The sequence below is a fragment of the Schistocerca piceifrons genome, chromosome X (genome assembly GCF_021461385.2).
Source record: "Schistocerca piceifrons isolate TAMUIC-IGC-003096 chromosome X, iqSchPice1.1, whole genome shotgun sequence".
In the NCBI taxonomy this organism is placed as follows: domain Eukaryota; kingdom Metazoa; phylum Arthropoda; class Insecta; order Orthoptera; family Acrididae; genus Schistocerca; species Schistocerca piceifrons.
The window spans coordinates 183,641,719-183,785,897 of record NC_060149.1 but is presented as its reverse complement, the minus strand read 5'-3'; the positions used below and the strand labels follow the sequence as shown (position 1 = coordinate 183,785,897).

At 43.7% G+C, this 144,179-nt stretch overlaps 1 protein-coding gene across 1 annotated transcript; it reads left to right on the top strand.

Moving 5' to 3' along the window:
* Window positions 1-29,906: 29,906 nt before the first annotated feature.
* LOC124722240 (octapeptide-repeat protein T2-like) lies at window positions 29,907-85,106 on the top strand. Its single transcript, XM_047247431.1, has 2 exons — window positions 29,907-30,624; window positions 85,042-85,106. Exons 1-2 carry the CDS (start codon window positions 29,907-29,909, stop codon window positions 85,104-85,106), a joined length of 783 nt encoding a protein of 260 aa, XP_047103387.1.
* Window positions 85,107-144,179: the final 59,073 nt, after the last annotated feature.

The window sequence follows — 144,179 nt, the reverse complement described above, 5'->3', positions numbered from 1 at the left end:
TAGTACTGGGAATGAACGACCTGAGCCTAATAACATTCCTGCGCAGCATGCGCTAAATTCCTCCACGCAGCCTTTTTGCGCATTCTATTGAGGACTTTGTGTGGCCTGCCAGTGCAACATCGTTGTTGGCAGCTGTAAAACATGTATCAGTACACAGCTGCAGGAATGACCGACACCGTGCTCGCGTACGGAAAAGCGGATTGCAATGAGAGAGCTGCAGCAAGACTGAATGCGGAACGTTTGTGAAACAGACGTGCCGAACATTATTGCACGTTCGCCGCCGTCGAGAGGCTCCTCATAGAAACCGAAAAGTGGCACGTAGTTATTTTCTGTCTGAGGTATTTCCATTGTGCAGCAGAGCAGCGCTTTGTGCTTGCGAATACCACCCCAGTCTACTATTTCTGGTCTGGTATATGCCGAAACGTGATGCGGGTCGTTCACGCTCGGCTCGAACACTACAGTTGGTGGAGGGAGTGCTGATACTGTTCGAGGACGAATCAGCTAGCAACACTCACTCGGCAGGTGCCACAGACACTGCACGCGGGTGGAAGTGCCGCGTGCTGTGTTGTCCACGAACACCAGCTCCGTCCGTACCATCTCCAGAAGGTCCAAGTATCACATTTACAGTTCGAGTAGCGGTATATGTAACAACGCATACACCACCCACAATTCCCGAGCTTGGTACTATTCACGCATTAATGCACGTTTAGGCGATAGACGGCTTATTAAACATGCAGAACATGCATGTTTGGCCAGACAAAGTTCCTGATTCAAAATCACCAACACAGGGTCGGTATCAACATCTGGAAAGGGATATTTGATGACCATATAATTGTGTCATATCTAATGCCAAACAGACCAAGCAAGACCGATCTAAATACATTGATTATATATGTTGTGCCTACCCTACAGGATGTAGTGTCACTAAATATTTGGATGGACGTGTGACTGCAATATGATGGAGCCCAGCGCATATTATTTTCGATGTACGCAATCAACTGAACGTCGCATATCACAGTCGATGGATTGGTAGAAGTGGACCAGTTCCACGGCCAGCACTGTCGCCCGATCTAACACTTCTAGACTGTTTTCTGTGTGATACGAAGAGTACGGTGTACGACACAGCGCAATGTAGGCGGAGGACCTTATTGCTAGAGTCCACAGAGCGACTGAAATACTTCAAAGACAACCACACGTATTGGCTCATGTGTGTGAGGCACGGCACCGCCGATGCGGGCTCTGTATTGACGTAAGAGGTATGCATTTCAAGCCGGTTTTGTAATGTAGACAGCGCAATGTGCTACTCATGGGTTTATTGACGTAATGTGGAACGCACACCCACCTCAGTCTTCGACGCTCTCCAGCTCCTTAGCGGTGCTTTTCCGGGTGTAAGTTCTTTCTTGAAAATCGATCACTGTACCTTCTTGCACAAAATAATAAGCGTTGTCAGTGTTTGTTGGGATACTCTGTATATATTCGAGGTCCTGGAATGCTTCTTGGGTAGGACACAGGATTTCACATAGTCACAGACCATACTGGGATCAAAAGTGCGTAATACTTTGCTATGCGTGATGTATAGGGCATGTCTGCATTACAGATATTGTCTGTTTTATTAATTAAGAATTTTGTCATAAACGTATTCTGATAAATTATAATTCATTTACATTTGAACAGTTCATATTTCTATTGCGTCTCTCATTGTTTTATTGAATATAACAGAAAAACACAAAAGACAAGATAATCATCAACGATAAACTGAAACAATCTGGCGACACTCAGATGGTATTTCGATACTACAGCTGTAGGAAGTTACTGGTGAAGGTATCTCGTATTACTGAGTACACAGCATAATGACCACTCGTTCACATGGTCGATAATTTTGAGAACAGCAGTTACATTTCTGATGTCTTAAGGCAGATGGTAGTGTCTTATCTTCATCTCTGTGAGTTTATCTTTCAGCAAGATAACGAAAGACTGCTTGTTGCCTGGCTTTGCTCGATACAGAGTGTGTTATCTTGCTCAGGCCATCTCGTTTTCCACACTGGTGAACTCTAATATTGAGTCGAAGCGGTATGGAATCACGTTCTTGTATCTCTCATCTAAGCTCAGTTAAATTGGATGCCCTGCCAGGTAAGAGCCGTTGTTACTGGAAGAGGTGGCAGGTGTGTGTACTGAATTTCGCACACTGTATATCCACAAATCACCTACAGATTTGATCAACTCAAACTGCTAACTATGCAGTAGCAACAACTGCAGTATCTGCGAACCTCAGATTGATTATTAAAGCCTCAACTTAGTTGATAAGGGCTCCTCCCTACGTCGACACAATTATAAGCAGTTTCAGAGTGCCTTGGCCAAACAGATTCAAGAGACTGTAGTCAATGCTAGGAAAAATTTATTACTACGTGAAGACCATTGTCCATGTTGCTTCAAGACCGATTAGTACAATACAAAGTAAGTTTTCGCTTTTAGTTACCTCATAAATTAAGACTATTTATTTCTTGCGTCGTATCGGGTGCACAATACATCGCAAAACCATAAGCAGTGAAAAATAAATAGTGGCTCCTACAGCCATGTCTGATTCTAAAGCGTTTTCACGATGCAAGAAACTTATTGCCAAATAATTTCTCTTGGCTGCACATGAATAAATTCCAACATTTGTGATTTTCGGTCCTATAAGGCCATTTATGCTCGGATGGCTCAAAGACTACTGTGATTGTCATTCCTGTGGGATTACAATTATGAAATTAATTTTCTCCCAACGTCCAAAATATGGCACTACCATGTTTGCTGCCTACACCAGACGACTGATTTAATGAAATAGGAAAGGCATATTTTATGTTTGACTTGGTTGGCGCAGAGAACATCTATTGATCCGTGTCTGACGCAAACTGGATCGGCCATGAGATACAGAGAATCCTTTTTATAAACAAGTGTGCAACTGGGCTCTCCTGTGATGGACCCACCTCTCAGACCAACTTCACCATCCTCCCGCAGACTGACAAAGAAGTCTACAGGGTCTCCACCCAGCAATGCTAAACCTCTCCATAAAGAATCAACAGCAGTACAATGTGAACGAAGTTCCTGGAGCGAAAATACTTCGAGCAGCCACCAATAAACGATTACACTTGTGTAGATCAACAGGTGTTACGTCAACAAATGTTCACCATCGCATCATCACGCCCATGGATCATTGCGCCAGTTTTTCTAATTTCAATGGAATTTTCTCGTGATCCCTACGATTCGATTCTGTCAGCGCAGATTTCAAGTGATAATTATTCTCTTGAAGGTATATTTTTAGCCGATAGTTATTATGAAAATCAAACTCGTATCATTATAAAAATATATAAGTTAAACAATGTGATATCCTGGAAAATAAATGCAATATTAATAACAACCGTCTGATCAAAGTTATACCAGGCATTAAACAGAATCCCGCCTTAGGAACTGTAAATGCGATTACATATTTAACATATAAGGATCATCATTTTTTACCAAATTCGCGGGAAAGTTAAAATTTTCTATGGCATACTGAAACGATAAAAATCGAATGAGATATACACATTATAGGGGATAGCGCGCTTAAATAGAATCTGGCACACATGAAAACCACATCTCAATCGTACTGTCATTTTATATCATTTACATCGTCACTTTTTATACCGATTTGTTACTCTAATTAGAAAGGAGCACTACAAAAGACACCAAATATACTCAGTGATAAACGTCACATCGAAACAACGGGTATTTATCAATTACTTCATTAATACGTCAGCTAAATTCGTTAATTTTTAATGTTTTATTTCGTGATTATATTTCATTTGTACTAGAATAAAAAGAAGACAAATGATGCTTTAATTTATTCTTCTCGTGCCTTTTGTCACCACAACATATATTTGCAATTTTAAACTAGATAATGTTTTTCCTCTTTCCTGGTTTCTTTTGTTACGGGTCAGCTTAATCAAGCACATTCTCGCTCATATAAATGTAACCGCAATTATTGAGTTTAGTCACACCATTACATTAGTTTTAAAATATGATATACTAAACTTCGTTAACTAGAAAATTCATTCTGTTAAAAATTGCTGTCAACCGTTTCAAATGGTTCAAATGGCTGAGCACTATGGGACTCAACTTCTGAGGTCATTAGTCCCCTAGAACTTAGAACTAGTTAAACCTAACTAACCTAAGGACATCACACACATCCATGCCCGAGGCAGGATTCGAACCTGCGACCGTAGCGGCCTCGCGGTTCCAGAGTGCAGCGCCTATAACCGCACGGCCACTACGGCCGGCCAACCGTTTCACATTAATTTATCAGTGATCGTTTGCGTTCTTGGCACTGTTTATAAAAGAATACACTCGTAGTCATTCTTAGGTCTCACTCATATTACCTTATGACTAGACCTGGGGATTTTCATTATTATAGCCGTATTTCAAAGAGTAGTTTTTAGTGAACCTGTGGAACGTAATATGCACCTTATTACTCGGTACAACGACGTGCAAAACGTTCCAGGAATTTGTGGCCCTTTATAGTGGAGGCAGACGTTCAAAAATTTATTATGGTGGACTATCAGCCCGTTACCAGTTGGCAGAAGAAGGCATCACTGAAGTACTTGTATTTGGTGGGGCACATGCGTGATACGATAGCGCCAACGTAAATAAACGCTACGAATACTGAATGAATTTTCACTTTTCAGCGGAATTTATGTTGGTGCAAAACTGCCTGGTAGATTGAAACTGACTGGGACTTAAACCCGAGACTTTTGTCTTTGCCCGGGCACATGCTCTACAGACTGAGCTATCCAGACAGGACTCTAGACCCACCTAGACAGCTACACTTCCGCCAGTTCATCTCTCCAAACCATCAATCCTCAAAGAAGCTCTCCTACATACCTTGCGAGCATAACTCTTCTGGATGAAACAATATTGAGGAGAAATGGCTCAGCCAGAGCCTGCAGACTTATTTCTAGAATGAGTTTTCACGCTGCAGCAGAGTGAGCGCTGATTTGGAACATCCTGCCAGGTAGGAACGGTGTGCCAGACCGTGACTCGAACCCGGAGCCCTTTCTCTCACGTGTAATTGCTCTACCTTAAGGTCACACAATTTAAATCTGCTATCAAGTTTCAAATGAGCGCAAGAACAGCTACAGAGTCCGAATTAATTCTGGGAAGAATGCGGTAGGTGGCAGCTCACCCATTTCTCCGCAACATCCTTTTTTCCAGGAATGAGGAATGGGGGAAATGAATCTGCGTTAGGAGTTCGTGAGTCGTGCACGGATAGCTCAGCCAGAAGAGAAACGGCAAGCGAACGACAAAGGTCTCAGGTTGGCGTCCCACTAACGCACACGGTTCTCATCTGTTATGTAATGTCAATACTTTCTTTGATAATAACCCGGAATCATACGACTTTCCAAAGTATGGATATTCGAATGCGACTAGGTTATAGTCGTAATACATTATAATGTTTAAGTGTTTAATCAATCGTTCTTCATGACACGATAGTTAACAGGTACACATGATTGCACTTGCCCAGGGAGCGCTTATGCTTTATTTTCTGGCTACTTAGTTAAAGTACACTTGTTCACCAGCACAAATGTTTCTTAAATCTGTTTTTCCTGTTGGTAAATGATAACACTCAAATTTAATGTATACAGTTATCTTTTTCCTGTAACAGTTAACATAAAGTACTACAAACGTTCTTACAGTTTACTGGGTTAGTCTGCTGCTAATATTGAAGAAAAAAATCACATTGCCTGATGATAACTAGGAAAATGTCTCTGTTCTGACGGACAATGTCTTTCCACTTCAGAGTAAATTCAGGGTACATTTAAGTGACTGGTACTACTTGTAACGCGGCGATGTCGAAATACTAACCAAAAGAGTCTAATCGTCGTCCATATTAGGCAGATGAAAATATACTTCTTGTAAATAATTAGAAGAAAAAAGTGGAAATCGCATTACTTAAATTTTATGCAGTTAAATATAATATTTTCTATTTGATACAGCTGTAGGTCACAGCAGTGTCCATTTTGTCAGAGGTGCATAAATGTCTGAAGAACACTGCATAGTACAGTGTAAGGCTTAGACGCTGTATAGCAAGAGGAGAGCAGTGTTTAATTTGATTAGAGACGAAGCACAAGTTCTGTTTAGGGAAGGATGGGGAATTAAATTGGACGTGACATTTCAAAGGACTCATCCCGGCATTTACCTAAAGCGAATTAGGGAAAGCACGGACAAGCCAAATCAGGATGGCCAGACTCGCGTTTGTACCGTCGTCCTTCCGAACTACTTGCCTAGACAGGCAGCGATAACGATAGTGAAATGTCTTCCAGTGCAGGAATCAGGACACCTGGGTAAGTCAAGGATAAGGACACACAGTGACACTTGAGGGTTTCGGTCGGTCCGGGAAGCGTGCTTTGGAGAGCCAAAGTGGTTAAGGTGACCACTCGTGTAAAGCGGGAAATTGAGGTTCGAGTACCAGTCCAGGACAGATTTTCATATGTCACTAATAAATTGCGTAGCTGAAATGTAATCGTATTCGCAATTACGAATACATTTCTTCTATTTCATACACATGTAAATCATAGCAGTATCTTTTCCTCCAGATACACTATGTGATCAGAAGTATCCGGACACCTGGCTGAAACTGGCTTACAAGTTCGTGTCGTCCTTCATCGTTAGTGCTGGGATTCAATATGGTGTTGGCCCACCCTTAGTCTTGATGACAGCTTCCACTCTCGCCAGCATACGTTCAATCAGATACTGGAAGGTTTCTTGGGGAATGACAGCCCATTCTTCACGGAGTGCTGCACTAAGTAGAGGTATCGATGTTGGTCGCTGAGGCCTGGCACGAGGTGTGCGTTCTAAAATATCCCAAACGTTTTCTGTAGGATTCAGGGCAGGACTCCGTGCAGACCAGTCCATTACAGGGATGTTATTATCGTGTAACCACTCCGCCACAGGCCGTGCATTATGAACAGGTACTCGATCGTGTTGAAAGATGCAATCGCCATTCCCGAACTGCTCTTCAACAGTGGGAATCAAGAAGGTGCTTAAGGCATGAATGTAGGCCTGTGCTGTGAGAGTGCCACTTAAAACAATGGGTGTAAGTCCCCTCCATGAAAAACACGACCACACCATAACACCACCGACTCCGAATTTTGCTGTTGGTACTACACACGCTGGCAGATGACGTTCACCCACAACCTGCCATTGGATCGCCACATTGTGTACCGTGATTCGTCACTCCACGAAAGGCTTTTCCACTGTTAAGTTTTCCAATGTTTACGCTCCTTACACCAAGAGAGTCGTCGTTTGGAATGCACTGGCGTGATGTGCGGCTTATGAGCAGTCACTCGACCATGATATCCAAGTTATCTCACCTCTTGTCTAACTGCCTCAGTACTTGCAGTGGATCCTGATAGTTTGGAATTCCTGTGTGATGGTGTGGATAGATGTCTGCCTATTACATATTACGACCGTCTTCAACTGTCGGCGGTCTCTGTCAGTCAACAGACGAGTTCGGCCTGTACGTTTTTGGGCTGTACGTGTCCCTTCACGTTTCCACTTCACTATCTCTTCGGAAACAGTGGAGATAGGGATGTTTTGGAGTGAGGAAATCTCGCTTATAGACGTGACACAAGTGAAACCCAGTCACCTGACCACGTTCGAAGTCCGTGAGTTCCGCGGAGTGCCTCATCCTGCTCTCTCACGATGTCTAATGACTACTGAGATCGGTGATACGGAGTACCTGGCAGTGGGTGGCAGCACAATCCACCTAATATTAAAAACGTTTGTTTTGAGGGTGTTCGGATACTTTTGACCACATAGTATATGCATGCATGTCAGAAAGACATTGCAAAATACACTGTAAAACACAGACACTGCAAAATAGAATAATAATAGGGTTTAAAATTTCCCAGTTGAATAGCCCTGCACGTCAAAGCATCGCTTTCGGGAGGGAGAGTTGCATCGGCCACGGATCGACTCCGCCCAGCGGGTTAAAGAGGAGGATCGATGTAATGACCAGCCTGGATTGATTTTTAGGCGGTTTCCCACATGATATAAGGTGAATACTGAGGTGGTACACAGGCCCCCTCACAGACGATTGGCAAACATTTAGAAAATTTCCCACACTTTGACATGAATAAAACTAGACGCATAAATTTGTCGCATACGTATTCTGTCCCGGGGGGTTGCGGGGTGGCCACAGAAAGGGTGCCGGGAGAGCCCTAAAATTATCTGTGCAACCATGCTGATCGTGAACGGAAGCAGGATGAGAAGGAAAGAAGAAGACATTAGTGCCGAAAATTCTATTCCTCAGTCATGTAGTGCTAGTAGATACAACGCAGCAGTCATTTGTGTTGGAGAGAAACATTCAGATGTTAAAGTAACGTCAGTCATATTCCAAGAGTATGTTGTATAACCATTACTACTAGCAATATCAACATAAGACTTAGTATTTATATTCCACTGATCTCAAATCACCACCAATTGCGACTTCAGTGGCGTCAAGCGAGAGCTCATTGGAGAGCAGGATGGAGGTCTGTTGTGTATTCTGAGGAAAGCTGGTTGTGTCTCGGAGTCAGTCATGAGCCTGTGTTGGTTAGAAGGAGGTCTGTTGAGGACCTGCAACCATCTTGTCTGCATGCTAGACACAGTGGATCTATAGATCTGGTTATGGACTGGGATGCGATTTAGTATGACCCCAGGAGCACCCTCGTGGTCATACCAACCTAATATCGTATTTGTACGTCAATCTAATGATCTGACGTGTTGTGCTGACATTCATGAACAGCTTTCTATGGATTGTTTTACAACAGGATAACGAACGCCCACACACCTGTAACCGAACGTTTTCTACTGAGTGTCGACATGTTGCCTTGGCCAGTTCGATCTCCAGTCCGTCAACCAAACGAGCACATTACCGGATGATAACTACAGTGACATCCACAATCACCATTAAACGTCCATGTATTGACCGACAATGTAAAACATGGAACTCCATTCCAAAAACTGGCATCCGGCAACCATACAACACAATGCATGCACGTTTGCATTCTTGCATTTTACATTCTAGTTTTTACAATGGTTATTAATGAACCAGCATTTCACATTTGTTATGGCTTTTCTCTCACTTGCAGTAACCTGTGATCTGCAATAATGATCTTTTAAATATTTTACCTAGACAAATGTAGTCAAGAAATTTCAATTCGTTATATTAGTAATTTTTTGGTGTTTCAATTTGTTTTCGTCAGTGTACTTGGTTGTGTGCAGTTGGAAGTTTTAGTTGCGGAATTTTTATCTAAGTGAGGCGTTCAAATGTGTGCCTATGTTTCTGACTGTATGATGCAACGCGTCTTCTAAACGACCTGTGGACAAAAAGTAACGTCGCCGGTGTCACAGAGCGACAAGTTCCCTCCATATCACGTCTGGATTCATCTTGTGTTACGAGTTTAGTGGCAAACACTATTCTTTAGATTAACTAAACTAAACTCCGTCCGAACAGGTCTCTGAAGACCCTACGGTACTGATCGATCGCCGTGTCATCTTCGGCGTATAGACGTCACTGGATTCGGGTATGGCTCCCGACACACTACCCTCCCGATTGTTGTCAGTTTTTGTGACCTCGGCTGCCACTTCTCAATCAAATAGCTCCTCACTTTACTTCACAAGGGCTGAGTGCACCCCGCTTGCCAACAGCGCTCGGCAGACCGGAAGGTCACCTATAGCAGTACTAGCCAAGCCTGACAGCGCTTAACTTTGGTGATCCGACGGGAACCGGTGTTATCACTGCGGCAAGGCCTTTGGCCCGATTCTTTAGATATCCCTAAAAAAGGTAGTATACTGGAGTGGGCCATTCCTAAAGATCACGGCACCCCAGCCATCTTCCAGGGAATCGGTTGTTCACTTCTTGTACATCACGCGCAGAATGGCCTGGGTGACTACCGTGCTGCATCCATATATGCCCCTCACAGTCGTTTAATGAACAAAGTAAGAGCATATGGACTATCAGACCAATTGTGTGATTGGATTGAAGAGTTCCTAGATAACAGAACGCGGCATGTCATTCTCCATGGAGAGAAGCCTTCCCAAGTAAGGGTGATTTCAGGTGTGCCGCAGAGGAGTGTCGTAGGACCGTTGCTATTCACAATATACATAAATGACCTATGTGGATGACATCGGAAGTCCACTGAGGCTTTTTGCGGATGATGCTGTGGTATATCGAGAGGTTGTAACAATGGAAAACTGTACTGAAATGCAGGAGGATCTGCAGCGAATTGACAGCATGGTGCAGGGAATGGCAATTGAATTTCAATGTAGACAAGTGTTATGTGCTGCGAATACATAGAAAGAAAGATCCCTAATCATTTAGCTACAGTATAGCAGGTCAGCAGCTGTAAGCAGTTACTTCCATAAATTATCTGGGAGTACGCATTAGGAGTGATTTAAAATGGAATGATTATACAAAGTTGATTGTCGGTAAAGCAGATGCCAGACAGATTCATTGGAAGAATCCTAAGGAAATGCAATCCGAAAACAAACGAAGTAGGTTACAGTACGCTTGTTCGCCCACTGCTTGAATACTGCTCAGCAGTGTGGGATCCGTACCAGATAGGGTTGATAGAAGAGAGAGAGAAGATCCAATGGAGAGCAGCGCGCTTCGTTACAGGATCATTTAGTAATCACGAAAGCGTTACGGAGATGATAGATAAACTCCAGTGGAGGACTCTGCAGGAGAGACGCTCAGTAGCTCGGTACAGGCTTTTGTTGAAGTTTCGAGAACATACCTTCACCGAGGAGTCAAGCAGTATATTACTCCCTCCTACGTATACCTCGCGAAGAGACCATGAAGATAAAATCAGAGAGATTAGAGACCACACAGAGGCATACCGACAGTCCTTCTTTCCACGAACAATACGAGACTGCAATAGCAGGGAGAACCGATAGAGGTACTCAAAGTACCCTCCGCCTACACCGCCAGGTGGCTTGCGGAGTATGGATGTAGATGTAGATGCCTCTAATGTCTAGACGGACATTTTCAACGAGAGCACCTAAACTTTCGACTTTAAAAGCTCGATATATTTCACACTTCAGTGTACCCGTGGAGTGGTGTGGATCGATGATTCCTTACCAAAGGGTTCCACACCGACATTAATGGACCACCACCGTAGACAATCGACAGAACGTACCGACCTAGGATTTTCAGTGGCCCAGTAATGCATATTGTGATCGTTCCCTTCACAATAATTTGTGAACATAGATTCATCGGTGAACGTAACACTTTTTAAGGCGTCCAGGGTGACATTGCACACGGCCCATTCACTGAAACTAACTCCCGAACTGAAATCATTCCCATGCGTCTCCTGTGTCACAGGTAAGTGGTACATGTGAAATCTGTGTCCCTGTACTATACGCCACACAAGCGAAGGCTGATACCAGTTACTGCACCAACGTGCGTAAGTTGATTTGAGGAACGTAGTGTATTAAAGCTGAAACAAACACATCCACATTCTCACTCCTTACTGGTCTTCATCTGTTCTGCCCCGACTTCTCCAACAAATTTTTTCCCGCAGTCGTTGTTCAGCATTTAAGAATGTAACGGCTGTCGGAGCTCTTCGACCAGGATGTCTCACGTCACACGAAATGGCTGCTTCATTGGCATCTTGACAGCATTCGCCGAGCATCAGCAAAATGTTAATGTACTCGTTGGATGTGTATGCCGAATCATTATCTGTGGCACACTGAACATTTACTTGTTCGGTCCGACCTGCCGTGTATACGGCAGTGTAAGGCGATGGTCGACAGTCTCACCGCTCCAACAGCGCATAGAGGAAGCTTGTCGCTCCGTGAAACCAGCTACGTTACATCCCGTCCTCAGGCCGATTAGAAGGCACATCGCGTTGTGCTTAGAAGGGAAACGGAAACATTTCTGAACACCTCCCTTACATTAATATTCTGTGCACAGACAAGTACTATGTACAGTATGTTACGTGCACCCCTAATACTTTGTAGGTTTCTAGCTCCCAAACTAAACGTGATATAAATGTTATATGAACTGATTTGTGGACAATAGGTTTAAAAAGGTCAGCTACAAGATGGAAAAAACTGACTATTTAAGAAAATGTATCTCGTTGTTCTAAATCTCTGGAAAGTAACTCAACATAGTACATTCATAACCCAGTAGAAAGTGTAACGTTTACAATGTGGACCACTGTCAATAAATATTCATGTCATCTATTACTTCTTGGGTTACAGATGCATACACATTATCTGAAACACACTGTACACAGCTATAGTTAATTTAACAAAATAGTTCACATTCTACTGCCTATTGCTTGGCTATTTCTCGCCAGGTATAGACAGGGTGGCTGTAACTTAAACATTAAAAACGCTGTAGAAATAACGCAACTGGTCAGAATGACGTCAAATTGCTACGGAATATTATCGGAGAAGGGGGAAAATGTATGCCAGAAGAAAAAATATAATGTCAAAATTGATCAATAGATGGCGCGGTACGTGCCAGAATAGTAAAGCCGGCCGGAGTGGCCGAGCGGTTCTAGGCGCTACAGTCTAGTACCGCGCGACCACTACGGCGGCAGGTTCGAATCCTGCCTCGGGCATGGCTGTGTGTGTGATGTCCCTAGGTTAGTTAGGTCTAAGTAGTTCTGGGTTCTAGGGGACTGATGACCTCAGCAGTTAAGTCCCATAGTACTCAGAGCCATTTGAACCATTTAGAATAGTAAACGAAAACACCTGTCATGCGCAAGACCCATTGAAGTTGGTATAAACACGCCAGGAACACGGCTTTTCCTCCTTTCGCGCATGCGACGTTCAACAAGACTGTCTCAATGCGGGATCGAGCTCTGCTTGTCAAGCTTTATTACAAGAATCATGTCTGTGCACACGAAGCTCCACAGAAGCTAGGGACACTGAAGGGTTGGAAAACAGGAGTTGGTCCGATGACAGCCGTGGGTCTGGAGAAAATGATTCGGAAATTCGAAAAGATGGCTTCTTTTAGTGTGCAACCTGATAGAGGAAGGAAACTAATTTATTCGACGTCAGTGCAAGCAGTTGCCACAGCAATGCGGGAGGAGACGAGTGGTGGTGTGCAAACGTGTAGTACACGGAGAATTGCCCGAACATTGGAAATATCCGTGAACACGGTGTGTAAATACTTGCCGCGCGGGATTAGCCGAGCGGTCTATGGCGCTGCAATCATGGACTGTGTGGCTGGTCCCGGGGGAGGTTCGAGTCCTCCCTCGGGCAAGGGTGTGTGTGTTCGTCCTTAGGATAATTTAGGTTAAGTAGTGTGTAAGCTTACGGACTGATGACCTTAGCAGTTAAGTCCCATAAGATTTCACACACATTTGAACATTTTTTTTTTTTTTGTAAAATCTTCCGAAAAATCCTTCTTTGCTATCCATTCAAGATTAGCCATGTGCATGAGTTGGTTCCTGTTGGCCTGTCAGCAAGAAAGACCTTACCTACAGTAATGTCTTGTTCGCATGGAAGCTGACAATGAATGGCCGTGGAAGATTTTGTGGACATACGAAGCACACTTCCACCTCACAGGATATGTTAGTACACAGAATTATCGAATATGGGCAACGGAAAATCCACACGCAAATCAACCAGTACCACTTCGTGCCGAAAAGGTCACTGTGCGGTGCGGATTTAGGACGTCAGTTATCATAGGGTCATATTTTTTCGATGTAACAGGTCCTTCCGGTCCTGTTACCTGTACCGTCACTGGTAAGCCCAATGTGTGCCTTTTGCGCATCCACGTCATTCCAGCTCTCCAACAGCGTGGATGTGTGAATGGACTCATTTTAATGCAAGATGACACACCTCTGCACATTTCAAATCCAGTTATGCAGCTGATGAAGCGCCATTTCTGAAATGCTAGGATTATCAGCCGCCATTTCCCTACAGCCTGGTCGTCCCGATGACCTGATCGTAATTCGTGTGACTTCTGGCTGTGGGTCTATCTAAAAAAAGCTGTGTTCAGTGTTCTGATTGCAAACTTAGCTGCGTTGAAGGCACGCATTGCGTATCACATTCCGAACGTGAACCCGAAACACTTCTATCAGTTGTGGAAGATGCTGTTTCTCGAATTATACTTGTTGCAGGAAACGGCGGACAACACGTTTTGTGCCAGTCACATGGAAATTAATAATCCTATTTGATTTGGATTCATGCTTTTTATGTCTTTTTTGGCCTCAAGACGATTAGAAACCGATTTTTTCCCTGTCCGATGTTATATGACCTTGTTGTTGTGGATGGGACAGTATCACACCTGTACACCCATGCACACTGAGTAGTACAGTTTGTTTGACGTTAAACGCACACCGTAAGCATTGTTATATATGATTCACTTGTCATTTGTTGTCGACCACTATTAAAGTATGAAGTTTACAGCGCCATCTACTGCTACATTTTGTAACTTTTCATTTTTCTTCTGCCATACGTTTTCTCCCTTCTCCGATATTATTCCGTGGGAATTTGAAGTCATTCTGACCAGTGGCGTCATTTCGACAGTGGTTTGAAACTTTAGCTTATTTATATTCATCCTGTATATTAAAAGCTGGAATGTTACCAAATTCAAATACTTTTTTCGAGATATAACACAGAAAATGTCCATTTTTATTCCAACGTGTCCTATACCCCCGTTTTAGGAGCACTTAAACAGGTTTATAAACGCACACTGTGGTGTCAGGGTTTTTTATTTATCAATAGCGTGATAAGGTATCTTAAAACTTTGAAAAACTGTCTGCATAGACAGAGGAGGTATAATGAATGTAAAGGCTGTTTTTTTTTCATTTTCAACGACAAAAGGCGAAATTCGTTTTTACCTCAAATTTAACAAAGCACTAAACTCACCAGAAGAGTGGCCGCTGTGTATCGTTGACAAACATGCGGGAGGAGTGTACTAAGGCAGGCCGAAAAATTAGTTCCGAAATACAGTCCGGGATTTCAGTCTTGACAGGCTGTAAGAAGTTTGTTTTCTGTTCCTTCAACCAGATAGCAGCTTTCAACTTGAGGTCGAAATCTGTGTTATTACGCACAATTTAATCGTAATGACCCCTACAGGCGTCATGGCGATAGTTTCACAGCTGTCACCCCTAAGCGTACGTCGTTTAACGGTCGCGAAGGAAATGCTGATAAACTTTACATACGTACTCGGAGGTCGCACGACTTCCATTTAAGACTTTTACCTCAAAACGGTAATCGATTGGGCTGCCTGTTCAAGTGGTGTGATAATGAGCGTCAAAACAACGCAATGCAGAATCGAGGTATCCGGCACGTGGAGTTTCACAAAGCTGTGAATGCAATCTCTCATATTAAATATCAAATCAGACAAGATACTACGTAATGGTAAGTTTGTATTTGACTCCAATATGATTGACATGTTTCTATCGCACTCTTCCAGAAGTAGTAGAGTGTTCCGAGTTGGTACCATTATCAACATAAATTTCTGTCCAGGAACGTTTGATTTCTGTGATACATGAGCAAACACACACACTAGTAAATGTATCCAACCTTTCATCTCTGCTGAATCAAATATCAGTTATGATTTACTGTAATTCTTGTGGCTATTACTTTCGGGGGCAACTAGCTAATGCGGTAAGAACAGTCAATGCCAAGGGATCAATAATACGTACAGGATTCGCATGTCACATTGTACTGATGTTGTCTTTTATTCTACTGATTCTCCTTACCATAGTGCAGTGCAATGCCAGAATTTAGGACTGGTTTTTTTTACCACAGCAGTTCGTTCGTTGTAAATAATTTTGTTGTGAGTTATGAGAAAGATTATAGAAGTAAAACCATAAAATTTTTTCAGGAGAATGGGATCAAAGAAATCAAACAGATCTGACAAACAAGTTCCAGGTGGAATTGAACACTGATTTACAAGTAGCGCAACATTTGTTCACTCCGAGTGAAAAATGTAGATGGATTAGAATGAATCCAATGAACTCAAGAACACCAGAAGCGAGATCACAAATAAGACGGGGCAAAGAGAATAAATTTATACGGATTATCTGAAATGGTAGGAAAGCAGTTAATGAGCTCCTGAATAAAGATTTCTATCGTAAATTGAAGTCAGGGTCCAATTTCCAGCATGCTTACATTCTCAAAAACAGTGCGCATTTCGCTAAAGAAGTGAAAGATATCGCTATTCCAGAGAACGCCATCATAGCCTCATTAGACATAGTGAACCTCTGCACCAATAAACAGATTTCAGAAACTTGAGAAATTATTAGGAACAATCTAATAAAGAAGAGATCAATGAACCTGAGTGGATTCGTTGAACTTTTGGATCTACTATACTTCAGGTTGTCTTAATTGTTTTACCTTCAACGACAAGGTTATGAATGACTTTGAGCACAGATTTTTCAGCTCTTTTCTAGAAATTACAGACATGAGAATACATTAAAGACGTAACGTTGACGGCTATATTCTCCTCTTTAAGGGAAGGAAAGAAGAAGTAATGGAAATGCCAGGGATATTAAAGGAGCATCATCCGAGGACGCGTTTTACGTCAGAAATGGAGGACAATGGTGCAATTATCTTTCTAGATTTTACTGTAAGAAAGGATAGAGGAAGGCACGCTTTCAGCATCTTAAGAAAGAGTACACGCTCAGACAGTATTACGGGAGCAACCTCACGCCACCCAGCCTAACATAAAAGGGTATCTCTTCATGCAATGTTCAGCAGCACTAAAACACCTTTCAAGGAAAATTAATTACAAAGAGAAATTGATATTAATAAACAAATAGCTACAGCCAATCAAAATAGGACAAGATATGTCATGCGTACCTTTACTACACTTAAAAACAAGCTTGTCGGTCCAAGTGAGGAGAATAACAAGATCAAAGTTAAGAAGAAATACGTCACTTTGACATGCAAAGGGCGTGAGTCGGAGACAACTGCAAACCTCTTTCCAGAAAACATTACCGTGGCTTTTCAAAGTGAAGGGTAACTGGCACTTAGATTCAAACGTAGGCCAACCTCGACGACGCAAAATAAATATAGCATCTCTGCGGTGTACAAGATTAAATGCGCTGACTGCGATAGATATTACAGAGACGGAGCGAATGTACGAAATTCGATTTGAGGAACGCTGTAGTCACAGTAATAGAGCAGCATTTGGAGTGCATAAATAGATAGCCAACATGAGGTTAGCACAATAAATGAACAAATGGAAGAGCTACAAAGAGCTACGAAAAGTTTTTATCTCAATGTCCTGGAGGAACTGGAGGTTTACGCCCACCAAACGAAAGATCGAGAGAAAGCACTTACTGAGCAAACGTGGTTTAATTCTTAGTAACTATAACGAATTTTTAAGGACATATTATATCCTTACTTTGAGATGGGGTACGACGTTCTACGAAATATCAGCTGCGGCGACCGTCAGCAGACTGGCGGCGGAGAATTAGGCACGGCCGCGGTGTACGGCCTGGCGCTGTAGAAACTCTACGACCGCCAAATAAGAAGAGAAGATATTCTTTGAATTTTCTAAAGTTTCTTTTAAAGTCTCTAATGATCTTAAATCTTTATTTACGTTTTATTTACATGTTACGTTTATGAACAGTTTAATGCTGAATTATTTCGGTCCATAGAGGGCTCTTACTAGCGCTACTGGCTCTATGATCGCCAAATGTAAGGAGAAGAAGAATTTTTGGCATGATTTAAAGCTGTTTCAAAGTTTTCATTAACAATAATCTAGTCATCTATGTTTCATATGTTACATTCAGGAACATCTTTTATATACAGGGTGATACAAAATTCCGTTAATATTTGGAAGTTCAGTACTTCACGGAGTAATGTAAGTAGAAAGGTAAGAATTAGCATGCATCCTTCCAATGTCAAGGGGCCTTACTGAAAACAAAAAAGTGCACAAAATGATCGACAGATGGCGCTTCATGTGATAGAAAAGCAATAACTAGAATGAAAATTGACTTTTAGTAAAGACAACGTTCTTTATACCAAATGCTTTAAGCATCAGCCGTTATTCGCCAATAGTACCTTTAGTCGACGAACAATGTTGTGAACACCAGTGTAAGGCGTATCAGTAAAAATGGTGAGAAACTGTAGTCGGATGTCATCTTTTACCATCTCTAATAAGGTTGGACGATTGCAGTAGACTTGAGACTTCAGCTAAGCCCACAACCAATTAGCATGCGGAATGAGGTCTGGGGAGCTGGGAGGCTAACACCCAAACCTCCAGATGTCAGACTCTCAGATCGGTGCCTAACGTTGTGTGTCGATAGAGTATCAACCAAAACACCGATTTAGTTCGTGCTGTGTTTTGTCGTCCAGTACAAGACGCTTGAACGGTATTTAAAAGTAAAACCAGAACTATGCAGTTTAGGAAAAGCGCATATATGAGTTCTGAATGTAAAGATCTCTCATAAGTGAGTTGGTAGAGCTTAAAATCGTCCTACCGAAGGTCCCGAGTTCAGGATCCACACAGACTTTTTTGTTACGCGTCTAATTGTTACATGGTAGAACAATTTTCTGACATGTAAAAGGACGTTTCAGAGTTTGTATCAATATTCTTTTGGCAGTTTTCTTTCGCTTCGTTAGCTGAGCTAGCACACCTACAAACTAAATTTGTTTAGACAGATGTGGTGTTATCTGAACAACTATACGCTACACGTTTGCTACTCCCAAATAACGAAGTGAAAGCAGACTGCCAAAAGAACATTGCTACCAACTCCAAAACGTCCTTTTACATGTCAGAAAAATGTTCTCACATATAACAATTACACGCAAAAACTGAAAAACAAAAAGCGCCTTTCGTTGGTTTCAAACTCAGGACCTTGCGTACAGCCATTTGACACTCTGCCAACTCACCTACCAGAGAACCTTGCAATCCGAGCACAAATATACACTCTTTTCGTGTAATCCGTAGGTCTGGCGTTACTTTTAATTACCGTTTACGCATCTTTTACTGAACGGTAGCACACAGCACGGACTAAATTGGTGTTTTCGTTGATACTCTGTCGACACACAAGGTTTGGCACCGATCTGAGTGTCTGACATCTGGAGATTTTGTGTACGCGTGATGGAGGTGGCGGCTCAGCACGTGATCCTCATCAAGCAATGTGCGCAAGAGATCTTACACATGTGTAGCAATCAGGGGAGAGTGCCATCTTGCATAAAAGTCTTACCTTCAGCAGGTGTTTATTAACAAGGCTAGGGAAGCTGAGACTATGTAACATATTGCCGCCACGTTAATGATTCTCAAGCGTAATTAGCGTGACGGGTACGAGATACGGCAATATGTTACATAGTCTCAGCATCCCTAGCCTGCTTGATAAACACCTGCTGAAGGTACGACTTTTCTGCAAGACAGCACTCTCCCCAGATTGCTACACATGTGTAAGATCTCTTGCGCACATCGCTTGATGAGGATCGCAAATATATAAATATATATATATATATATATATATATTCCGTGAATTTTGAAACGTTAACGGACTTTGAGTCACCCTGTGTTACATCAGTCCATGGAAGGCACTTTTGAGAGCTGCAAATTTTGCACCAGTTAGATTTTTTAATGTTTCATGTCAACGACCTTGCCGCAGTGGTAACACCGGTTTCCGTCAGATCACGGAAGTTAAGCGCTGTCGGGCTGGGCTAGCACTCGGATGGGTGACCATCCGGTTTGCCGAGCGCTGTTGGCAAACGGGATGCACACAGCGGTTGTGAGGCAACCTGAGGGGCTACTTGATTGAGAAGTAGCGGCTCCGGTCTCGGAAACTGACATACGGCTGGGAGAGCGGTGTGCTGACCAAATGCCCCTCCAAATGCGCATCGAGTGACACCTATGGGATAAGGATGACACGGCGGCCGGTGAGTACCGTTGGGCCTTCATGTTTAATGAAAGTCGTTAATATTTTAATGTTAATAAATTCCACATTATCTGCGCTGTAATACTTGCATCAATCAGGTTACTTAAAACTAAAATTTATAGAACAGCAGCAGGCTTCTGCATGGCGAGTTATGACCGTGAATTTCAGTTCCATATATAACAGGTTAATCTATTAATTGTTACAATTGGTATGTCGCACAAGTGTCGTACTTTAACTAATTTCTTAAGAATTTTGCAGCTTTCTAAACACAAACATTAAACTGTATGTAATTCGTACCAACTGTAATTTTAAATTATTTGTGATAGATCTGAAAATGAGCAGCTGGCTCGAAGCGGTCATGTGCCAATAAAGACAAATGGTCTGGTGACTGAATTTGAATAGCTGGGTATAAACAACTACCGCGAATGCTCCTTGATGACGAATACGTCTAGTTTTGATCAAAGAATTATAAAGAAACTGAAATAACAGAAAAATGCAACCATAAGTCCTATGTAGAAGCCATAGAGCTGGTTTTTCTCTGAGGTCAATTTGCCATTCCTAACAAGAGAACCTCCCCATCGCACCCCCCTCAGATTTAGTTATAAGTTGGCACAGTGGATAGGCCTTGAAAAACTGAACTTAGATCAATCGAGAAAACAGGAAGAAGTTGTGTGGAACTATGAAAAACTTAAGAAAAATATACAAACTGAGTAGTCCATCCGCAAAATAAGCGACATCAAGGAAATTCTGAGCTAAAGAGCGCCGTGGTCTCGTGGTTAGCGTGAGCAGCTGCGGAATGAGAGGTCCTTGGTTCAAGTCTTCCCTCGAGCGAAAAGTTTAATTTTTTATTTTCAGACAATTATCAAAGTTCAGGCAATCACACAATCATCTTCGCTCTCCAAAATTCCAGGACATGTTCAGATTTGCTTGGGCATATGCAGGATTTGACGGTCCACGCACGAAAAAATTTGAAAACGTTAAAAACATATGTTTTGCCAGAGCACAGGGAAAAGTGTGCGACTGGGAAACTGTTGCATTCATTTGTTGCAGTTTATGTAACAAACTCTTATGTTTTCATCACTTTTTTGGGAGTGATTATCACATCCACAAGAAAACCTAAATCGGGCAAGGTAGAAGAATCTTTTTACCCATTCGCCAAGTGTACAAGTTAGGTGGGTCGACAACATATTCCTGTCATGTGACGCACATGCCGTCACCAGTGTCGTATAGAATATATCAGACGTGTTTTCCTGTGGAGGAATCGGTTGACCTATGACCTTGCGATCAAATGTTTTCGGTTCCCATTGGAGAGGCACGTCCTTTCGTCTACTAATCGCACGGTTTTGCGTTGCGGTCGCGAAACACAGACACTAAACTTATTACAGTGAACAGAGACGTCAATGAACGAACGGACAGATCATAACTTTGCGAAAATAAAGAAAGTAAAATTTTTACTCGAGGGAAGACTTGAACCAAGGACCTCTCGTTTCTCTACTGCTCACGCTAACCACGAGACCACGGCGCTCGTGAGTTCGTATTATCCTTGATGTTGTTTCTCTTGCGCATGGACTACCCAGTTTGTATATTTTGCTTATTTTTTCATAGTTCCACACAACTTCTTCCTGTTTTCTCGACTGATCTGTGTTCAGGTTTTCAAGGCCTATCTACTGTGCCAACTTATAACTAAATCTGAGGGCGTGCGATGGGGAGGTTCCCTTGTAAGAACAATCTCTATCTCTAGAACAGACCTGGGAGATAGCGTAGTTCCAATTTGTCTCAAACTGAATCCCAGGGAAGTGACAAACTTCGTGTGCGAGAAACACTTGCGACACGGCATTCCTGCGATTTCGTCACTTTACATCAAGTCGTTAACGTAGTCTTCCTTAGCTATAGATGTTGGCGTCTAACCGCGTCTGAACGAGTCGGCCATCATGGAGGAACAGCTGGCGGCCTCTGGTTTGAAATAAGTGAAAGTGTTAGAACTTATCTGCAGATTCATTTCCTTCATGTGAATAACTTTTCAGACTGTCTCAGTACACTTGCATTCAGAAGTTTTGCAAGTGCGATTTTGTGAACAGGAGGGAAATTCACAAGCCCCGATAATTACGTGTGAACGTCAAAGTGTCAGTGGGATTGAAATCGAGAGGGAAAGTAATCTACCCAGTGATGCGTGTGATGATGTATGCATATGCATAGCATATTGTCACCTGAAACAGTATTCGTTCCATTCTGCCCACCTATTTCCCGTGCCTCTCTTTGTGTAATACTGCTTCAGCGACTGTTGTGATGACGAGCATCGTCATCATCGACGATACTAATGTAGCCAAGATAGCACGTGTTGTGACGCAGACACTTCATAGACATTTCTTCGTTCATACTAACATAGATTTAAATCGCACCAGACTAAATATATTTTTCTAATAGTTGTAAACGTAGTTGTAGCTATAGAGTTAACGAGAACGTAGCATTCATGTTGTAAGCTCCACACTGGAAGTCTACACTCAGGAGTCGGATTATGCCGATTGGGTGCATGTTCTAGTAGGAAGATTGTGGGAAACTGTCTGAAACCCACTTTTTCAAGAAACCCACTGAACTAGTGGACTGTGTAAAGAATTTAAAACAACGCATAAATTAATGTTTTGTGAGAATTTATTTTATTTGTGTTATTATTATGTAACATTGTTGATTAGTAATTTACTTTATGAGGAACTTTTTGTTTTGTTATAACTGCATTGAATTCAGTGGTTAGTAGTTTTCTGTACAGTATTCTGTGGATAGATTCTCAAAACTACCTACAACTTCCATATGAATGTTGTCCACATTCTCCGAAATACCCTTAACTTAACGAACGTCTTCAGAAATCTAGAAAAATATTTTCTCTCTGCAGAGGAGTGTGCACTGATGTTATACTTCCTGGCGGATTAAATGTGTGTGCCGGACCGAGACTCGTACTCGGGACCTTTGCCTTTCGTGGGAAAGTATTTTACCGACTGAATTACCCAAGCACGGCTTACGATCCCTCCTCACAGCTTTAATTCCGGCAGTACCTCGTCTCCTACCTTGCAAACTTCACAGAAGCTCTCCTGCGAAACTTGCAGAACTAGCACTCCTGGAAGGAAGGATATTGCAGTGACATGGCTTTACCACAGCCTGGGGGATGTTTCCAGAATGAAATTTTCAGTCTGCATTGGAGTCTGCGCTGATACAGTATGAAGCTTTGTGGCAGGTTAAAACTGTGTGCGGGACCAAGACTAAGTCTGGACCTTTGCCTTTCGCAGGCAAGTACGGTAGAGCACTCAGTTTTAATCTGCCAGGAAGTTTCATATCAGAGCGCAGTCCGCTTCAGAGTGAAACATTTCATTGTGGAAACATCCCCCAGGCTGTAGCAAAGCCATGTCTCCGTAACATCCTTTCTTCCAGGAATGCTGGTTCTGCAAGTTTCGCAGGAGAACTTGTGTGAAGTTTGGAGGGTAGGAGACGAGGTACTGGCGGAATTAAAGCTGTATGGACGGCTTCTGAGTTGTGCTTGGGCAGCTCAGTCTGTAGAGCACTTGCCCGCCAGACGCAAAGGTCCCGAGTTCATAGTGTCGCTTTAGGCAGTGGCGCGGCACGGACCTGTTGTCCCGGCCGCGGGCGCGCGTGGACGAGGGAGTGTTTACACCGCCGATACTCGCGCGAGTTGTTGTCTGACTAGATCGCCATGGCACACACTTTTAGAAACACTACGCTCCAGTTTACGTTTGACAACGAATATGCCAGACACAAGGTTTTCGAAACAGGGCTTTTTTTGGGAAAAGAAGTTCGTTTACTTGCTACAGACGTAATTATAATACACCTATCCACTGTAAGCAGTACAATCTACGTCAATATGGCCGATGAAGCTGCGTGTGAAAGAACTATCGCCGCTGCTAAAGGAGGATTTAAATTTCGACACTCTGATGGCCATATCAGCGATGAAACGGTAGCTCCCTCAGGCTTGGGTGTGAGAATCATTCGGATCTTTGAATTGCTATTTGAGGTAACAGAATCGATGGTTATTGAATAGCTGCGACTATATGGAACGGCTCTCAGTCATACGTCTGAACGCAGGACGAGTTTTAGCACCTATCCCGCGCTAAACGGCGTCCGACAGGTGCGGATTGTGCTCAACAAACATATCCTATCTTATTTATTTATTTATTGGAGGATGCCGAGCTATTGTGATTTACGATGGACAGCCACGCACATGTTCTGGCTGTGGTGGAGTGGGACATATCCGCTCGGAATGCATACAACGCCGCGTCATGCAACTGCCACATGGAGAAGCGTCACAGTGAGAAGTTCCCACGAAACTGCCGATGACTTAAGTTCTTTTTTTGTGGTTTTAGGGCGCACAACTTCAATGGTCATTAGCGCCCAGACTACGTTAGGAATGCACCGCGAGGCACAAGTTTAAAACAGCAACTAAAAGGGAAAACACGATAAAAGATCGACAGGCATAGGATTAAAAGAAAACAGCATAATTAAATGTCCTTGGACAGGTTGGTCAATTTGATAAAACGAAGAACGCGAGCAGCTGCTCCTGGGTCATCCGCTAAAATGGCATCGAGAGTACATGGCAGGCCAAGATCAAGACGCAGCGGAGTAAAATCCGGACAGGACGTTAAAATGTGGCGGACCGTCAGCAAGTGCCCACATGGGCAGAACGGCGCCGGCGCAGCCGTCAGCAGATGGCGATGGCTGAACCGGCAGTGTCCAATTCGTAACCGGGCCAAAACTACCTCCTCCCGCCGAGAGGGGCGTGAGGAGGACGTCCAAGCCGCGGGAAGATGTTTCAAGGCCCGAAGCTTGTTGTCCGTAAGTGCAGCCCAATCGGTATGCCACAGCGACAAAATGCGCCGACAAATGACCCTGCTACAATCTGATGAAGGGACACAACAAGAAGCTGTCCGAGGCTGGAGGACTGCAGCCTTGGCCGCGGCATCTGCAGCTTCGTTCCCAGGGATACCGACATGGCCAGGAACCCACAAAGCTAACCGGAGAACCGTCGTCCACCAGCCGCTGAAGGGAGCGTTGGATCCGGTGCACGAAAGGGTGAACCGGATACGGATCACTGAGGCTCTGGATGGCGCTCAGGGAATCAGAGCAGATGACATAAGCAGAATGTCGGTGGCGGCAGATGTAAAGAACAGCCTGGTAGAGGGCAAAGAGCTCAGCTGTGAAGACCGAACAATGGCCATGGAGCCGGTATTTGAAACTTTGTGCCCCGACAATAAAAGAACAACCGACCCCGTCATTGGTCTTAGAGCCATCTGTATAAATGAAGGACATATTAATGAACTTCAAACTAAGTTCGACAAAACGGAAGCGGTATACCGAACCGGGGGTAACCTCCTTTGGGAGCGAGCTGAGGTCAAGGTGAACGCGAACCTGAGCCTGGATCCAAGGTGGCGTGTGGCTCTTACCAACTCTAAAGGTTGCAGGGAGTGAAAAATCATGGTGTTGAAGGAGGCGACGAAAGCAAACTCCAGGGGGAAGCAGCGCAGAGACATACAACCCGTATTGACGATCGAGGGAGTCGTCAAAAAGGGAACGATGAGACGGGTGGTCGGGCATTGACAGTAGCCGACAGGCATACCGACAAAGCAGTATATCGCGCCGGTAGGGCAGTGGCAATTCACCGGCTTCAGCATGAAGACTCTCGACGGGACTAGTATAAAATGCTCCGACCATAAGACGTAAACCCCGATGCTGTATGGAGTTGAGGCGGCGTAAGATTGACGGCCGTGCAGAGGAGTATACGAAGCTCCCATAATCCAGCTTTGAGAGGACGATCGACCGATATAGGCGAAGTAGGACGGTTCGATCCGCTCCCCACGACATACCACTGAGAACACGGAGGACATTTAGTGAACGGGTACAACAGGCAGCCAAATAAGACACATGTGGAGACCAGCTAAGTTTCCTGTGAAAGGTAAGAACTAAAAATTTTGTTGTCTCCACGAATGGGAGAGCAACGGGACCGAGTCGTAAGGACGGTGGGAGAAACTCTTTGTAGCGCCAGAAGTTAATACAGACCGTCTTCTCGGCAGAAAAACGGAAGCCATTGGCGACACTCCAGGAGTAAAGATGGTCAAGAGAACGCTGAAGACAGCGCTCCAGGAAACATGTACGCTGCGCGCTGCAATAGATGGTAAAATCGTCCACGAAAAGGGAGCCTCATACATCAGCTGGGAGGCAATTCATTATTGGATTGATCGCTATGGCGAAGAGAGCGACGCTCAAAACTGAGCCCTGTGGCACCCCATTCTCCTGGCGAAAGGTGTCCGACAGGACAGAACCCACACGTACCCTGAACTGTCGATCCATTAAAAAGGAACGAATAAAAATAGGGAGGCGACCGCGAAGGCCCAATGTATGCATGGTGCGGAGAATGCCCGCCCTCCAACAGGTGTCGTAAGCCTTCTCCAAATCAAAGAACACAGCCGTGGTCCGGCGCTTCCGCAAGAAGTTATTCATAATGAAGGTTGACAAGGTAACCAGATGGTCAACAGCAGAGCGGCGCCTACGAAATCCACATTGTACATTGGTAAGTAGGCGCCGAGATTCGAGCAGCCAAACGAAACGAGAGTGAACCATTCGCTCCATCACCTTACAGACACAGCTGGTAAGCGAGATGGGTCGATAACTGGAAGGCAAGTGCTTGTCCTTCCCCGGCTTAGGAATCGGTACAACAACAGACCCGCGCCAGCATGCGGGAACATGTCCCTCAATCCAGATGCTATTATAAGTACGAAGAAGGAAACCTTTACCCGCAGGAGAAACGTTCTTCAGCATCTGAATATGAATAGAATCAGGCCCTGGAGCGGAGGATCGTGACCGGGCAAGTGCATTTTCGAGTTCCCGCATGGTGAAAGGGGCATTATAACTTTCACGATTCGAGGAGCGGAAGTTAGGTGGCCTAGCCTCCTCTGCCTGTTTTCGGGGGAGGAAGGCAGGGTGGTAATGAGCGGAGCTCGAAACCTCGGCGAAAAAGCGGCCGAAGGCATTGGAGATATCCTCAGGGGCCACAAGGACGTCATTCGCGACCGTCAAGCCAGAAACTGGTGAGTGGACCTTAGTGCCAGATAGACGGCGCAGGCTACCCCAGATAACAGGAGGAGTAAAACTGTTGAAGGTGTTTGTGAAAGCAGCCCAGCTGGCTTTCTTGCTTTCTTTAATAATACGACGGCAATGCGAACGTAATCGTTTATAATTGATACAATTCGCCACTGTAGGGTGGCGTTTAAAGGTGCGTAAAGCACGTCGACGAGCACGTAAAGCGTCTCTACATGCTGCGGTCCACCAGGGGACCTGTACGCGACGTGGAGAAGAAATGGTGTGAAGGATGGAATATTCAGCAGCAGTGAGAATGACTTCCGTGAGGTGTGCGACCTGACTATCGCAGCTTGTGAAGGTTTGATCCTGAAAGGTCGCCCCGGAAGAGAAGAGCCCCCAGTCGGCTTTGGAGATGTTCCAACTAGCTGAGCACGGAGAGGGGGTATGATGCAGGAGATGGATGACACACGGGAAGTGGTCGCTCGAATATGTATCAGAAAGGGCATACCACTCAAACCGGCGTGCAAGTGGAGTAGTACATATAGAGAGGTCTAAATGGGAATAGGTGTGAGATGTGTCCGAAAGAAAAGTAGGGGCGCCAGTATTGAGGCAGACAAGATTGAGCTGGTTGAAAAGATCTGCTAACAGGGAGCCCATCGGGCAGGATGCTGGAGAGCCCCAAAGGGGATGGTGGGCATTGAAGTCTCCAGTTAACAAAAATGGTGCAGGTAGCTGAGCAGTAAGTTGAATCATGTCTGCCCTGGTAACGGCAGACGACGATGGAGTGTAAACAGTACAAGTAGAAAATGTAAAAGTGGGGAGAGTAATTCTGACGGCAACTGCCTGCAGGCCGGTGTGCAACGTGATGGGATCGTAGTAAATATCATCCTGGACCAGCAACATAACCCCTCCATGAGCCGGAATACCTACCACAGGGGGTAGGTCAAAACGCACAGAGGTGTAGTGTGCCAAGGCAATGTGATCGCATGGGCGGAGCTTCGTTTCCTGGAGGGCTACGACGAGCGGACGGTGCAAGCGGAGCAGCAACTTCAAGTCCTCTCGGTTGGAGCGAATGCTGCGAATTTTCCAGTGAATAAGTGCCATCGTGAGAAGAAAAGGAAGATGAAAGAAGGGGTCACCTCGAAGGCCACTGAGGGCCTGGCTTCGAGCGAGTACTGCCGCCGCTATCAGTAGTCGGACAGTCATCGTCCATTGGTTCTATAGGTTCATCGGCCATCTCGTTAAGATGGCCGGGAGGAGGAGCTTCCTCCGCCGGTGGACGGCCAAATGTTCGGCTACCAGCGGTGCGGCCAGGCGAAATGGATGAGGGCCTGGGGTGGCAACCGCTGGGTGGCGCAGGAGAAGAAATGCGCCGTGGAGAAGGAGAACTGTGCTTCCTATGAGCCTTCTTGGAAGGTCTTTTAGTGGAAGTACTGGTCGACGGCTGGGAGTGCGAGGTACGTAGGAAGTCTGCACGGGACGGTTCCTTCTTGAAGGCCCGTGCATCTGATTTCTGGGTCTTCGTCTTGGCAGAAGCTGATGAAGGTGCTTGTGTTGGAAGGGTGACGGGAGGAAGAGGAGACGTCGACCGCGCGATCTTAGCACTGGCCGAACGGACGACCGTGGTGCCGAAGGTCAGATCGCATGTCTGCGTCGCCACCTCCCTGGTAGTCCGAGGAGAGGCGAGGACAGTACTGTACTTTTCCGCTGGGAGCAGCGCGGGCTTCCTACTAGCAAATAGCTTGCGAGCAGCCGAGGTGGACACTTTCTCTGTGACCCGAATTTTATGGATACAGCGTTCTTCCTTATAGATGGGACCGTCGCGGGAGGACGCTGCATGGTCACCCCGACAGTTCACACAACGATGAGACGGAGGTGGACAGTCACCCTCATGGGCATCCCTGCCACAAGTGACACATTTAGCTGCATTGGAACAAGACTGGCGAGTGTGATTAAAACGCTGACACTGGTAGCAGCGCGTAGGTGTCGGGACATAGGGGCGAACAGAAATAACCTCGTAGCCCGCTTTGATATGCGACGGCAGCTGAACACTGTCAAAGGTCAAGAGAAGTGACCGGGTCGGTGCAAGGTCATTGTTGACCTTTTTCCTGACCCTATGGACAGCCGTCACGCCCTGCTCAGCGAGGAAAGACAATCTCCTCGTCAGTCAATCCGTCAAGTGATCGAGTATAGACAACACCACGAGACGAATTCAAAGTGCGGTGAGCCTCCACCCGGACAGGGAACGTGTACAGGAGTGTGGCCCGAAGCAGTTTCTGTGCCTGAAAGGCGCTCTCAGTTTCTAGTAATAAGGTACCGTTACGCAACCTGGTACAAGATTTGACAGATCCGCCTATGGCATCTACGCCCTTCTGGATAACGAAAGGGTTGACAGAGGAAAAATCTGTTCCGTCCTCAGATCGAGAAACGACGAGGAACTGTGGGGCAGGCGGTAGTACTTTTGTCACTGGTGGCTGATCAAGTTTCCGTTTTTGGGCAGAAGTCGAGAGAGATGGAGAGAAATCCATTGCGGAGGAATCCCCTATGATTGCCAGCGTCTCTGATGGCGCGCTCCTTCCTTGTGGGGACCCTCGCAGAGGGCACTCCCACCTTAGGTGAATGTTTACACCTCAGGTCACACCTCCCGAGAAACGGACGGAAGGACCAGTCGGCATGGTCAGAAGGTATCAGCTCAGGCAATCACCCCTCCCTGGGCCTGCCCTTTACCAGGGGGTACGTGTGTGCCTTACTTGTCTACCCAGGGCGGGAAATTACGCGTTATCCCGCCACCGGCTATGCGTGCGAACGCGTGGGTCGGCCTTCAGGCGCGCACAGGGAGGAAGGAAGAAGAGGAAAAGGAAGAGAGAGAGAGGACAGACTCTCTCAAACGCCGAGGCGGAGACCAGAGAAGTCAAGGGGAAGAAGTCAAGGGGAAGAAGTCAAGGGGAAGAAGTCAAGGGGATGAAGGCAGCGGGAGGAAGGCAGCGGGAGGAAGGCAGCGGGAGGAAGGCAGCGGGAGGAAGGCAGCGGGAGGAAGGCAGCGGGAGGAAGGCAGCGGGAGGAAGGCAGCGGGAAGAAGGCAGCGGGAAGGAGGCAGCGGGAAGGAGGCAGCGGGAAGGAGGCAGCGGGAAGGAGGCAGCGGGAAGGAGGCAGCGGGAAGGAGGCAGCGGGAAGGAGGCAGCGGGAAGGAGGCAGCGGGAAGGAGGCAGCGGGAAGGAGGCAGCGGGAAGGAGGCAGCGGGAAGGAGGCAGCGAGAAGGAGGCAGCGAGAAGGAGGCAGCGAGAAGGAGGCAGCGAGAAGGAGGCAGCGAGAAGGAGGCAGCGAGAAGGAGGCAACGAGAAGGAGGCAACGAGAAGGAGGCAACGAGAAGGAGGCAACGAGAAGGAGGCAACGAGAAGGAGGCAACGAGAAGGAGGCAACGAGAAGGAGGCAACGAGAAGGAGGCAACGAGAAGAAGGCAACGAGAAGAAGGCAACGAGAAGAAGGCAACGAGAAGAAGGCAACGAGAAGAAGGCAACGAGAAGAAGGCAACGAGAAGAAGGCAACGAGAAGAAGGCAACGAGAAGAAGGCAACGAGATGAAGGCAACGAGAAGAAGGCAACGAGAAGAAGGCAACGAGAAGAAGGCAACGAGAAGAAGGCAACGAGAAGAAGGCAACGAGAAGAAGGCAAGGAGAAGAGTAAGGAAGACAGTCAGATGGAGAAGAACAAAGAAAGGAACCAACCAAAGGAAGGAAGAAACGAGAAGTGAGAAACCAAAGAGACCACAAATATAGGTGGTGGAACCGTCCGTCTCGGGACGCAGGCGCTAACTACCCCCTTGAAGGGGATGGACTCCTTTTAGTCGCCTCTTACGACAGGCAGGAATACCGCGGGCCTATTCTTAACCCCAAACCCGCAGGGGGAGATGACTTAAGTGTCGGTGGCCCGCCGGGAGGTGTTGCCGAGTTCGGAGCTTGACAAGGACAAGTTGATGCAAGAGCAGACTGAGTTAGGGGAGCATGGAGGTGACACGGAGAATGCCCCTACAACTACATCACGTCAGATGGGGGAGGAACCTTCCGCACCCTCACATGTAGCACACGGCGTGAAAGTGAAGGTCGAGACAGTGGCTGCAGCAACGGACCAACAAACGAGAGAGCAGTGTGTTCAAACAACGATCGCCGAAGCGTCGCAAAAAGCATCGCCATAGTTCGGTTGCATGTCCTCCCCTAGCCTAAGGAACACGGAAGTTATTCGAGCCGAAGAAGTGTCTGACACGGAACACGTGCCTTTAGAGGACGCTGGCAGGATTCCTTCATATGGTGACCGTATGTCCTGGCTTTCAGACGGTCCCTCTGCATTTACACCAACTGACCCGGTGCTGCCAACGGAGGAGTCAGGGAGAAAGTCCCGGCCGCCGCATCGAAATGCATCAGTGGACGTTTCTGGGATATATGACCACTGTGACTTGGCAGAATCAGTTGAAGAGATACAGGAATTGGCACCCAGAATTGTTGATGACTCACAGGATGCACACCACGCAACGAAAACAGAGGTCAGCCCGTTGGTGGGCACCTCTCTGAGCATGAATAGTGGACTGAAGACCTTTGAGTTCACAATGACATGACACCAGCATGACAACAACAATGGACCAAGCATATAAGGCTCTGGGAAGGGATTCCGATGCGTGACCTCGATTACCTGCCGTCGGCTCGGGGTTTGGCGATGACCGTGATCGTCATTCGTATTGTCAACATCCATGCACCCTCCGGATCTGACAATCGATGGTCGTGGGCGCGATTCTGCTCGGAGGAGATTGCGACCCTATTCCACGTGAGATATATTGTCACATCAGGGTAGGGCGGGATTTCAATAGTGTTCTCACACTGAAGGATCACAACCTTAATTTCAGCTCCTGCTACGAATTGCATACGATCTGCCGGGACATGGCACTTGTGGACACGTGGGAAAAGATCCATGGACAGCGAGAGGGCCACACGTTTTTTACTAGCCACTTGGCGAGCCCTGACACGGACATTCCGTCGCAATTCATGGCGGACTCCTTATACACTGTAACAACTACAACGGCTTCTGACATCAAATGTAACAGTTGTGTTACTAAATGTGACAGTTCTGTCACTCAATGTAACTGGGTTTTCTCTTTCGATGCTGTCAATTGTCAGGATGAGCATTCTAAGCATTCTGTCAGGGTGAAAATATTAAATAAATTAACTTTTCTCTCTTACAACATGTGGGCAGGGTGGGTTCTCCCTTGGCTCAGGTATGATGTCGAATGAAACATCATTTTTACATAAGATAACTTTTATTGAAAGTTTCGTACAACTGTATCTTACTGGATGTTCTGGTTCGGAGAACGGCAGCTGTGTCGTTTGTGAAGTCTTCTGCTGCGGCAGCGGCAGTGGCGGCGGCGGTGGCGGCGGCGGCGGCGGCGTCTGATTACGCGTAGCGGTGTGAATCTCGTGTCGCCGTCTCGCCCAGCTGACTGGAGACGCGCAGCGCGAGGTGGCCCGTTTAATTATTGTGAGCGAAATCGTGCATCGGATGATACCTTGGGTGCGGCGTCCCAGTGTTTCTCTTCTCTAAGCGGCCGCGTGTGTTCTGCGTCGGCCAGCGGAGCGGTGCGGCGGGAGAAGGCCAGTGTGGCGGACTCGAACCACGGACTCCCGCTTGCCAGTCTTCGGCTGTCAGCTCTTCATCCCAGCTCACAGGTGACTACTGATGTGAGGCCGTCTCCTTCCCGTCCTCACGAGTCACCCGGGTATGTAAAAACCAGACTTCAAATACCTTTTGACTTCTGTCTTCTGGCGCCGCGGCTGCTGCTTGCTATTCCATTACAGCGGCGGACTTGGTGCGTCTGTGCATGATGCAGTCTCTTCTTGCATGACCGTCTTCAGCACCGAAACTGACTGAAAACAACTGCTACGCTTCTTCACTTCTTCGTCTTCTTCGTCTCTCGTCTCCGTCTCCGTCTACGTCTTCGTCCCCGTCTTCATCTGTCTTCATCTGTCGGGCCCACCACGTCTCGCGTATTTATTCACTTCAGTTCACTGGAGGTGAACGACTTCACGGCCATTGCCTCTTCTGTCACGTTGAAAAGCTTCTCGAAGAATCTTCTTAACGTCGGTCATTGGCTCTTGGAATGTAGGCGAGGGCCTTTGCTCACATGCGACAACTGAGAAACACGTGAGCCGGTCGGGCGATGCCCTGACGGCTGAATCGACAGCGCCCGCTTATGTGGAACTTGCTGACTTCATGGTCATTGTCTCTTCTGCTGTTCTGCCCACTGAATGCGAGTATGTAACTCTCTAAACTAAACCAAGTTTTCCATTTATATTCTAATTTCTAGTTCACTTTGATTTCACTAATTTATTTACTTCAGTACCACTCAACATTCCTCCACCCTTCGGAGAAATTCGCCCTCGAATTTACCACTCAACATTCCTCCACTCTTCACACGGAAAAAGCACAAGCACTAAAAACTCTCGATTTAGAAGATTACACACGCTTCACATTAAGTATGTGGAAAATACTTTATCACTTTACAAAAGCAGTGTACGGTCAGGAATCACATAGTTCTTACATAAATGGTTGTAATAAGTGTAACAAATCTTGATGACAATGAATAAACAAAAAATAGATTTTGCACTTAGAAAATTACAGAGCAACAGCTGGTTAATCTACCCTATACTAATGCAAGAATATCTATTCTACAGTATTGTTTATGTTAACAAGAGACTGTTTAATAAAGAATGAAGTACATTATATAAAATTAATACACTACTGCTCAAAAGTAACTACTGAAGTACACCAGTTAAGTGTGTGGTATCCAGGTAACAGGGATTTGATGAAGTGGTATATTATTATTTGGCTTATTTTTTCTTCTTAAATAAAAGAAAACGGTACAGAGCAGAAACACCAACACAAAGGTTCCAGATATACCCGTTCCTAGCATTATAATTTTAGTTTTGCGTTCACCTTTTAATTGTAAGACATGTTGCATCATAACATTGGCATCAATTTTGCCTTGCTGTGAGTTTATGACTTCAGAAGGGAACCGTCAAGGGAGTCATTGAGGTAGGATAGGTTTTGTGTAGGAAATGCTTGCATGGCGTTTTCTGAAAAAAGCAATCATGGTTATAGACCTACGAACCTAGTAAAAACAAAAACAAAGAACAGAAGGAATACATTGTTAACTACAAGATCTACATGTTTCTACGTTCAACTTTTATTTCTTAAAAAATAAACCATTATAATTTATTAATTATTTACATTTGTATACTGTCCACAGTCTACTAAGATTCAACTAGGACATTCGCACCCTTGAACGAAGATTGTATGGTGCCATGTCTGTATGTTGTGCTGGCGTGGCCACTCTTTTTCCTTTACGGGAACTTCCTCCACCCTTCGGAAAAGCAGACACTATTGTTGAAGGAATTACATCTGGAGCGCCCTTAAAAGGTTTTAAACGACTTGCATGGACAATGGTAGTTCGGGTGGGCAGTTGCAATTTAACGTTGACTGGTGACGTGATCTCAATAATTTGATAAGGACCTCTGTAGTTTGTTACAAATTTCTTCGATTTTCCTTTCGCTATGTAAGGAGTTGAAAGCATAACCCACTGACCGATTTTGTAATTTGGATATTTAGCTTGGGTATTACCTAATCTTTCCTGTCGTTCCAAAGCCTTTGTATTAGATTTTTGAACCTTTTTCCATACATCCTTCATCATTCGACTGAAATCTCTTACTGTTTCTCCGACTTTTCCGTTTTTCTGCCTGATTACATCAAAAGGGGACGGCATTTTTTTTCCATAGACCACTTCATAAGGTGACATGCCAGTTGCTTCATGCGTTTTGGCGTTGTATACCGACACGATTATTGGTAAATACGTATCCCAATTAGAATGTTGTTCGTTAATATAATAACTAAGCATCTTGCCAATTGTCCGATGAACTCTTTCTGTGCGCCCGTTGCACTGAGGGTGTAACGGAGTTGTGCGTAATTTGCGTATTTTTAATAAGTGGCATAGCTGTTTCATTAATTCAGACATAAAATTAGATCCCTGATCTGTGATAATAGCTTCAGGTACGCCAAATTTAAGTATCCAGTTGTTAACTATAGCTTGGGCAACTGTATTTGCTTGCTGATCTGGGAGACCCACCATAGCTAGATAGCGTGAAAAGTGATCTATAATTGTAAGAACATACTTATTACCAGCAGGTGCTTTATGAAATGGCCCGTAGAGATCCACTCCGCAGATTTGAAATGGACATGAAGCCTCGGGGAGCCTCTGTAAGGGTATTTTTGAACGAGAAAGTTCAGCTCGTTGTGCGCACGCAATGCAATTACGAACGTACTGCGCAACATCCTGCTTTCTGGTTTGCCACCAAAATCGCTCTGCTACTCGTCTTTCGGTTGTCCGCTGTCCACCGTGTCCTGCAAGGATATGATCGTGGGCCTCTGCCATTATTTCTTGTCTAAGGTGTTGGGGAACAACAATTCGCGGTCCAAGTTTTGTTTTACGGCATAATACACCATCTTCAAAGCAAAATTGTTTTTGAGTTGCATATTTTTTACGTTCTGTATCCTCATCTTGTGTCTTTCTCCAGTCCTCAGTATCTCGGCCTCTTGCTTCCAAAAGTGCTATTTTCCGACTTAGGCAATCTGCATTCGTGTGTTTTTTGCCTGGTTTATGGATAACTTCGAAATCCATTTCGGAAAGACATAGGGCCCAACGGGTAAGACGACTAGATGGATCCTTTAATCCGAGCAACCATTTTAAAGCTGCGTGGTCTGTAATGACCTTGAATTTCCTACCATACAAGTAGCATTTAAAGTATTTGATACCATAAATAACACTTAACAATTCTTTCTCCGTTGTGGAATAATTTCTTTCTGCCGTTGTTAGTTGTCTCGAAGCATAGGCTATGGGGTGTTCCGCGCCATTAATATTCTGACTCAAAACAACTCCTACTGAAAGACCACTTGCGTCACAGGATAAAATAAATTCTTTATTATAATCTGGGTAGGCTAATACAGGACTGTGTGTTAACTTATCTTTAAGGGTTTGAAATGCAGATTCACAATCTTCAGACCAATGAAATTTTGCACCCTTTTTCAATAATTGGGTTAAGGGTCGGGCAATTTCAGCAAAATTTTGAACATATTTTCGGTAATACGATGCGAGACCAATGAAACTTTGTACTTCCTTAACGCGTTGTGGTGTTGGGAAGTCCTTAACTGCCGAAATTAATCGAGGATCTGTTTTAATTCCTTTTTCACTAATGACATGCCCTAGGTATGTAACCTCTGTCAATGCAAAAGTACATTTTTCCATATTTAATGTTAATTTAGCTTTTCTAAGTCTCTGAAAAACATTACGCAGACGCACAGCATGTTCATTAATGTCTCTGGAGAATACAATAATATCGTCTAGATATACACAACATTGCTGAGTTTTGAGTCCTCGCAATACTCCATAGAGTAGTCTTTGAAAAGTTGCTGGTGCATTTTTCAAACCGAAAGGCATTCTTTTAAATTGCCAGTGGCCTCCGGGGGTAGAAAATGCTGTTTTATGCCTATCTTCAGGAGCAACTTCCAATTGATGATATCCGCTACGTAGATCGATTGTTGGAAAGTATTTACTGTTACCCAAACTGTCAATGATATCTGTAATGTTTGGAAGAGGATAAACATCTGAGATAGTTTGTTTGTTAAGGTGTCTGTAGTCACAACAAAATCTATATCGTTTCGTATCGTCGGGAGACTTCTTTGGAATAATTACGATATTTGAATTATAAGGCGAATCAGAATATTCTATAATTCCATCTTTTAGATGCTGTTCTAAAAATTCATCCAGTACTGGCTTTAAGTGATGCGCAATTCTATAAGGCTTCCTATAAACTGGGGGGCTATTTCCTGTTGGGATCCTATGCTGTGTGATGTCTGTTGCTGGCAATGGCCTTCTGCATTAAATAAATCTTGGAACTCAACTAAAACTGCTTCTATCGTGTCTCTATCCTTTCCTTTCAAATGCTCAATCTTCTGGCGCAATGCGGTTTTATAGGCGTCTGGTTTCTGACCATCATTAATATCTGACCAAATGAAATCTTCTTCTTCAAAAGTACTGACTGTAGCTACTAATATTCCCTTATGCAACTCTTTGTCCTCCACTCCGAAATTGTCAATATGTACCGGTACTTTTCTTTCTCCCTCAACGTCTTGAACCCGTACAACACTCCTACGTACAAAACAATGTGATACATCTAATTCCTCACTTTCCTCTAAAGGCTCTATTAGACACACTGTATCTGTAGGTACTTCGTGGTCAACGGCCATCCAGAGAAGTTTTCCTGAGCCAGATGGTATCTGATCCCGCGAATCAACCTTCAAGGACGTTGCACGCAGTATAGTTGATTTCGCCTTCCGGTTGGGGAATTCTTGCGGCAGAGGGCCCTTTGCAGCGGTGTCACCTAGCTGAAACACTATTCCGCTAAGTTCTACAGTTTGCTGTCTGAGGTCGATTTTAGCGTGATGTTTATTCAGGAAATCCAACCCTAGGATCGCGTCGTAGCCGTCAGTTACCTTTGTTACCACTTCTACATCTTCCTGAAATTGTACACCGTGAATATAGAAAATCAATGATATACATCCTAATGACTTAACTGTACCTCCTCCTACTCCACTCAATCTATACCTTGGAGGGTCATATTTCTTTTCTCCAATACATTCATTACTTACTATTGATAAGTTTGCGCCTGTATCCACTAGTATCCTTGCCTCTTTATCCTGTATGGTAGCAGATAACCAGCATTCCGCCTTCACATTCGCCTTAATGGCATGAAATTTTATTGGGAACGCCTGGCGGCGGCTCCGACATTCCCGTTTGAGTTTAACTGATTTCTATGTCCTAAAACTTTCTTAGACCTGCATTTCTTGAATGTGTGACCTATTCTTTGACAATTAGTGCATGTAGGTTGTCTGCAGTTTTTTGCTATATGTCCGTGTCGATCGCACCTAAAACATCGTACTCCTGCTGAAAATATATTTCGCTTCTCCTTGTATCTGGTGGCAATGTCAATTTCTTCAAAAGCTGTCGCCACAGATACAGCTTCTGCTAAATTTTTAGGAAACTCTGCCCTGACACGACGGGACGTTTCAGGAGGTAACCCACGTAAAAATGTATCCGGAGCTTTATTTTCTGCCTCTTGTAAAATAATCTTATTTGCTTCATCACTAGTTGTCAACTGATAGGTGTTAATATTAACTTTTCTAATCCTATCTACAAAGCTTTCTAACGACTCGTTTTGCCTCTGAGTGATAGTGTTTAACTGTTCCCTATAAAATCTACAGCTGTTCTGTTTTTGAAAACGTTTAAGCAATCCTTTCTTCAATTCCTCAAATTTTGGAGCATTCCGTAATTCTTCATGGTATAAGACGTGTGCTTTAGCCTCTCCTGTCAATCTTAACTTTGTCATTTGTAAGAGCTGTTCAGCTGACCATGATCCTAACTTTGCAGCTGCTACTAAATCATCAAAAAAGGCTGTTATGTCCTCGCCAGGTTTACCTGAAAAAGGAGTTACTAAGGCTGCTGCTGAGGAATCTAGGGTGGGAGGGATTGAAGTGGTTTGCCTAACCTCACTCAACTGTTTAAATAATGCATTATTATCATTTTTAAGCTGTGCTATTTCATTAACTAAGCTCTGAATAGCTTCATCAGTAGAAACCGCTTGTGGTGCTGACTCTGACTTTGTACGATTTCGTGTCATCATTTTACAAACTGTTAATTACACAATCTTCCTATACTGAATTTAAAAGATGTTTAAATATTTCCGACAAACTCTTAAAATCATGAGAGAAAATACACTTCTAAATAAAGAAAATATTACGACTGCTATGCAAACCTCTATCCCTTCACACATAAAAAAATACTAACTGGGGACCTTTAGTGACTGTCATTCACACCTCATATTGAGCCAAGGGTTTTTTCTCTGACACCAAATGTAACAACTACAACGGCTTCTGACATCAAATGTAACAGTTGTGTTACTAAATGTGACAGTTCTGTCACTCAATGTAACTGGGTTTTCTCTTTCGATGCTGTCAATTGTCAGGATGAGCATTCTAAGCATTCTGTCAGGGTGAAAATATTAAATAAATTAACTTTTCTCTCTTACAACATGTGGGCAGGGTGGGTTCTCCCTTGGCTCGGGTATGAGGTCGAATGAAACATCATTTTTACATAAGATAACTTTTATTGAAAGTTTCGTACAACTGTATCTTACTGGATGTTCTGGTTCGGAGAACGGCAGCTGTGTCGTTTGTGAAGTCTTCTGCTGCGGCAGCGGCAGTGGCGGCGGCGGTGGCGGCGGCGGCGGCGGCGTCTGATTACGCGTAGCGGTGTGAATCTCGTGTCGCCGTCTCGCCCAGCTGACTGGAGACGCGCAGCGCGAGGTGGCCCGTTTAATTATTGTGAGCGAAATCGTGCATCGGATGATACCTTGGGTGCGGCGTCCCAGTGTTTCTCTTCTCTAAGCGGCCGCGTGTGTTCTGCGTCGGCCAGCGGAGCGGTGCGGCGGGAGAAGGCCAGTGTGGCGGACTCGAACCACGGACTCCCGCTTGCCAGTCTTCGGCTGTCAGCTCTTCATCCCAGCTCACAGGTGACTACTGATGTGAGGCCGTCTCCTTCCCGTCCTCACGAGTCACCCGGGTATGTAAAAACCAGACTTCAAATACCTTTTGACTTCTGTCTTCTGGCGCCGCGGCTGCTGCTTGCTATTCCATTACAGCGGCGGACTTGGTGCGTCTGTGCATGATGCAGTCTCTTCTTGCATGACCGTCTTCAGCACCGAAACTGACTGAAAACAACTGCTACGCTTCTTCACTTCTTCGTCTTCTTCGTCTCTCGTCTCCGTCTCCGTCTACGTCTTCGTCCCCGTCTTCATCTGTCTTCATCTGTCGGGCCCACCACGTCTCGCGTATTTATTCACTTCAATTCACTGGAGGTGAACGACTTCACGGCCATTGCCTCTTCTGTCACGTTGAAAAGCTTCTCGAAGAATCTTCTTAACGTCGGTCATTGGCTCTTGGAATGTAGGCGAGGGCCTTTGCTCACATGCGACAACTGAGAAACACGTGAGCCGGTCGGGCGATGCCCTGACGGCTGAATCGACAGCGCCCGCTTATGTGGAACTTGCTGACTTCATGGTCGTTGTCTCTTCTGCTGTTCTGCCCACTGAATGCGAGTATGTAACTCTCTAAACTAAACCAAGTTTTCCATTTATATTCTAATTTCTAGTTCACTTTGATTTCACTAATTTATTTACTTCAGTACCACTCAACAACACCAATATCGAAATCGGCAGGGAGTGTCAGCACCCATCAATTTCGACCGCTCACAATGCTCAATACTGATAAGATATTTGCCCGAATGTTGGTGGCAACGCTCAAGATTGTAATATGCAAGACATTTGAACTGTGGTATTACTCAATTCTTTAGAAAATTGAAGTTACTATCTCACCACAGTTATTTAAGGAAAATAGGATGGACAAGCTTGCACTGTTTTACAGTTTTAATCTGATTCGAAACAGACTATTATAACTTCAATTCGGACATTTGCTCTCTTACTGATGTAATATACAAATTTTCACTTTAATTGAATTACATAAACGTGATTAAGAATCATATTTTGCATCCGCAAATAAAAACATAGATAGTAGGCACGGTGAATAATTAATCATAAGCAATCGTCCTTGTTTAACCATATCTCAAAAGGCTAATAACACTATACACGTCCAACCCAAAGTTACACAACCTCATAATACCACAACTTCATTAAAAAAAAAGATCTTAAAGCTTAATAAAACCGTACAGCCCACACAGAAGTCCATAGTGAAACATGCTTATACTAAAAATGCGAAGTGGGCCAAACAAGGTCCAAAAACTAGCACACAGGAAAAATAACAAGTTACACATTCATTAAAGATACACAAATGATTAACGTAAGTGTTGAACCCAACCCCCATGAACCATGGACCTTGCCGTTGGTGGGGAGGCTTGCGTGCCTCAGCGATAGAGGGCCGTACCGTAGGTGCAACTACAACGGGAGGGTATCTGTTGGGAGACCAGACAAACGTGTGGTTCCTGAAGAGCGGCAGCAGCCTTTTCAGTAGTTGCAGGGGCAACAGTCTGGATGATTGACTGATCTGGCCTTGCAACACTAACCAAAACGGCCTTGCTGTGCTGGTACTGCGAACGGCTGAATGCAAGGGTAAACGACAGCCGTAATTTTTCCCGAGGGCATGCAGCTTTACTGTATGGTTAAATGATGGTGGCGTCCTCTTGGGTAAAATATTCCGGAGGTAAAATAGTCCCCCATTCGTATCTCCGGGCGGGGACTACTCAAGAGGACGTCGTTATCAGGAGAAAGATAACTAGCGTTCTACGAATCGGAGCGTGGAATGTCGGATCCCTTAATCGGGCAGGTAGGTTAGAAAATTTAAAAAGGGAAATGGATAAGTTAAAGTTAGATATAGTGGGAATTAGTGAAGTTCGGTGGCAGGACGAACAAGACTTTTGGTCAGGTGAATACAGGGTTATAAATACAAAATCGAATAGGGGTAATGCAGGAGTAGGTTTTATAATGAATAAAAAAATAGGAGTGCGGGTAAGCTACTACCAACAGCATAGTGAACGCATTATTGTGGCCAAGATAGACACGAACCCCATGCCTACTACAGTAGTACAAGTTTATATGCCAACTAGCTCTGGAGATGAAGAAATTGATGAAATGTATGATGAGATAAAAGAAATTATTCAGGTAGTGAAGGGAGACGAAAATTTAAGTCATGGCTGACTGGAATTCGAGAGTAGGAAAAGGAAGAGAAGGAAACATAGTGGGTGAATATGGATTGGGGGAGAGAAATGAAAGAGGAAGCCGTCTCGTAGAATTTTGCACAGAGAATAATTTAATCATAGCTAACACTTGGCTCAAGAATCAAAGAAGAAGACTGTATACATGGAAGAATCCTGGAGATACTAGAAGGTATCAGATAGATTATATAATGGTAAGACAGAGATTTAGGAACCAGGTATTAAGTTGTAAGACATTTCCAGGGGCAGATGTGGACTCCGACCACAATCTATTGGTTATGAACTGTAGATCAAAACTGAAGAAACTGCAAAAAGGTGGGAATTTAAGGAGATGGGACCTGGATAAACTGACTAAACCAGAGGTTGTACATAGTATCAGGGAGAGCATAAGGGAACAATTGACAGGAACTGGGGAAGGAAATACAGTAGAAGAAGAATGGGTAGCTCTGAGGGATGAAGTAGTGAAAGCAGCAGAGGATCAAGTAGGTAAAAAGACGAGGGCTAGTAGAAATCCGTGGGTAACAGAAGAAATATGGAATTTAATTGATGAAAGGAGAAAATATAAAAACGCAGTAAATGAAGCAGGCAAAAGGGAATACAAACGTCTCAGAAATGAGATCGACAGGAAGTGCAAAATGGCGAAGCAGGGATGACTAGAGGACAAATGTAAGGATGTAGAGGCTTATCTCAGTAGGGGTAAGATAGATACTGCCTACAGGAAAATTAAAGATACCTTTGGGGAAAAGAGGGCCACTTGTATGAATATCAAGAGCTCAGATGGAAACCCAGTTCTAAGTAAAGATGCAGAAAGGTTGAAGGAGTATATAGTGGATCTATAAAAGGGCGATGTACTTGAGGACAATATTATGGAAATGGAAGAGGATGCAGATGAAGATGAAATGGGAGATACGATACTGCGTGAAGAGTTTGACAGAGCACAGAAAGACCTGAGTCGAAACAAGGCACCCGGAGTCGACAACCTTCCATTGGAACTACTGACGGCTTTGGGAGAGCCTGTCCTGACAAAGCTCTACCATCTGGTGAACAAGATGTGTGAGACAGTCGAAATACCGTCAGACTTCAAGAAGAATATAATAATTCCAATCCCAAAGAAAGCAGGTGTTGACAGATGTGAAAATTACCGAACAATCAGTTTAATAAGTCACGGCTGCAAAATACTAACGCAAATTCTATACAGACGAATGGAAAAACTGGTAGAAGCCGACCTCGGCGAACATCAGTTTGGATTCCGCAGAAATGTTGGAACACGTGAGGCAATACTGGCCCTACGACTTATCTTAGAAAATGGATTAAGGAAGGGCAAACCTACGTTTCTAGCATTTTTAGACTTAGAGAAAGCTTTTGACAATGTTGACTGGAATACTCTTTCAAATTCTGAGGCTGGCAGGGGTAAAATACAGGGAGCGAAAGGCGATTTACAATTTGTACAGAAACCAGATGGCAGTTATAAGAGTCGAGGGGCATGAAAGGGAAGCAGCGGTTGGGAAGGGAGTGAGACAGGGTTGTATCCTCTCCCCGATGTTATTCAATCTGTATATTGAGCAAGCAGTAAAGGAAACAAAAGAAAGTTTCGGAGTAGGTATTAAAGTCCATGGAGAAGACATTGTAATTCTGTCAGAGACAGCAAAGGACTTGGAAGAGCAGTTGAACGGAATGGACAGTGTCTTGAAAGGAGGTTATAAGATGAACATCAACAAAAGCAAAACGAGGATAATGGAATGTAGTCGAATTAAGTCGGGTGATGCTGAGGGAATTAGATTAGGAAGTGAGACACTTGAAGTAGTAAAGGAGTGTTGCTATTTGGGGAGGAAAATAACTGATAATGGTCGAAGTAGAGAGGATATAAAATGTAGACTGGCAATGGCAAGAAAAGCGTTTCTGAAGAAGAGATATTTGTTAACATCGGGTATAGATTTAATTGTCAGGAAGTCGTTTCTGAAAGTATTTGTTTGTAGTGTAGCCATATATGGAAGTGAAACATGGACAATAAATAGTTTGGACAAGAAGAGAATAGAAGCTTTCGAAATGTGGTGCTACTGAAGAATGCTGAAGATTAGATGGGTAGATCACATCACTAATGAGGAGGTATTGAATAGAATTGGGGAGAAGTGGAGTTTGTGGTACAACTTGACAAGAAGAAGGGACCGGTTGGTAGGACATGTTCTGAGGCATCAAGGGATCACAAATTTAGCATTGGAGGGCAGCGTGGAGGGTAAAAATCGTAGGGGGAGACCAAGAGATGAATACACTAAGCAGATTCAGAAGGATGTGTGCACAGGTTCCCAAGCAGGCGGTATATATTTATATGTAGTCCAATCGGCCCCAAAATGCTCGGTCCTGACAAGAATCCATAACCATACCGACGCCAGGAAACGAGCAGACTTAACAAATGACCTGCAGCACAAATAGATTGCAATGAAAACAAGGTCAAATCAAAGCCACACTGGAATATATAAAAAGCATGCCCACAAGTTCTTATGGAGCAATACTCCAACAGTACCCGTCACCCAGCAAATTAGCAGGAAACTTAGAGATCACTTGCAGTTGCCTTAAGGCACTTTCAACATTAAATAAACATACCAAATCCTGCCGTGACAAATGATTAAACCATTAACTCTACGGCTGAGGGGCGCGTACACAACGGCAACCAGTCCCCAAGCGGTCAATATGTCCTAAAACAAGTTAAAACTTGCATGAGAAACATTTAAAACACAGACTGCACAAAGGATGAGAAGCGAAATGAGGAACATCAACCTCCTTAAAATAGCCACTGTGGAAAGTTCAGAACCATCTCCGGCAGCTACCCATGCCACAATAAGTTTCAACAATCTTCTTAGTTAAACAGAGAATAACTTGGAGCTTGCAAATTACGAGCTGGGAAGCTGTTCAGCGTGAGACGACGAACCCACCACAATTTTGCACGTGAAGGCGCCTAATGATCGGCACCCTACTTACGACGTGACAAAAGACAAGGACGGCGAGCACGGCGAGGCCCATGCACCACCGTTAGGGACGCCGGCTTGCTTTCAACACAAGTTGGCTTGATGAACGCCGACCGGAGACACTCCGTCACACGTTCACCCGGAAAATCCGCCAGGGGGAGCAGTCAAAGATAGGAAGACAGCCGAACATCGATATCAGCGATGCAAGTAGAACACCCTAGTGCCACCGCCACGGCTCAAACTCGCCTCCTATTAGAGAATCACCCGCCAAAGGAGCAACCCTCAAAACAACTTTCAGTCCAACTTAACCCGGCTCAAGTGTACCCTGTAAACCTTACCCGAGCTAAGCTGCTTGATCTTGAAATTCACGGGATTAATTATCTTAGAAATTCGGCACGGTCCACATTACCTCGGCTTAAACTTGCCCTTTACCTCATGACCCATGGGAGCGACCAAACTGCGAATGAAGACTAAATCGCCAATCTTTCCCAAAAAGGGTTTTCGCAATTTATTGTACCTCTTTGCCTGCCTCTTATGCGACAGGTATATATTATTCCGAGTCTGCTGCCAATTTTCTCTCAAAGCTTCAGGGGTGATCGACGTCGGCAACAAATCATTAGTAGCCTACTCCCCAAGATAGTGCCGGCCGTCGTGGCCGAGCGGTTCTAGGCGCATCAGTCTGGTACCGCGCGACCGCTACGGTCGCAGGTTCGAATCCTGTCTCAGGCATGTATGCGTGTGATGTCCTTAGGTTAGTTACGTTTAAGTAGTTATAAGTCTCGGGGACTGATGACCTCGGATGTTAAGTCCCATAGTGCACGGAGCCATTTTAACCATTTTTGAACTCCACAAGTTAGAGAGGGGAGAATTAACCGAATACGCGAAAATTAACGCATTAGGTGTGATACCAGTGTCCTTATGTTGGGCGGAATTAAATCTCTTATTAAGCCAGGGAAGACTCAAACCCCATCTACTCGGTGACTTCGAATGGTATATCATCATGGCCGCCTTTGAGTTGCGGTTGACCCTTCCCGCAAAGGACGCCTTTGGGTAATAAAGTGTGGTGGTGATATGCTTGATTCCGTGGTTGAAACAAAGGGCCTTAAAACTCCTCCACAAAAAGGCCGGAGCGTTATCACTCACCAAGGACTTAGGTGGTACAAACCATGACATTACTCTAAGTAACTGGCGAGCGGTAATGTCAGCTGTAACGCCACGAGTCGGTAGCAACCACACAAAGCGAGAGAATGTATCAACTACCACCCCAAGATATACTTGTTCCCCCTTGTAGCACGCGGCAACGGTCCGATATGGTAAATAAAGACTATCAAGAGGATAATCTTCCCTTTCAGATTGTAACAGCCAGTGAGGAACACCTGAGCTGGGCTTCGCCCTTTTACGTGCCTGACAGCTAGCAACTAACCGACGCATATCGCGATATAGTGAGGGCCAAACAAATCTTTCACGTACCTTGGCCAAGGTCTTATAAAGGCCTAAATGACCACCAACTACGGACTCGTGAAAATACTTGAACACCATAGGTACAAAACTCATCAGCAAGCAAATCCTTAACCTCTGATCCTTGCCCACCTGCTTACAAAGTACGCCACGATTGAGGCCATAACCCGGATGCGGCTCCCCTGGCCGTAACTTCTCCCTCACCTGTCCCCAGACCGTATCTTCCGATTGTTTTTCTTCAGATCACAAAATAACTCGGGAATATCCGACAATATAGCCCCCACCATACACTGCGGATCAACTCTTTGGACCACGGAAGGCTCCTCAGTGAACATACGACTTAACGCGTCAGCTACCGCGTTATCGCACCCCTTAATATGTTTGACATCAAAGCTAAACGTTGAAAAAAGTAGTTCAAATGCCTCTCAGCACTATGGGACTCAACATCGGAGGTCATCGGTCCCCTAGAACTTAGAACTACCTATACCTAACTAATATAAGAAAATCACACACATCCATGCCCGAGGCAGGATTCGAACCTGCGCCCGTAGCAGTTGCGCGGTTCCGGACTGAAGCGCCTAGAACCGCTCGGTCACCACAGCCGGAGAAACGCTGAAATACGCACACGAGCAATTCGCCCAGTTTCCCTTGGCATAGCCAGGACCCAGCTCAAAGCTTGGTTATCAGTCTCCAGGAGAAAGTGCTTATGCTCAAGATAAAGGCTAAACTTCTCTAAGGCCAATATAACTGCCAAAACCTCCAGGTCGTAAACAGAGTAGTTAGTCTCGGGACGAGATAAACGGCGCGACGCGTAAGCTAAAGGCCTTCTTTCCCCCTCCTCCTGTAACAAGAGAGCGGCAACACCCGTATGGGATGCGTCCATTTGTACAACCCAATTCATATCGAAATTCGGTGCAGCCAATAAAGGTGGATTGGGAATGGCAGCTTTAAGTTTTTGAAAGGCAATTTGCTGAGCCTCACCCCAACGTAATTCCTCATGCTTCTTACGAAGATTGTTGAGGGGCGCCGCTAATTGGTCAAAATTCAATACGAACTTGCGAAAAAGTTCGCCACACCCACAAAACGGGAAATTTCCTTCTTACTCCGAGGAGGGGCGAAGTCGTGCAAAACCTTAGTCCTTTCCGGATCAATACTGACCCGTTTAGCCGAGACCAAGTGTCCCAGAAATGAAATCTCGGAGCTACAAAGAGTAATCTTCGAAGGTTTGACGGTCAGTCCTGCCGGACGTAACCGGGCAAAAACTTGATCTAAAGGCCTATGTGATCCTCTAGGGTTCGACTATTAACCACCACATCGTCAGGGTAATTATACACACAGAAAAACTTCAAATCACTGAGAACGGCATCTAGTAAACGAGATAATACTGCCGTATCTGTGGCCAAACCGAAAGGGACCCGGATGAATTCATAAAGGTTCCAGTCGGTGCAAAACGCCGTGACCGGCCTTGACACTTCCGACAAAGGAATCTGATAATATTCCTGGTTTAAATCAAGGACGGTAAAGAGGGTTGCGCCATAAAACCAGGTATAACAACTGTGTAAATCAGGCAGTGGCACCGACTGCAGGACCACCGTCTTATTAATACGACGATAGTCAATGACAACCCGAAAATCTTTACCCTGTTCTTTCGGGACCAAAAATACTACGGCAGCATACGGCGAGGTGGATGGCCTAATTATCCCTTCCTGGAGCATCTTATTAATTTCGTGCTTTAGCATCCCCATCTTCGGGGGCGATAATCTATACGGCGCCTGGCACACAGATACACTATCAGTCAAAACTATCTCGTACTGCAGCAGTTTCGTCCCGTCTAACCGCTCGGACAACACTTCAGGATAGCGTTCTAGGACCTCCCTTAACCCACTCACTTGTTCGGTGGAAATATGACCCATCTCCACCTGTATATTACTGAAATAATCCATACTGGTGCCCTTTGACTGATTGCACGAACATAGCGAAATGACAGAACCAGGAGCAAATATAAAATAAAAACCCCTGCCGCATAATTAACAACCAACCCGGTGCGTTGCGCAAAATCACATCCCAATATCACGGGAGTCTGCAAATTACACGCAATGATAAAGCTCTGTGGCCATGAAAAACCATTAATGTGCAAATAACCGCGCACCTCCCCCTGCAAAGGCAACTCACGGCCGTCAGCGACCCGACATCTTTGCACTGGAGGGGGCGGTAATGAAAATTTACACAAATACCGGAATTCCAGATACCACGTCCGGTCAATTAGAACGACTGGCACCCTTAATTGCGTTTCAATTCGAAGGCCGGTTACGATCTTTGTTGCCTCTACTCTACCTCTGGCGTCAGCTGTTCGGCCTAGGGCTCCTGGACACGGGACATTGCCGCACTAAGTGATCGGTAGCTTGACAACGATAACACCGCAACGCACGAGGACTATAGGCTCCCCATTCTCGATCTCCACCGGGAATTCCCGCACAACGTTGTGAAACTGGGAGTTGCGTCGTTGATCGTCGACTAAGGAGGCCTTTTCTAAATAATCAATTAGCTGCTGAAATTGTTCCAAGGAAATCGGCCGCTGCGCAAAAGTTAAACGCGAACTATCTTGAGGCTGCATTCCTTCCAAAAGATGTTCAATATTACCCAGCTCTGATGCCGACATGTCAAGAGCAACAACTGCAGTACGTACTCGATCAAAATATTGGGCTAACGTCTCATCATCGGCTTGTACTCCCCAATAAAAATCACCCTCCAATTGCGCTCGTGTTCGATGCGAGGGCTTCCTCCCCAAAATATTTCGGCGGAGTTCAACTAAAGTTCCTTGATGTTGCAATTCCTCCGCTAAGATCTTACCGAAACAACCACGAGCCATCGGATACAACAGAGACAAAATTACGCCATGCTTCACCCCCAATGCATCAGCATGAACTTGCAATCGGACTAACAACCACAACAATCCTTGAAAATGATCTAAGGTTTCAATACGTAACTGAAATACCTTCAAACAATTTTACAATAAGATTCGGCAATTTCAAAAAACAAACAAACCAGGTTATACATTGTACTGCCCCGCCTGTATTCTTACTCTGTACAACGGGCTCCCCTTCCAAACCTCCCTCACCTAAAGTAAGCACGACGGCAGAAGCTTGCAAATCCCGAACATCAAAAGCAATCAGATTCCTAAGTTGCTGCATTGCGTCACTGAGATCGACATTCATTAAATCCATTAAACAATTACTGTAATGAGTTAGGTGAGCTTGCACGCAGTAAATTTGCCTCTGCGTAACTAAACCACCGATTTTTTATGCGTGGAAGCCACTCACCTATGGCCGCGACGTAATCAACAGGGAGCCGCGCCGCTAACTCGTCAACATAGCCCTCCACGGACAAACCGCGTACGCGCAGCTCATAAATTAAGTGCCCGCGGCGCAAATATGAAATTCCAGGGCAGGTAAGTCCATTCATGCTGGGCAGCTTCCTGAAAGAGCAAAACGTATTAATGAATATGAACGAACACTCGTATCACAAGCTTCGACCATCAACATGGTGGGTAGAAGGGAAAAACCCGCTGTATTACTCTGCTACCAGTTGAAGCGTTGTACTACTCAATTCTTTATCAAAAATAGTTCAAATGGCTCTGAGCACTATGGGACGTAGCATCTGGGGTCATCAGTCCCCTAGAACGTAGAACTACTTAAACCTAACTAACCTAACTAACCTAAGGAAATCACACACATCTATGCCCGAGGCAGGATTTTAACATGCGACCGTAGAAGTCGCGCGGTTCCGTACTAAAGCGCCTAGAACCGCACTACCACCGCGGCCGGCTGAATTCTTTAGAAAATCAAAGTTACTATCTCACCACAGTTATTTAAGAAAAATAGGAAGCCCGGGTTCGCTGGCGATGGACAAACTTCTGATTGTTTTACAATTTCAATTTGCTCAAAAGGGACTTTATTATAGCTTCAATTCGGACATTTGTCCTCTTACTGATGCAATATACAAATTTTAACACATAAACACTAATAAGAATCATGTTTTGCATCCGCAACCAAAAACATAGATGGTAGGCACGGTGAACAATCATAAACAATCCTCCTTGAACCGTATCTCAAAAGGCTAGTAACACTATACACTTCCAACTCAAAGTTACACAGGCACATAATACCACAACTTCATTGCAAAAACAAGATCTTAAAGCTTAATAAAACTGAACTGCCCACATAAAGGTCCACAGTGAAATATGCTAATACTAAAAATGCAAACTGGACCACCCAAGGTCGCAAAACTGGCACACAGGAGGAATAACAAGTTTCACATCCATTAAAGATACACAAATGATTAACAGAAGTGTTGAGCCAGTAAAATAATTTATAGAAACGCCAATATTAACGAAGTGGCGTCACTTAACTTTAGAAAACACCGTTAAGACCCACAGCAGTATTTGGAAGCAATAACGCTACGGCCAGGATGCAATACGAGCGTTCACTCCCTACGACTTGAGCACAGGCTCACAAGCAGGCGGTATATATTTATATATAGTCCGATCGGCCCCAAAATGCGCGGCCCTGACAAGAATCCATAACCGTACCGACGCCAGGAAACGAGCAGACTTAACAAATGGCCTGCAGCACAAATAGATTGCAACGAAAACAAGGTCAAATCACAACCACACTGGAATATATAATAAGCATGCCCCCAAATTCTGATGGAGCAATACTATAACAGTACCCATCTTAAAGTAAATTAGCAGGAAACTTAGAGATCACTTGCAGTTGCCTTAAGGCACTTTCAACATTAAATAAACATACCAAATCCTGCTGTGACAAATGATTAAACCATTAACTCTACGGCCGCCGGGGGCGTACACAACGGCAACCAGTCCCAAAGCGGTCAATATGTCCTAAAACAAGTTAAAACTGGCATGAAAACCACTTAAAACACACACTCCACAAATGATGAGAAACGAAATGATGAACATCAGCCTCCTTAACATAGCCACCGTGGAACCAAGTTCAGAAACATCTCCGGCAGCTACCCACAGCGTAACTATGAATAACTTGGAGCTTGAAAATTACGAGCTGGGGAGCTCTCCAGCGTGAGACGACGAACCCATCACAGTTTTGCACGTCAAGGCGCCCAATGATCGGCACCGTACATCCGATGCGACAAAAGACAAGGACGGCGAGCACGCGAGGCCCGTGCACCACGGTTAAGCCGTCGGCACACGGAACGTGCTGTCGAATGTTAACATTGAGCGTGCCAAGTTCAACGTGCTGGTGAACACTCAGGAACGATGCGACTTGTGGATACGGTAAGTGGGCCCCAACGTGGTATACGCGATCACAACGCACTCCAGTGGCAGTTTGAGGGATGTTTCTAGTTCGTAAATCACACTGTTTACTCAATGGCCGCGCGTAAAATTCCCACTTTAGCTCTATTAAAACGCACGTTTCCTCCATAGTCCACGAAAAGGAAAGTACCATGTCCAATCAATAAGGACACAGGCTTATAAAAGTTCCATTACAAGACGAAAAGGAAAGTACCTTGTCCAATCAATAAGGACACAGGCTTATAAAAGTTCCATTACAAACAGTGCGATACAAATTTGGAATTCTTCTCCGCATAAGATAAGCATTATTTCATTATTCTCACATTTTAGTAAAACCCCAAGGTCTGTCTTACTTGATCACTGTTCCTACCCAGTAGCAGAATCTTTGCAACATGTGAATTACGAAGCGTAAAAGAAAAAGGAGCACAATATCTTTATACAAGTAGCGCAAGCTGTCCTGTAGATTAAGTCAATTGAAGAAAGTCACCCCTTAAAAAAAGGTGAACTTATGTTTACATACCATCAAATATTATAGCACATACTTATATTGAACTAATAACAAAGTATCAGAACCTAACAAAAACGTGAATGTTAGGAAAAAAATTTGAAAGTATGCTTTTTTTATTCTAATTTTTTTCGTTTTCATTCGTTGTATGTGCTCGGGGCGGAGGTAGCAAGGCACCCGTTTCAGTTCGTCGTTGATCCATTAACTCAGTATTTTTATTGCAGAGGGTAGCTAACCCTCTGACCGAACACACCGATTTACCGTGCCGGCTATGTATCCGAACCTAATAAAAACGCGAATGTTAGGAAAAAAAATTGGAAGCATTCAGACGCGAACCACCGCCTCAAGAAAAACTCATTGCTGGACAGAGACGCTACTCATTGCTCTTTTTTTTCTTTTTTCATTTTGTTCGTTGTTGATCGTTGTGTTTGGTCGTTGCGGACGTCACAGTGACATCCGTTCAAGTTCGTTTGTTGATCCTCCCACTCAGTTTTTTTTTATTACAGAGGCCAACCGGCTCTCTGACCGAACATGCTGAGCTACAGTGCCGGCGCGCTAAGCCAACAACATGTTGCATGTGATTAATTATATTGTATTTCCCCTTGCTAAAATCGTTAATAGTAGCTAATTATGTTAATAATTGAAATTTAATTATAACAAATTGTACCAAGAATTTTGTGTTTTGGGTGGATCTTCAGTGTGTCGCTGGCTTGAAATAACCTACTCTCATAATACGCAATTTACAATAATTATTTTGCCACGAATACGGTGTTTCTCATTATTTTATTGGAACGAATCACACAACTAACAACGGGTTTTCCAGTGATTCTCAATTTGCTGGTGCTGAGAAACGTCATATATAAATATAGGCTTGAAATGAATGCCAATATGGCGCCTCACAACTCTGTACTCAAGGGAGACGGCGTGCGTGTGACGTAGGTGGCGTTGTGCCATCTCATTGGTCAACGCTCAGACGCACGCTCAGAATATCTGATGATGTGTCGACAAAAGTGCCGACACAGTGTGGTTTGAGGGGACCGCAATGCACGCTATAAGCTCACGAAGGTTGGCGTGAGGTCTGAAACAGGATACGTAATGAATGCTATAAAGAAAAGTACGTAGCTTCTGGAATACTTAACTTTAATCCATCCTTGTGGTACATCATTCTTGATGATACAAGTGAGACTCTGTAGATACATGCAATGTTACTAATGGCGCCTTACTAGGTCGTAGCCATTGACTTAGCTGAAGGCTATTCTAACTATCTGCTCTGCAAAGGAGCGAGGCTTCGTCAGTGTAGTCGCTAGCAAAGTCGTCCGTACAACTGGGGCGAGTGCTAGTACGTCTCTCTAGACCTGCCGTGTGGTGGCGCTCGGTCTGCTATCACTGAAAGTGGCGACACGGGGGTCCGACGTGTACTAATGGATCGCGGCCGATTTAAAGCTACCACCTAGCAAGTGTGGTGTCTGGCGGTGACACCACATTCGTCCCCCACAAATCGGCGAACGGTCGTGTGATAAGGCTTCCGCCCGCCGTGGGGAGGACCCCATGTTGACGTATGCGATGAGGTGGGGAGCCTAACAACAGGCGAGGCTGTGCCACCCGCACCCGGCCATTCGGTCCGAGGGGAGCTAGGAAACGCCTGAAAACCTAGTCCAGGGTGCACGTCAACATGCGGTGTATGCGCCCTTAGAGATACAGGAGGGGCCGAAGGGTCGACCTCCATGTGGTCGGGGCACCCGACGGGCGAAGACGACATCTGGTCCGGAGCGGGCAAAAGTTCCATGGCGAAGGACATCTGGGCACGGGAAGCGATCGGCGGCGCGTGACCCAGGGAGGCGACGCGTCCACTGCGGGCAGCGCCGGCGGCGGCGGCGGCGGCGGCGGCGGCGGCTGCGGCGGCGGCGGCGGCGCGACGCCATGGGGCAAAATGGAAGGCAGCGTCGGTAACACCCGGGGATGGGGCGAGCCAGTAGATGGGTCCCCAGGGCGCTGACCGGACGGCACCGTCGCTGAAAGCAGACGGGGAGCGGCAGAACCCAGGCGACGACAGAGGCGCAGCTGATCGAGATGCCGACGCACCTCACCAGAGGCCCCCAAAACCAAATACATCGCGCGGCCGAGGCAGCGAAGAATGCGCCCTGCGAGCCAACGCTGTGAACCGCGATAGTTGCGATAATAGACAACGTCGCCTGGAGCAAAAGCAGGAGTCTGCCGCTGCACAGGAACCTGATGCGGCGGATGCAGCAAAGACATCAAGGTTCGATGAGGACGACCGTGGAGCAACTCAGCCGGCGAGCGACCATCTCGGGGCTGAGAGCGATACGAAGACAAAAAGAGCAACAACGCGTCCTCCCGAGAATGCGACTCTTTCAACTTCAACATCTATGACTTGAAAGTCCGGACCAATCGTTCAGCGGCACCGTTTGACTGAGGCGAAAACGGCGCGGATGTCAGATGTTGAATACCATTGGCCTTGCAGAATGACTGAATTTCTGCGAACATGAATTGTGGGCCATTGTCGGAAACAATAGTCTGTGGAAGACCTTCAACGCAAAAAACAGCGGATAAGGCTTGGATGGTGGCAGAAGACGTCGTGAAAGACATCCGGACAACAAAAGGAAAATTACTGAAGGAATCCACCACAACCAACCATCGAGCATTCCAGAACGGACCAGCAAAATCGATGTGCAAGCGTTGCCAAGGGGAAGTGGCTTGCGGCCATGCAAAGAATTTCCACGGCGGTGCGGATTGTTGTTCGGCACACGCCATGCAAGAAGAGCACATATACGTAATCGCAGCATCGATGCCGAACCAAGTACAGTGCTGACGAGCAAGTTGTTTCGTTCGCACTATACCCCAATGTCCTTGATGGAGAAGCCGTAAGACAGAGGACTGTAACGAACGTGGGACCACGACTCTGGACTGATCATTATCAGAACGCAACAACAAAACACCACGTCGTACAAAAAGTCTCTCCTTGTGAGCAAAAAATCGGCGAACCAGCGGATCCTCGATCCGCGACTGCGACAAGGGCCATTGCGCAGCAACAAAACGCAAAACGGTAGCAAGGACAGGGTCAGCAGCTGTGGCTGCAGCTACACGACGAAAATCAATCGGAAACGATTCGACCACGTCATCGGTTTCCGCATCAAGGAACATGCAAGCAAGTTCGGAAGAATCGAATGCTTTATCCTCAGCAACTGGCAAACGGGACAACGCATCAGCGTTGCCGTGCTTAGCAGTGGACCGATACAAGATATCGTAGCGGTACTGCGAGAGGAAAATAGACCAGCGAATGAATTTCTGCGCTGTACGTGGAGGTACAGGCTTGTTCGGATGAAAAAGCGATGTCAAAGGTTTGTGGTCCGTGATGATGGTAAAGTGACGACCATACAAGAAATCATGGAACTTAGTAACACCAAACACGAGAGCCAAAGCTTCTTTCTCTATCCGTGAATAATTTTTTTGCGCAGACGAGAGGTATTTGGACGCAAAGGCAATAGGGCGATCATTCGATCCATCTTTGTGCGCAAGCACAGCACCGATCCCGAAATCCGATGCATCTACCATCAACAAAAGGGGTTTCTGGGGATCGAATGGCGTAAGGCAAGGATTAGAAAGCAACGCCGATTTCAACACCGAGCGAGGTGGCGCAGTGGTTAGACACTGGACTCGCATTCGGGAGGACGACGGTTCAATCCCGCGTCCGGCCATCCTGATTTAGGTTTTCCGTGATTTCCCTAAATCACTCCAGGCAAATGCCGGGATGGTTCCTCTGAAAGGGCACGGCTGACTTCCTTCCCCATCCTACCCTAATCCGATGAGACCGATGACCACACTGTCTGGTCTCCTTCCCCAAAAACAACCTACCAACCAACCAACCGATTTCAACTGGCGAAAGGCGCGTTCGCATTCCGTCGTTCAGACAAACGGAACACCTTGACGGCGTAAGTGATGAAGCGGAGCTGAAAGAGAAGAGGCATTGCGCACATTCAATCACACCTTGTGATCCCAAATCGTGTAATGTTCTTGCTACCTCATCACGCAATGCGTGGGGAACCTTGCGCGCTCTGAAAAATTTCGGTTGCGTGTTTACTTTCAGTTCCAAATGTGCTTCATAGTTCTTAGCGCAACCACGGCCCGGTGCAAAAATGTCTGCAAATTCTTCACATAGACGAGAAACACTGGCTGAAGGCACAGTCTGGTTCACTGATAGGACCTGATTTACGATGGACATGTTAAACAACGGAAATAAATCTAAACCAAACAAGTTCACTGCAGTAGAAGAACGAAGAACGTAAAATGACACAAGTTTTGTTTGTCCCTTGTATGTCGCAAGAAGGCTGCACTGTCCTAACACAGGGATCGTGTGACCTGAATATGTAGTTAGCTTAACATTTGCGGCACGCAACGGAGGTGTGCCCAGTTGTTTGTAAGTGTCTTTATTGATCAATGAAACTGCAGCTCCGGTATCGAGCTGGAATGGGATCACTTTGCCTTCAAAGTCCAAGTCTACAAAAAGTTTATTGTCCTTCTGACGACAAGAGCGACTGTCTCGTGCAACGTGAGCAGATACTGGTACAGAAGCACTCGCGACTTCACGTGATTTCCGTCGACGTCGATGCACACATTTTGTGGGACGAACACAGTCACTGTTAGAAGGAGTGGCACTGGGCGGAGTGGAACTAACTACATGAATGTCCATGGGCGAAGGTTCACGAGCCTGAGTAGTCTTGGTTCGATTCCGGCGCGAAGCAAAGGGCCTGGAATGGTAGTGATTGTCTGTTCGAAGCTTTTTCTGGCAAACACTTTGAACATGTCCTTTCTTATTACAGTAAAAGCAAATAGCTTGGCGTGACGAGCAATGTTCACGCGAATGTCTAGTTGCACACCGCGGGCATGATTTCACTGCATTTGCTCGCTTACGCGGCACACGTGGAGAGCTAGGCGGCAGCTGCGCGGACGAGCGCGAGGGCTCTTTATCGTTTCGTGCAGCGCGCCCGGCAAGCCGGTTAATGTGACACACGGCTGGCGAAGTTTCAAATGATTCCTGTGCAAAGTCAAGTGTGTCTTGCCTATCTAATATGTCTACCACTTGTTGAAGACCGAGCGGGGTGGCGCAGTGGTTAGACACTGGACTCGCATTCGGGAGGACGACGGTTCAATCCCGCGTCCGGCCATCCTGATTTAGGTTTTTCCGTGATTTCCCTAAATCACTCCAGGCAAATGCCGGGATGGTTCCTCAGAAAGGGCACGGCCGACTTCCTTCCCTAATCCAATGAGACCGATGACCACGCTGTCTGGTCTCCTTCCCCAAACCAACCACCAACCACCACTTGTTGAAGAGAGGGATTAACTAGTTACAAAATCTGTTCCCGTATACGAACATCAGAAACATTCTGTGCAATTGCATCATGCACCATTGTATCTGAATAAGGGAGGCCACATTCACACTCAAAAGCACAATCCCTAGTAAGGCCTTGCAGTGTTGCAACCCACTCCCTATTAGTCTGACCGGCAGTACGTTTTGTACGAAAGAACGTATGCCTTTCTGCATCTACATTAACTGTTTCTTTGAAATAGGCATCTAATGCCGACAAAATTTCTTCATAGGACAGAGTTGCTACGTCACGTACAATTTCACTATCACACGGTACGTTTGCACGCCGACACAAGACAATAAGTGAGGCTGCCGCTCGTTACCTTGAATTCTGTAGGTGGCGAGATGGAATCCAAATTGGCGTGACCACTCCGTCCATGTTTCCATCGCCGCATCATACGGTCGAAATGGGGGTGCAACTGCATGGTGTGGCGGCGGTAGCGGTGAAGCGGCGGCTGCCGCATCGTTTTGCAGTGCACGTTGACCCTGAACGAGCTGTCCAAGGGCATCCAATAACGCCTGCGTCTGCTGATTCTGCAAGCGATAAAATTCGGACAGTTCATCTGGAGATTGTGGCGAAGCCATGACACAAGTAAATTAGTGCAATACGAACACTAAATCCTCTTTTAAGCCTCGTCGCCATATGATGTGTCGACAGAAGTGCCGACACAGTGTGGTTTGAGGGGACCGCAATGCACGCTATATGCTCACGAAGGATGGCGTGAGGTCTGAAACAGGATACGTTATGAATGCTATAAAGAAAAGTACGTAGCTTCTGGAATACTTAACTTTAATCCATCCTTGTGGTACATCATTCTTGATGATACAGGTGAGACTCTGTAGATACATGCAATGTTACTAATGGCGCCTTACTAGGTCGTAGCCATTGACTTAGCTGAAGGCTATTCTAACTATCTGCTCTGCAAAGGAGCGAGGCTTCGTCAGTGTAGTCGCTAGCAGATTCGTCCGTACAACTGGGGCGAGTGCTAGTACGTCTCTCTAGACCTGCCGTGTGGTGGCGCTCGGACTGCTATCACTAAAGGTGGCGACACGCGGGTCCGACGTGTACCAATGGACCGCGGCCGATTTAAAGCTACCACCTAGCAAGTGTGGTGTCTGGCGGTGACACCACATCTGACATGCCAGATATTGCTCTGCACGTCGGAAAGACTCCCGAACGTGCTGTTCAACGCTAAGACGTCAGAAACTCGGCACGCTCAACGCTCAACGTTCGGATGCACGGTCCGTGTACCGACGGCTTTAGGGACGACGATTTGTTTTCAACGCAAGTTGACTCGATGAACACTTACCGAAGACTCTCTGCCACACGTTCACCAGGAAAACCCGCCGGAGGGAGCAGTCAAAGATAGCAAGACAGCCGAATATCGATATCAGCGATGCAAGTAAAACACCCTAGCCGCCACGGCTCAACATTACCACCAGACCAGGCTTGTCTAGGCGTTCGGAGCAACATCCATTCTATCCTAGAAGATTTCCGTGACGTAATTTCCCTGATGGAAGCTTGTTGCAAGCGAACAGCGTTCGTATTAGTCTATTTTCATTGTGCGTTTGACAGGATCAACCATGATTTCCTTGACTCGACCATGTGACGCGTGGCGATACTTTAGGACTTTATTACCATTATCATGCATTTCCTTCAAATGGTTCAAATGGCTCTGGGCACTATGGGACTTAACTTCTGAGGTCATCAGTCCCCTAGAACTTAGAACTATTAAACCTAACTAACCTAAGCACATAACACACATCCATGCCCGAGGTAGGATTCGAACCTGCGATCGTATCGGTCGCGCGGTTCCAGACTGTAGCGTGCGCCTCCTTCGACAGTGAGAGTCAATAGCAGAGAGATAGGAACGATCCCTGTTTGCAGCTCGGTTAGGCAGGGATGTCCCTTGTCGATGATGCTGTTTGCAATAGCGCTCGAACCATTGATGCAGACTCTTAGACGGACTCCTACAGGCGTCCGACTCCGTGCTTCATGATACTCGTCCGGTCGGAGAACGAAGTACGTAAGGCGGTTGCCATTCTTACTACATATGGAGTAGCGGCGGGTAGGAGGGTCAACATGAATAAAACCAAGATTATGCACATCGCACGAGGGCTGGACGCTCTGCACAGTCCGTTTACGACGGTGGACATCTTGCGATGCTTAGGAGAATTTTTGACCCGATCGCTACGACAACCAGTGGGGGCCAACTACCGACGTCTGTTCCAGCACGTCCGACTACACATACGCAACAGTTCACTCTATATCCATTACCTGCTCCAAAGGGTGGAATACACTAATGTTCATCTGGCACCGCGACTGCCGCACCTGGCACAGGTACTGCCAATACCACATGGTATTGCTGACTAGTTAATGGTGGCCTTTCGATACTATGTCAGCCAAGGGATGTTGTTTAAGGTAACTTGGCAGTGAACGGCTGGAAAAACAGTAACAATTTTCATAAAGTTTATGGGGGACTAACTACATAATGTAAACTCTGAATACAAAGAACTTTTAGGACAATGAAAGTGTTTTAAGGATGAAGACTTTGGTAAAAGAATAATCAGAATAGCTTTGATATAAATTTTATTATATAAACATTTATGTCGGTCAGTAATTTAAAATTTTTCCTGCCAGACCCAGTTTTAAGTCTATAGACTTATTAACGTACATAAATTAGACAATCAATATTAAGATAATTTTTTATAATTAATAAGGCTATATTTTTCCTCCTAGTTATAGTAAGCTGGTGTCTGTAATCTACTTTTCTCCTAATGGTAGCCAGAAATACCACAAAAAGTTTGAGACCTCTAGCTCAAATAGTTTTTTTCATAAAATAAACATCTCAGAAAATTCTATTCTTGGGAAATTCAGTTTAAAGGTACATTTCAGCTGTTACTCACCTCTGTTGTTCTTAAAACCCTTCCAGTTGCATAATATTCTTGGTTTCTGTGCTCCTCATCTTCTCTCTTTCTTTTCTTGCTCCTATTTGCTATTCTGGCCTCTTTAGTTGCCTCAAGAACCCATTTTTCGCCTTCGGCCACTCTCTAGGCATCAAATGCCTTCAGCGATTGTCTGTCTGCCCCCGGTAGCTGAGTGGTCAGAGTGACAGAAAGTCAATCCCAAAGGTTCAAAGTGCTCAGAGCACTATGCGACTTAACATCTGAGGTCATCAGTCCCCTAGAACTTAGAACTACTTAAACCTAACTAACCTTAGGATATCACACGCATCCAAGCCCGAGGCAAGATTCGAACCTGCGACATTAGCGGTCGCACGGCTCCAGACTGCAGCGCATAGAACCGCTCGGCCACAACGGCCGGCTCAATCCTAAAGGCCCGGGTTCGATTCCCGGCTGGGACGGAGATTTTTCTCTTCTCAGGGACTGGATGTTGTGTTGTGCTAATCCTCAAATTTTCGTCCCCTTCGACGCGCAAGTCACCGAAGTGGCGTCATATCGAAAGACTTGCACCCCGCAAACGGTCTACCCGACGGGAGGCCCTAGTCACACGACATTTAAATTTTAGTGCTTGTATCATATTGAAACCAGGAGTTAGTCCCTACAACTCTAACACGTCACATCTGCTAACTGCTCCATCATTAAAGCAAATAACTGCATCTAATACACCTAATCTCATGGTATTGAAACCATCAAATACAGTCTTAGTCAGGCGTTCTCGCATCACGTGGTTGAAACATTCATTAACATTTTTTGTCTTTCCATGTAAACACCGTGACAATAGTTAAGTGTCACTTAGGTCCCTGTATATGGACTTAATTGCTTCCAATACCTCAAATGGCAGGGACTGATGCTGTGCAAAAGCTGTTGCTTTTTTGTATCCACACCATGTGCCTACACCATTGTCGCAGAGAGCATGCTGTGGATGGTCATCCGTAGAAGATTTATGGAAAAAGGTAGCCCGTACTGCTTTCTTCATGGACTCAATATTGTCTCGATTCCTTCTTATGGTTAAACCATGATAGAGCTGCAGTTTGTTCAGCTCTTCCTTAGTAAGGCTTTCCCCACCACCTATTGGTTTGCCATCACAGAGCATTTTCCCCTTCATATATTTTATTATCTTACGTAAGCGTGTGCCCATCCTCTTTTGGACATGACCAACACACTCCAACTTTTCAATTTTTACAGTTCTTCCATAAGGCATATTTTCCAACACTCTTTCAAACCCCTTGGTGTCTCCGTGTCCAAGGTACTTCGCATACTGTACACCATAATTCTCTTATGACTATTGAAATAATCTGAGAACTCCCTCTAATTCCATTCCACCACTATACCCAGAAAAATTCTGAACACAAACATGATCCTGGTTATTTCCTTTGCAACCATGTCAATACTTTGTCATATATTCAATGTCAACCACCTTTCCATTTTCTAGGGATGTTGCGGTGACAACACCATTCAGTGATAGGTGAACACGCTTCTGCCATGTCCAATCAAAGGCTGCAGCTATATGGGTGTCAACGTCATTGCATAACACAGTTTCTTCTACTGCTTTCTTCACTGACACAGCCCTCACTTGACCAAGACTTTCAAGAAGTGATTGTGTGTCCTTCTCAAATCTTATAGGTGGGTGCAAATTCATGATAGCACACAATGTTTGAGCTGCCTTTCTACCCTTCTCAATACACCTCATTCCATATGGAAGTCTAATATTTGTGTTATAAACTCTTCCTTTGTACAATCCAGAAGAATACCCAGTTTTAGTTACCCCACAGAAATCACAAAGTAATTGTAACTTACTAATCACAACTTTCCTGCCTTCAAAATCTCCGACGATTTTAATGTCACCTTTTCCACAAAGCGCACACACAGCAGCATTCTTTAGAAGCGAACATAAAGCACTCAGTTCAACAATTATGGAAACACATTCTGTTACAATGTTTTGATGACATTTTATAGAAATGTCACTCTGGGTACAAAATTTAGCTTTTGTCTTGAGGCACTTGGCAGCGTCGACATAACATCCAGTTGGTTTGGGGATGTAATTACACAGTCTCTACTTTCCAATGAATTAAACCGATTACCATAAAACTTACGTTTTCTCGTTCGAAAACACTTTTTTTTGAGGCGTAACTATTTCCGAGAAAGGCACAGCGCCAACAACTCAACAACGTATAGAAGTTTGAACACAAGCAACTCTCGAAAACCATAGATATACAAAGGAAAACAAAGGAGCATCGGAAAGTTTGTGTGCTAACTGGGCTGCCAACTCAAAAAACGGTTACGCAGTGTATCTTTTCGAAGAGGCAAAATAATAATGATGCCATTTGACATCCGACGGCAGCGGAAACACGGTCGTTGCCGCATACCGACATATATTTAAATTACTTTTCAAAGATGTTCCCGATGCCCGAATCGATTCACTTAACCACCATTTTGTTCACAAGATTCTAAATATTGATTTAAGACGGAAAAAAATTCGAATTTTTGAAGCAGATTCACTAGCAAGTGACCTTAAGGTCAAATACGAGACTTTAACTCTCCCACACCACTCGGGAGGACTTGGTCTCACGAATGTGCGGAACAAGGCTCTAGCTCTATACTTGCGAGCGACGCTACGCACATGGAAACAACGGCAACACGCCATCACGTCGGCGATCCTGGACGTACTTCTTCCCCCGTCCTTTGAACCGCCGGTGGCGGTAAGCACATATCGCCTTCTTTTACTCACGTTGCGCGTTTCTTTGTTGATTTTAGATATGTTCAGTCACAGTTGCCTTCTACAAGGATCTCCACTGCCCGTGAGATATATCGATACTTGTGGCATCATCATGTTATCGAACTTAAATACCCAACGAGGGATTTGCGACAGATTCGGCGAGCTGTGCATACGTCTCTCCTCACCACGGAAGCGAGATCGTCTGGGTATGCACTAATCCAGGGACGGCCAAGAACGCGGTACGTGTGCATGCACGCGTGCCGAGCTTTGACACGCCTGCGGATCGCTCCCAAGGCCCACGAGAAAGACAGGCCGCGGCGCGTGCGTCACGAAAGAAGTCCTGAAGTCGTTCGCTCAGCTCAGCAGACAAAATGCGTTTCTAAACCTGTAACTCGCAGCTGGGCGTGTATGTGCTAACAACAGTTTAATCTTCCACTGGAATCTGCTATTACAAAGTCTTACTGATTAACAGTACTACAGTAAAATTTAATTTAAGATCAATACCCGATATAAATGGTATAACGGCTTGTTTATAGCATTTAGTCTCTTCTGCTTAACAGTACTCATTACATGCTGGAAGTGGTGCCTTATGCAGCTGATAATCATTTTAGCATGGTTTTATTTTATTGTACGCCAGTAGAGCCGTAACAAATTATAAATAGGCCCATAGACTTCCCATCATTATAGGACTAATAACAGTAAGATTCCATAATAGTGAATTCCAGTAGAAGATTCAGTTTCCATTTGTACAGACGCGCCTAGCTAAGAGTTAACAGGTGTAGAAACGTAGTTTGTCCGCTGATTTGAGCGTGTGAGCGAGCGAAGGACTACCTTCGTGACATACGCGCCGCGGCCTGTCTTTCTCGTAGGCCTCGATCGCTCCCTTCTGACGTCACATGTCCCCCCACTACCACACCAGCTGAATGCGCGCGCATGCGCGGAACTACGAACACGCCGCATGCGACAGTGCATTCGCGTAAGGAACACCGCCCTGCTAGCATGTGGCTTAGTTTCATACTAAGACATTTGACAATATTAAGCTCTATACAACACATCATGTTGAGCAATACTGAATCTTTGTTGGCTGTTGGTACACCTACAGAAAAATAACGATAACGCTGAGTTTGAAACTGCATTACACCAACAATATCGTGCTTCTCACATCGTCACTCATAAAATTCTTACAACATTTAAGCTGAGATATAGAAACGGACGTAAAAGTAGTCTACAGCATGCAGTATGATGTGGAATAAGTGATTCCAACCACATGTGAAACAAGCAAATTTTATTATCTGGAACTACTGCACAGAATTTGGAATAACTACAATTCTCAACAAAACATATGACAAATACAACAAATTTATCACCATTAATTTATTTATTTTTGGTTCGCTGTAGACATAATAAAGTTCATATCCGGCACAAACTGACGGCACACGGACAAACGCAGACAGTTTCTCATATTTTCGTCACTCAAATTGCCACGTAATCGTGACTTATTTAGTTTCATAATCGAAAAGAACCTTTCGCACACGTATGTCGATGCAACCATTGATATTACTTTTGCAGCGTCATTGTGGAGACGGGGAAACTGTTCCCGAGGAAAACCTTGGTAAAATTCCTGGACAGTTTTTAAGTAAAAAAAAAATGTCCTTTAAACGGGAATTACACTGCAGATAGATCAAATCCACTTGCAAATGCACTGGAGCACTTTCAACTTTAACAGCAAAGGATCTAGAAAATAGTTCAAAAACAGATCTCAGACTGGCAGTGACCTGAAAACGTTTAGAAAATTGTGCCTGTAGTTCCTCCAACACAGAAACGAATTCGTCAGAAGTTGCGTTTAGAGAGCATAGAGAAATGGGCGGTATTCTTTGTCATGAGTTGTTCCTTCCACAATCCGATTTTCTTATTAAATGCATCCACTTTTTCCATCAGGTCAGAAATAAGCTGTTTCTCACCTTGCAAAGTCCTCTTGAGAGCGTTCAAGTGTGCAGTCAGAGCAACTAAAAAGGCGAGGTCTGCAATCCATTTTGGATCTTCTAATTTTGGCTTTGCCTTTCCTTTTTCCTTCAGGAACTCAACAATAGAGAGTTTTAAATTGAAAAATCTCTCGAGCCTGCACCTCGACTTAACTAAGGTATTTCGCAGTGGTAAATAACATCTCCGTACTCTTCGTTCAGTTCCATGAAAAACTGTTGAAACTGACGGTGTACTAAGCCATGCGACTTCAAAAAATTTACTATGGTGACTACCAACTTCATCACGTGCTCCAAATTTGCGTATTTAGCACAAAGAGCTTCTTGGTGTACAAAACAATGAATTCCGTACAAATCTTCTGTCGATAGTCCTAGTTTTTTACGCAACAATGCTACAAGACCATTTTGAGCCCCTCGCATAGCTGTAACTCCATCCGTGGTGAAAGAAACTAACATTTTCCAATTCAGGTCAACGGCTTCAACTGCCTCTTCAACTGCTTTTAGCAAGTCGGTACCCCTCGTTGTGTCTTTCATTGGTACTAAATCTAACAGTTCTTCCGTCACTTGCAAATTTGTGTCGACTCCACGAACATAAATCGCTACCTGTGCTGTGTTCGAAATGTCGGTCGACTCGTCCAAAGCAATCGAGAATGCAATACCTTGCAGGCATTATCAATTAACTGCCTGTAGACATTCGCTGCCATACCAGCTATGCGGCGAGCTATTGTTTGTCTGGAAAGACTAATTTCACTAAACTTCTACGATTCCAGTGGCGTCAAGAGTTCCGCTGCCTCAACAATAATCTCCTTGATGTAATTACCATCACTGAAAGGCTTATTCGCTCTTGCAATTTTGAGCGCTATTTTGTAGCTTGCTCTTAAAGACAGGTCGCAACGTTCGGTTGCAGGTAAAAAAAGGAAACAAAATTGAGTGAACTTTAAATTCGAATTCTAACGGCAAATATGTACAAATACAAACATCAGAAACACAAAGATTTGTAAGGGGTACTCACGTTCAGTCCGTCTCGCTGCATATCACTACGTCTTCTTAATTCAGCAACTTGTTTGATCTATCAGTCCCAACCAAATCATTAAGTTCTTTGTGTGTGATGTCATAATGCCGTTCTACTGCAAATTTGCGGTGCCCGGCGAGTATGTGACTGCATAATAGACATTAAGAATTTTCATCCTTCTCTTCGGAAAAATATTGCAATTCCCATTCAGCTCTGAAGGCTCGTGACGTTGTGTCACTACTCCGCCTCTTTGTGAGCGTGTGTTCCATTGCAACAACCACTGTACAGTACTTATAAACTTCCTACGAATCGCTAATAGCGAGGAATAAACACGGCTGCCAGTACGAATCAACTAACGCACCATATGCCGGATGAAAAGCTGTCGCATCGCACAGCTAGTCTAATGTCGCGCCGTGCCGCGCAGTGCCGCGAAAGACCGAGGAAAGCCGAGTAGTGGCGAGGCGGACCGAGCTCTGGACGTTACGCGTGCAGCACGTCTGTACACGCGTGCAGTTTGACACGCCGTGGCCGTCCCTGCATTAATCAACCGCCAGACATTCAATTGCCAACGCCTGTACGACATTCACATGGTAGATTCCCCGCTCTGCCTTAAATGTGGCATGCAGGACACCGACGAACATTCTCTGCAGTGCGGCGAGGCAAAGGATGTTTGGCGGCTGACGGAATGCATCATGGCTCTCCTTCGACGCACCGACGAATCCACGATCACGACGGACGCTTAATTTTTCCCAGACGCTGTCTTTTTTCCCCTCACAGAAAACGTCGGCAATCTGCTGGATTGGAGGACACGCATTTCACTACGTGCTCTCGCGGGCCGTGGTATCAGGCATGGGCTATTGGCATTATCTAGTAGAACAACACGAAATCATTCGACGTCACTGTAAATACAAAACGCAATTTGCGAACTTTCTAGGAAGCATCATTCATGAGCCCCCGAAGCGGTGGGGAGTCCCAAGTTTACGTGGTTTCGCAGGATACGATATTACTCCCAGTAAAGTGACGAGGCTGTCACTTTGGCCATATATTTCTTTCCATTCTTTTCCATAGATGATTTTTTCTGGGACATTAAAATTAAATAAATAGAAAAAAATAAGAATTACACACATGTACAATGTTTCTTTCCCTCTGTCTATCCCTTATCCTGTCAGGAGACGGGGACACCGTGGCCAGGCCTCGCAGTATGACCCCTGCCCACTCTGCCCCCTGATCTACTCAGTTTTAATCTGCCAGAAATTTCCTTCAGAAATGCATTTTATTTTGCTAACGTCTTCCAAAACTTCTTTAATTTTTCAAACTTTCTCCGAAACCGAATTGAATTTTGTCACTTCAGTACACACTAACCCATTTTTTATCGAAAAAATCATTGTGCTTTGCAATTATATCACCTTGTCTAGCGACATTCTTGAAATTATATTCTCAGAAACACGCAAGTTCCTTATCCTGTACACACATATAAACTACTCCTCACCAATTCTGAAACTAAAACTTTCGTGTTATGTTGTGTAATGGCGTCTTTCCTCCACCAATAACACTCAACAATGCTGAATGCCCGTAGCTCTACGCTTTCACTTAAAGTTTCTGCTAATACGTAGTTCAGTACAAACTTCTACGGTAAAAACACACTGGCATACACTGCTTAGTAATAGATTATATACAATGACAAGGGGCTTGCATATAGCTATATGACAGATTTGGCCTGAACGTTTAAATTAAAATGTTCAGTTAATATTACGTTATGTTAGTACGTCTAGAAGTTAAAAACTTCAATATCGCTTTTAATTGTTTCAAAATCACAGTAGCTCATAATCATCATATGGATGCTTCTACAGCACAACCTTATAAATACTAATCACTGTAAAATCGGAAGGTGCTTCTTGATATAAATCTTACAAGCAGCAAAAGATGTAATGCATTTTAAAAAGCCGCCAGGAGTGGCCGAGCGGTTCTAGGCGCTACAGTCTGGAACCGCGCTGCTGCTACGGTCGCAGGTTCGAATCCTGCCTCGGGCATGGATGTATGTGATGTCCTTAGGTTAGTTAGGTTTAAAGTAGTTTTAAGTTGTAGGGGCTGATGACCTCAGAAGTTAAGTCCCATAGTGCTCAGAGCCATTTTTGAACTATTTTAAAAAGCAGTTTTTCTTTGTCATACGTTGGCCGTATGCCTAACCTTGCAGCGTGATGCTTTGTCACCAAATAGCACAAGGTGCCGATTTGCAAGAGAACTGTGAGCTGCCAGACGGCAAGTGCTTCTCTTGAATGGAGGAAAGACCATTAGTTTTACAAACATTTATAATCAGGCTTACATTGATTTACATAAAAACAAAGTAGTGTTGTAGGTTGTAGAGTGAATGAATCGCTCATTAGTAACTGCATATATTTCTTAAAATATCGTTTTAAATAGTTCTTTAAATTCAGGAAACTTTTGTACTCGGAGAAACCGATATAATAACTTTTTTTATTGAAATCTCAAGCATTTCCAGTTAAAGGATTGAAGTGTCTTTCAAGGTAATAACGACACCTGTCGGCCGTGGTCCTGTGGCGCCATTTAGCACCCCGCCGCTCTGCACACACCTCTACTGATGGCGCCAGTGCCGGGAAAAAGTCTGCCCTGGCCGACTGCCTGAGCAACAGAGCTTCTCGTCCAGCCCCTAATTCAGCAGCGCAGCCTTGCACCTGGCTCTTCTGGTTATTTGATTTAGTCAGCGTATTATAGAAGTATGACAATTTAGGAGTTTCTAAATGTGTTGTCAGATGGGGGCTTCGATACCATGACCCCTCAACGAGATAAGAACTTAAATATGTCGCCTCAGTCAGGTGTGTCAACCTGTGTAACACACCATTAACCTGTTGCTGCAGCAAAGTTTTGCATGCGTCTTCCAGACTTATCTGATTAGTTGAATATTTTCTCGATGCATGCTCAATTTTACAATTTTAAAATGCGTTGTCTGATGTAGATTCGAATCTACCCTTCCTCTTGAGGGTCAGAGATTAACTCGGCCGATTTTATTTCTTATTCAAAAGAAATAGCATTATAAATTAGTAAACAATCATGGTAGTCGTCAATATAAACTATAAATATACACTGAAGAGCCAAATACTGGTACATCTGCCCAGTATCATGTAGGACCGCCGTGAGCACTCAAAAGTGCCGCAAAAAGACGTTACATTCACTCGACTAATGTCTGAAGTACTACTGGAGAGAACTGACACCATGAATCCTGCAGGGCTGTTCATAAATCCGTAAGAGTATGATGGGGTGGAGATCTTTTCTGAACAGCACGTTGCAAGGCATCCTGGTTATGCTCAGCAATGTTCGTGCCTGGGGCATCTGGTGGCCAGCGGAAGTGTTTAAGCTCAGAAGAGTGTTACTGGAGCCACTGCGTAGCAATTCTGGACGTGTGAGGTGTCGCATTGTCCTTCTGAAATTGCTCAAGTCCGTAGGACTACACAATGGGCATGAAAGGATGCAGGCGATCAGACAAGACACTTACGTACGTGTCAACTGTCAGAGTCTAATCTAGACGTATCAGGGGTCCTATATCATTCCAACTGCACACGCCCCACACCATTATCGAGCCTCCACCAGCTTTAATAGTTCCCTGCTGAGATGCAGGGTCCATGGTCTCATGAGGTTTTCTCCATACCCGTACACGTGCATCCACTCGATATCATTTGAAAAGAGACTCGTCCGACCAGTCAACAAGTTTCCAGTCATCAACAGTACAAAGTCGGTGTTGACGGGCCTAGACGAGACGTAAAGCTTTGTGCCGTGCAGTTATCAAGGGTACACGAGTGGACCTTCGGTGCCAAAAGCCCATATCGATGATGTTGCGTTGAATAGTTCGTACGTTGACACTTGTTGACGGCCCAGGATTGCAATATGCAGCAATCTGCGGAAGGATTGCACTTCTGTCACCTTGAACGATTCTCTTCAGTATTCGTTGGTCCCGTTCTTCCGGGATATTTTTCCGGCCGCAGCGATGTCGTTCACGGTACATTCGTGAAATGGTAGCACGGGACAATCCCCACTTAACCACTAATTCGCAAATACTGTGTCCCATCACTCGTGCACTGACTAGAACACCATGTTCGAACTCACGTAAATCTTGATAAACTGCTATTGTAACAGCAGTAACCAATCTAACAAGCGCGCCAGACACTTGTCTTATATAGTCGTTGCCGACCGCAACGCCGTATTCTATGTTTTTACATCTCTCTGTATTTGAATGTGCATGCCTATATCAGTTTCTTTGGTGCTTCAGTGTACGTTCTAAATGCTTTGCCTCTAATCTTACACATACGTTTTCCACCCAGGGCTTATGTTACCGTCAGATCATATGTGTAGTTTTTTAATCTGGATTTATTCGTAGTTGGGGTCATTGAATTTTAAGTAACATAATATAGATTACTAATGTGGTGATTTATTAGAAGGGGGTAGATCCAAGGCTCCCCATGAACCGCCGACTTTGCCGAAATGAAGTGGCTTGCGTACCTCAGCGATACACGTAGCGGAGCCTTAGGTGCTACCATAGCGGAGGGCTATGTGTGGACAGGTTTGACAAACATATGGTCCCTGAAGTTAGACAGCAATCCTTTCAGAAGTTACATGGCAGCAGTCTGGATGGATGACTGATAAGGTAGTGTAGAAGGTGGATCTGAAAAGTTTGGTGAGCGATCTCAGAAAAAAAATTAAACAAGAGTTGTTGTTGTTGTTGTTGTTGTTGTGGTCTTCAGTCCTAAGACTGGTTTGATGCAGCTCTCCATACTACTCTATCCTGTGCTAGCTTCTTCATCTCCCAGTACTTACTGCAACCTACGTCCTTCTGAATATGCTTAGTGTATTCATCTCTTGGTCGCCCTCTATGATTTTTACCCTCCACACTGCCCTCCAAAGCTAAATTTGTGATCCCTTGATGCCACAGAGCATGTCCTACCAGCCGGTCCTTCTACTTGTCAAGGTGTGCCACAAACTCTTCTTCTCCCCAATTCTATTCAATACCTCTTCATTAGTTATGTGATCTACCCATCTAATCTTCAGCATTCTTCTGTAGCACCACATTCCGGAAGCTTCTATTCTCTTCTTCTCCAAACTATTTATCGTCCATGTTTCACTTCTATACATGGCTACACTCCATACAAATACTTTCAGAAACGACTTTCTGACGCTTTTCTTGCCATTGCCAGTCTACATTTTATATCCTCTCTACTTCGACCATCATCAGTTATTTTGCTCCCCAAATTGCAAAACTCCTTTACCACTTTAAGTGCCTCATTTCCTAATCTAATTCCCTCAGCATCACCCGACTTAATTCGACTACATTCCATTATCCTCGTTTTGCTTTTGTTGATGTTCATCTTATATCCTCCTTATAAGACAATGTCCATTCCATTCAACTGCTCTTCCAAGTCCTTTGCTGTCTCTGACAGAATTACAATGTCATCGGCGAACCTCAAAGTTTTTATTTCTTCTCCATGGATTTTAATACCTACTCCGAATTTTTCTTTTGTTTCCTTTACTGCTTGCTCAATGTACAGATTGAATAACATCGGGGAGAGGCTACAACCCTGTCTCACTCCCTACCCAACCGCTGCTTCCCTTTCATGTCCCTTGACTCTTATAACTGCCATCTGGTTTCTGTACAAACTGTAAATAGCCTTTCGCTCCCTGTATTTCACTCCTGCCACCTTTAGAATTTCAAAGAGAGTATTCCAGTCAACATTGTCAAAAGCTTTCTCTAAGTCTAAAAATGCTAGAAACGTAGGTTTGCCTTTCCTTAATCTTTCTTCTAAGGTAAGTCGTAAGGTCAGTATTGCCTCACGTGTTCCAATATTTCTACGGAATCCAAACTGATCTTTCCCAAGGTTGGCTTCTACTAGTTTTTCCATTCGTCTGTACAGAATTCGCGTTAGTATTTTGCACCTGTGGCTTATTAAACTGATTGTTCGGTAATTTTCACATCTGTCAACACCTGCTTTCTTTGGGATTGGAATTATTATATTCTTCTTGAAGTCTTAGAGTATTTCACCTGTCTCATACAACTTGCTCACCAGATGGTAGAGTTTTGACAAGACTGGCTCTCCCAAGGCCGTCAGTACTTCTAATGGAATGTTGTCTACTCCCGGGGCCTTGTTTCGACTCTGTCAAACTCTTCACGCAGTATTGTATCTCCCATTTCGTCTTCATCTTCATTCTCTTCCATTTCCAGAATATTGTCCTCAAGTACGTCGCTGTTGTATAGACCCTCTATATACTCCTTCCACCTTTCTGCTTTCCCTTCTTTGTTTAGAACTGGGTTTCCATCTGAGCTCTTGATATTCATACAAGTGGTTCTCTTTTCTCCAAAGGTCTCTTTAATTTTCCTGTAGGCAGTATCTATCTTACCCCTAGTGAGATAAGCCTCTACATCCTTACATTTGTCCTCTAGCCATGTCTGCTTAGCCATTTTGAACTTCCTGTCGATTTCATTTTTGAGACGTTTGTATTCCTTTTTGCCTGCTTCATTTACTGCATTTTTATATTTTCTCCTTTCATCAATTAAATTCAGTACTTCTTCTGTTACTCAAGGATTTCTACTAGCTCTCGTCTTTTTACCTACTTAATCCTCTGCTGCCTTCACTACTTCATCCTTCAGAGCTACCCATTCTTCTTCTACTGTATTTCCTTCCCCCATTTGTGACAATTGTTCCCTTATGCTCTCCCTGATACTCTGTACAACCTCTGGTTTAATCAGTTTGTTCAGATCCAATCTCCTTAAATTCCCACCTTTTTGCAGTTTCTTCAGTTTTAATCTACAGCTCATAACCAATAGATTGTGGTCAGAGTCCACATCTGCCCCTGCAAATGTCTTACAATTTAACACCTGGTTCCTAAATCTCTGTCTTACCGTTATATAATCTATCTGATACCTTCTAGTATTTCCAGGATTCTTCCATGTGTACAACCTTCTTTTATGATTCTTGAACCAAGTGTTGGCTCTGATTAAGTTATGCCCTGTGCAAAATTCTAGCAGACGGCTTCCTCTTTCATTTCTTTCCCCCAGTCCATATTCACCTACTATGTTTCCTTCTCTCCCATTTCCTACTCTCGGATTCCAGTCACCCATGACTATTAAATTTTCGTCTCCCTTCACTACCTGAATAATTTCTTTTATCTCATCATACATTTCATCAATTTCTTCATCATCTGCAGAGCTAGTTGGCATATAAACTTGTACTACTGTAGTAGGCATGGGGTTTGTGTCTATCTTGGCCACAATAATGCGTTCACTATACTGTTGGTAGTAGCTTACCCGCACTCCTATTTTTTTTATTCATTATTAAACCTACTCCTGCATTACCCCTATTTGATTTTGTATTTACAACCCTGTATTCACCTGACCAAAAGTCTTGTTCCTCCTGCCACCGAACTTCACTAATTCTCACTTTAACTTATCCATTTCCCTTTTTAAATTTTCTAATCTACCTGTCCGATCAAGGGATCTGACATTCCACGCTCCGATCCGTAGAAAACCAGTTTTCTTTCTCCTGATAACTACGTCCTTTTGAGTAGTCCCCGCCCGGAGATCCGAATGGGGGACTATTTTACCTCCGGAATATTTTACCCAAGAGGATGCCACCATCATTTAACAATACAGTAAAGCTGCATGCCCTCGGGAAAAATTACGTCTGTAGTTTACCCTTGCTTTCAGCCGTTCGCAGTACCAGCACAGCAAGGCCGTTTTGGTTAGTGTTACAAGGCCAGATCAGTCAATCATCCAGATTGTTGTCCCTGCAACTACTGAAAAGGCTGCTGCCCCTCTTCAGGAACCACACGTTTGTCTGGCCTCTCAACAGATACCCCTCCGTTGTGGTTGCACCTACGGTACGGCCATCTGTATCCCTGAGGCACGCAGGCCTCCCCACCAACAGCAAGGTCCATGGTTCATGGGGGGGGGGGGGGGGGAAGTTACAAACAAAATAACTGCACTGTAACATAAGCCACCATGGCCTTGCTGTGCTGGTACTGTGAAAGGCTGGAAGTGCAGCCTTACTTTCCCCGAGGCATGCAGTTCTAGTGTATGGTTAAATGATGACAGCATCTTCTTATATAAAGTATTCCGGAGGTAAAATAGTCTCCCATTCGGATCTCCGGGTGGAGATTGCTCAGGTGAATGTCATCCTCAACAAAAGCAGAACTGGCATTCTACTGGTTGGAGTGTGGAATGTTAGATCCCTCAATCTGGGAAGTAAGTTAGAACATTTAAAAAGCGAAATGGATAGCTTGAAGTTAGATATAGTGAGAATTAGTGAAGTTCGATGGCAGGATGAATACGACTTCTAAGGTGAGAACAGATTTGTAAAAGGAAAATCAAATAGGGGTGATGCAGGAATGGGTTTAATAATGAATAAGAATATAAGAAGACGGGTAAGCTACTATTAACAGCCTAGTGATCCATTGTCGTAGCCAGGATGGACACGAGACCAACACCCACCACATATTTACAAGTTTATATGCGAACTAGCTCTGCAGATGATGAAGAGATTGAAAGAATGCATGATGATATAAAAGATATTATTCACATAACCAAGGAAGACAAAAATTTAATTGTGATGTCGGACTGTAATACGACAGTCGAAAAAGGGAAGAGACGGAAAAAATATTAGGAGCACATGTACTGGGAAAAACAAGTAAAACGGGAAGTCATCTGGAAGAATTTGGCACAGGACATAATTTAATCATTGCTAACAATTGGTTTAAGGATAATGAAAGAAGACTGTATACGTGGAAGGGACCTGGAGACACTGGAAGTTTTAAGACCGATTATGCACTGGTAAGACTAATATTTTGGAACCATATTTTAAACTGTAAGATATTTCTGGGGCCGATGTGGACACTCACCATAATTTATTGGTTATGAACTGCATATTAACAGCGAAGATTTTGCAAGAATATACGAAAATTAGAAGATGGGCCATGTATACATTAAACAAAATACAGAGGTAACTGACTTTTTGAATGAGAGCATTAGGCAACGATTGAAAGAAACAGACGAAGGGTACACAGTAGGTAGCGAATGAGTAGCTCTGAGAGACTAAATAGTGGGGGCAGGAGACCATAAAATAGGTAAAAACACAAGGCCTATTGCAAATCGTTGGATGTCACAGGAGAAACTGAATTTAATTGACGAAGGGAAAACATAAAAAATTCTGAAAATGAAGCATACAAAGGAGTATACAGATGTCTGTCTAGAAATGAGATTGAGAGTGCACAGTGACTAAGTAGAAATGGCCGGACGACAAATGCAAGTGTGTGGAAGCATGTGTAACTCGGGGAAATATAGGTACCACCCATATTAAAATTAAAGAGAAGTTTGGAGAAAACAGAAGTAGCTGTATAAACATCAAGCGCTCAGATTCAAAACTAGTACCAAGTACTGTGGGGAAAGCTGAAACATGGAAGTTATGTAAATATAGTGCTAAACAAGTGAAATGAGCTTAAAAGCAATATTATGGAACGAGAGGAGTAATTATATGCAGGTAGGATGGGAGTCATGATATCGCGATAAAAATTTGACACAGGACTTAATGCAGGAAATCAAAACAACGCCCCTAAAGTAGACGACATTCCCTGAACCAACTGCTATCCTTCTGAGGGTGAGACGCGATAAAACTGCTCTACTTGATGTGCAAGATTTGTGAGACAGGGAAGTACCTTCAGATTTCCAGAAGACTGTAATAATTCCAATTCCAAAGCAAGCAGATGCTGACAGATGTCCATAAAGTGCACTATTAGTTTTATAGCTCAGGATTGTGCTGACACAAATTATCGACAGAAGTATGGAAAAACTGTTATCAACGAACCTCGGATAAGACTAGTTTGGGTTCCAGAGATATGATGGAACAAGCGAGATAATACTAATTTTAAACTTGTCGTAGAAGATAGGTTAATGAAATGCAGACATACATTTATTGCATTTGTGGACACAGAGATAACTTTAGACAGTGTAAACTGTAATAGACTCTTTTAAATGTTGAAGTTGTCAGGAGTAAAATACGGCAACCGAAAGGTTATATGGAGGGTGATTATAATTAAAGTCAAAATGTCAAAAGAGTGTAGAAATAACACCACTGCCCAGAATGACGTCAAATTTCAACGGAATATTATCGGAGAAGTGGAAAAACGTATGGCAAAAGGAAAAAAAATAATGTGAAAATTGATCAACAGATGGCGCGGTACGCGTCAGAATAGTAAACGAAAACACGTGTCATGCGCACGACCCATTGAAGTTAGTATAAACACGCCGGGTACACGGCTTTTCCTTCTTACGCGTCTGCGACGTTCGCCATGAGTGTCTCAACGCAGGATCGCGCTCTGCTTATAAAGCTGTATTACAAGAATGATGACTGTGCACACGTCAGTCTGCAGAAGTTCCGGACACTGAAGGGTTGGAAAACAGGAGTTGGTCCGATGACTGCCGTGGGTCTTGAGAAAATGCTTCGGAAATTCGAAAAGATGGGTTCTTTTGGTGTGCCACCTGATAGAGGGAGGAAACTAATTTTTTCTAAGTCATTGGAAGCAGTGGCCACAGCAGTGCAGGAGGAGACGAGTGGTGGTGTACAAACGTGTAGTGCAAGGAGAAGTGCCCGAACATTGGACATACCCATGAGCACGGTCTGTAAAATCCTACGAAACTTCCTTCTTTGTTATTTATTCAAAATTACCCATAAGCACAAGTTGCTTCCTGTTGACCTGCGAGCAAGAGAGACCTTTGCTTTAGAATTTCTTGCTAGCATGGAAGTGGACAATGATTGGCCGTGGAAGATATTGTGAAGAAACGAAGCCCACTTCCATGTGACAGGATATGTCAATACATAGAACTGTCGCATATGGGCAACGGAAAATCCACACGCAAATCAACCAGTACCACTTCATTCTGAAAAGTTCACTGTGTGGTGCGGATTTACGGCATCATTTATCATAGGGCCATATTTTTTCGGAGAGACAGGTGCTTCCCGACTTGTTACCTGTACCATCACTGGTAATCTCTATGAGTGTCTTTTGCGCAACCACGTCATTCCAGCTCTCCAATAGTGTGGATGTATGGATGGATCATTTTTATGCAAGATGGCGCACCTCCGCACAATGCAAATCCAGTTAAGTAGCTGCTGAAGTGCCATTTCGGAAATACTGGAATTATCAGCCGCCATTTCCATAGCTGATCTTAATCCGCGTGATTCTGGCTGTGGGGCTATCTGAAAGACGTTGTGTTCAGTGATCCGATTGCGAACTTAGCTGCATTGAAGGCTCGCATTGTGTAACATGTTCTGAATGTGAGCCTGGAAACACTTCGGTCACTTGTGAAAAATGCTGTTTCTCGATTTCAACTTGCAGAAAACGGTGGACAGATTATTCAACATGTTTTGCGCCAATCACACGGAAATTAATAATCCAATATGACTTGGATTGATGATTTCTATGCGGTTTTTGGACTCAGGACAATTATAAACAGGTGTGATTAATGCTTTTTATGCGGTTTTTGGCCTCAGGACAATTAAAAACCGATTTTTCCGATCCGATCTGACATTACCTTGCCGTGGTGGATGGGCTTACGTAACTAACTGTATCACACCTGTACACCCATGCACGCTGAATAGTACACTTCGTTTAACGTCAGACGTATACTTAAGGCATTGTTGTATTATCCATTTATCATTTATAGTCGAGCACTATAAAATTATAATACTTACAGCGCCATCTATTGCTACATGTTGTAACTATTTATTTTTCTTCTGCCGTACGTTTTCCCCTTCCTCCGATCATATTCCGTTGCAATTTGACGTCATCCTGATCAGTGGTGTTATTTCAGCAGCAGTTCGAAAGTTTAACTTTAATTATAATCACCCTGTACAACTTACACAGCTGCCAGGTGGCAGCTTTTAGAGTCGAAGTGCATATAATGGCTCAGTGGTGGAGAAGGGAATGAGACAGAGCTGTAGCATATAAGCTACACTGAACAATCAGTAAAGGAAAGCTAAAAATTTTTGGAGAAGGAAGTACAGTTCAAGGAGAAGAAAGAAAAAGGTTGAAGTTCTATGATGACACTGTAATCCTGCCGGCGACGGCAAAGGACTTGGGAGTTAGTTGAACGGAATGGATAGCTCCGTGAAAGGAGAATTTAAGATGAACAAAAAAAACTCAAAATAAACCTAATGGAGTGTAGTGGAACTGAATCAGACGATGCTAGGGCAATTATATTTCTAAATGAGTTACTAAAGGTAGTAGACGAATTTTGATATTTGGACCGTAAAGCAACTGACAATGGCTGACTTAGAGGGCATGTAAAATGTAGACTGTCAATGGCAAGAGATGTGTTTCTGAAGAAGAGAAATTTGTCAGCATCAAATACACATTCAAGTGCTAGAACTATATTTTCTAAAGGTGTCTGTCTAGAGCATAACTTCGTGCACATGGTAAACATGGACTATGAGCAGTTCAGAGAAAACGAGAACAGAAGGTTTTGAAACATGGTTCTGAAAGAGAATATTGAGAAAGTACCAAATAGAATTAGGGATAAAAGATATTTGTGGCATAATTTGCCAGAACGATTGAACGATTAGTAGGACACATTCTGAGACATGAAGGCTTCATCAGTTTAGTACTGGAGGGAAGTGTGTGTTTGGGGAGGGGGGAGGGGAGGGCAGGGGTAAAAATTGTATGAGGAGAGGGTTGGGTTGTTTTGGGGAAAGAGACCAGACAGCGAGGTCATCGGTGTCATCGGATTAGGGAAGGATGGGGAAGGAAATGGGCCGTGCCCTTAGAAAGGAACCATCCCAGCATTTGCCTGGAGCGATTTAGGGAAATCACGGAAAACCTAAATCAGGATGGCCGGACGCGGGATTGAACCGTCGTCCTCCCGAATGCGAGTCGAGTGTCTAACTACTGCGCCACCTCGCTGGGTTGTATGAGGAGACCAAGATACGAAGGCAGTAAGCGAACTCATATAGAATGTGGATTGCAGTAGTGTTTGGAGATGTAGAGACTTGTGCAGTATAGAGTAGCTTACATTAACAAAAGATGGATAAGTGTCAGATTACAAATAAGAGGTCTCAGTTAAATGCTCTGTCGGCCCTAGCAGCTATTCTGTCACCTCTCGCTCTTCTCGGCTCTTGCTGTAATGTGTAAATGTACGGAAGTCAACATGCACTGTGGTTCGGAATGTACGCCGTACGCTTTCAGAATAAGTGACAGGGAAAATCGCTTCAGAGTTAGGTGGAAGGCAAGGGCGTACCATCTAAAATAAAACTATAGTTTTCAAACCACCCTGTATTAAGTATTGACACTGTCTTACTAAGTGGCAGTATCCAGGTGAGACATGCTGTAACCCAGTATAGGGAAATATGTAGTTGGCTAAAACCAATCACTACAAAATAACCAAAAGAACTAATGACACTGTCTCGTGTTGAAGTGAGTCATGTGCTGAAATTTTTTTTGCAACAGAGAGATGTCTTCTAGTCAACCACAGCAGCGGTTATAATCCTTGCGTGCAGAGAGGCAAGTTCACTGAACTGCACTACCTTACCATGTGAAAATTTATTTGCAAACACATTCTCTGACGTCAATACTTGGATATACTTCTTGTCGCTATTTGTACAGTGCCGTACGTCTGGGAATCTGAGAGCGGCTGCCGTCGCAGAATGCTGCCGATCGGTGATATTTCACATGGACAGCAAGCCGACAGCCCGACAGCAAGTCTTTGTCATACATCATCCAGCGCTCGATCCCGCAGCACCATCAACTCAAAATGAAAAAGAACCAAGCAAGAAGGTAGCTGACCAGAGACTTGTCCGCAGAAATAATAGGTCACACCATTCACGAATCTGTTGGTGTTTCACGTTGATAATACTCTGTCTTGTCCCGACAGTCAAATAACAATGTAATAAATACATTACACTAACAGGAAGGAAAGCAATTCCGATATTTTATTAACATGTTTTACCTCTTCATCCCTGTTAAATTTCGGTTCAGAATTACAAAATATGCTACACGAAATGTCTAGTGGCCCAGGTCCTAGAATCTTGTACTGAACGGCGCACTGTGCCTACTTAATGGGTACAAAGAGCCTCTTTCGCAAAATGGGGATTTGTAAGCCACTGTATTGAAACCTAGTAAAGTAACGTCCAGTCTTGTTACGGTAATAAAGAACCATCTAGATTGTTTTCAAAACTTAACTCACTTAATGGTCTCCCAGAAATGGCTTCCATGGAATCACTCGCATAAAGTAATAGCATTTCACTCTCCGCCTGTAGTAAACTGAGACCAGTCAAGTGCTAGTCACCATCCGTTAGTGATTTCCATACGGGTTTGTAAGCATCGGCAAGATTCCTCAGCTCATTTTCTCGCGATACACTATGTGATCAAGAGTATCCGGACACCTGGCTGAAAATGACTTACAAGTTCGTGGCGCCCTCCATCGGTAATGCTGGAATTCAATGTGATGTTGTCTTGATGACAGCTTCCACTCTTGCAGGCATACGGTCAATCAGGTGCTGGAAGTTTTCTTGGAGAATGGCAGTCCATTCTTCACGGAGTGCCGCACTGAAGTGACGTATCGATGTCGGTCGGTGAGGCCTGACACGGAGTCGGCGTTCCAAAACATCCCAAAGGTGTTCAATAGGATTCAGGTCAGGACTCTGGGCAGGCCAGTCCATTGCAGGGACGTTATTGTCGTGTAACCACTTCGCCACAGGCAGTGGATTATGAACAGGTGCTCGATCGTGTTGAAAGATGCAGTCGTCATCCCCGAATTGCCCCTCAACAGTGGAAAGCAAGAAGGTGCTTAATACAACAATGTAGGCATGTGCTGTGATAGTGCGACGCAAATCAACAAGAGGTGCAAGATCCCTCCATGAAAAACACCACCGCACCATATCACCGCCCCCTCCTAATTTTACTGTTGGCACTATACACGTTGGCAGGTGACGTTCACCGGGCGTTCACCATATCCACACTCTGCCATCGAATCGCGACATTGTGTACCGTGATTCGTCACTCCACAGAACGTTTTTTCCACTGTTCAGTCGTCCAATGTTTAAACTCCGTACACCAAACGAGGTGTCGTTTGACATTTTCCGGCGTGATGAGTGTCTTATGAGTAGGCGCTCCACCATGAAATCCTAGTTTTCTCACCTCCTGCCTAACTGTCATCGTACTTGCAGTAGAACCTGATGCAGTTTAGAATTCCTGTGTGATGGTGTATTACACATTACGACCCTCATCAACTGTCGGCGGTATCTGTCAGTCAACAGACGAGGTCGACCTGTATGCTTTTGTGCTGTTCGTGTACCTTCACGTTTCCACCTCGCTATCACATCGGAAACGGTGGACCTAGGGATGTTTAGGAGTGTGGAAATCTCGCGTACAGACGTGTGACACAAGTGACACCCAATCACCTGACCACGTGAGAAGTCCGTGAGGTCCGCGGTGCGCCCCATTCTGATCTCTCACCAGGTCTAAAGACTACTGAGGTCGGTGACATGGAGTACCTGACAGTAGTTGGCACCACAATGCATCTAATATGACGAACGTATGTTTTTCGGGGGTGTTCAAATGGTTCAAATGGCTCTGAGCACTATGGGACTTAACTGCTATGGTTATCAGTCTCATAGAACTTAGAACTACTTAAACCTAACTAACCTAAGGACATCACACACACAGACCCATGCCCGAGGCAGGATTCAAACCTGCGACCGTAGCGGTCGCGCGGTTCCAGACTGTAGCTCCTAGAACCGCTCGGCCACCCCGGCCGGCTTTTGAGGGTGTCCGGATACCTTTGATGCCGACCGGGGTGGTCGAGCGGTTCTAGGCGCTACAGTCTGGAACCGCGCTACCGCTACGGTCGCGGGTTCGAATCCTGCCTCGGGCATGGGTGTGTGTGATGTCCTTAGGTTAGTTAGGTTGAAGTATTTCTAAGTTCTAGGGGACTGATGACCTCAGATGTTAGGTCCCATAGTGCTCAGAGCCATTTGAACCATTTGATACCTTTGATCACAGAGTGTATGTTAGCGTGCATGATGCTGTGTGACACTGTGTACTTAGGCGCAGTACTGAGAGCTGTGGCCTGTGAGTCAGTCAGAACATTTGCAGCGAGCTGATTATAATCTCTTACCAGGAAGCTTGCGTCAAACAAGTAGCTGCCAGCACCGAACCAAAGGCAATACCAAGTTGCTTACTTGTGGATGGAATGTTTTGTCATAACAAGGGCATCCTCCTTAGGTCATGCAGCGAAGCCACGGCCTGTCAGATGAGGGGCATTGAAGGGGTTTCATCTCAAGTTATCACTGTGGAGGAAATCAAGCTATAACAGCTGAAGAAAAAGGAAGTACAGAGAGAGTTAGATGAGATAAAGAAAGAGAGGGCACAGGAAAACAGAGAAAACAAAATGGGAGGGAAAAAGAAAATGAGGGAGATGAGGGAAAGATGAAGAGAAAAAAGAAAAAAGAGGAAGAGAAGGTTAAGGAAGAGAGAGGCAGAGTAAGAGGAAAAGAAAGAAGAAGGAGAAATAGGAGAGAAAGAGGAAAAAAAAGAGGAAGAAGAAATAGGAAAGAAAGAGAGAGAAAAAAGAGGGGGAGAGCTAACAGAGAAAGGGGGAGAGAGGTAGGTAAGGAGACAGAGAGAGAGGGAGAGAGAGGAAAAGAGAGAGAGAGAGAGAGAGAGAGAGAGAGAGAGAGAGAGAGAGAGAGAGAGAGAGAGAAAGTGAGAGAGAGTGAGAGAGGAAGGAGAAAGGAGATTAATTTATTTACAGGGAGATTTATCCATTTATGTATTTGCTATTTCCTTTAGTCAGTTATCTTGCTAGGAAAACAGACCAAATGTTGCACACGAATTTGCATGAATACAGCACATAATATTTTAAAGTAATTAAAAAAGTTTTGGTGCAACTAAGCATTGTGGTAATTAAGAGGAAAATTTATATAAAATATCTACATAAAAATAATAACTTTAAAAGAAAGAGAACTAAATTCTACATTGTACCCTTGGGCCATTTCGTGTACAGGTATGTCTTCACTATAAATGCAGAAGTCACGCGCTACTGTTCTACTGTACTACGCTGCTTTTCTGTATATAAATTTTGTAATTTATAATTGTTGCTATAGTAGTACACAACGGTACACTTTACAGTACTGCACTACAATACTGTGCTGGTTTTTCAGAACAAAGCTAGATTTCTCATTTGGCTGGATAGTTAGACTCCGGCACGCTGAGGCAAAACTCAGCATTCACGGGGGCTCTGTTGATGTGCCGCCGAAGGTGCAGAGACAGGGAGATAACTGTCAGCGTCTCAGAATATCTTTCCCAGTCCTCTCCGAGGTACATCTGCTCACTGCTTCTGGAAGGTTGTTTTGGATGGGTGTTCTACCGTGGTATTTCTATTCGTGTGGAGTTATGGCGTCATCTTGGTCCTCTCTCAGCAATTTGTCTCGCAGTTCAGCTTATGCCACCGTTCATCATTCCTTATTATTGTATAGACCGTTGTATTTCCAAAGAAGTTCTTTCCTGTCGTGGTCTGTAACATCTTGTCTGATGACACACTCCAAGACGATGTGGTCGAGGATACAGATTGCTTCACACTCACCTGTGCCTGTGGTTGGTTGTGATATTTTCAACAAGTAGCTGGGATAAGGACCATGTCCAGAGAGGTAGTGTCGCCTTTGGCGGAAGGGATTACGACATTCGGGATCTTTCTTTTATGTTAGGAAGCAACGGGAGGATAACTGTAAGAACAATGGAGAGAGAGAAATGGAAAAGGGAGAAATACGGACACTTAAAATCTGCAACGAGCCCTTTCCAATACGACTAACGATATCATAGACTGCTGCTAAAACATATCACCAGGGCATATAGAGGACTGCTGGAGGTGATAAATGAGCTCTTACACGAAGAAAATGGTCTGTTATTTGCAGATAATGCCGTTGACAGCTACTTTATTCGTGGACGATTTTCAACGGCTTGTAAAGTTCTATTACTCAGCTCAGCCACCCGTCTTTTACTCCAAGTAAGAACTTCGGATTCTAGACACAATACAGCTGGCAAGTCTGAGCGTGTATAGCAGGCTGTGCACGTCCTGTTAATGGAGTCTTCAAAGCAAGACCAGGAGTGCGCGCGGGAGCCATGTTAACGCCAGGTGCACCTGTCCCGGGGATGCACCAGCGATAAGCGCTTTCTCGTGCGGTTAATCCTATCTACTGGGGCCGCCAGCGCTATTGTAACACGGCTAGGGACCACGCGGACCCCACAAAGCAGTATTCTGCGATGCCGAGATTGTACCCGGCCAAAACTTCATAATGCATCATGTTCCAGCAGGCCAGAAACACACAGGCGCACAGATTTTGAGAAGCCGACACTCTCATCTTTACCTGCCTTCTACTCCTGTTGAGTCATTACTTTCACAACTAATGCAAATGACTGAATTAAATATAAACTTCAACACTTTTAAGCGTGTTACAATAGGTTCTCTAGTTAGTTGCTTCTCTTTCAGGTAGAAGTAACGGTGGTCATCGGATTGTCATATATGATTTCTAGCGTCCAATATTATATTTCAGTTGCTATGCATCGATGATTCAAATACAGTATAGTGGGCACACCGTAAAAATTCTCCGTGCACTCCTGATGCGATCATATTCTGATGATGATTCTTATTGACGCTAACGTTCTAATTACTATTAATCGGCACCTTATTTCCAGGTTTCTGTCATTGCAGTAACTTCCACATGAAAGAACATATTGACACAATAGAAATTACTTACAATAATACAATTATACTCTCGTAGAGGCACCCTACATTTACTTTACATATAAAATAAAGTACGAACAAATATTTTGTCATATTACAGTACAAATCTGATTGCATTTAAAGGCCATAATTTCATCAGCCTGGACGTCCTGAGTGACGCCACAGGATCACCATCTCAGGTCAAGTGAGCGTTAGTAGTGTGTCAAGGAGAGAACGAGACTACCTTCAAATGACCTTTGATGTCATGTTACTGCTCGTGTAAGCGTGTATATTATATTCAGGGTCACTGGTGACGCTTGCCTAGGTCACCTGTGCGGAGAGGAGCAGGAGAGGGAGCAGGATGAAAGGTGTAGGAGGTCGGTTAATGCGAATCAAGCTCTTCCCTCCAATCTGCCGATTTGCTCTCGTTCAATAGGAATCGTTCGAGGTCTGTACTCTACAGTGAGATGGTCACAGGCAATTTTTCCTCTGAATTAAAGAAAATAACGTTATTATCAAACTACAATGCCATCTGCGCATTCAGTCTGGTACCGCGCGACCGCTAGGGTCGCAGCTTCGAATCCTGCCTCGGACGTGGATGTGTGTGATATCCTTAGGTCAGTTAGGTTTAAGTAGTTCTAAGTTCTAGGTGACTGATGACCTCAGATGTTAAGTCCCATAGTGCTCAGAGCCATTTTTGAACCAGCTGCGCAATGAATTATTATTTTGCAAACACACAGAGACAATGTGTAATATGGCGCATGATATGTGCAAATATGATAACACACGGCGTATGACATGCATAAATACGTCGATGAGTGTCTCGAATCGATGTATATCACCTGCTGTCCATGTGATCGCGATTGCATCATTCCTCAGCACTGACCCTGCTATACACATGTCGCGATTTTTTTTTTGTTGTTGTTGCAAATATTGCACGTCGCTCCTTTGAATTTGAGAGACGCAGGTACTGGTGTACCTTATGACTGGTCACTGCAGCAGCTTCTGGTAGCCACACTACACCATGCATATTCAACTTCATGATGTTAACGATGAAAGCAGATAAATAATATCAACAACTTTATGTGTTGCTGAGACCCATAATTAATATAGTGCTCAAAAGTACCCCTATTATTTAGCAATCCTGCGCTTTTGCTATTCAATCGAGGCCTGTACTCCGTAGTGAGGGGACCAGGTGCTCTATGAGAAGAAGATTTAATATAAGATATTGGCATCGTAGCATAGTATGCACACCATTGGTCAAGGGGCTTTCTCCCCCCCCTCCCCCCCCCCCAGCTGTTAGGCAATTTTCTCTGAATTAATTAATTAATTATAGGAAAAATGACTTTATTATCAGATTACTACACAGGAATGCACATCTCATGGGTGACATTTCTGTAGAATGTTAGTTGAGCAGCATATTATTTTAGTGAACACATGAAGACAACCTAATCTAATCTAAATATACCAAGAAACGGCGTGTTAGATGTGTAAATATGCCACATAAAATACATAATGAATGGCGCACATTCAGACACCTCCAACTGAATTATACCGTGATATGTACAAATATACAGATTGAAATGCAAATGTATGCCTGCCTAACGTTAAGAAAGCAAATTAATTTTGAGTGCTCCAAGACAATAAATTTCAATACCTGTCAGCATGTATCCACCTATCTCTAATTATTATTATGAGTGTATTCCACACACAAATATACACATGACAGCAACAACAACAGTCCATATATGCTTATTCACAGCCTTCTACATCAAAAGATTATAGTTCATTTGGAGCCCAAGCAGTATCAAATGGTTCAAATGGCTCTAAGCTCTATGGGACTTAACATATGAGGTCATCAGTCCCCTAGACTTAGAACTATTTAAACCTAACTAACGTAAGGACAGCACACACATCATTGCCCGAGGCAGGATTCAAACCTGCGACCGTAGCAGCAGCGCGGTTCCGGACTGAAAGCAGTATCACTCAATAGATATGGCCCCATCTTTATATGTGTGACTAATATATCTGAATGCCCAAAATCATTGTACCTTACTGAACTTATTATGAAGCAAAATAATAGCATGGTAAGGTAAAATGGAAATAAAAAAAATCCCTGTTTCGTTGTTGTTGTTGGTGGTGTGTTTGTTGCCACCGCCGGCCAGAGTGGCCGAGCGGTTCTAGGCGCTACAGTCTGGAACCGCGCGACCGCTACGGTCGTAGGTTCAAATCCTGCCTCGGGCATGGATGTGTGTGATGTCCTTAGGTTAGTTAGGATTAAGTAGTTCTAAGTTCTAAGGGATTGATGACCTCAGAAGTTAAGTCCCATAGTGCTCAGAGCCATTTGAACCATTTGTTGCCACCGATCTGTATATGTTAATGAAATTAAGACACGATACACAGGTCTTGTTATACGTTGCACCTTCATGTAAAACTATCAGTGCATTCTGACAATTTTTTGTATTTGTATCTTGTTCATACAAAATGTGGTTCAAAATGGTTCAAATGGCTCTGAGCACTATGCGACTTAAATTCTGAGGTCATCAGTCGCCTAGAACCTAGAACTACTCAAACATAACTAACTTAAGGACACCACACATATACATGTGCGAGGCAGGATTCGAACCTGCGACCGTAGCGGTCGCTCGGCTCCAAACTGCACTGCCTAGAACCGCATGGCCTCCCCGGCCGCCTACAAAATGTGTTCTATTGCATATGTATGAATAATACGTCTGAATGTAACAAGAAGACAAGTACATAATCAATTTACGATTCTGGTTCCTACCTCGACGACGCAACAAAATGACAGTAAATATTAAGGATCTCCAAAAAAAGCAACAATGTACCAGATCCGTAGCGACATCTTAGCATCATCCTACGGATGCGTTCGCCTCTGATCATAGGGGGTACATCCCGCAGTCGTGGCAGCGAAAACCTTGGTACATGTTTCGGCTTTCTTTGAGACATCCGACGCATGTGTCACCAATTCTCTTCTGTCAGCTTCAGCAGTGTATGCCAGTGTGATAGAAAAATCATTCAACATAAATTGTCGAAGTATCTGAACTACTTGTTTTAAAAAATGCACTGCAGTGGTTTAAAGTCGTAATTTTCTATTGTTAGATAATAATATGCTGTCATAATTTTTTATCATATTTGCATACCCACCACGTTATCAGCGACAAATGAATACCATGTGGATGAAGTTTGTGGTACCCGACCTTCGCTCCGGAGTGCTAAGGCCGCTGGTGTATTCTTGTTCCACCTTACGTTGCACACAGAGAAAAAATTCTACTGTTGAACATTAATAAAGGAATAGTAGTCATCATCTGCACAGGCTTCCCCTCCTCGGTGGTTAAGATTTTAGTGTTACCTCCAACGTCGAAAAAAATTGTTTTATAAACAATTGCAGTACTTATATTTTGTATGTTGTACCATTAACTTACCAGGGAATAGTCCAATTTGCTATGCTGAAAAACACGTTGAAATGTTTCACGAATAAAGAATACACCTAAAGAAAAGTGCTGTCATAATTTTTGCTGATACGGCACACTAAAAAGATTTTTTTTAATGTTAAATTTAGTCACTTTCGCCGTACAGAAAACGTTTTATAACAGCGATTTATACAGCCCTTCCTGCCTAGCACGATCATCGGCAAATAATCGAATACAGCCGTGGCAAGAGGGCGTATTGCCGTGTAGCGTCAGTTTCGAAGTGTACACACGTGAACTTTAAGCAATTAAACCTCCCAAAAATGTTTCAAATCATTAATTTTTTGAATAACTTGCAGTTCGTGTCGACGGCTACACTGCTGCAGATGTAATTGTTACACAAAAGACTGCCAGAGGAAAGAAAATCAAAGCAATGTATGATGTTACATTATAGATGACTTTCATCGATAGAGACTTTCATTTATTGACATTACATATTTTATAACAATTCATGTTGCACAGTTATTATGATAGTTTTGGAGCTTTAAGCTGTGAAAATTCTTTTCTCGAGAGGCTGAATCACACTATTACTTCCAGGAGGAATCCGAAGTACATTAACAGTCTTTTCGTCTTCCTCCTAAAGACGGAGGTGTCGCTACGTCCAGCCAAAGTTACAACTAAAGCAGTGAATAATTTGCTTCAAATGGAAAGACGGCATTTCGGATGTAACATTGCAGATTATTCTGTCCCACGTTCTATGTAGATTACAAGACTATGGAAAGTAAATAACCCTCATTTTTAATTTGTCGTCCTACTTCGCCTTGATGTTACTAAAGACAGTGATAAAGCTGTGGAAACAGTAATCCACTGAAATAACCAGTGGCACTGTTGTATACGAATGTGTCATAGCATTTATCGACTGCACCAGTGACTCTGTTGTTCGCTCGAAATAATAAAGAGCAGTTTGCACAAAACCTGACTGATTGACATTATATGCAGCTTTTAGGGGATAACAAAAAGCTTTGTCTTCAAGGCATCTTTGGATTTCTCTGTATTAGTACTAATTAAACATATCACCTCTTCACATTTTATTGAGGAAAACTATATAATTTTGCGACTTCCTTTTCCATATAATTCACTGAATCTGTTGAATCAGGACGAAGAAGCCTGGGAATCAGTAATGCTCATCGCACTTGCAATGCAGAGCACCCACCTCTTAGATCTCTCTCGGTAACGGTGCACTATCACCAGCAGTTCTAAATATTTCGAATAGTTTTGCTGTTACACTTTTAGGGTTTCATTTCGGTGCTTGTTTCATATTTCATGTGAATCTTTCTTCCATTTATACAATTAACGTAAGATTTTAAAACGTTACGAATTTTGCATGGTGCTTACGTTTAAGCGATTTCTCACTACTAACTTTAACTCAAAAATTTAGAGAGTTTTCTTTCTAACTGAAAACAATTACTGTGCATGCCTTCTTTGGGCCTGGAAGGTACTGTATTTTTGGTCTGGATTTTAATTACTGCATCAATCATCATTCGCACCAAAATTCACAGCACCGTTGGAGTTCTCTCCTGTTTCCTCTAACGTATCCATAATTCCTAACGAAATGTCGGCCCTATTGAAACGAATGTCCAAGATATTAACTAATAAACAACCCATATATGTCTTCAGGAGAAGTACGTGATATCGATTGCATACAAAGTTCTCCATATTTCATCTTTGCAAGGTTGATATCATTAGTTTGATTCCATATTACTGAGAATTGATGCCTCCTGTACAAATTCAGATGCTATTAGTAAGCACATGCCAAAAAAATCACAAAGAAAATTAAGTTTTATCTCCATTGTTAACACTTACCCAACCTCAAAGCTAACTGCTAACTGTGATTTATGGTAGATGAGTTACAAATTCGAGTGCACAGTAACTGTGAATAATTGTGTCAGAGAAACTATCAACAGAAAGTAAAACTCGCTTTTATTACGATCACGTTGTGCTGTATCTGTCTAACAATGCGCCTTAAACCCTGGATATGTGCCCGCTGTGTTCCACATGCGCTGTTTGCAACAGCTACGACGCATGTATACGTCTCTCTGAGCTACGGTTTTGGCAAATTTCAACGATTTTTAAAAATAGTTGCAGTGTGTCTCAGCAACTTAAGTCTTAACATCGTGTTTCAATCAGCGTATTATGCCCGTAGAAAATTTTTCAGGGCAGTTTTCAACGTATCAGGCTGCACAGTTCCCTTGTTAGTCAAAGCTCACACCTGTATGAATAAGTTTCCAACAGTAATTTGTGTAGCTCCTGGCACAGCGGTAGCAACCACATTACAATACTTTTGCGTCGACGCATAGAAGCCTAAGAGAAAAAATATTGTCTCGTATCAAACTAAAGCAGATGAGGTCAGTGGGCTTCCCATATTAAGAGATGGATTACTGCAATTCTTCTTATTTTTCTTCATGGGCTTTTGCAGTGTTTACAACAAAGACTATATTCAACAGAAGGGATCTATGGGGTAGCGAAAACCCTATACAATAAACTATGCGGGATCAAAATGAATATGAGATCTGCGAGTGGGAAGCCTTGCCTTCTTCTCTCTAGTCCCGATTTTCGTGTAATCGAGACGTGCCGTATTCCAGCATACAAATATTTTTTCCCATGTCAGTTAATTAACCGAACCTGACTACAACGTCACACTACGAATCTTAAGTGTGCTGTGTGGAGTTATGGGGCTGCTGAGATATGTTCTGCAGAACGATACACAGATGTTTGTATTATTCTGTGCTGTGTCGGAGACAACAATCCATGAGAATTCAGCATAGCTACTCTCCCAGGAATTACATTGTGTGTTCACTTGGGAAAGATGATTGTCAACAACGATCATCATATTTTTCACACGAACTAAGCCATCGAAGCTGTATAGCTCGTCATAGCACTGAATGGTGTCAGAGATGCTAACTAGCTGTTCTCGAATGTATCTGCTCAAGGTCAAGTGCGTCCAATATTCGAAGTATGTGCGACTAAGTGTACTACACAGTTGATGGATTGTGTTTATTAACCGACAGTGTCAGAAGTGCTTACGATGATGTGGTTGAATATATAGTGTAAAATAAAGTTCGTGTCAGTGTAGAACACAGCCAATGCATTGATGCATTCGGGCAATCTGATATACGAGCAGAGCTGAAGACATATACAGGAAGAAAAAGTCACGGACTCGGATTTCGCAGCGCGATTCCTCACATACTGGCAGTACAAAAATTTCTCTGACAAAATTTCATCCTGCGCAGATTTCGGGCAGTAAATGAACGTTGCAGATCGGCAATCTGGCAACACTGTAGTCACATGTACGGTAACTACCTCTGTCAGAACATAGTGATAATGCTCTGCAATTAGATCGTTGGATAGCGTTTTGGATTAGCATGCAGGACGTCGAGAGTTCGATTATGACTCATGGATTATTTGTTTCCATTTGCTACAAGTAGGTTCGAATCCTGCCTGGGGCATGGGTGTGTGTGATGTCCTTAGGTTAGTTAGGTTTAAGTAATTCTAAGTTCTAGGGGACTGATGGCCTCAGATGTTAAGTCCCATAGTGCTCAGAGCCATTTGAACCATTTTCCTACAAGTAGTCTGCGTGGTACGGTATCTGACGTCTTAATGGTCATACATCGATTACAGTGGGTCTTCTACAAAAAATTTGCAATTACGTACCACGAACACTGTAATGAAAGTGCAATCGTTTTCACTGGATAGTATCCAAAGAAATCTTTTGCACGTCGTGGACGCGTATTGTTTCGCACAATTGCATTTACTAGATTCCAAACCTCTTTCCTGTGTACCCTCCACCAATGGTTCCACCGAAATTATTTTCAAAGCATGTTGTAGCGTCCGCAGCTCGTGTTCTAGTGGCTACCGTTGCTACCTCTGGATCACGGGGTCCCTGGGTTCGATTCCCGGCCAGGTTGAGGATTTTCTCTGATTGTTTGTGTTGTCGTCATCATTTCATCATCATCATTCGTGACAATGGTTAGACTGGAATGTGAAAAAATTGGGCTGTATGAAAATTGGGACTTTGTGTGGGTGCTGCTGACCGCGCATTTGAGCGTCCCAAAAACCAAAGATCATTATCATCATCATCATCATCATCATCACCATCATCACGTTGTTAGCCCTACTGGTGACGTAAGGTCCCAACGGATTGTAATGGAACTGAACGTGGCAGGAATAATAGTTGGTATTAATCGACGGGACCCTTGGGGCAGGGACATAGAAACAGGTTTGTAATTTAGTAGATGGAGTGGTGCGAAACAATTAGCGTCCATCAACATGAAAAAGCTTTCTTTAAAAGCTGACCAATGAAAACGATTGGTTCAAATGGTTCAAATGGCTCTGAGCACTATGGGACTCAACTTCTGAGGTCATTAGTCCCCTAGAACTTAGAACTAGTTAAACCTAACTAACCTAAGGACATCACAAACATCCATGCCCGAGGCAGGATTCGAACCCGCGACTGTAGCGGTCTTGTGGTTCCAGACTGCAGCGCCTTTAACCGCACGGCCACTTCGGCCGGCGAAAACGATTGTATTTCCATTTCTGTGTTCGTAATACGTGACTGCAAATGTTTTGTAGAACGCTCACTGTAATCGTTGTATGATGATTAAGACGCCAGATACCGTACCATGCAGACTACAGACTACTTTTAGCAAATCAAGACAAATAATCCACGATCCAGAAACTAGCCCTCCACTTCCGGCATGCTAACCCAAAACGCTATCCACTGCACCTACTGCACAGCACTACTGCTATATTCTGACAGAGGTAGTTACCGTACACGTGATTAAAGTGTCGCCAGATCTTTAACATCCATTTACTGCCCGAAATTGGTACAGGACATAATTTTGTAACAGATATTTTTGTATAGCCAGTAAGAGGGGAACTACGCTGCGAAGTCTGAGTGCAAGAATTTTTCTTCCCCCTGCATAACACAGGTATTCGCAATGCATTGCTGCATTTATAATGGATGGGAGGAATGACGGATGTCTGTTTATTAATAATGTGTCTGTGAAAAAGTTAATAATACCTTTGTCTTAAAAAAAGTGTCATTAATATACATGCTTACAAGCTCAATGTATGATGAAGCGTCAATAAATCAATATTTATTCCTACAACGTGTTGTGTGTTTGTTATTATGATTCCCCTTTGATAAAAGAAGTTATAGTGCTATTTTTGCAACAAATATAATAACGGTACTTGAATAAGGGATAATCTAGTACAGGGCCGGCCACAGGGTGCCAGACTTCAAGCGTGAGCATGTGTAGGCTGCGCGGGGACCAAACCCGGGTGTGTTATTCAGTTTTACTCCGTCCTGGGAAGTGCTGGGAACGGCGTGACATTGCATTTAGCATTGCGGTATGCCATTTTTCAGTCGGAACAACTCTCTTGCGTTTGCCAGAATCATGATGTGAGCGCTGTTTACACTTTGCTATTTGTCCGGAGTACAAAAAGAAGCAGTGAGAAAGAATTTAACGATTTAGTTGACTATGAAAGAGCAAACAATTACAACAGTTGATAGACGGGGTTCATTGTTCTGTACATCACGAAGCGCTTTGTGCTAAATTTGCTGGCATGGGGTATGGAAAAAATTGGTGGCGCAAATGGAAATGAACGAAGAGTATGGGCTCTTCATATATTACTGCAAAGTATGGTTGTTAAGTCAAGGTGTCTGCCTGGAAGGACTTTTCAATTTAGCACTCTAATGCAGGAAAAAAATGTCCAACATCTGACATGCACCCCCCCCTGCAAGTTTTCTGTCTGTCACAAATTTCCAGATGATAAAGTTACTTTCTTCTACACCAAAGAAAAGCATAGATTCTTTGTGACACATGCACAATATAACTTTCTGGAGGTGTACAGCACCCACTGTTCACATCCGATTTCGGTTCAGAAATTATACTATGCTCGCATCAGTCCTATGAAATGATTGTCAGCAACGTAAAATGCCTCTTGCAAGGAAACAAACAAATGCATCAAATGGATATCAGCGGTGTCTGACATGTGAAATTACATACCATACTGCACTAACTCCATAAACAGGACACTTAAGCAAGTGTATATATAAGGTTTGCATTATCTCACTGTCACTAACTTAGAATCATTGCAGTTATGAAATCGAAGACTAGATTTATGTCAAAGATGTGGCAGAGAAATGTTGTCCTTTGCATTCATCTTCGTTCGACTAGAAGAAGGTGTTGAAATAGGCTTTCCATCGATGGACATAACTGATCACACATGTGTTGGAAGCCCTCTACTGACTGTGGTATGGATATGTTTGCTGTTAACGATGACAGGTAGATGAGGTATGTCAATCCATAGTGAACTTTTACTCAGTATTGCATTCAGTTATTGGCGAAGTCTTGTACTTAGTAGGGAATGTGTGATCAGTTCGCTATCATTGGCAAGCTTGTAAAGTTTTTGTTGGGGTTTTACGTTACTGTGGGACTTGTACCGACATGTGCAAACAAAAATCAAAGAAATATCCGGTCTTAGGGGAGGCATGATTTGACGTGAGGGAGTGTGATTTCAACGCACCGATAGCCATAAGGGAAATGAAGAATGTTACGTGAAACATTATGTACAGTCATAAGAGGGATATCGGTACTGATATTTCTAGAGACACAGCTGTCAGGAGGAGGTATTTCCAATACTTCGCTTACTGTCGGATCCCATGGGATTGGAGCTGCGCAGGTAATATTTATTTGCAATTACAGTGATAAATAAGTGGCTGGTTTTCTAGGACGACACCGTTTGGGGTGCGTGGCCCATGGCGGAGGTGGCCTGTGGCCAGAACGAATGACTATTTTCGGCGTAAGGCTCTCGCCAGCGGCGGGTACAAAGAAAAGTTCCATCCTGACGGCTAGTCGGTTCTTTCCTGCAACTGCAGGGGCAAGTCCCGGGGACATCGCCCTCTGGGTAGGTCAGTAACGAACTAATACTCAGTAAGCGTTGGGCTGTCTTCGTGATCGCTTACGTTGATGTGTTCTCTGTGGAAATTTAAGCGATTCAATATCGATCACTGCCAAGTGTTGGCGCTGGACGTACTGATAACATCCGAATTCTACCGCTCAAATCGTCCCCGAATGCTGTCCATGGCTGGGGGTGGTGCACTCTGGCATACACATTCATGCTCGACTGTGGTCACGATAGCAGTTTTCTCTGACGTCTGAGCGTTGGCGCTGGTGGTGTATGAGGTGACTGGTGCACTGCTTGTAGTCATTGGGACATGAGCGCATTTAAGTGTGCCATGTTTACTGCTTCTCAATACAGTCCAGTGAACTCTGTCTTGCAGTGGACAGGTGGCAATGGTATTCATTGTTGTTACTATCTCATCACATAATGGTCCCTTCCTCCTCGTCCTCCTCCACCTCCATCTCCTCCTGCACATTCTTCGTCCTGGTGTAGCAGCAAGAACCGCCTTAGAAGTTATATAGTGCTTTAAAAACCCAGTCGCAACATCCAATTTCCGATTGATCAATTTATTGTTTGCGATAGTGGTATTGCGAGCACACACACCACTTCAAACCCTTTACTGATTGTTTAAAGACATTGCATGCAAATGAGCAGAAATCTGAACTTTCCAGCTACCTCCAACGTAATGGACATCCTACAAAATGACCTAACTGTGCCAGTATCCATCGACAGGGGACAAGGGGAAAATAATCCGATTGGGACTAGAATCTGGGTGATTGCAGAATAGAGTGAGAAAATATTTCCAAGACATCCACAGCTGAGTGTTTACCAGGTATCCACTACTTTGTTCAGGGCAGCGGTGGGGATTAGTGTGGCAGATGACAGATGCTACCCACTTCTTCTCGAATGTCTGTGTTCCATCTGCTACAGGTTTCCATAGCAATGGAAGTATCTGAACAAAGGGATGTACCAACTACCAACACCAGGTCTGCGTGAGTGACAAGGGGGTCAATGGGAGGTAAAAGGAAGGGAGGAGGCTTGAGGTTACATCTCGGTCAGTGTGTGTTTGCATACATTGCTTCAAACAAACAGCAAGCATCCACTTGAGAGAGCCACCTGCTGCTTTGTTCAGGGGATTAACGCGGTCCAGTGGCTGCTGTGGTGCCGGGGGCCCAGCGCTTGGATCCGGCGGCGAAGCCCCTCAGTGGTTTCAATGCGTGAGCACGCATCACAGTCCCACTGGCCACACGGCTACTACAATGTATGCATGGCACAGCTGGTCTTATGCCACAGCTGCAGTGCGTGTTTTTTGTACGGAAGAAAGTGACCGCAGTGCAATTACGTGTGATGAGTGTTTTATATACTGATGGCATTCGTTGTGGGATCAGAAAAAACGGTACGAATTGTTTAAATATTCCACACACTGCCTTGTATCCTGTAAATTTTTTAAATAAATTGTATTCCATAAACTGCATTCAATTTCCCACGAAATTCTTTAAACAAATAAATAAATAAACTATGTTCCATACGTTGACTTGTTTCCCATAAATTGTTTAAATAAACAATATTCCACAGACTGCCTTGTCTACCAGAAACTGTTTAAACAATGCTCCATACGCTGCAATTGATTTCCCGACAAATTCTTGAAATAAATAAATAAACTATATTCCATACACTCCCTTGTATCCCATAAATTGTTTAAATAAACAACATCCACATATTGCCTTCTCTACCAGAAACTAACATGCCACTGGGTATGTTTGGGATAGGATAAGGTGGATCCACCACAGTGTAATTACATAATTAGAACATTTAATTGCCGGATATGAACTTTTCCCAGAAAAAGAGCAGATGCAATGCCGGCAAATTAAATTTAAAAAGTAAACAATATATCCTCTATCATGTAATTGATACTGATTTAGGGATTTTCTCTGCCTCGTGATGACTGGGTGTTGTGTGCTGTCCTTAGGTTAGTTAAGTTTAAGTAGTTCTAAGTTATAGGGAACTGATGACCATAGCTGTTAAGTCCCATAGTGCTCAGAGCCATTTGAACCATTTTGATGCTGATTTCAGTTTCCTATCGTGAGATCCTTCCTCTCGAGCACAAATCGAGTCTTCCTCCCGCCAATTTCCAGATGGTGGAGGGGAGGGGAGGGCTGAGGGTTTTCCCAGGAGAGGGAGGGATAATTGGTTCAAATGGCTCTGCCGGCCGCGGTGGCCATGCGGTTCTAGGCGCTTCAGTCCGGAACCGCGCGACTGCTACGGTCGCAGGTTCGAATCCTGCCTGGTGCATGGATGTGTGGGTGATGTCCTTAAGTTAGTTAGGTCATCAGTTCCCTAGAACTTAGAGCTACTTAAACCTAACTAACCTAAGGACATCACACACATCCATGCCCGAGGCAGGATTCGAACCTGCGACCGTAGCGGTCGCGAGGTTCCAGACTGAAGCGCCTAGAACCACTCGGCCGCACTGACCGGCGAGGGGTAGTTAATTAATGAATTTAAATAATAAATCAATTAGTTTAATATTAAAAGTGTGCTTGTATCAGCGAGGGGAAGGGAGTGGAACGGGAGATTTCCCAGTGTGGTGGGAAAAGGAAAGAGGGAGGAGGAGAATTGGGGTGTTCTGAGAAGGATGGACTATTCCCAGGGGTCATAAATCAATCCAAGGGTCACAGGCCACTTAGCACTAACAAAACGGCCAAGAACATAGTTTATCCTGCTAATAACACACATTACATCTTCTACCAAAAAAATGATTACCTGCAGCTTCATCATATACTAATCACGTACAGAATCGCAGTTTTTCTTCGTCGACTTTCAAGGACGGCGTCGTCCATGGAGACTACAGAAGAATGGTCTCCTGTAAGGAAGTGTTTTGGCTCCATTTCTGTTTCATATATACACGAACGACCAACCTATAGCCCCTAACAAGAGTTGCTTCTTATATGCTGACGACCTCGCTCTAGCCAACCAGAGTACAGATTTTGAATCAAGGGAGAACAACCTCACGAATGCCCTTAAAGATCTGTCAAGATACTATAACACAGACCATCTAAAAACCAAACCCTTCAAAGACCCAAGTGTGTGCTTGCCATTTGAGAAACAAGGAAGCCACTCGCTAGATGATAATAGTATGGTTGGGGGTTGAACTGGAACGCTACGAGACTCCAAAATACCTTGGAGCGACACTTGACATATCTCTCACTTTCTAAAAGCACTCCATGAAATGCAAGTCGAAAGTCTCCACCAAGAACAATCTCCTACGGAAACTGGCCGAATCACAGTAGGGTGGTCAACCTGAAACAATCCGAACATCTGCAGTGGCACTATACTATGCTGCGGCAGAGTATGCCTGTCATGTTTGATATAATTCAAGTCATGCCAAACAGGTGGATGTAGCTCTCAACGAAACCTGCAGAATTATAACAGGTTGCTTGAAATCCAATGCAGTCGAATGGGTTTTCCACCTCGCAGGAATAGCACCACCACTTGTTCGATGATAGATAGCTGTGAACAAGGAAAGAAATGCAGTGGAACAAAAAATTACTCATCCTCTGTATGGGCATGAACCGCATCCGCAACGACTGAAGTCAAGGAAGAGTTTCTTTAGGACATCAAAGGAACTTAGAGCAACTGCTAAAAAGGCTAGATTACAACTATGGAGGGCTACGACGTACCTTCCCCCTTGGTTGGAAAAGAATTGTTGAAGCCTTACATCCAGTCCCTGACAGGGAATGGACAACTTGGAAGTCCCCGAATAGACTGAGATCCGGAGTTGGAAGATCAAAAGTTAACCTGGCAAGATGCACTGATCCAAATGATATTCGGGGAGACTGTGGAGAAGAACAGACAGTCAGACACATAATTCGGTGTCGATTGTGTCCAGCCTCCTGTGCAGAAGATGACCTTCAACAAGCAACCAAAGATGGAAGTGGCTAAGTTTTGGTCAAAAGCAATTTAATCATAACTGTGCATGTACCTGTGTGATTAGGACACGAGAATAATAATAATAATAATAATAATAATAATAATAATAATACAGATTTATAGTAATGTTTGGGAAGCCCTGAAGCAATGTATACGACGCTGGTACAAGTAATTTTATATAAGACACACAGAGCCGCAAATGCCAGGAATTACCCCAAAAGTGGACGACGAGTGTTGAACATGTGACGTGACCAGTTGATTTAACTTGCCACACATGCAGTGTTTGGGCTTTTCGACCCTACCCTAAACCTTTGGGAGCAATGCTACACGTTGCTTTGTATGGGCCTCCGCAGCAGGCGCCTGGTTGATGCACCCATGCTGAATGCTGTTCATCGGCGACGCAGGCTAGAATTTGCACACCACTGCCGCAACTGGACGTCCATTGAATGTCGACAGGTGGCCTCTTCAAATGAATCACGTTTTTCCTCCGTCAGCATGAAATGTCTGAAACCAAATGCCCAGCAACAATCGTCGGAAGGTTCCAGACCGGAGAAGATTGTATTATGGTCTGGGGAGTATTTTCGTAGCATTCCCTGCGTTATCTCGTCATTCTGGCACAATGGATCAACACAAGTATGTATATTTTAGGTCCCATACCCACCACTACATACAGTTTTTTTTTTTTTTTTTTTTTTACTCGGGATGATGGCATCTACCATCATCACAGTGTAACGTGTTGCACAGCTCTGCAGTGTTATTGTGTGTGTTTCGAAGAGCACGAGGATTAGTTCATCGCACTCCACTGGCCGTCAACTCTCCAGATGTAATCCCAGTCGAGAACCTGTGGCACCACCTCCATCGGGCTGTTCGTTTCATGGATTCTCAGCCGAAACACTTAGCGCAGCTGGCCAAGGCATTGGATTCGGCATGGCCTCACATACCTGTTGGTATCTTTCAGAATCTGGGTGAGCCTTTTCCTGCACGTCTTGCAGTGATCTGTGCTGTAAAACGTTGTTATTCGGGCTTTTGACAGATTGTCACTTTACTGTGATTGGGCAGTGAATTAGGTCAGTACTGCGTCATGCGGGTAATGGTACAGGGAGCAGTATGTTACGTACGCACGCTAAATACTCAAAGGTGACAGATTTTGTTAACAAACCGGCCGGAGTGGCCGAGCGGTTCTAGGCGCTGCAGTCTGGAACTGCGCGACCGCTACGGTCGCAGGTTAGATCCCTGCCTCGTCCATGGATGTGTGTGATGTTAGGTTTAAGTAGTTCTAAGTTCGAGGGGACTGATGACTTCAGAAGTTAGGTCCCATAGTGCTCAGAGCCATTTGAACCATTTGTTAACAAAGGTGATTGTACTCTACTCTGACTAGCTGTCAGCAAGTATTACAATCCATACGTGTAGTTTCTCTTGCACAGTCTACTCCTGATTTTCTTCAAATTCTAAAATTTGTTTTAGAAAACTGTTCGCTAAATTATACTTCAAGATTCGCCTGTGTCGTATGCTATTACATGCAGCGTTTATGTGAAAAGCAGACTGTGCCACATATTTCAATAAATAATTTCTGCCTGTACTCTTACCGAAGTGAAAATTGCCTCTTAAAACAGAATACATATGGCGCACCAGGTGTTGTGCAGTTTATGCTTCATCTCCACTTACATTTCATTACATTTGTATTGCTACATTTTAAAGTTGTAGGAACTTAATGCTGCTGTGAGGTATCGAGAAGCGTACGTATGACGTCATGTGACAGATGGTCTCAGTGTGTCAGAGAGCTGGGATGGGTAAGAGTCGTGTCGTACTGGAACGTATACAGAAACCGATGATTCATCTGCAAGGCTTTGCGGGAAGGAGTGTAACTTTCAGCGTTTATATTTACTGTTTAAATTCCGACCATGCTTCTGACTCTACTTGCAATGATCGATTGCCAAAAGTAAATACAAATTTTGGTGGATGTTGATAGTCATTGGTTGAAACAACAGACCAATTATAGGCGCAGCCTTAGAGGGCAGGTACCAAACTGTTAAGATAGCTCACTACCAGTCTGTGATCGTTGTCGGAGGCGGCAATAGGTGATTCCGTGCGGGAAATGTGATCTCGCGTTAAAGTGTTATAACTTATTGAAATTGCCTATGGTGACGTTCTTGTGCAAGCTTGTGATAGTCTGGTGTGAATTCTGAGAACATTCTATAGTGACTTTTTCAATGCTCTAGAAATATTTGGAATCCGGAAACTTTGCAATGAAAAATGATAGTAGATTGGCTCTCAGAATCTTTTTCTTTAGTTTTTGTTTCTATAAACAGAAATAAAATCAAGTCGCATCTCAGTATTCTGTAATTTTCTTTTGAATAGCACTGAATTCTCTCGCATTTGCTAGTTTATTATGCACCGTTTACTGCATCCACGCTCAAGCTTGTGGCAGGCCAAGAAGAAACGATTTGGGATAATGGCTACGAGACATGTTTGCAAGATAAGAGATAAGCGAGTTGCCTCCAGCTGTGCTAGGCAAACTGAGCACGGATATCATTCACTGAAATGCACGGTATTTGTTGATAATGGCACGTGTTTTTTGGGAGAAGTGTCATAGTCAGGAATCCTCCGTGTAGTATTTGAGGATTACAATTTACATGTTTTCGGAATTGTACCTGACATTTCCACATGAATATTTTACAATGTGAGTAACGTTCCTTCCTGTCAGTCACGTTGAGGTGTTTCTCATGATACCACAGATTAGTTTATACCTGTGTTTGACTAAAATATCTGCTAGATTAGGGCTCCTGAAGCTGAATAGCATATCGATGAAAATAACAAAACAGGCTGGTGTCAGAAGCCTCCAGTGTCATGTAAGACTTCGTCGAATGTACAATGTACACTAATTAGGAAACATGCCACCAATGTGCAATTACGATAAACTGAACTAGAAGGGAGACAGCTCAATATAAGTGAAAATGAAAGACTTGATATAAGATTAGAGACTTTTTTGTCACATGTGATGTCTTCTTCGTCGACTAATGATTACATACATACTGATAAAATTTTTAAGTGACACAGTAAAAGTCTTCGGAAATTAAATTAGCGCTCAAAATACAAGATTATTATAAGTACCTCTGGAATTTCAGAAAAAGATTGCTTTATAACTACAACACCTAGAGAAAATAGATACACATGAGTGCGTAGAGCATCCCTCCAATGTTTTAACTCACATTACAGGTGCTTAATGAGGACACCTTCTGTGGCATGGCAAATGCAGTACGTCGGTGATTTAATTGAACTGGCAGACACGAATTGCCCAGGAAGGCGGGTCAGAAATCCGCTTTCGAAATCCATTTACTCAGTTGTCTATCTGCAGGCGTGTTCTATTTCAGTGTCACAGTGCGGAACGTAGTGTCTGTCTACATTTTCTGACACGTCTGCTCCAAGAGAAACTACGTTACAGCGTGTATTACGAAACGAGATTTGGAGAGATGTTATATTCACTGATTTGATTCTTCTGTGTACCATTTAGTTTTCTCACAGATGTTTTTCTGAAACCACGGATGTACTTCTGTATAACCCTGTACACTTATTTTCTCAACACCTAACGAGATTATCGGGTCTAATTTTCACAAAATCAAGCCTGTAACATCCGTAGACTGCACAGCAAGTTTTCTATTCGTACTAGTGATAGTTAATAACTTTCCAACACTTTTGTATGGATAGATAGTTGATGATAACTCTATGAAGACTCACTTAGTTTAACATGACCAGACTGAGACTGAATGCTTAGAGACGACTGTAAAGACGTGACGTCATGAAGCCTATGCGCCTAATGAGTCTGGAATTGTTCTCTATGCCCATTTATAGACCATCGTAGACAAATTTCAACAAATACTTTATAAAATGTTAAAAAATTTATCATGTAAAAATTTCATAATTACATAAAACTCAGGAATTACAGACTATATTTATACACAACTGTAAACGAAGTTACATTGCTAAATTATTGGCCGCGTATCCTCCAAATAGCATTAATACTGAGCTCTTCAATCATGAGCAGAGTTTTAGATACAAATGTTTCTCACCTGATTTCTAACAAAGGGCACAAACACTATTCCAGAAAAACTTTATGCAGTTGAGGAACTTATTTTTCTAGCTATAACACATATTTGAAAGGCCGTTTCCCCTCTGCAGCGGAGTTTGCACTGATTTGAAACTTTGTGGTAGATTAAAAATGAGTGCAGCACTGCAACTCGAACCTAGGACCTATGTCTTTTACAGGCAATTGCGGTATCGACTGAGCTAGCCAAGCATAAGTCACTATCCACCCTCACAGCTCTACTTCCACTACTACCTATTCTCCTACTCTCCAAACCTTATCGTGTGTCTTCAAGGGGTCGGTATCTTACTCTAGAGTTGGCAATGATAGTGGTAGAGACTGTTCAGATGCCCGACCTGTCACCACTACACATCACCGCTCCCACCCTCAGGACGGAATCATTTGTATACCGATTCTGTTCAAAAATGGCTCTAAGCACTATGGGACTTAATATTTGAGGTCACTGGTCCCCTAGACTTAGAACTAGTTAGACCTACCTAACCTAAGGACATCACACATATCCATGCCCGAGGCAGGATTCGAACCTGCGACCGTAGCAGGCGCGTGGTTTCCGATTGAAGCGCCTAGAACCGCTCGGCCAAAGCGGCCGACATACCGATTCTGTGTGCGTCTAGTCTTACCCGAAGTGGGACTAAGAGAACGTTTTCGAAACGTTTGCCAATCTTGTAACTGAGGCGGGACGTGTGTACTCATATAGATGGATGTGGGAAACCACCAAAAACCACATCAAGGACGGCCAGCACATCAGCCTTCGTCGTTTACCCGCCTGCTGAATTCGATCCGGGGCTGGTGCGGTACCCGAATCCCGGAAGCAGCGTTTTCGTGTGCGTGGATATCCGGGACAGCCTCCGGAAAGAAGAGGTATTGAGCGAAAACGGCTTAGTCACAAACTAGTGGCATGTTTTCAGAATCAATTTTCATTCTGCAGCGGAGTGTGCCCTGAAGTGAAACTTCCTGGCTGATTAAAACTTAGTGACTCACAGGGACTCGGATCTGTGATCTTTGTCTTTTGTGAAGTTTGGAAGGTAGTAGAAGAGTTACTAGTGAAAGTAGAGCTTTTAGGGTGGATCATGAAGTATATCCGGATATCTCAGTCTGTACAGTACTATCCCGTACAAGACAGTGGTGCTAGGTTCGAGTTCCAATCCGGCACGCAGTTTTTATCTGCCAGGACGGTTAAGTTCAGCGAACACCCCGCTGCAAACTGGAAATTCACTATGGCGAGAGCTTGCTTTCCAGAAGTAGTACTATTCACCACATTTGTGCTAGTAAATGAATCGTCCCCTTACATTATATTCATAGTCTTGAATCTCCGACCGAGAGAAGCGAAAATCACTCATTTATATATTCTGAAATAATTCCCATACATACATCTCTGTGACATACTTGTTGACTATTGTGTTACACGTCTTTCATAATTTATAGAAATGACGTCATGTAATACCTTAAGCTGCTGTTGAATTTATTCTTCATTTTCCACAAATGAATATATATACATATGAGTGTGAGTTAGTGATTCATACACGCCACTTTTTACACATTACAGTAATACAAATTCTTCTACGGAATAGAAGGATTTGCCTAGGAGAAACTTTTTCAGCTTCTTTTCAAATTATTTTGCTATCTCTCAGAAATTTTACATCACTAGGTAATGATAAAAAATTTTTTTGAAGCACTGTGCACACATTTTTGTACTAAATACAAACTTAATATTAAGTCATGAATGTGATTTTTCTGTATAGTATTGTAATTATGTACGTCTTTGTTCTTTCTGAACAATGGGGATTATTTGCAAGGAACTGGGAATTAATTATGGCGAGAGCTCGCGTTCCAGAAGTAGTACTGTTCACCACATTTGTGCTAGTAAATGAATTGTCCCCATACATTATGTTCATAGTCATAATCTGGAATAAATATGCTACGAAGCAGTCGTAAAAAAGCCCAACTTCTTAAACAGATGTATAAAAGGTGATTGTGAGTGAGAATCACATATTTTTTCTTACAGCATGTTTTTGAGCTGTGAAACTTGAGTTAAACCAGAACATTATTCCAAAAGACATTATTGAATGACAATATGCAAAATATGACAACTTACAGATTTGCATTGACTGTAAGTGGAAATGAGGCTGAACTACATTGTTAGGACTTCCAAAATGTACTTTTTCCAGTTTAAATTCACATCAATATGGATACCTAAGAATGCTGAGGTTTCCATCCAACTTATTATTTCCTCACCATGTGTTGCACGTATCACCAGTGTACTACACCTATATGTGCAGAACTCAATATGTTGTGTCTTTTGAAAACTGAGAGTGAGACCATTACCAGGAAACCAGTGAATGATAGTTTTATGAACTTGTTTACCATTTCTTCTGCTACTGTATTTATGCTTCGATTGATTGCATTACTACTGTCATGTGCAAAAAGAATTAATTCTGCCTGTCGTATATTAGATAGAATAACGTTTACATATATGAGGAACAACAGCAGACCTAAGATTCAGGGTTGGGGAAGCTATTACGTGATTTCTTTCCATTCTGAATAATGTCTCTTTGGTTGAATTACCAAATACATCTACCTTCATTCGTTTGGTTAGATATTACATTAGCCATTGGTTGGCTATACCATCAATCCCATTAAACTTCAGTCCCCTATACTTAGAACTACTTCAACTTAACTAACCTAAGGACATCACACACATCCATGCCAGCCTGCCCCTATTTCTGCTGCAACCATTAAAGGAGATCAACCTGCTGCGACGGAAAGCCAAGAGTACGTGTGTACAGAAGCGCAGTTGTTAACCGAGCCCGCTTGGGTTTCCGCTAGCCTGACAAGCTTCACGGGACTCTTTCGACCTGCTGCACCTGACGACAGGTTGCGCTATCAGTGCAACACGAATACAGAGTAGCCAGGTATATGTTTCCGTAGGTACTTTCACTGCAGCTCAGTTGAAGTACCGGTAGTTCAAATGGCTCTGAGCACTATGGGACTTAACATCTAAGGTCTTCAGTCCCCTATACTTAGAACTACTTAAACCTAACTAACCTAAGGACATCACACACATCCATGCCCAAGGTAGGATTCGAACCTGCGACCATAGCAGCAGCGCGGTTCCGGACTGAAGTGCCTAGAACCGATCGGCCACAGCAGCCTGCTACCGTAACGGTGGGAGCAGCAAAATGAACCAACGTAATTTAAGGATGATTGTGGAGAAATCAAGAGCTGTAGAGTATATACTAGTCATGAAACAGAGCTCACGTCCAGCATGTGAAAAGTTTTCGTGTGTTTGTGAAGCAGCTTCAAATAAATCGTTAGCTGTCTCGCGATGCAAATCATTCTTTACACTGTCCGCATGTTTGATCCCCCCCCCCCCCACCCCCTGGTTTCCTCCTTCCTCTCCACCCACCGCACATTGCCACGCATCTGTCGCTGTATCCCTCCATCTCTCTACCTCCACACCCTCCACCAACTTCATCAGAGCAATTTCTAGCACCTCTCCCTCGCGGATGTTGAGCCTGGCCTTGTACGGGGGGGTCCACCGACCACTGTCCCTAGGGCCCCCTTTTTCCTCTAGCCTCTTTCTCCCAGAGCGGATTTTCCTCCTCTCCCACTCCGCGAAATTTAACCGACAGGAAAGATATGCTGCGATATGCAAATGATTAGCTTTTCAGAGCATTCACACAAGGTTGACACCGGTGGTGGCAACACCTACAACGTGCTTACGTGAGGAAAGTTTGCAACCGATTTCTCATACACAAACACCAGTTGACCGGCGTTGCCTGGTGAAACGTTGTGATGCCTCGTGTAAGGAGGAGAAATGTGTACCATCACGTTTCCGACTTTGATAAAGGTTGGATTGTAGCCTATCGCGATTGCTGTTTATCGCATCGCGACATTGCTGCTCGCGTTGGTCCAATGACTGTTAGCAGAATATGGAATCGGTGGGTTCAGGAGGGTAATACCGAACGCCGTGCTGGATCCCAACGGCCTCGTATCACTAGCAGTGGAAATGACAGGCATCTTATCCGCGTGGCTGTAACGGATCGTGCAGCCACGTCTCGATCCCTGTGTCAACAGATGGGGACGTTTGCAAGACAACAACCATCTGCACGAACAGTTCAAAATGGCTCTGAGCACTATGGGACTTAACATCTATGGTCATCAGTCCCCTAGAACTTAGAACTACTTAAACCTAACTAACCTAAGGACATCACACAACAGCCAGTCATCACGAGGCAGAGAAATTCCTTGACCCCGCCGGGAATCGAACCCGGGAACCCGGGCGCGGGAAGCGAGAACGCTACCGCACAACCACGAGCTGCGGACCACGAACAGTTCGACGACGTTTGTAGCAGCATGGACTATCAGCTCGGAGATCATGGCTGCGGTTACCCTTGACCTGCATCACAGACAGGAGCGCCTGCGATGGTGTACTCAACGACGAACGTGGGTGCACGAATGGCAAAACGTCATTTTTTCGGTAGAATCCATGTTCTGTTTACGGTATCATGATGGTCGCATCCGTGTTTGGCGACATCGCGGTGAACGCACATTGGAAGCGTGTATTCGTCATCGTCATACTGGCGTATCACCCGGCGTGATGGTATGAGATGCCATTGATTACACGTCTCGGTCACCTCTTGTTCGCATTGACGTTACATTTCAGATGCGTTACGACCTGTGGCTCTACCCTTCATTCGATCCATGCGAAAGCCTACATTTCAGCAGGATAATGCACGACTGCAAGTTGCAGGTCCTGTACGGGCCTTTCTGGATACACAAAATGTTCAGCTGCTGCCCTGGCCAGCACATCCTCCAGATCTCTCACCAATTGAAAACGTCTGGACACTGGTGGTCGAGCAACTGGCTCGTCACAATACGCCAGTCACTACTCTTGATGAACTATGGTATCGTGTTGAAGCTGTACTTGTACACGCCATTCAAGCTCTGTTTGACTCAATGCCCAGGGGTATCAAGGCCGTTGTTACTGCCAGAGGTGGTTGTTCTAGGTACTGATTTCTCAGGATCTATGCAACCAAATTGCGTGAAAATGTAATGACATATTAGTTCTAGTAAAACAGGTTGTAGTGGGGAAGGCGAATGGCCAGTTTCAAGTTTTTGCTAGAGTTTTGGGAAAGTGTGGTTCATCTGTAAAACAGACCATGTATACATCATAAGTGGGACCCATTCTTGAGTGCGGCTCGCGTGTTTGGGATCTTAGCTAGGTCTGATTAAAGGAAGAATTCGAAGCAATTCAGAGGCAGCCTGTTTCATTACATACCAGTAGGTAAGACAAGCAAGTGTTACGGAGATGCTTCGGAAGTCAAACGGGAATCCCTGGAGGGAAAACGTCGTTCGTTCCGAGGAACGCTATTGAGAAAATTTAGAGACCTGACATTTGAAGCTCGACTGTAGAACGATCCTATTGTCACAACATACTTTACGCCTAAGGAATACGAACATGAGAAGGGAAATTTGGGCTCGCATGGTGGCATGTAAACAAACGTATTTCCCCCGCTCTATTTTTGAGTGGAACAGGAAGGGAAGGGGCTAATAGTGGAATAATGTACTCTCCGCCACTCACCGCTTGTTGACTTGCGTAGTATGTATGTAGTTGCAGATGTAGATTATAGAGAAGGAGATAGTGGTAGTTGAAGTTGTCACTGAGAACGCTTGTGCTGAGCATGTTCTGCTTCAGGAGGCAGCAACGGAGCTTAAAGTTGCAGTCATTACAGACCAACTGACATCTTCGGGTGATGTCAGATGGTACGTCGCCAGCCAGTGTCTGTGACGTGGTGGGCTGACCGATGATAAAGGGAGTACCGTATCAGATTCTGCTGGGCAAACCTAGCGTGGAGAAACGGAAGAGGAAGCTGTACACATTGTGTAATCACTAAAGATATACATTAAGTATGAAATGATAATTAAATCGAAACCCTTAGCTGCCGACAGGTGTTTTTGAAATACTTCAGTGGGGACAGCTGAAAATGTGTGCCCCGATTGGGAATCGAACCCCGGATATCCTGCTTACATGGCAGACGCTGTATGCATCTGAGCCACCGAGGGCACAGAGGACAGTGCGACTGCAGGGACTTTACCTTGCACGCTTCCCGTGAGACCGACATTCCCAACTGTCCACAACCTACATTCGTAGTGTTCCTGATAGATATTAGCCCTGTTGGGGCATACATTTTCAGCTATCCCCATTGAAGTATTTCAACAGCACCTGTCGGCAGCTGAGGGTTTCGATTTCATTGTCATTTCATTCTAGAGAAGCTGCACCGTCATCAATGGTAGCTGTTCTTTCGGGAACAGATACCTTCTTCATATATTAAAGGTGAATTGTATGCTCAGTGCGATTATGGGGAAAAGATATATAGGAGAGTACGCAAAATACTCCAGCACTAGTCTTGGACACTGAAGGAGTAATACTGAACAATGCAACGCAGTTGTTAGTCCTCTAACGGACGTAGTGCACGTCTTGAATGATGTGGAGAATGAATCCCCAAGCGCTCCAGTAATTCGTGCCATAGATTTGCGTAATTTCGGGGTGTATGACGGTCCGAAGTGTCTTAGTCAGACGCAAACTCCGAGTATATTTGGTGCCATAGAGTCACGAATTAATACCCAGCGCTGGGTAGACTTTTCGATAAAGGAAGGAGAGGAGAAGCGCAGAAGGTCACGTAAAGTTAAAAGGAGAGGAAAGGAACGAGTGCACTGCACAGTAAAACTTAGGAGAGGTTTTCGGGAAATGATGCCACACTAAACACTTGCTTCATGGAGGAATAAACGGTATAGGTTCGACACTCGGCAGAGAATGAGGTGGATACTCCGCTGCAGAAAGACTGGTTTGGCCACACCGGAGTTGGTTATGTCTTAAAGAATCGCCAGCCACCAGATCTAATGATAGAAATAGTAGATTTTCGGCTACGGACGCACCAGGGGTTGTGCAAAAGACAAGAACAGGACGCAAGAGAAAGGAACATGCTGACAAGACGACTAGAATGCAATAATACCTTGTGGGCCAAAATGTCCTGAGAAAATCGTCCCTACTTTCGAACAAAAAAAAAAAATACTTATCTGTATAGAATTTACCAATGAGAATAAAAAGAACTGCTTATGCGACCGCATTCAAGTTGAAAACGATTAAATCAAATAAATCTGTTAGTGTGCACCATATTACCTATATCAAGCCCTTCTTGGAGTAAAGTGCAGGATAAGGTCTCAGTATGAGTAGCTAATGCAAATTAAGATTTTGTGTTAGTTTGAATACTAACAGTATGTAGCATTGGTCCGTAACGTACAATTACGATGGATTATATGTGCCTAAGAAGAGGCGTAGTGTCTTGAATTAGAAATAAATCAACAACAGTAAAAAGGGTATAATCTCTGAGAGGAATGATGTCTTTAAAGAAGAGGTAATTTCTGGCTGAGAAGCTTAAATGTGAGTTTCCTAGGACGAATGGATGATTGCATGGAACAGTGATGAGAGGGATATCACAGAAATGTGAGTATCGAGATGTAATGATGTTCGGAACGAGTTATGAGACTAGAGAGGTACCTAGTGTTGGGCTGACAGTTGTATGGAGCAGTTGCCTGCCGAACCATGATATGTGGTGTTCGTACATCTACATGATTACTCTGCAGTTCATAATTAATTGCGTGGCAGATGGTGCATGGAACCACCTTCAAGCTATTTCTTTACGGTTTCACTCTCTATCAGCGCGCGGGCAACAACAAACAGTTAAATCTTTCTGTGCGAGCTCTGATGGCTCTTATTTTATCATAATGATCATTTCTCGCTATGTAGGTTGGAGCCAACAGAACATTTTCGCATTCGGAGGAGAAAGTAAAATTTCACGAGAACATTATGCCACAACGGAAAACGCCTTTGTTTTAATGACTGCAACCCTAATTCACGCATCATGTCCACTGCACTATCTTCCCTGTTTCGCGATACTACAAAACAAGCTGCCCTTCTCTGAACTTTCTCGATGTCCTCCGCTAGTCCCATCTGATGCGGATCCCACACCACACAGGAACACTTCAGAATAGGGCGGACAATCGTGGTGTACGCAGTCTCTTTAGTCGACCTGTTACATTTCCTAAGTGTTCTACCAACAAATCGCAGTCTTTTGTTTGTTTTCGCACAACATTATGTAGGTGATTGTTCCAATTTAAATTAGTCGTAATTGTAATACCTAAGTATTTAATTGAATTTACAGCCTATATATTTGTATGATCAATCGTGTAACCGAAATTTAGCGATTTTTTTTAGTTCTCATGTACATAACTTCACACTTTGAAATTATTTGGAGTCAATTGTCGTTTTTTTCACCATAAAGATTTTTAAGATATGTTATGGTTGTCCATAGTTGGCAGGTAGTGGTTGAGTTGGTGCTTATATAGCTCGTCAGGGGTAAAACTGCAGATACTGTGCTCTTTGCTATCTTAAGTACCCATATCAGTGTGTGAGTGAAACAGTCTTCCCGAAAACACTTCACGTGCTTTACTACCTGATACTTTCTGCACGGTTGTAACTGAACCACTAAGTGAAATACGCCTGTATTGTAAATAACTTGTTTTTCGTCCATGAGTCTATACTTCAACACCTAACCTGCTTTCCAGGACAATACTAGCATGAATTGGCTTGCTCTTGCCATAAGTACTTGGAAGTATACCTTACTCTTAATACCTACACTTATCACCGCTCTGGGAAGACAGGTTATAGTGTCTTTTGAGTAGAGGCCCTCGTCAAAGTAGTGGTGGGACATTGTTTTCTCAGGAAGAGAGGGTATTTTGTGCCAGTTCAGCGTTAGGATACGTGTGAACTAAATGATTGTTCGATGGGGACGATTTTTCTACTTTTCATATAAGAGCACGAAATTTTGTGGGGTAGTGTAATGCAGGCAATCTTTCTTGGCTCACGGGGAACGAAAAGCTCGGCAAAGAAATATATCTTACATATTAGTGAATTAAACGGACATCACTGTACAACACTCTTGCAAACAATGGGACATTAAACGCGATCTGGAGGATACTGTAGTAACGGGTTCTGTGTAGTTTTTATTTAGAAATTCAGCATAATGGAGATGAAAGAGGGGAAGGAGATCATAATGGCACGGGGCAATCACGGACACCAAAAGCGCACACAAGATTAACGTGAATAAAACAGCGAACAAACCAGTGACGTGTGTACACTAACGAGAAGGTACGTAACTGTTAATATTTACATGAGAACATCGTCAGCGTGATGACTGGGTGTTGTGTGATGTCCTTAGGTTAGTTAGGTTTAAGTAGTTCTAAGTTCTAGGGGACTGATGACCATAGCTGTTAAGTCCCATAGTGCTCAGAGCCATTTGAACCATTTGGAAGAACATCGTGACCATAATTTCTTAAAATCGTCGGCAAATCAGTTGACCAGTTTAAAATGTGATAGCATAATTTGTGTTGTGTATTGTGGGAGACACTGTTCACAAACTGAAAATACGACTCGGTCGGTACTTCAGAAGGAAAATCGATGTGGCCAAATAATAAGAAATGAATAGAACAGTCCTAAGAAAATAAAGTAGTATCGTTACCTGACCTTATCACAAAAGGAGGAGGAAAGGGAAAGTAATCATCAAAAGGACGAAGGGCAAGAACTACAACCTGATTACATGAATCACTGTTTCCTTATTTCCGACTTCAACATTCTTACAGGGTGACAATTATTGAACTACATAAAGAAACGTAAATTAGGTACAAACTACCGCGTGCACACACTTTATTCAATATGTAAACGTCACTGCAGATATTCGGATTTAGGTTATGATATGATCGATGTGCCTGCCATCGTTGGCGATGATGTGGCGAAATCGAATTGCGAAAAATTTGCGTGACCCGCTGAAGTGTCGGAACACCGATGCTGTCGATGAACTCCTGAATGGCTGTTATCAGCTCACCAATGGGCTTCGTGTTACTGCTGTACACCTTGTCTTTAATATAAACCCACAAAAAGGAATCGCGTGTATTCAGATCCGGAGAATATAGCGGACAATCGAAGGCCATGCCGGTGGCCTCTGGATACCCCAGAGACAGAATGTGGCCCCCAAACTGCTCCTCCAGGACATCAAACACTCTCCTGCTTGGATGGCGTAGAACTCCGTCTTGCATGAACCACATCTTGTCGAAATGAGTGTCACTTTGGGTAATGGGGATCAAATGATCTTAAAAACGCTTCACGTACATTTCGGCAGTCACGGTGCCAACAAGGAATATTGCACCGATTATTCCGTGACTGGATATTGCACACCACAGACTCACCCGTTGAGGTTGAAGAGACTTCTTGATCGCGAAATGAGGGTTCTCAGTCCCCTAACATGCACTTATTTTGCGTGTTGACAAATGCATCGAAGTGAAAGTGAGCTACTCCACTAAACCAAACCGTAACTTTTTATCATGCCCCGTGGCCAATGGTGCAGTATGAACGTCCTAACGCAAACCGCTTAGAAGTTATGACGATTTCATTTCATAAATACACGTCAAAAAGAGTTTTGCATCACCCCGGTTCCCAGAACTCCTGAAGATAGACGTTGACTGTGGATATTGTATCACAGACACAGTCCATTTTACTGTTCAGAGATATTACTAAACCCGCCCAAAGATGTAAACAACCATGCATGAGCAGCGCCTATTATACGGAGGGGGTCCGAGAGCCGACCAGTTCTAGTCATTCCACCAGGAAGAAGGTACACGACCCATGTTGTTTGTAGTTCAATCATGCCTAGACGGTCAATACCGCGATTCGATTGCGTCCGCACTGTTACTTTGTGCCAGGAAGAGCTCTCAACAAGGAAAGTGCCCAGTCGTCTCGGAGTGAACCTTTGCGATGCTGTTCGGACATGGAGGAGATACAGAGAGACAGAACTGTCGATGACATGCCTCGCTGAGGCCGACGAAGGGCTGTTGCTGCAGGTGATGACCGCTGCCTACGGATTATGGCTCGGAGGAACACTGATAGCAACGCCACCATGTTGAATAATGCTTTTCGTCACAGAACGTCGTGTTACGACTCAAACTGGGTCGTGTTACGACTCAAACTGTGCACAATAGGCTGCATGATGCTCAACTTCACTTCCGACGTCCATGGCGAGATCCATCTTTGCAACCACGACATCATGCAGCGCGGTACAGATGGGCCCAACAACATGCCGATTGGATCGTTCAGGATTGGTATTACGTTCTCCTTACCGATGAGTGTCGCGTATGTCTCCAGCCAGACAATTGTCGGAGACATTTTTCGTGGAAACTCGGTCAGGCTAAACGCCTTAGACACACTGTCCAGGGAGTGCAGCAAGGTGGAGTTTCCCTGCTGTTTTGGGGTGGCATTATGTGGGGGTGACTTACGCGGCTGGTGGTCATGGAAGGCCCCGTAACGGCTGTACGATAAGTGAATGCCATCCTCCGACCGACAGTGCTACCGTATCGGCAGCATATTGGCGAGACATTCGTCTTCACGACAATTCGCAGCCCCATCGTGCACATGTTGTGGATAATCTCCTTCAGGATAACGACATCACTCGGCAAGAGTGACCAGTATGTTCTCCGGACATGAACCCTATCGCCCTATCGAGCATGCCTGGGATAGATTGAGAAGTGCTGTTTATGAACGACGTGACCCACTAACCACTCTGAGGTATCTACGCCGAATCGGAGTTGAGGAGTGAGACAATCTGGACCAACAGAGCCTTGATGAACTTGTGGGTAGTATGCCACGACGAATACAGGCATGCATCAGTGCAGGAGGACGTGCAGCTGGTTATTAGAGGTACCGGTGTGTACAGCAATCTGGCCCACTACCTCTGAAGGTCTCGCTGTAGGGTGGTACAACATGCAATGTGTGGTTTTCATGGGCAATAAAATGGGCAGAAATGATGTTTATGTTGATCTGTTTTCCAGTTTTCTGTACAGGTTCTGTAACTCTTGGAACCGAGGTGACGCAAAACATTTTTGGATGTGTGCAGATCATAATTGTCACCCTGTATCTCCATGGTGGAAGATAACTAACTGGTGCACTTGTAACACTTATATCGATTAGAAGCAAGTTTATATTATGTAACTGTGTACCTACAATGATGAAGTGTTTATTCTTTGTTAGTTAAGGTCACTGATTTGTGACAGTAAATTTAAATTATTGTAATGTATATACAGAAAAAAGATAAATGATTGTTAAAATAAGGGAATTTTATAATATATGTATGTTTATAAATATAACTGTTATTGGAAAGTGTTTCATGCTTAGGGCACTTGTACTGTAAAATTTTAAAAATGTAGGGAAGTCCCCCCCGCAACTGAAGTGGCTTGGCGCGATGTAAAAGGTGGTTTTGGCGGTCGAACTGGGCGGCTCCTTGGTGTGAACGGTGCGCAGTCAGTGGCTAGCCGTTGCACGGTACACATCCAAGGTGCCAAGGGAGGCTACTGGAAGCTGCTTTCCAAGGAATTTTGCCTCAGATGTTGATTTGGCTGTTGCTTGGTACTCTCGGCAATAAGAAATAGCGCTAACACAGTAAAAATCCGCCGCCTAAAAGAAATTTTATAGAGCATTCAAACATCAAGAGCCGTGAGTACAGTTAGCCGCCATGTCGCTTGCCACCACAACTTCGCCACTGCTCACGAACTTCATGCATACAGAGATGTATCAGAGTAAGGACCAGTTAATTTGTGTGAGTGATTTCAATAATAATCCAAGTGCTATAAATCTGTGTTTGAAACCGTATGTCCTATCATGAATCTATGCAGGGTCCTCTCCTAAGTTTTCAGAAAACGGTATAATTGTGATTTCTTTTATTCGTGGTTGTTGCATGTGTAAGTAGGCTGTTTATGTTTTCTTATTGGCAACGTTACGTAGCGCTCAATATGAAAATCACTGGCTGTGCTGTGTGCAGTCTGTGGCTAGTTTGCATTGTTGTCTGCCATTGTAGAGGGGCAGCTGGATGTTAACAGCGCGTAACGTTGCGCAGTTGGAGGTGAGCCGCCAGCAGTGGTGGATGTGGGGAGAGAGATGGCGGCGGTTTGTAATTTGTCATGAACTGATATATATATTATGACTTGTGATGATATTAAGGTAAATACATTGTTTGTTCTCTATTAATATCTTTCATTTGCTAACTATCCCTATCAGTAGTTAGTGCCTTCCATAGTTTGAATCTTTTATTTAGCTGGCAGTAGTGGCGCTCGCTGTATTGCAGTAGCTTGAGCAGCGAAGATTTTTGTGAGGTAAGTGATTTGTGAAAGGTATAGTTTAATGTTAGTCAGGGCCATTCTTTTGTAGGGAATTTTGAAAGTCAGATTGCGTTGCGCTAACAAAGTATTGTGTGTCAGGTTAAGGACAGTCCTGTATAAATTGTTCAAAGGGTACGTTTCATATGGCGACCCTGCCAGGATAAGTTATTACATTTGCTGCTGCTAGCTTTGCCAATCTGTATTTTTTGTCATTGCTGCTTGTGTTAATTGTTTTGTGCTGCTGCATTGCCTCGTCCCTTAGTTTAGCATCTGAGCTCAGTAGATTTAAGTTAGCTTAAGAGGGGGTAGCCTCTAAGAGAATGAGTTGCGATGAATTGGAAGAAATGCATTGAGAAAACAGGTTTAGGTAGGATTTTCTTGGAAATAAATGATGAGGTAAGATAATGGAAAATAAAAATGAGGTAAGAAACGTGTGAACATATAAACACAGAAAGCATGCTTAGTTAGAATTTTTTTTTGGTGGATACAAAGGATGAAATAAGAGGAAAGATATATGAAGTTTTGGGTTGGACTGCAGTACCAAATGTTACACTGAAAACGAACCCTGTCCTTTCCTATTGGTGTTATCCCACTATGTGTGTGTGTACCCTTGTGTATTTGTTTTCTTCCTGTCTCTGTGTAGTTTCATAGAATTTTTTCTTCTTTTAATATTAAGCTACATTCACTATGGTGAGGAATACTGTTATCCTCGAATATAATTGGCATTAATAATATGTTATTTACTTTGTAAAGATGTTTAGACATTATTTACTCTGTTTTGTGTTAATGCTAATGTGTGAAGTTGATGTTTCAAAAGTTATTGTGATCTTTTATGTATGTACTCATGTCATAATTCCTGTAACACTGACGTATATGTCTATTTCTATTCTTTTGTAACGCCTGTTTTACTACAAATGTTATCTGTATTGTTATGTTCTTTAATGATGTATTTTGTACCTTTGTAATTGTATTTTCATGTTGTAAATTTATAATGTGTACAGACACCAGTTCTTCAAATTAAGTTACATTTCACTGCACACGTTTCTGTTGGTCATAGTATATGGACAATATGTGAGAAGTTGGGACTGTGAGTGTTTGCACGTGTGTTAATAACTCAGCAAGGGACTGGATAACAGCATTGCTGGATCTAAGGACAATTCCAGAAACTTTGTGAGTGCACAAGTGGTGGTTTATGAACTTGCTATATTCCCCGCAAGACTCTTCGATGGTGAATGTGCACCTGCACACTCGCAACAGATGGCTGCTGGCCATTTCTACAAGGACTGCAGTGGGTCTGCACCTCTGGTGGCCCACCAATACCACAATCTCTACCAGGACTACAGTGGGTCTGCACCTCAGGTGGCCCACCAATACCATACTCTCTACCAGGACTACAGTGGGTCCGCTCTGTGATGACTTACCTACCAATACTCTTCAAAACTTCGAATGACTCTGCTGTGGGTTTGCTCCATTGTGGCCCATTACCTGTCAGCATGTCAAGAGCCAGCACTGTCTTTCCGTTGGAAGGACAACACTACTTCTTCAAGACTGCATGGAAATCCACTACTTCTGTGTGCAATTTCTTTTACTAATGAGACTTTGTGAAAAAAAACCTGTGATTACCGTAATGAATGATCAGGACTGTCTTTATAAACTGTGAGAAAATTTTAGCTTTTGACCAACATTGTATCAATAAGTGTGTGCATTTGATTTCTTTGTTATTGTAATTATGAAAAATTTTATCAAATCATTATTGGCCACTGCCCAAAAAAATTTTGTAAAATTTTTTGTGAGGAGCATGGGGGCTATGTAAGTAGGCTGTTTATGTTTTCTTATTGGCAACGTTACGTAGCGCTCAATATGAAAATCACTGGCTGTGCTGTGTGCAGTCTGTGGCTAGTTTGCATTGTTGTCTGCCATTGTAGAGGGGCAGCTGGATGTTAACAGCGCGTAACGTTGCGCAGTTGGAGGTGAGCCGCCAGCAGTGGTGGATGTGGGGAGAGAGATGGCGGAGGTTTGTAATTTGTCATGAACTGATATATATATTATGACTTGTGATGATATTAAGGTAAATACATTGTTTGTTCTCTATTAATATCTTTCATTTGCTAACTATCCCTATCAGTAGTTAGTGCCTTCCATAGTTTGAATCTTTTATTTAGCTGGCAGTAGTGGCGCTCGCTGTATTGCAGTAGCTTGAGCAGCGAAGATTTTTGTGAGGTAAGTGATTTGTGAAAGGTATAGTTTAATGTTAGTCAGGGCCATTCTTTTGTAGGGAATTTTGAAAGTCAGATTGCGTTGCGCTAACAAAGTATTGTGTGTCAGGTTAAGGACAGTCCTGTATAAATTGTTCAAAGGGTACGTTTCACATGTTAGTTAAGTCAGAAGCCCCTCCTGGCCCATTTTAGTTCTGCATTTCTTCCAGTAACTTTTCAGTACTGATCCAAGTAGGGATCTTGAGTGTAACTATTATTAGTATGAGTTTGGTACATTTTTGCTTTCTATGTTACTAGTTTGTGCATTATTGGCAACTGCTGCTCCCCACAGTTCAGAGTGCCCTGTGTCAGTTTGTATCCTATGTGCTATTCAAAGGGAAGTCTTAATGAAATTCACTTCAATAACTAATATTTAATTACATATATTTCTAAATTAATGTGCCTAATTGGGCTGGCCACCGTTCATATTTTTTATTCGTATAAGAACTTTTCTACTTTCATTAAATCCCAAAGTTAAAGCCTGTTTAGTTTCTTCTGTTAATTGCAATATATTCAAAATTATAGTCCGATACACTCATCCATTAGATACACGCACGGTCAAATTTCCCAAATTCTCTCGGAGGGTAACATTAGCTCGTGTCATGGCAGGCTAGTGTTATGCGTTCCATTTCCGGTGACAGGACTTAAGGTTAGGTTGTTAGGGAAAAGTGGCGTACAACGAAGCTAGTGTTATGCACTCCAAGCGTGCAACTAATTTATGCCTTTTTTTTATCCTACAGGATGGCATGAGTAGATAAAAATGGAAATAGTACTAACCAACTACATACAGCATACTAATCATTAATAAACATACACATACGAATGCAAATCCTCATCCAGTATACCATATAAAACAGAAGGGAATGTCAGAGTAGCGACAATTGCAATGAAAACTGCTTCTTAATACTTTGACTGCATAGTTGAATCACTGCAAATAAGCAAATAGAAGTAGAATTCCTTGTAAGATTCAATAGAATAATAGCAGTATGTAAGGCTTTGTAAATATATAGATTTTAAAATATCTTGTGATTGTTGTTGTGTTACGATATTTTTTGTGGTGGATCTGTTTTCAAGAATTTTGCAGAATCACAGGCGTGGAGGGGGGGACGTGACGCTGACTCATTCATTTAACGAGGAGAGCCGGTCCCTGGTGGGATGGTGGTTGACGTATAGTCCAGATGGTAGTGGGGTGTCAGGACAACAGGTAGCAATCGGTCACTGAGGCTCGTTTGATTTACGCTGTCGACTGGAGAATGAAAGGTGAAATAGCGGGACGGAAGCTCATCTGGAGAATGGTTCCAGGAGAGTCTGAGGTCAGAGAACTACACAACAGAGGAGTAGCTCACATAAAAGATTGGAGCGTGGCGTATCTCGGATGATGCAGCTGTTGATGTTTACTCTCTCAACGTCTTGTTCCAACAGCGACGACGTTACTTGGCCTGTGGCTTTCTGTACAATAGGATCTGAACATTTTCCTAAAGCACTTCTGGTACAGAGGAACTAAATTAAACTGGTCAATAGATTTACCTTTTTCCTTGTGGAAAATCTGTAGCCTTGCCAGTGTGTACCAATTCACAGTACTGTGCTATAGGACCGCTGATCGATTACCATAATTTTCTCTCCTAGAGAGAACACCCAAATGATATCAACCACAGCATTATTCAGCGTCAGCGTAAACCTGTGGATAGCAAGGAACCACTTGTTCACGCCGCTGCAAAATGAAGTCTGTTGTGCTCTTGACGGAGCCATGAGCACCTGTCTTGTGGGCAGTGGGTAAATAATCAAATGGTAGATTTTTATCGTTATCACAGACACTTAAATTGTCTGTGAATGCTTCGTGCTCTACACCTACCTTCGCCGTGTTCAAGAGCCTGAAAACTATTTTTGCGATCAGCAAGAAAGCGATGGGGAACATTCTGACCACAACTTCCAGTCTGCAAGTCAACATTACACTGAAACGAAATGCACAATATAAGTCTTAATTCTAGATAATATCACAATCAGAAACAGCACTATGAACAGTTCAGAGGTTACCTCTACACGAAGTTCCAAGTAAGATTGTATAAATGAACCAAAAGTTATTTGATCGCCTTAAGAGTGGAAAATTAATCTCGCCACTTGCCTTTTAGCTTTGTCAACATTTCTGGCGGCACGCAATCAGTTCCTTTCGTGAAATCTAAGCGATTCGGGACGGTGCACAGCTCTCGCGTGTTCACTTTCTATTTTTACGGAAAACGCATTCAAGTCTGCCTAACTTCGTCATCCGAGGAACAGCGCAAGCAGGTGTTAGACTGACGCGGACAGATTGATATCTTGGTGCGAAGTGTCTCTTCTAACTTATTTTGTGGGAGGTTGAAATACAGCTTCACCGGTGGCTCATGGTCTTACTGTCTTGGTGGGCAATAAAACTGTTCCATTCGACAATACATCACTGGAATGCACGTTGATGGTGTGGCGGTGGGACTTAAAGTCCCATACCACCCTCGGACGGTGGAAGTTCAGGTGGCAGGTAAATACACTACTGGCCATTAAAATTGCTACACCAAGAAGAAATGCAGATGATAAACGGGTATTCATTGGAAAAATATATTATACTAGAAATGACATGTGATTAAATTTTCACGCAATTTGGGTGCATAGATCCTGAGAAATCAGTACCCAGAACAACCATTTCTGGTCGTAATAACGGCCTTGATACGCCTGGGCATTGAGTCAAACAGAGCTTGGATGGCGTGTAAAGGTACAGTTGCCATGCAGCTTATACACGATACCACAGGTCATCAAGAGAAGTGACTGGCGTATTGTGACGAGCCAATTGCTCGGCCACCATTGACCAAACGTTTTCAGTTGGTGAGAGATCTGGAGAATGTGCTGGCCAGGACAGCAGTCGAACATTTTCTGTATCCAGAAACGCCCGTACAACACCTGCAACATGCGGTCGTGCATTATCCTGTTGATATGTAGGATTTCGCAGGGATCGAATGAAGGGTAGAGCCACGGGTCGTAACACATCTGAAATGTAACGTCCACTATTCAAAGTGCCGTCAATGTGAACAAGAGGTGACCGAGACGTGTAACCAAGGGCACCCCGTACCATCACGCCGGGTGATACACCAGTATCGCGATGACGAACACACGCTTCCAATGTGCGTTCACCGCGATGTCGCTAAACACGAATGCTACCATCATGATGCTGTAAACAGAACCTGGATTCATCCGAAAAACTGACGTTTTGCCATTCGAGCACCAAGGTTCGTCTTCGTGAGTGCATCGCAGGCGCTCCTGACTGTGATGCAGCGTCAAGTGTAACCGCAGCCATGGTCTCCGAGCAGATAGTCCATGCTGCTGCAAACGTTGTCGAACTGTTCGTGCAGATAGTTGTTGTTTTGCAAACGTCCCCATCTGCTGACTCAGGGATCGAGACGTGGCTGCACGATCCGTTACAGGCATGGGGATAAGATGCCTGTCATCTCGACTGCTAGTGATACGAGGCCGTTGGGATCCAGCACGGCGTTCCGTACTACCCTCTTGAACCCATCGATTCCATATTCTGCTAACAGTCATTGGATCTCGACCAACGCGAGCGCAATGTCGCGATACGATAAACCGCAATCGCGATAGGCTACAATCCGAGCTTTATCAAAGTTGGAAACGTGATGGTACGCATTTCTCCTCCTTACACGAGGCTTCACAACAACGTTTCACCAGGCAACGCCTGTCAACTGCTGTTTGTGTACGAGAAATCGGTTGTGGGTGTCGCCACCGGCGCCCACCTTGTGTGAATGCTCTGAAAAGCTAATGGTTTGCATATCGCAGCATCTTCTTCCTGTCGGTTAAATTTCGCGTCTGTAGCACGTAATCTTCGTGGTGTAGCAATTTCAGTGGCCGGTACTGTATTAACCAACAACGTACTACACTACGTATCAACAGTGGTAGTTGACGAAGGTCAATACCCATTGAGTGGTCAAGTCAACACTAACGCTTCATGAATGACTGTAACAGTGCTATCGTTAGCCATGGTCAGAATCGAAGTCCTCAGGGATGATGAGAGGAACAGGGTTTGGTGCCAGTGCCGAGAAGGCTTTGTGCCAGTATTTTGTAAGTCAGCGACGGTGTCACGTAGGACTACTACTTTGGCATAAAGGTGCCTTGCCTTCTCTCGCATGGACGTCTTCACAGTGCCCATGTCCATTTCCTCGTGGAAGGTAACGATCCTCGGTGAGGGGCGGGGCATGCAGGCTCCACCGAAGCACCTCATTCTGCAGGCGCTGGAGGGTCTGCCCCCTGGAGGCACTAATTATAGCCCAAGCAGCGGAGCTATAGGTGTGGGAAGGGTATACAACCATCCGGTACAGCCGGAGCTTGGTGTCGAGGTTCATTTACCTGCTGTTGGACATTGGGTATAACGCTTTTATCAGCTTGAGTCCTCTTTGGGTTACATATTCTGCATGGCGATGGAAGAGCGGTTTTTTATCCATCCGGACACCCAGGTACTTGCTATCATGGGACAGTGGTATCTGGACGCCTTCAATAATGATGTTGTGACGGAGGGTGGGGCACCGTTTAGTGAAGTAGACTGCCGTAGTTTTGGCGGCATTGGGGGCAATCTTGTTGGAACGACACCAGGTGATTGGCGCGTCCACCTGCCTCTGGAATCGAGCAATGTGATGGTCGCTTCTATCTGCGTCTTCGGCCGTATTTATATAAAGGCGCATCGGACCGACAAACGTAACATCTATTATCAACTGCCCTAGATAGAGGTAGCAGCAGGTAGATGGGCCCTTTCTCGGAAACTTACTAATTAATATTTCTGTCGTTTAACAATTTACAATCTCCTTTATTTTTATACAAATAGAGTTAAATTTTCTTACTTATTCGAAAAGTTTTAGCTCGACTGCATTTAATCTTTGCCGGCGGTAGAACACGACCTATGAACTGTTTCTTTAACATTCCTTGTAACCGTAGCTGCTTACAATAAAGTCTTAAAACTTGACACATCTGTATTGCAGCATGAATGTAACCGAGTGCTGTAATGAGAAATTTCTATTACAAATCAAAATTATGAATGAGCACATTCCCGTTCCAAATTTGGTTTTAGGTAAATAATTTGAAAACTAATACAGGAAGCTTACTGGCGTTACCTATATAAGGTTTCTATATGCAACGCAGGCTACATGCGAATTTTCATCTTTCTGAGTTTAGTATTTAGCGCCTTCCATTTTTCATAAAAACACCAATTTTGCAGAAAAATGGCTGTGATCATTCTGAGACTTAACAATGTGAACATCAATACACTGATGCACATCCTGACGAAGTTTTGAGAAATTATTTCTATTTTTAACTTCACGCTTAGATTATGGTGCATTCCATGGTACGTTAAGCACAGGCATCTTATGATGACGTGGCGCTCGTAGTAGTGAACTGGGATAAGCCCACAGCACTCGCTCGCCTCTATACCTATTAAAATGATACAGCTTTTGTTTCGTCTCACTCTGTCATTCTACACCTGCGTCGACAGTTTCAGAATGACCAACATCTATTAGTAGTACATCGACCTTAGAGAAAAATTACAAGAAGACTGTTCCTTTGCGACAAGCATTTGTTGTCTTCGAGCCCACACATAGGAGAAGACAAGCCACACTCACAACATCATTTAGACACTTGGAGCCACCACATTTATAGACTCACTGACATCCTGTTTCTAATGATTCCTGGCCTGAGAAGATGGTCTACTTGCTGTCTATAGCTGGAAATGAACCTGTCAGATAAGCCGTGTACAGTCTACAAACCTCGACCACATACACACCCACGACATGAACCTCGCCTTTCTCCAGAACATTCTTGTGGTAGTAGAGATCCATTATGGTCATGTGACAAAGTGATCGTCCACAGTTATTGTGTGACAATGTATACAGTCACATCTCTGTTTATAGCTCGGAGTTATTCTGTATTGTCTGTTAGCAGACTTTTATTTATTTATGACTAATATGTTCTTTTTCAGACGTTGTATGCACTTAAGATATTATGTTACACAAATGATGTACGCCGTACACTCAACACTTTTCGTTATTACATCACATGTACATATGAGTTTGCAATAAGGTTAATGGTCCAAAATAAAAATGAGGACGTATTTCTGTTCGCTGTTCTTTTCTGCGTACATTCACTATCACACTTGGGATTAACAGTATGTCATCGGTCTGTCATACGATGGTAAGAAATATTAATAACAATATGGTGTGATTAGTGCCTCTCTATCTTTCAAGCTGTAAATGTCACGGCAAAATAATTGCACACACAATGTTTCCACATGCTTTCTTGTTAGATTTAAGTGGTTCATTAATTTTCTAATGTTGATGTTTGTCACATCTAAGGGCTGAAAATATACATCACACGCACATGAAACATGGATAGCTCTAGCAGCAGAGTTGATTATTTTGTATAATTTTTGTTAAAGCTTTTCTTTTGTTTGTTTGCAATTAATTCCTATGTGACGATATTTGTGTGTAACATTTTGTCGTAGTTCATTCTATCTATTATTACCACAGTATTTGATTAGTATATCATTAGTCATCTTCACTTACATACCACCTTTATTTTTGGTAGCAATTTCTATATATTGTGAGACGTGTATTACTCGCAAAGGTCTACAGAGCAACAGTCGTCAATGTTGTATGTGATTGGTATGAGTGTACCTTCAGCCAACTGATGATTTGTCATGTCGCTTACGGACTAATCAGGGATCCACACTTTGTCAAAGTGTGGAATACCAAAATAATACTGTAAAGTAATTTCGACTGTCCCTGGTCACTCAGGGATCTGTGGCAATGAACAAGCCGATAGATTGGCTAAGATGGCGGCAACAACTCCATTTATTGGACCGGAGCCTGTCTTGACAATCACCAAGGCTATGATCAAATTAGAACTACGAAACTGGCTTAGGAAACAGCACGTAGGATATTGGACCAAGGTCCATAAACAAAAACATGGTAAGGTAATAATGCCGAAGCCATATTTTAAAAGAAGCTCTGTAGTCCTGGCATTGAGAGGAAAGAGATCAAACTCATGGCTGGACTGATGACCGGCCATCGGAACTTCAAGAAACACCTACACACAATGGGTATAATGGAAGAGGACCTTAAATGTAGGATCTGTGATGAGGGTGAAGAAACTGCATCACATCTAATCTTTGAATGCATGGCATTGGAGAGTAAAAGATACAGAATCTTCGGGAAAACTAGACCTGAAGAAATTGTGTCTAACAAAAAACTGGTAGAGGGACTCCTTGCACTATTTAAGGGCTCTGGTTGGCTTTACTAGATATACAGGGAGCAATACCGCACAATAAACTTAGTTTCGGTGCGGGCAGTGGCGGGTTAGACCTAAGATGTTTTAGCTCTCCTGTTAAAATCAAATCAATTTCGACTGTATCTTTGGAAAGAGGGTGGATGATCAGGCAATTGGACATTTGACATTCTGTTTGTAAGCTTTATGATGAACCTCAGTCTACTACAGTAGCATCTATTAATCGTCTTCAGCAACATGACCAGCTTTACAGACGAATCTCTCAGATGGTTTCCCCGTGGACGAATGTGTGTTGCTTTTTGGGATCTTTATTTTCATGTTCTGTTTGGCAAAGAGACCTTTTGTTCTTTTCCAGTTTTTCAGTGGCTGACGTTAGGAACCATCTTGTTAAACATGTGCACCTCACCAAAAAGTTGTCACTTAAAATTTTGCCTTTTTATACCCCACTACTTTTCTTCAGTAGGACATCCCCTGCACACAGTATTTGGGCCAGCGGGATGTGACGAAAGGTAGCAGGTCATTTGACTCGTCTTTTGTCATTCGTATTTGATAAAATAATTAAACAGTACCCGATATGAGCTACACAGCTTATGATAATACCCATATATTTTGAGATGGATTAATGTGATTATAATGGTGGTGTACGCCGATTTATTTCCTGTTTTAACATTCTTTAATTTAGCCTGATGTTGTCTGTTTCAGTAGTTTTGTGTTGAGCTTTATAAGTGAGAAGCGCTGAGGATATAGGACAGAAGAGTCACATATGTGGCATTTTGGAATTAACCCCTTGTGGAGCAAGGGAAGGCTACTTTCACAGAGATGCTAGCGTGGACAGACGGCTGGAAGCTGCCCTGATGTTGTCTGGTGAAGACACACCTCGGATAGCACCATACTGGTGCCTGGCCTATTGTACAGTTTATTGCCCTATCCACTTAGGATGGCTGAGCTGAAAGCATTCGTACCGGCGATGTAACTCTGTCGGCAGGAGGTAGGCTTCAGGGCAAACCTAAGAAAAGTTCATTCGGCTGTCAAACATCCCCAGGCGGACCACGAGAGACAAGAAGAGTACTGACTTGTTGCTGTTTCAGAAGAAACCAGAAGTTGGCGGATATCCTGGATCACTGTTATTTATCTTTTCGCCTGCCGTGAGATGAGTGGCTAACTGATGCTTGAGAGGGAATCAATAGATGAAACTGATGCAACGTCAGGAGTACGTTATAGGTTTATAGAAAGGTGGGGCGAAAATCGAGATTATTGGTTTTTAAGGTTCCGCCTCCTCTGGAGGGAGATTTTGTTACTAGGAAACAATTACGCTATTAGCGGACCGATGTAGCTTTAAGAGTATGGTTAGCTGAGATTCTTGAAGGGAATAAAGGTGCTGCCAGTTCTTTGCTGACTAGAAATTAGACTTCGTTTCTGAACTTGGCGCTGAATGCGTCAGTATTCCGCAAGCTTTGCTCTCAACTGGAATTGCAAACAGCTTTAGCAGGGTAGGTCCAATATTTGAGTCCTCTTTATAGCGGATCTAGTGACGTACTTGATAGGAACCAGACATGGTGTCGACGTTCATCTCGAACTGCATCGCCGATAAGGATGAGCATAACTCGCAGTTTCGGTATGTTACAAACATCGCGAACTGGGAGTTCAGTACTGTGTTCGGATTCACTTTCCCACGTTCATCAGTGCGTTCTCAGTTGATGGCCTTCTACGTTTCTCAGGTAAGACAGATCTTTGATTCGAACAGACGTTGCTTGCCTGACCGTGTTTAATATTTTTCAATCATAAAATGTATATTTGCCACCTTAACATTCACTGCTTCAGTCACGGTGTTTCCTAGCGTTAATCACTTCCCTCCGTCGCGTACGTTAATTCCAGCATTGATTCTAGATCGTGATTAGTCCAGCTTCAGTTAACTGTGCTATCTGCCACACGTTGGGTTTTGCAAAGGAAACCCATGACAGTTACATTACGTGGGATGTGTGAAATCAGGCAGAACTCTGTAGGCACGTCACACTTAGGGAGACACTCCTTTGTTTACTCGCTGTGCCCTCAGAACTGAAATGTGCGGCGTGCCGTGATCGATGGGCATAGTAGAAACACTGCGCAATACGTCCACACAGTGCTTCATCCGATTTTCATTGTGGTTTTATTTTCGCGAATAATTGGAGGTTGAAAGAAAAATAGCCCTCATTGGACCATTACGCCATTACGGAATACGGTAAGTAGCTCACAATTGGTTCACCTCTTACTTTAGCAACAGGCAGCAAAAGGTCGTTATTCTCAATGTTGATAACGGCTGTGTTGTGGGGTCTGGGGGGGGTTACTGTCAAGTGGGGGATGCCCCAGGGTTTTGTTTGTGGGTTATTTGTATCTCATTATGATGAAATGAAGTGCTCAAAATTAGCATTATTCACCATCAACTATTTAAACATATGGAAGATTACACATCTGCAGGTAGTTATTTCGATTTATTATCCCGTAACACTGTTTTACACATGGATTTTAGAATTATATTATACTGAAATGCGTTTTAATAATTGCGGAAACATTGCAACTCATTATTCAAGCACCAGTGGATATATTGTACTTTACGTACAGTGTTCCTAGGAACACGGTTGTTTCCTGGTCGGTGTTTGAATGAACAATTTTAGATTCATATGAAGAAATGCGCGCTAGAGACCGCCCTAAGCTAAATTTTTTCGGGGTCGTATTAATCTGCATTTTAAAATTTTTAATCAGTTTTAATTTCTTTAAACAAAAGACCACTGACACTATAAGACGTAACAGTACTTAAATTTCACGCACTGTAAAGTCAATCTCCACCTTTTCAGTCTTAGACAGCATCAGTTCGATACGAGACTCGCGCTTGCGCCTCCTTGCTCACTTGCTCGTAATACCCACCCATCAGTTCAGGTACGCTCGTGCCATATTTCTGTGTGTTGACAGCATGATAAGACATTCAACGCAGTATTAAGCTTATCTGCTGAAGCGAAGACATGTTAATGTGGAGTTTTTAGTGAGTTCACGTAATCATACGTGATTCAAAAATTTAAATAGGTTTATCCGCCTTCGTGTCACTTACAACTGCCGCGCGATGTCAGTCAGTTTAACCATAGACAACTGCTTTAAGGGTTCTTTCGGATTTATCTAGACGATGAGAGATAGGACTTGACTGTGTGCCAGTATTTTATAAGAAATCATTGCGTGATCAGCTCTCATTGATATATGGAACTCTATATGGTAGTACACATCTCCTTTAAAAACCACTTTCATTCTGTAATCTTTTAATCTCATGTGCAGATTGCCTGAAGATGCATCTCTACTTTTGCTAAACCGGTAGTGACTTTTTAATATAAGTGTTTTAACAGCCAGTGTGGAAGATTTTATTTACCTTACTCTCCTGTTTTAGTCATTGTGAGACGTGAGGTTGCGTTTTGCGTAGCATTTGTAAGTAATTTGACGTCTACACAGTTAAGAACACAAAAGTGAATGCTATTACATAAAAATAGAATCAAAAACCATACTACATTGTTACAGGGCTGACTAGACGCGCAAGTCTCACACGTGTTGCAAGGTGCAACAATCTTCCCTGCTAATGAAATAAAGAAATTTAATAATGACATTCGATAGTGCTGACCAAGCTATCACTTCTGAAGGAATTTCGAAGTTATTAACTTTTGAAAATGAACTGTATATCTACCTCTTTAGCTTAGGTACTTTTCTACCTATTGAGCGAGCCTGTAAACGTACCTTAGAGCTTCGTTTTTTTTCCCTGTCATCTGGTGCCGTGGCATATTTTATAGTTTTATTACGACTCATGCGGCGGCCGCAAAGTAATTTGCGGCCCTCGAATTTTCGCCATGGCCGGTCCCTCAGACCGCATACCACTTTGCAACGGCCTCTCGCCTGTGGGAAACCACACACAGTAATCATTCAGCTTACACTACTTTCCGGCTGACAGCTGCGGATTACTTTGTGGTCGTACCTCCCGCCCTTACCAGAGGCCCAGGTGTCTTCTGCTCTGACGTGACGGCTTCAAAGCACCATCATCTCGCGACTATACCAGCCAGTGTACAGACTTACGCTGCACCGCCCCGTCTGTTCAACCCACGCCCGTTATTTGCATTCTTTGTCTTCTCACGAGGGTTAGAGGCCGGCCGGAGTGGCCGAGTGGTTCTAGGCGCTACAGTCGGGAACCGCGGGACCGCTACGGTCGCAGGTTCGAATCCTGCCGCGGGCATGGATGTATGTGACGTCCTTAGGTTAGTTAGGCTTAAGTAGTTCTAAGTTCTAGGGGACTGATGACCTCAGAAGTTAAGTCCCATAGTGCTCAGGGCCATTTGAACCATTTTTGAGGCCTAGAGCTCCACTCCTCGACACGTTAAAACATGCAGGGCTGTCCGAAATGCACTTTGTGTGTGGAGCTGATGCGTGCAAATGAAGAGTGTCATTACCACGCTATAGAAAACCATTTCCGCTGAGATGGCAGCCTTGTCACAGAGCATTTGCAGATATATATATACGCTTACGAGATGCCGGCCTATTCTACGCTGGACTGTAAGACACTGGCCACGTGAGGTATGAGACAACCCCGATACTGAAGAAAACACGTTTAATACGAATGGTGATATTCCTGAATAGAGCAGTCCGTGCGTTGCACGAAATTTAACTAAAAGAAGAACAACTGTTTCTAGGATGTTACAATGACAGCTGCAGCCGTATCGTACACAGAAATTGCAGCCATACCAGCCACTGGACATTTCCAATCCAAGAGCTGCTTACAAATATGAAGAATACCGCCAATTTTACTCATTACATATTTTACACGCACGAGGCTATGAAGATAAAAAATGGCACCTGATGTCATAGCCGTTTGGTAACCTACCAATACAACCAGCACAATGCCAAGGTTAGTTATTACACCATGTTACATGACTGTAAGAAGCACACTATTACTCGTAGGCACTTTACACAGTTCGCGTTGCTATACCAACAGATCTGGCAACTTCATTCACGGTGTGATTATGAGGACGTCTACACACCATAGCTCCATCCTGTCTTTCTGTCACATATCCACGTAGACTGTTCTTACTGCTCTGATTCCACTCCACTACCATGATTTCTGCCAGCGGTGGAGGCTCATACGATGACGCAGCACTAGTTCTACTCCACCTATAGCGCTCCAGTGCAACCAGTGTGGCCGTGTAAGGAGCTGTCAGGTGATACTTTGATCTGACATGCGTAGTGGTAACGCATTGTTCTCACTTTCCTTTCATTTTACTCTTTAACTTCTTGTTAATAACGGAAGTGGAACGAGTACTAATGTAGGACAGTACATAAACAAGTTTCCATTTCCTTTTTATTTATTTACTGGATGAGTACCCTACGTTGCCTGGGTATGTATTTATTCCAATCTTCTGTTAGTCCATCTCCTCTTTATCCCTCTCTCTGTCTCTCTCTTCCTTCATCCCTCCTCTGTCCATCTCCTCCAACCCTTCTCTCTGTCCATCACCTTCCACCCCCTCTCTCTGTCCATCTCATCATACCCCTCTCTCTGTCCATCTCCTCCTGCTCCCTCTCTCTGTCAGTCTGTTTCTCCATCCTCTGTCCAGTGCCCTTTCAGTCCATTTCCTTCTCCCACCTCTAATTCCATCTCCTCCTCCCTGTCTCTTAAACCATCGCCTCCTCCCCCTCTACCTGTCCATCTGTTCCTCCCCCCCCCCCCCTCACCATCTCAAAGTCCATCCCCTCCTTCCTTCTGCTTGTTCATCTCCTCCGCCTTTTTCTAATTCAATTTCCTACTCCCCTCTTTGTCAATCTCCTCCTCTCCCCTCCCTCTGTACAACTTCTCCTCTTCCCTTTCTCTGTCTATTTCCTCTGTCTGTTTACTTCCTCTTCCCCCATTTCTCTGCCTGTCTCTGCCAGCCCCTTTCTCTGTTCCTTTCCTCCTCTTTTCTTTCTCTGTCCATCTCCTCCTCTCCCCTCTCTCTGTCCATTTCTCCTCCTCTTCACTCTGTCCACCTCCACTTCCTCCCTCTCTTTACAAGTTATCATGCTCACTCCAATAACAGACTGGTAGACCTCACCCCAACAATATTTCTTTCCATACTGTAACTAGTATGTCCACCAAATTTGGTTGATGTCTTTCTACGAGCTTAGGATTAGCTTTCAAACCATAGGTATCCCCACGTATTCACATTTCAAATAGATATCACATATATTTAACATATTTTACTTGTATTTGTACAAGTATTTCACCTATATCTCTAGTGAATTTCGTCCTGCGAGTCACATCTTCTAAACTATGTGCCATATAAAAATATAACTTTGCAAGTTAATTCTGTGGTATATTTCGAAACTGCCTGCCAACTATGTTACGAATAGAGTTATTACTAAAGAGGTAATACATTTAAACATCATACATGATACAGCAGTTTATCATTTATCTCAGTATTTGACGTCATATCTTGTAAACTATTAGTCATTCAGTGATATATTTTTTGTCAGTACATTCAGCAGCAGGTATGGATAATACCTGTGGGAAGTTTTGCGAATAGAATACGTAGCAACCATAGTAATAAACTTAAACGTCTTGCATGGGGCGGCAGTTTTTCACGCATCTCAATGTTTCTGACATCATATCTCCTGAACTTTGTGTAGTACAGTAGTACAGTGATGTAATATTTCTGGTATATTCCGCAGCACATGTGAATACCGGCTTCATAATTGGTAGTGAATGTAGTTAAGGAGTAAGAAATTAAAGCGTCATGCCCATGAGGCAGTTTTGTTACATGAACAGGGAAAATGTAGTAAACGATAAAAGTTTTTCCTTTCACCATTTTGTAGAGGTCAGCAGCAATAAAATATTTCGTAAACGTTGGAAATTATCAGTAAAGTTTGTTGCAAGTCTCTAAGTACTCGCAATCTAAGTAATGGCTATCCGAACGTCGTTGGCTACTCTGAGTTTTCGCGCACACTTCCATCCCTTTGATAGGCTAGTGATTTATACGTAACAGCGATGACTTCCAGATAGTGAGTGATCGGTTCACTAAGTTTCGCTGAAAATGGTGCTGTGGTGTAGGATGAAATGAGAAACATACATACATGCACACATACATGGATACATATATACTTGTACATACATCTAGTTCTATAGCATGTGTGGATTTTGTGGGGTCCTGCCCACTCGTCTAGTATAGGGTGCATAAAGGATGCTGCTTTCTCGGATAGCTATACAACAATTCAAGCAAATCACATTAATAGTTTTTATTACAAATAAGCAGATTGACAATACGTAACTTTATTTTTACAATGGGTATTCCCAAGCAATGGGCGACATGCAAATAAGTAATGTACTTCGCTATAGACAATGTCCGTGTAAGCAGGTGATACGGATCACACATTACTGCTATCGCAGTACTCTCTAAGTGTCCGTCATCTAACTGTCCTGGTCTGCGAGTGCTGGTCTAGTATTTTGCTGCCGAGGCTGGCAGCAGCGGCGCTTATATTCTCTTCTTGTAGAGGCCACTCCTGTCGTGGTGCTGTCCTAGTCAGCGGGCTATTGGCTAATGTTGTCTTACGGCCTTCTCTGCTCTTGTGTTCCTCATCTTCGTGCCGGCGCTTGTCGATACGCTGGAACAGATTTAGTTATTTATTGTTTTACAATGACTTACACGATATGAAGCGAGTTCTGTGAACCCTGATACCAAATACCGGGTGATCAAAAAGTCAGTATAAATTTTAAAATTTAATAAACCACGGAATAATGTAGATAGAGAGGTAAAAATTGACACACATGCTTGGAATGACATGGGGTTTTATTAGAACCAAAAGAAAAGTGCACAAAATGTCCGACAGATGGCGCTGGACAGCAAAACATCAATGACTGCGCATGACAATCGTGTATAAAAGGAGCTTGGCCTGCCAGGTCCCCAGACCTCAGTCCGTGCGATTATTGGCTTTGGGGTTACCCGAAGTCGCAAGTGTATCGTGATCGACCGACATCTCTAGGGATGCTGAAAGACAACATCCGACACCAATGCCTCACTATAACTCCGGACATGCTTTACAGTGCTGTTCACAACATTATTCCTCGACTACAGCTATTGTTCAGGAATGATGGTGGACATATTGAGAATTTCCTGTAAAGAACATCATCTTTGCTTTGTCTTACTTTGTTATGCTAATTATCGTTGTTCTGATTAGATAAAGCACCATCTGTCGGCCATTTTTTGAACTTTTGTATTTCTTTGGTTCTAATAAAACCCCATGTCATTCCAAGTATGTGTGTCAATTTGTACCTCTCTATCTACGTTATTCCGTGATTTATTCAGTTTTCAAATTTATACTGACTTTTTAATCACCCGGTATATAGCAAGAAACAGTAACAGTTTTTGCCGATAGAGAGCAGCTCTTTATCGGGAGACAATGAAGACTAGAGGCAAACTCTTTGAAAGCATCATAGCGTTTGATAATAAATTCTAAGCCATTATACTGTATTTAAGTGACAATCTGTTATAGGCGGAAAGAAAACTCTCATGGATATGATGGAGTAAATAGCTGGATATTAAAGTACTGTCCTGTACATGTCAGCCCTGTACATAGCAAAATCTGTAATTTTTCCTTTAAGAATGGTCAGTTTCCTGAACGATTAAAGTTCTCAGTAGTAAAGCTGATTTATAAAACGGGAGTAATGAATAATGTGGTCAATTTTAGATCTATTTCTATGTCATCAGTGTTTGCTAAAGTTATTGAAAAGACTGTGTATGTAAGGATAATTGATCATTTTATTCAATTTAATTTGCTATCAATGTATGGTTTGGTTTTAGAAGTGATTTAACAACTGAAAATGCTATATTCTTATGTCTTTGTGAGGTACTGGTTGGATTAAACAAAAGGTTTCGAATGCTAGGCATCTTTTTTGATTTAACTGTGGCGTTTCTTTGTGATGATCACAAAATATTGCAATATACGTTGTACCATTATGGAATATGGGGAGTAGCTCACAACTGGTTCACCTCTTTCAGACAACAAAAGATAATTATCCACAGTGTTGAAATGTCTATGACCTGGGGCCTGAGTGGGGCACAGTTAAATGGGGGGTGCCCCAGGGTTCAGTGCTGGGGACACTCCTGTTCCTCATTTATATAAATGATATGCCCTCTAGTATTACACGTGATTCTACGATATCTCTGTCTTCCGATGACACTAGCCTGGTAGCAAAGGAAGTTGTGTGCAACATTGGCACTGTCTCAAATAGTGCATTTCATGACACAAGTTCATGGCTTGTAGAAAATAAACTAATGCTAAATCGCAGTAAGACTCAGTTTTTACAGTTTCTAACACACAATTCAACAAAACCCGAAATCTTGACGTTTTAATTCCACAAAATGAGCATATGATTAGTGAAACTGAACAGCTCAAATTTCTAGGTGTTCAGTTACATAATAAACTGTCCTGGAAAGCTCTCGTTCTGGATCTTGTTCAGACGCGTAATGCTACTATTTTTACTATTCGAACAGTTTGTGAAGTAAGTGATAGTTAGACACGAAATGTAGTCGACTTTGCTTATTTTCATCCGCTTATGACGTACGGTATTATATTTTGAAGTAACTCTTCCCATTCTCAAAGGATATTTTTGGCGCAGAAACGGGCGGATCGGGCGATAAGTAGTGTAATTTCGCGAACCTCTTGTCGACCCTCGTTCATTAGTGTGAGTATTCTGACAGTTGCCTCTCAACGTATATATTCTTTGCGTCGTTTCTTGTTAACAATATGAGCTTATTGCAGGGAATTAGCAGTTTTCACACAGTTAATATTAGGCGGAATTCCAATCTGCATTAGGATCGCACTTCCTTAACTCTTGTGCAGGATACTGCTGCATCCATTTTCAATGAGCTAGCACAAGAATTCGATAACCTTAGCAGTAATTCACGCGCTTTCAAATCGAAATCGCGTATCCTCATTGGTCAATCCTTCTATGCTGTCGAGAAGTTCCGTGCAAAATTAAGCTGATTCCTTTGTTATATTGTTGACTGCGTTTACAGAGAACAGCTCTTTATCGGGAGACAATAAAGACTTGAGGCAAACTCTTTGAAAGTATCATAGCGTTTGATGATAAATTCTAAGCCATTATACTGTATTTAAGTGGCAATGTGTTATAGGCGGAGAGAAAACTCTCATGGATATAATTCGCAATTATGTTCGATATTCTGTATGTTACTACAAAATCTCTGTGTTGAGCTCGGTTCTCTTCGTGATGTGATTAAGAATTATGTCTTGTCTTGGGTTTATAAACATTTTATTTTGTTTGTTATCACTTTTATTTTGTAATGTCATGTACTGACATGTTCCATGGCCTTGGAGATTTGATCCTCAATTTGGTCCTACGGAACTAGACGTGTGAAGTACGTGTGCTGTACTGCATGTATCAGCGACCCACAGTTCTCAGAGATAGACCCTGAGACTGAAGATGAAGATATTGTGTAACTTGAGTCAGTAAAAATGTTTATGTACCAAGTACAGACCAAATGAGTACGTTTTAATGTCTGCCACGATGCTGTTGAAATAGAGACCCAGCCATATAGATAATTTTCGCAATTATGTTCGATATTCTGTATGTTACTACAAAATCTCTGTGTTGAGCTCGGTTCTCTTCGTGATGTGATTAAATCAGTCTGTGTGGGTCAAACGGGACTGCAGTTCGCTTTAAAAATCTGCGCTGCTCCTATGGAAACAAGTAAATTTGAAACACAGCTTCATATCACAAGCTGATGTTCGCTGCTAAAATGAGAGTGCGGTTATTTGGTCCTGTAGAAGTATTAAAACACAGTAAAATACGTCGCTGCGTCCAGCTGCCAATCATTGGACAACAAAGGAAACCATTTATGAAAGGATTCTGTAGGATACAAAGGAAACAGTATTGCACCCATAGAAGAAAGCACACATAGTTAAAAATGAATATTTACCGACAACTGAAAACAATACAGTGGCCGATTTGGAATCAAAGCGGAAGTGAAATGTCAATGAATGCATCTTGTGTGAGCAATCTGAAACCGCAGGAGAAACAACAGGGAGTTCTTTGTAAAGAAAATACGATTGATATGGAATTGGAGGGTAGGTGGAATGCCACAACTGGAATAAACGCAGATATACACGAGTCAGTGAAGTGCTCTGACACAGGTATTTTTGTTTCGCAGCATTTTGAATGGAAAGTCATATTGCACGCTACACTATCTACCGATCCAATTTCAATTTCAAAACGAATCTAATGAGAAAGAAAAAGAGACTACATAGTAATACAAATATGGTGCCTGCTGTTTCTGTGTTACATGAGAACTAGCGACAGAGAGTCTAAAGTGAACAATAGAGTGCATGTTTCAGCGGTGAACTTGATCGTATGCGTCGCAGGTATTAAATACGATACATGGCTGTGCGCTTGTGGTTTCACGTCAGAGGAGACGACTAATAATGAAAAGTATTTACATCCAAAACAGCATCTGTACGCTGTTATCTGCAGTAATGAGACTAGCGGATTACAGATACTGAAACATCATCGTAGAATCGTTTTGTAGTCTTGGTGTTACATTAGCGGATGACACCTGGGAAGAATGTCTACCGGTAGACCTCCACATTAGAGCGAAATTCTATAACATTTACGACAAGGTCAGAAACTCACTGCCTGACAAAAAATGTGAACCACCCAGAAGTAGTGGTCGGATCTCAATGTAAATTCATACAAGCATACAGCATTGGTGGCTACTAAATGATTAGAGAATGGCAATTATCTGTGACAGGTAGAACGTCAAAAAGAGTGCCTTAGTGTTGTTACTTGGTGTTTCAGGATACATAAAAGGTGTGAATATCGTGAGGTCACTGTGAAGGAGACGGAGGTGCCGTACACTCATAAGAGACAGCGGTATTAGTGCTTGGCAGAGTAGTTCGCTATTTAGCCGCCTGAGCGAGCCGTGAAATATCCAGATTTGTGGGGGATTCGGATCTGACAGTGGTCCGAAGTTTGACTATATGTGATCATGAGGTCAGGCATATCCATTGTCAAACTTCCCGTCAACCACGTCTGAAACCGCAGGGGAAGATCGCCGTAACGTGCAACAAAGTACATCGTAACCCCATCACAGCTGCGCCTACCGTGGGAGAAGAAATAATAGACTCCCTGCGACATTGATCGGAGACTATGACTAGCAACACTAGGGAATTACCGTCTCACCTACATCTACATCTACATCTATATCTACATGGTTACTCTGCAGTTCACAGTTCTACTTCTCTACCATTACACTCTCGAATAGCGCGGGGGAGAAAAGAACACCTGTATCTTTCCGTTCGAGCTCGGATTTCTCTTATTTTATTATGATGATCATTTCTCCCTACGTAGGAGGGTGTCAACAAAATATTTTCGCATTCGGAAGCGAAAGTTGGAGATTCAAATTTCGTAAATAGATTCCGCCGCAAAGAAAACCGACTTTGTTTCAGTGACTGCCACACCAACTCGCGTATCATATCAGTGACATCAGTGACACTCTCACCCCTATTGCACGATAACACGAAACGAGCTGCCCTTCTTTGCACTTTTTCGGTGTCCTCCGTCAATCCTCCCTGGTAAGGATCCCACACTGCGAAGCAATATTCCAGCAGAGAACGGACAGGTGTAATGTAGGCTGTATCTTTAGAAGGTTTGTCGCATCTTCTAAGTGTTCTGCCAAAAAAGTGCAGTCTTTGTTTCTCCTTCATCACAATATGACCTATGTGGTCTGTCCGGTTTAAGTTGCTCGTAATTGTAATTCCTAGGTATTTAGTCGAATTGACAGCCCTTAGATTTGTGCGATTTATCGTATACCAAAAACTTAGCCTATTTCTTTTAGTACGTATGTGGATGACCTCGCACTTATCTTTGTTGAGTGCCTGTTGCCACTTATCGCACCATACAAAAATTCTCTCTAGATCTTTTTGTAATTGGAATTGATCGCCTAATGATTTTACTAGACAGTAAATTACAGCGTCATTTGCAAACAATCTATGAGGGCTGCTCAAATTATCACCTAGATCATTTATATAAATCAGGAACAGCAGAGGGCCTGTGACACTACCTTGCGGAACGCCAGATATCACTTCTGTTCTACTCGATGATTTACCGTCTATCACTACGAACTGTGACCTCTCTGAGAGGAAATCACGAATCCAGTCATACAACTGAGACGATACTCCATATGCACACAATTTGATTAACAGTCGACAGTCTGAACATCAATCTTACAAGGTTGGCTATCCATAGGATAAATACTTTTCCGTCTACACTGACCCATGTAGCGAAAGTTTAATTACAACAACCTTGTAATTCGATGAACTGCTAACAGATGGTTCTATACGGTTTTCATCTCGTACAGTACCAGCGTGGGTAATTAAACTCGTCCTCTGGAAGCAGTCTTAGTAATCACATCACAATCTTCTCGAAATGTCCATGTCTCTCAGTACAGAGATGGCCCAAACGAACAATGAAATTTGCCATCACATCTACATCTACATCTACATTTATACTCCGCAAGCCACCCAATGGTGTGTGGCGGAGGGCACTTTACGTGCCACTGTCATTACCTCCCTTTCCTGTTCCAGTCGCGTATGGTTCGCGGGAAGAACGACTGTCTGAAAGCCTCCGTGCGCGCTCTAATCTCTCTAATTTTACATTCCTGATCTCCTCGGGAGGTATAAGTAGAGGGAAGCAATATATTCGATACCTCATCCAGAAACGCACCTTCTCGAAACCTGGCGAGCAAACTACACCGCGATGCAGAGCGCCTCTCTTGCAGAGTCTGCCACTTGAGTTTATTAAACATCTCCGTAACGCTATCACGGTTACCAAATAACCCTGTGACGAAACGCGCCGCTCTTCTTTGGATCTTCTCTATCTCCTCCGTCAGACCGATCTGGTACGGATCCCACACTGATGAGCAATACTCAAGTATAGGTCGAACGAGTGTTTTGTAAGCCACCTCCTTTGTTGATGGACTACATTTTCTAAGCACTCTCCCAATGATTCTCAACCTGGTACCCGCCTTACCAACAATTAATTTTATATGATCATTCCACTTCAAATCGTTCCGCACGCATACTCCCAGATATTTTACAGAAGTAACTGCTACCAGTGTTTGTTCCGCTATCATATAATCATACAATAAAGGATCCTTCTTTCTATGTATTCGCAATACATTACATTTATCTATGTTAAGGGTCAGTTGCCACTCCCTGCACCAAGTGCCTATCCGCTGCAGATCTTCCTGCATTTCGCTACAATTTTCTAATGCTGCAACTTTTCTGTATACTGCAGCATCATCCACGAAAAGCCGCATGGAACTTCCGACACTATCTACTAGGTCATTTATATATATTGTGAAAAGCAATGGTCCCATAACACTCCCCTGTGGCACGCCAGAGGTTACTTTAACGTCTGTAGACGTCCCTCCATTGATAACAACATGCTGTGTTCTGTTTGCTAAAAACTCTTCAATTCAGCCACACAGCTGGTCTGATATTCCGTAGGCTCTTACTTTGTTTATCAGGCGACAGTGCGGAACTGTATCGAACGCCTTCCGGAAGTCAAGCAAAATAGCATCTACCTGGGAGCCTGTATCTAATATTTTCTGGGTCTCATGAACAAATAAAGCGAGTTGGGTCATCACGATCGCTGTTTCCGGAATCCATGTTGATTCCTACATAGTAGATTCTGGGTTTCCAAAAACGACATGATACTCGAGCATAAAACATGTTCTAAAATTCTACAACAGATCGACGTCAGAGATATAGGTCTATAGTTTTGCGCATCTGCTCGACGACCCTTCTTGAAGACTGGGACTATCTGTGCTCTTTTCCAATCATTTGGAACCCTCCGTTCCTCTAGAGACTTGCGGTACACGGCTGTTTGAAGGGGGCAAGTTCTTTCGCGTACTCTGTGTAGAATCGAATGGGTATCCCGTCAGGTCCAGTGGACTTTCCTCTGTTGAGTGATTCCAGTTGCTTTTCTATTCCTTGGACACTTATTTCGATGTCAGCCATTTTTTCGTTTGTGCGAGGATTTAGAGAATGAACTGCAGTGCGGTCTTCCTCTGTGAAACAGCTTTGGAAAAAGGTGTTTAGTATTTCAGCTTTACGTGTGTCATCCTCTGTTTCAATGCCATCATCATCCCGTAGTGTCTGGATATGCTGTTTCGAGCCACTTACTGATTTAACGTAAGACCAGAAGTTCCGAGGATTTTCTGTCAAGTCGGTACATAGAATTTTACTTTCGAATTCACTGAACGCTTCACGCATAGCCCTCCTTACGCTAACTTTGACATCGTTTAGCTTCTGTTTGTCTGAGAGGTTTTGGCTGCGTTTAAACTTGGAGTGGAGCTCTCTTTGCTTTCGTAGTAGTTTCCTAACTTTGTTGTTGTACCACGGTGGGTTTTTCCCGTCCCTCACAGTTTTACTCGGCACATACCTGTCTAAAACGCATTTTACGATTGCCTTGAACTTTTTCCATAAACACTCAACATTGTCAGTGTCAGAACAGAAATTTTCGTTTTGATCTGTTAGGTAGTCTGAAATCTGTCTTCCATTACTCTTGCTAAACAGATAAACCTTCCTCCCTTTTTTTATATTCCTATTAACTTCCATATTCAGGGATGCTGCAACGGCCTTATGATCACTGATTCCCTGTTCTGTACATAGAGAGTCGAAAAGTTCGGGTCTGTTTGTTATCAGTAGGTCCAAGATGTTATCTCCACGAGTCGGTTCTCTGTTTAATTGCTCGAGGTAATTTCCGGATAGTGCACTCAGTATAATGTCACTCGATGCTCTGTCTCTACTACCCGTCCTAAACATCTGAGTGTCCCAGTCTATATCTGGTAAATTGAAATCTCCACCTAAGACTATAACATGCTGAGAAAATTTATGTGAAATGTATTCCAAATTTTCTGTCAGTTGTTCTGCCACTAATGCTGCTGAGTCGGGAGGTCGGTAAAAGGAGCCAATTATTAACCTAGTTCGGTTATTGATTGTAACCTCCACCCATAATAATTCACAGGAACTATCCACTTCTGCTTCACTACAGGATAAACTACTAACAGGGACGACCACTCCACCACCGGTTGCATGCAATCTATCCTTTCTAAACACCGTCTGTACCTTTGTAAAAATTTCGGCAGAATTTATCTCTGGCTTAAGCCAGCTTTCTGTACCTATAACGATTTCAGCTTCGGTGCTTTCTATCAGCGCTTGAAGTTCTGGTACTTTACCAACGCAGCTTCGACAGTTGACAATTACAATAGCGATTGCTGCTTGGTCCCCGCATGTCCTGACGTTGCCCTGCACCCGTTGAGGCTGTTGCCCTTTCTGTACTTGCCCAAGGCCATCTAACCTAAAAAACCGCCCAGCCCACGCCACACAACCCCTGCTACCCGTGTAGCCGCTTGTTGCGTGTAGTGGGCTCCTGACCTATCCAGCGGAACCCAAAACCCCACCACCCTATGGCGCAAGTCGAGGAATCTGCAGCCCACACGGTCGCAGAACCGTCTCAGCCTCTGATTAAGACCCTCCACTCGGCTCTGTACCAAAGGTCCGCAGTCAGTCCCGTCGACGATGATGCAGATGGTGAGCTCTGCTTTCATGCTGCTAGCGAGACTGGCAGTCTTCACCAAATCAGATAGCAGCCGGAAGCCAGAGAGGATTTCCTCCGATCCATAGCGACACACATCACTGGTGCCGACATGAGCGACCACCTGCAGATGGGTGCACCCTGTACCCTTCATGGCATCCGGAAGGAACCTTTCCACATCTGGAATGACTCCCCCCGGTATGCACACGGAGTGCACATTGGTTTTCTTCCCCTCTCTTGCTGCCATTTCCGTAAGGGGCCCCATTACGCGCCTGACGTTGGAGCTCCCAACTACCAGTAAGCCCACCCTCTGCGACTGCCCGGATCTTGCAGACTGAGGGGCAACCTCTGGAACAGGACAAGCAGCCATGTCAGGCCGAAGATCAGTATCAGCCTGAGACAGAGCCTGAAACCGGTTCGTCAGACAAACTGGAGAGGCTTTCCGTTCAGCCCTCCGGAATGTCTTTCGCCCCCTGCCACACCTTGAGACGACCTCCCACTCTACCACAGGTGAGGGATCAGCCTCAATGCGGGCAGTATCCCGGGCAACCACAGTCGTAGTCCGATCAGGGGATGCGTGGGACGAGATGGCCATCCCCAACAAACCCCCATCCGGACCCCCACAGTGATGCCCATTGGCAACAGCCTCAAGCTGTGTGGCCGAAGCCAACACTGCCTGAAGCTGGGAGCGAAGGGATGCCAACTCAGTCTGCATCCGAACACAGCAGTTGCAGTCCCTATCTATGCTAAAAACTGTTTTGCAAAGAACGTCTGAACTAATCTACAGAGAGCGCAAACAAATCAACAAAATTGAAACGGTTATTAAAATACAAGATTGTCTAGTAAATGCAGTAATGCTGCTACTTGCGCACAGCTGACACTGCTCGGCGGCGGAAGGAGACTACGCGAATTTACACTATTCAGGTACTAAAACGCGATGCTACACTCTCAAATACTATAATAGACCCGAAATTTATGAATTAAACAATGCAAGTACCAAAAACACGCAAAGAAATTAAGAATTAAACTATGTAGCAAATGAGTGCGCTAGGAGTATACGACTTGCTGCTCGGCTGCTTATCCAACGGCGGCAGGGAGCACACTGACTGTGACCAACCGACACTGGCCGTTCAAAACAAAAACAGAAGACAAACGACTACGCGAATTTACACTATTCAGGCACTAAAACGCGATGCTACAACTCTCAAATACTATAATACGCCCGAAATTTATGAATTAAACAATGCAAGTACCAAAAACACGCAAAGAAATTAACAATTAAACTATGTAACAAATGAGTGAGCTAGGAGTATACGACTTGCTGCTCAGCTGCTTATCCAACGGCGGCAGGGAGCACATCCTGTAGTGTCTCAACGGAAATGGATGCA

What these genes read in the sequence shown, in the direction of transcription:
- LOC124722240 (XM_047247431.1), top strand. Translation starts at nt 29,907, where the DNA reads ATGAAGGCAGCGGGAGGAAGGCAGCGGGAGGAAGGCAGCGGGAGGAAG. An exon ending in AGAAGAAGGCAAGGAGAAGA is followed by an intron (nt 30,625 to 85,041) that starts GTAAGGAAGACA and finishes TTGCATTTAAAG; the next exon opens with GCCATAATTTCATCAGCCTG.